We start from the raw sequence: 144,179 nt of genomic DNA, 5'->3' as shown, positions 1-144,179 counted from the left end.
TTGATTGATTTATAGCCAACATCATCCTAGGGCAGTTACCCCTTTTCTCATCCACGGGTGTTGTGACTGAGAGACCCCCACAGGTACTGATACCATTTCCTGTGTGAGAACCATGTAAAGGCCTGCCAGATGCAGCCAAAGAGCAAACTGCTATAGGATTCAGGATGGAAGGCCCTGACTACAACAGTTAAATTAGCTTCAAAATTAGTACAAATTTAATGGATATCATTTTATTTTTGTAGAGTTGAATATTAACACTAATTTTAAAAAAGATTTTTTAAAATGGCTACTATGAAAATATAAATAAAATGATTATATTTGAAATCTAGAAAATACTTCCTAACAGAAACATGGTCTTGGCTATATTCTGAAGTAGAAATCTGTTATATTCATTTCTTCAAGTGTGTATAGGCTTCACAATTTTTATCTTGGTATGACTATGTCATCAATATTGAGAAATGTGTTTGCAAACATGAACTCTCAAAAGCCCATTACAGGGAAGGAAAGGCAACACATTTAGTAACACCTCTTCTGTACCAGACGCCAGATTTGCTACTTTTAAATCCCTTTTTGTTTAAAACTTGGAACAAATCTTCGAGAAAGGTAAAGTTTGCCCAGTGGCACAAAGGCTGAGGCAGGAGGATTGCAAATTCAAAGCCAGCTTCAGCAACTTAAAAAAGCCTTAAGCAACTTAGTGAGATGATGTCTCAAAATTTAAAAAAATAAAAAGGGCTGGGGAAATGGCTCAATGGTTAAGCGCCCCTGGGTTCAATCTCTGGCACCAAAACAAAAAAAAAAAAAACAAAGTTTACTGTTTTATAAATGAAGAAACTATGACTGAGAAATTACATAACTTGCCTAAAGTCACAGAACTAGTCAGTAATAAAGAAGGGATGAGTACTTGGTTCTGTCTGGATCTCAAAGTCATACTGCCTCCTTTAATGTGAACTTCCAGCAACTCCTCCAATACACGGTGCTAGATGATTCAATTTCAAATGTCTACACTATTTTAGCTACATTTGAAGTATTTTTTTCAAATACTTCAGAAAGTTTTGAACCAAGAGAACCATGAAAATCTAATAAATAATTGTGTTTTTAAGAAAAGATATGTGACTAAATTATGTATGCAATATTTTCTGGGCAGTTTCATGATTCTAAGTTAACTCTTCTAGAATGTTGTTTAAGGTTTTCTTTTGTGTGTATGTACCATTTGTCATATGGCAGAATCACAAAATAAATAATGTTCTATGAAGGGATGTACCAATCATCTCATTTTGTTAATATCATCTTCTGACTAATAAATTTATGGAAAAAGCGAGTGATTTAATGAAGAAATTATGGTTTGGATGTGAGGTACTCTCCAAAAGCTAAGAGACAATGCAAGAAGGTTTAGTGAAGAAATGTTTGGGTTAGGAGAACCTTAATCCAATCAGTGAATTAATCACCTTGAAGCAGGCCAGAGACCCCTAACCCAAAAGACCTTACCATAATTAAGTAGAAACCCCCACCATATTTGTGTCATGTAAGTTCCTCTTAGCCTGTCAGAGAGGATGTCAACAAAAGCTCTACAGAGAGCATTGTGGTTGGTGTAAGCTCAAGGAACACAAAAGAAGGAGCAGGGAGCAGATCTCGGATCAGCAAGCTCTTCTTTATTCAGCAGCAGGGTCAGTGGGTCAAACTCCTGGTGTGACCATTTTCAGGAGTAAAATGACAGCTGGTCACAAGGTTCTGGGCTTTATACAGCGTTAGCAGAGACAGGCCATGGGAGGAGTTAGTTACTTTGGGTGGCACCTTTTGGCAGGCAGGAGACAGGGCCAGTTCGTAGGAGGAGTTCTGGTGGCAGAATCTTTTAGGCCAGGGCGGTAGAGAGGTAGGTAACTATATCCTTAAGTTGATAGTTTCCTCTCTTTGTAAATAACAGCTTTGCACACAAAAGGTGTGATAGAGTTAGAGTCTGTAAGCTTGTGCAAAAAGAACATTATCTCTGTTTTCTTGGGAAAGGCTTATAAGACCGAAAAAAAAAAAAAAAACACTTTCCAGGAACTCAAAGAAAAAAAAAATTACTTTTATATAGACTCCTACTGCAAAAATGTGGACTTCCAAGTCTCCCACTGGGCATAAAGTTCAAAGAATTCCAAACTCTTGGTCCAGAGAATCTTAGGTGATTGCCTCCCTCTGAACTGACTGCAGTCAATAAAACTGCTTCCTGAAAATTCCTCAGGTATCCAGCCTCTTGGTCCTACATCAACCTGAGGGGATTAACTGAGTAGTAACTGAAGGCAGGGGCGGTGTGGCTGGAGGAGGTGGGCATTGGTGGCATGGCTTTGGGGTATATATTTTGTATCTGGTGAGTGGAGTCAGTCTCTACTTTCTAATCATCATGTGAGCTGCTTCCCTCCACACTCTTCTGCCATGTTGTTCAGCCTCACCTTGAACTCTGAGGAATGGAGTCTGCTGTCTGTGGATTGAGAACTCTGAAACCATGAGCCCCCTGAAACCATGAGCCCCCAAATAAACTTTTCCTTCTCTACAGTAGTTCTGGTTGGGTTATTTTCATCACAGTGGCAACAAAACTGACTAAAACAGAAGGCAACTCTATGAATAAATGAAAAAAACAAAATGGAAAATAAAAAAATAATGAATCTATCATGGGTTTCCAGAATAGCAAGGAGTCTCATTTCAGGACACTTGTCTAGGATCCAGAAACAAGACATTCTAGGATTCACTAGATCTTTGAAGGCCAGAAAAATCAGAGAATTGGCCAACCAAAATCAAATCACTGTATTTTTTCCCATATGTCCAATAGTTTAGCAGATTGCTGCCCATTGAAAGCTAAGTAACCTTCCTCTTGCCTAAATCTTGATAGTGAATTTCTGTTAATAGTTAATGATATTTCGACCTAAGCATATGGTCACCATATTGCCTGAGTTGTCTCCAGTTTATGATTTCCCCAATTAATCTAGTATTTTCATACTACTATCACTGTAGTTTCTATGATCTCAACTTCTTAGTATGCTTACTTCCAACTAACTAATCCTACACAAAGAGTAATTGTTCTCAAAGGAGTATCGAATAGCTTGAGAATGAGAATGTCCTGTGAGACATTTTGAAGCTGTACAACATTATGTCCCTTTCAGGAATAAGCAAGTTCATGCTGTAGGTAGGTAAATGTATTGCCCAATGTGACATGATCAGGAAAAGGCAGAATCAAAAGTTTGCATTGAAAGTGCTTAGAAATTTTGTAACAATTTGAAAATACAAAATTTTCCTGTTAAATCTAAAACAAGTAAACTAGGATTTGTACTTCATATGTCTTAGGGATTTTTATTTCATTTTTCTCACAGTTAATTTTATTGTATTCTAAAAAGTCTCAGTTCACAGAATTTGAAAATTAAAGAAAAAGAAACTAATCGCTCATGACAAAAAGTTTGAGAAGCACTATTAGACTTTAAGATTATTCCCCAAAGTAAATCGCCATCCTGTCTATGAGCATATGGGTGAAAATAAGTGTATATTAGGGATTGGATGCACTAACTCAAAATACTTTTTAAGAAATGGCTAAGAAATGCAAATATTTACAAAATATGAGAATCTTCTGACCAGCTTTCAAAAGCAGTATATAATGCACAAAGAGATAAAAGCTGTACTTTAAAATAGCAAAACAATCAGGACAGCATCCAGAACTTGAGGTTAATCAAATCAAGGATGCAGAGTGAGTCTGAAACTCATAGTACATACTTCAGGGCATGTAGCTAAACCACAGACCAACTGCTGACCTTTTCAGGTGTCCTCTGGGTTACTGACCTGTCCTGGAAAGAACATCCAGTGCCTTTCCCATCATATTGGTTCTCTCCTGATCAGGAATAAACGACAAAAGAGTGACCATTTTGTCCAGCTGAGTAACTGGAAACTGCTTAGTGCAATCTTGAAGGATTTTGCTTAGATAATATCTGAATTCAAGTTCAGTACAATTTACAACATTAAGATGAGATTAGTTTTGAGGTAAAAAAGTGACATTCTGTCATTTCATATATTATAAAGTGGTCCTTCAAGGCAGCAATGTTTATAGCAGAACTACTTTGAGCACTGTTGCAAATGTGAATTGTTTCATATTCCAGTGTTTTTTTCATTGTCTTAATTTTCATGTAATTATAATCCTTTGTTCCACCCCAAGTAGCACTTTACCTTCCTTGGGTATTTGGACACCCAAATAATTGCAGATGGTATCAAGACCTATCTTTGCTGTCTCTAAGCCAAAGTGAACCTATTTAATTTCTTTAACCGGTCCTCCTAAGTCAGTGCCTTCCACCCACCTCAAGCATCTTCCTGACTTCTTGTCTGAACTTTTTCCAAGAAAATGTCTACATCTTTCCTGGTCTCAGGCTCCCAGAACAAATGTGGTTTTCAGGTGCCATTTCAACAGAATCACTTCCTACCCTGGGGTAAATCTCTTGAATTCTTCACATCCCTTTGGTCTTTTTCTCTCTTCCTATATCCAGGGTGGGTCCAAGGTATTTCACTGCCCAAGGCAAAATGAAACTTTTCTTTTATGCCATGTAATTGGATTCATTTCAGAAGGGCTCATACTCTCTATCCTCTCCCCTCTTTGCTTCTGAATTATAGATAAACTGCTAACTTTATCTGGTTAGAGACCAGAAGGAAATACAAGTTCTCTTATTTGGAAAGGTCACAGGCTCTGGGAAGTAGAATTGTGGAATCTGGCAATCCATTTAATTCTTAAGAGCCTCAGTGTCCTCATCTTTAAAAGTAGGCAATAAATTCAGAGCCATCAGACAGAGGTGGCTCTGGTGCCTGCAGTTCCCACGTAAGCAAACCAAAACCCAACTCAGTGTAAACAATAAAACAAAATTTAAGTTTAACCAATCAGAAAAGGCTAACTAACCCCTAAAGAAGGACTTTACACTGGAATGATTCAAATAAGATTCTTGCTCCATTTTAACCAATCAAATATTTTCTTTGCTTTGCTTCCACATTCACCCTATTACAACCTTCCCCCGTGGCCTTCCTGCAGAGCCTCAAACCACATGCACTCTGGAGCTGCCCAATTCATGAATCACCGTCTACTCAAATAAGCTTTTTAAAATTTTAATGTGCCTAAGTTTAACATAACAAAAACTGAAAATATATATAAAAAAGAAAAATATCCAAAATTATGTGCAACATCTAAGGAATTAGATAAATTAAGGATTTGGGGGTGCTAGTATAGATTTATTATAAAAAATAATAACATAACAAAATGACTTAGTAAATGTTAATGTTGCACATGGAAGAAATGCCATCAGTAACCCAGACTTCTTGCTTTGTTCCCTCAAAGTCTTCCCAACCATGAATGATCTTTTGTTTGAACATGTACTATCAGTTCTAGTGCTATCAGGGAAGAGAAATAAGCCCACTCCATAAACTCTTTGTGTTGTATCTTCCATTAACCTAAGAAACAAACTTTGTGGACGTATGAAACCTCATGTTTCCAAAAATCACATTTTAAAAGACACTCTTTTAGTCAGAGTCCAGTGGGAAAGGAACTTAAGACTGATAAGTCATTTTTTTTTTCCTGCAGAAAACTTGTAAATAAAGGCATTTGCTGTTGCTAACTTTAAAAGAAAATCAGACCAGTTTACTGACCATACTCAAATGTAGAGCACTCCCAGCTTTTGTTCACCAGAAAAAGCAATTTCTTTCCCATATCTTTTTTGACACATTCTTTACCTCCTTTAACACTCTTACTATCATGGCAGTCAATCCACTTATAATTGCTCTACTGCCTTCCACAGATATAGACAGACTCGCTGGTAAGAGAAGACCAGCCGCCTCATACTTCCACTGAATGCTGGAATGTTCCAGATGCTGTCCAGACTTCACTCAGCAATTGAGCCCTCATTTCCCAGTTGCTTTCACAAGTCAGCCAACAGGTCTCAGCAGTGTCCAACTCTAGGAATTGTCCTACCTTGAAGACACACCCACCAAAGGTCAGTGTGCCACTCCTCGCATCATTGGAATTAATCAATTGAAGGTTAAAGACTCTAGGAGCCCAGCATGGTGGTGCACACCTATAGTCCCAACCACTTGGAAGGCTGAGGCAGGAGGATCACTGGAACCCAGGAGCTTGAGGTCAGCCAGAACAACATAGCAAGTTATAAATAAATAAATAAATTAATTAATTAATTAAAAGTCCTTAAAATTGTTTGAGAACTTTGTTGCAAGTACATTGTAGTTCAACTTCTCCTGAACCCAATCTTGCTTCCTTCACTCCTCTACATGTTGAACTCACAGTTCTCCAATAAACCTCTTGCACCCGAATCTGTTAGATTCCACTTTCCAAGGAACCCCTTGGGATTCATAGAAGCACATTCCAAAGTGGGCTTTTGTATCAGCTGTGTAAATAGTTGGCCTGCCCATCATAAGTACCCTCTTACTGGTAGCAAGGGGAACAGAAAGAAAGACACTGTCTTAAATGGCAGTGCCACTGCTAAAGCATTCACCAGTGGAGACCTGGGCCCGGGAACAGGGAAGAAAATGCATGCTGATGCAATATGTCACACATTTGGTTGCATGCTGCTGGGGATAATCAATGCTGGGAAAGATAACACATAGCTGAGAGTGATTAATCACCAATTAAAGTATAAATTTTTAAGCCAGAGGACCTCCTTAGGCAGTGTATTAAGAGACCCTCATCTTTTACAACCAGAGGGCAAACAAAACTTGGGAGGGATTCAACCCAGGTCTTAATTTAAAAGTAGCAGAAAAAAATGAAAAATGAAGAGTAGCAGAGATCCAGGGGAAGTTGTATTTTCAACCTTGACTCATTTGCTACTCCATGGTTAGGACTCTAATTGAGAAATAGTAGGAAGCCAAGATATGGAGTAGGGCTATTGGGTTGACACATTGAAAATCTTAAATGTTCATACTTTTCAAAGATCTCTGGGCCTCAGGAGTGGTTCACTCCTCCCCAGATAAAGGCTAGTGACTCTTCCCTTTCTTAAAATCTATAAACAGACATCTACCTCACAAAACACACACACTCTCTCTCTCTCTCTCTCTTTCTCTCTCTTTCTCTCTCTCTCCACATGTATGGGATACATACACACACACACACACATACACACACACACACACACACACACACACATACAGAACTCTTGATCTATTCCTATTTCCTGGCTACCAGGTCAATAACTAGAGTTAAGTCAATATAAAATCCAACTGAAGAAGTATTAGAACTGCTAAGAAAGCAAAGGGAATGCACCTTAGTATTGCTACAGGACCCCAGGAGGTCCCAAGGGGAAATGGATAATACATATATGACTGGACTCTAAATAGTACAGACCAATGGAAGCAGAACACACAGTGGACCAGAAAGAGATTCTATTATAGCAGCACTCTCCTATGAGATAAAACTTAACACACCACCAAGGATAAAGAAGAAAAAACTAGGATGGATGTGAGAAGCTTGGAGGAAACAATAGTCATCATAAATCAAACAGAAATGCCAGAACTGTCATGGCAGATAGCAAGGAAGGACTCAACTGACTCAAGAAGTGGGTAGGCTGGAGTGGAATAAATGAATCATAAGAATGAATGAATAGGGCTGGGGATGTAGCTCAGGGACAGATCACTTCCTATAATGCATGACACCCTGGCTTCAATCCCTAGCACTGGAAAAAAAATGAATGAATAAACAAATGCATGAATACCTTATCTTTCCTTGGTAAGGTATATTTATACATTGCTGTCAGAATCCTCATTCTAAAACTCACTTCTGATCACATCACTCTTCTCATCATCACATACCAAGTAAAATTTAATTGTTTTAGATAATATTATTATTTTTAATATATGTTCATCACACCTATTGTTACCCAATAAATATTTGTTGAATAACCAAAATAGTAAATTCTCAAGACTCAGTTCCCTTTCCCCACTGGGTCACTGACGTAAAGTGGCCTATGGCCAGGAACCTCTATCCTCAGTGTAAGAAGGAAGCTCTTCTGAAATGGGAAGAGTGTGGCCAAACATGGAGGGAAGCAGAGCAGGGAGAGACACCCAACCGCATTGTTTCTGAAATCCTGAGGCCACTATTAGTAGTTGATAGTAAATAGATCAAAAAAATTTGCTGAGTAAACACAAATTAAATTTTTAAAAAATTTTCAAAGTGGTGTTTATTGTCAAATCACAATTCATGCATATTCAATTAGCCCATAAATTTTTATTGACTTTCTACTATGTGCTGGGTGTCCTTTTAGATGCTAGATTGATATACACAAACACTTTGCTCTTTTCATAATATAATGCCATTTTATAATGCTATTTGAAATTAGTACTTACCTAAAATAAAAGTAAATACACTCTTGTGATTTTAATAAATATTCATATTTCAGAAGCAACCCTCTTCTATTCCATTTATATTACTGGTTATTGCAATAATTTCTACTCAAATTATTTAATGTGAAAGCAGACAAAACCAAAAGAAAGTGGCATAGGTACTAAATCAATAACATAAAAATCAGTTAACTAGTAAACAGAATCTATCTCATCAAGTCAAAAATAACAATGTATGTGCCATGGTTTAAATATGGTCTACACCCCTCAACACACACACACACCACGCTAAGTTTCTCATTGATATCTAATCCCATTGTGAGGTATTAAGAAAATGGAAACTTGATCAATATGATATTTAGATATGAGACCTTTGGGAGGTAATTAGAATTAGATCAGGCCATCAGATCAGAGCTCCCATTATTGAATACTGCAGACATTATAAGAAGAGACAGAGGGACCAGAGGACACTTACACATATATATGCATATTCCCTATCTCTTGCTATGTGATGCCCTATACCACCTTGAGACTTGGCCAATAAGAAGTCCATCATCAGATGCAGCCCCCAATTTAGACCTCTGAATTGTGAGCCAAAATAAACTTCTTTTGTATATAAAGTATGCTATCTCAAGTATTTCTTTATAGTAACAAAAAACAGACTAATATACTATTATATATACACATATATATTTACTAACTAAAATTGAGATCGTTTTTAGTCTTGATAAGAAAAAATGATAACATTAAAAATCTTTTTGCTTTTTAAGGGTCTGATTCTGCATGTAAACTAACTGGCAAAATTTCTCTAAGGTAGATTAGCATGGAGTAGACATGCCAGATTGCAAATTCAAGTGGTTCCTCTTCAAAAACCTGCAGCTCAAGATTTAGCACCCCTAAAGATGTGCATATATGGTGAACTCTTGGTTTTCAGGCAATGGATAACTCATTTGAGCATGTAGTAACTGATTCGCTCTAAGTAAGTCTTATGGGGATCAGGTCTGTGAGCATCAAACAGAAAGAGATTCTCAAGCATCAACTAATTTTAATAAGAAAAGCACTTTTCAAGTTGTTCAATGTTCTCAATGTTGAATTACATACAATACTAATTATTTAAATACAAAAATGGCAGACAAAGTTTCAGAAGACTTTATTTTTAAAGACTTCATTTTTAAAAATAGGGGCATAATACAATATGTATTTTATTACTTATTTAGTAATTTATCTTATCACTTCTTAAATTATAAAAGTTAATTTTTTTCTATGCCAAATTTGCTAATTATTAGTTCATGAATTATCGAGGAAGTAATAAAAACGAATGACATACTCTATGTCAGGAAATTTTTTAAATAAAGAACAATTTGAAAAATTATATATCAATAACACATTAAAGAAATATTTTGAGCCTAGGAGCTAATATTTCTAGTTCAGAACTCTTTAAACTCTTTTCTACTCACCTAACAACTTTCTAATTCCAAAACTACTCTACCCTCTCCTAGGCTGTATAATTTTTCATTTTCTTTCTTTCTTTTTCTCTTATTCATTTATTTATTTTTTGGTTGGGGTGCTGGGCATGGAACCCATGCTGGGCAAGTGAACTACACCCCAGAACCAGACTTAATAATTTTTCTACACTTAGCTCTCAAAAAGTTCAATGTTCCCAATCTTAAAATATGAAAAGAAAGATCAAAGACAAAAAGAAACTCAATTTAATAGTTTCAGTCTCTCTTTTTTCCTGTTGAGTAATGAGAAGTATTTAAAAACAGTGATATATGAAAGAAATATGTCATACTGTAGAGCAAAACAAATACCAAGTACAAAAATACTAGACTACAAGAAATAATGAGCATAAAAAGTATTACTCCAATATTTAATAATTCAATATTATTACTTTAAAATGTTTTATTTAAATTTCTCATTTCTCTTGAAACAAACAGAAAAAGCTTGAAAGAATGTATAACAAAAGCCATCTTAATAAGATCAAGATATGAAATTAAAAAACATAACTGAGGAGAAAACAAGTATGTCAACCATAAGCATCAATATAAATTGATAGTACATTTTCTGTGAAGAAGTAGAGCTAAAATGGAAACAGGGTCTATGTTGGTCCTTTGAACATAAGTGTTCAAAATATAAAGCACTTTGTTTTTTTGACTAAAATAATAAATACTATTGATATCATGTATGATTTTATACATGTACATTGTATGGCTCAATAACTAATATTCTTGAAAACAATTTTCCAACAACTTAAGAAGTTCTTTTAAAATGACTCTCCCAGTACCCTGTTTTCCAGACAGCACATTCTAGGGGTAGAGTCAGATAGAAGTATTTTCTGATTCCATACTAATTGAAGAAGTTCCATCCATTTTAATTTCCTCAAAACAAGTCCCCAAGAAGCGCTGTCTTGGCTATAGCAGGCATCTACCATTTTATTTCTCTCCTATTTTCCTAGTGCTAGCTCCTATTACAGTGGAGGCAAAATAATGGCAGCTACATCACAGTAGCTCACAGAAGTGGTCATCACCAATGACTGACAACAATACCAATGATAGGTACTCTAAGCTTGATGTCTATGCTGAGACTTTCATCTCCCATTTCTGTAGCACTAGAGGTGATGAATGATGAATCAATGAATGGAGATTTTATTGAGAGGCTTTAATTTTTCTTGAGGCTGTCATTGGATCTCCCTTATGCTAGAACACGTGGACTAAGTTGGAACACAAGATGCTAGAGAGAGAATTGCCAGCACTCTCTTACACTTAGCCTCTTTTCCTTCAACCAAATGACAGAATCTTGGTTTCTCTAAGGATAGTCCTTCTTCAAGAGGTTTGTAAACATTCAAGTAGATTCTCCCAGCAAACTATCCCACCCATCCTCAGATGTACACAGGCACCTCTGAATTCTTGACCTCTTCCCATTTATATCTCCACATGGATATAGCATCTCCAACGTATATAGTCCCATCTCCCCACCAAAACTAACTCTTCCCCAACCATCCTCATTTTGGCTAATGGCACCCATATCTTTTCAACAGATCAAGCCAAAAATGTAGAAGTCAATGTAAATCCGTTTGTCTTATCCCCTGCATCCCAGCTTCCTGCAGGTTGTATCAGCATTACATGTAAATGCTCATACTTCTGTCAGAGTTGCCTAGTTGAGTTTCCTGCTCCCATTCTTATCCCTGTGCTATCCCTTCATCACACAGCAGTCACTGGTCTTTTAACAAGTGATCATATCCCTCCTTGTACTGTAATCAGAATCCAAACTCCTTTCATAGCCTATAAATCTGTGTGATCCAGTACTCCCCTCCTGTATTACTTATCTTTTGCTATATAATAAATTACCCCAATTCTTATTGACTTTGAAGCAGCATTATATCATGGTTCTGTAGGTAGGAATTCAAGGGCAATTTAGCAGGGTCCTCTGCTTCAAGATATCTTTTGAGCTGTATTCAAGGTATTAGACAGAACAAGAAGTCATCTCTGTGCCTGGTTGGGGAAGATCCTCTTTCAAGTTCACTTACATGGTAATTGGGGCTATTTTTAGTTCATTGCAAGCTGCTCATCTAAGGGTGTCAGTTACTCACTCATTATTGGTCAAAAAACACTCCTAGTTATCTGCCCTATGGGTCACAAAATACAGCAGCTCAAAACATTGCAGCTTGCCTCACCAGGAGTGAGCCAAAAAAGGTCAGAGAGACTGAGACAGAACTCAATGAAGAAGTCAGACAAAACTCAATGACTCAAGTCAGTTGAGTCACAACGTAATCTCAGAAGTGACATTTCTAACCCTTATTGTATATTTCTCATTTTTTTCTGTCTCTTATAAGAGTCTCTAAGTCTGACCCAGATGCAAGGGGGAGAGGATTACATAAAGAAGGCACAAATGGCAGGAGGTAAGAATCACTAGGAGCCATGTCAAAAGCTGCATACAACACCTGCTCCTGAAACTCATGCTGCCAAAATCCTGACTTTCCTCCCATCATTTGAATATACTAAGCTCAACTTCACCTTCCTGCCTTCAATCAAGCCATTCCTGCCTGGAAAGCTTATTCCCTGACCTTCATGTGGCTGACCTCCTCTCATGACTCTAAATCTCTGCCCAGGTATCAATGCCTTTCCCTGAACACTCTGGCTAATGTTATGATGGCCCCAGTCCCTCTCTATCCCAAAACGCTGTTTTATTTAGAATTTGAAATCAAGTCATGGAAATAATCACTCCTTTCTGATTCTTTCTGGTGTTTCAAAAAAAAAAAAAATGATCAAATCAAAACAAACAACAGCAAAACCAAAAACTATGTAGAGGAGGCCAGGTTAATGGGAAGATGGTGGAATGAGTTCCCCAATGATAAGAAGCACCAAATAAGTTCAGAGCAGCCAGTGTGCCCCTGACCTTCAATTGTTACTGAAATTCACCTTGATTTCGAAGGCTTCCATGGGACTGGTAGGACCTTGTGCAGATGTACAGCAAGATATAAGCAAGCAGCAAATGTACTTCAGGATGCTCTTTTATGAACTAAAATATCTGCACAAAATAAGATTAGTTTATCACTAACCTTTAATTTTCCTTTCATCCCTATGTTTATATATATGTTTATATAAAGAAAATAGAAAAAATGAAGATTCCTAGAAGAGAGTTTTTGGTCTGTGTACTGAAAATAGGAATAATTTCAATTAAATCTCTAATGTATAATGTGTAATGATTTTAAATTACATCTCTGAGAAAACTCTTAAAACTTAAAGCCATGAGGAATCAAACAAGTTGGATAGCTGTGAGAGGAAGTTCTTAATTTCATAGCAAGTCAGAGCATGCAGAGAACTCAGAATTATTTCATAAGATTTGCACAGTGGCTCCTTCCAAACTGAGAGGGATATTTAGCCATAATCTGTGTACTTCTCCAAACAAAGACTCTGTGATTATAGCACATGCTCAACATCGATAAGGATGTTTTTATTAACCGGGGAGTTGATTTCAAAAAGGTGCAGGTTTCGTTCACAGAACTTAAGATTTAAACAAGAAAATAAGTATTTGTTTAGGTTATACTTTTTCAATGTTGGCATATGAGTGAAGCTAGTTGTGAACTGTGAATATGCTGCTTGTCTTGATGACACCTGAACTGGATGACCTTGCCACTGCTTTTGGAGAACTAAGACCACAACAAAGTGTGTTAATCCTTAGAAAACAGAGAGTCACAGGATACACTAGCTGAACTTGCAAAACACTGCTGTGAAATAGCAAGGACTGTTTTAGTTAGCATTTACAGTTTTCCTTACCCAGCCAAGTCTCTTGGTTTACAAAGCACACTTGGCATTGCTGATTAGTGTACACACTCAAACTTTCAGAACCAACTATTCATGAGATCTTATGAGAGCAAACTTGCTTTTTTTTCCATTATAATTTCAGTCACAAACTTGGTGAGTTGGGGGAACATTTTGATCAAATCTAAAGATAAAAAAAGAAAGAAAGAAAAAATTAAACTATACTTTTTCATATTTCCTAAAGACAAATTTCTCCTGGAAAAGAGAAACAAACATTTTTTAGTTTAAAAACAAAACCTGGTGAGAGTTAGTAGAAAGTGCCCTTTGACAAAAAAGCAAAATATCAAATTTAAGTCCACAAAATTTCATTTAATTCTGAAAATAATGTTACATGGAATGTTTTAATTTGATGAATTAAATGAAAAAAGCACAGAAAATTTTTAAAAATAAAAGCAAAAATAATCACAACATTTCTGAAATAATAATGATTGTACAGGAGACTGTCCCTGCTAGATAAATTATAAAGTGACAGTTATTACAATTGATAAGATATTGTCATATGAAAATGAAGATAGATCAACAGAATAGAACAGAAATTGGAGAAATAAATGTAATGTGTTTAACATTTGATAAAAGTAACATCAAATCAGTGGAGAAAAGGTAGAATGATTGATACCAGGTATGAACACAACTGGGTAGCCATCAGGAGAAAAATAATTTTGATTCCTCACTTCATAACTTACATGAAAGAAATCTCAGAAGGGTCAGATATTTAAATATGAAAATGTTTGTCTAATCTATCAGATCCCACATCCCTGTCTAAACTCTGTTACCTTTATTCTCAAGAATATTAATAGGACTAAAATTTGTCATCTAAACTCAATCTAGGTAGGTTATTATTGACACATTCCTTTTCTCCAGTGACTCTTCTGAAAGAAGTTAATGCTCACCCATTCATTCTGTTAGGTGTGTGTTGAGAACTTGCCAGGTGGCAAGCTTCATGAGGATCTGCCACTAAAGAAATGACCAGGACAGATGCTGGGGGAGCTTAAATTTAGCAAAGAATGAGATGAATGTTACAAACGGGAAAGATGGCAATTGCTAAAAGGAAGCTCACAAAGTCCAGGTTTAGAAAAATCCACCCTGAGAAAAGTGAAGCTTAAAGAATTCTCCAACCCAAACAGAGCCGGACAGGGTTGATGCCCAGGCATGAGGAACAGGAAGGTCTGGGTGAGAGAAACCACAATTCACTAGAATAACTGAAAGATGTTTGGTGCACCTGGAGTGGTGGTGACAGAAGAGGCTGTAAAGGTAAACATTAGCCAAAAACCTTGGAACCCATAACTAGGGATTTGGGTTTTATAACAAAAACACTGGGACATCATTAAAAGATCTGAAACTGGAGTGTCTCCAATTAAATTGCTAAGGATTTTATTTGTTCTATTCCATTGTTCGGTTGCAATGTGGAGCATGCATTTGTAGGAAGGGTGAAAGGGGCAATAACACTGAAAGTCATATTCCAGAGGACAGGTGGTTGTGGCCAGATCTTACACTGGGATAAATGGAGTTGGAGAGATATAGAAGGGAACAATCTTTGTAAAAGACAAAACCAACAGGGTTATTTCCATGACCAAAACTCTTTAAACTTTCCCCATTTTTCTTAGGATAAAATTTCAAAATTCTTAACATGGCTTAGAGGGTCCTTTGTGGTCTGCCCCTGCCCTCTTCCCTTTGCACACTCACCCTCTCTGTTCCTTGTATGTGCCAAGATCTTTGAACCTGAGCACAATCACATAGGACCTATTTAAATAACTTTGTATAGGATATAAGTGGCTCACTGTTGTATTCCAAGAACAATGAATGAGCAAAGTGGTGACTTATGAACTATTTAGGAAGTCAAATCAATAGGATTTGGAGGTGAGAAGGACAGGAGACATCATGGATGAAACAAAGATGTATAGCTTGAATAACTGGACAATTTGAGAAACAGTTTAGACAGGGAGCAGATGGATGTTTCAGTGTGGATAATGTTGAATTTGAGGTGGTTGCAAGTTATCCAAGGTGAGATGCTAAATAAACAATTAGATACCAGTACTTAACACCTCTAGACTAGGCACTTTCACATATATTATCTCATGTAATTAACTAAAGCCAAACATACATAGAAACAATTAACTATATGACCTAATTTTAAAGTAGGCTTGGCACAAATTATGTTAATGCAGACTTTGAATAACTCCACATCTATTCATCTGGGGAAATGAGCAATTATCCTGGAGGAGTTAAAAAGTGTCTGATGATTTGAATCACTTCATTCCCCAAGTATCCTTATATCACAATTATGGGAAGACTTAAAAAACAAAACAAGTATAAGTGGGTTGGTGAATAATTTTATTCCCATGGAGCAGTTTAAGCCCGTCCTAGTTTTGTGCATGTATAATCACAGGGCACAGCTCATTTTAAATAAGTCATTAATAGGGATAAAGAGGGAAATGTCCTACCATTCCTATCTCCAATAACACTCATCACTCCATAGTACTTTCTTTTTAAAAATTAATTTATTTTTTGAAGCATTATAATTACATGCAATAATGGAATTCATTATTCATGATTTGTACATTCACACGATTTAATCAATCTCTTTCCCCAGTACCTTCCCTTTTCTCCCTGATCCACTTGCTCTACTCTACTGATCTCCATTATTATTATTATTATTATTATTATTATTATTATTACATTATAATTATATGTATAAGCAGGGTTCACTGTGATATATTTATGCATGGACATAGCATTATTTGGTAGAATCCATCATCCAGTACTTCCTTATGCCTTTCCCCCTTCTCTCCCTCTCAATCCCCTTCCTCTACTTCATTGATCTCCCTTCTATTTTATTAAGATCCCTCTCCTTTATTTTGTCCCCACCCCCAGCTTTCACGAATAAGAGAAAACCTTTGACTCGACTTTTTTTTTTCTAATTTTACTTTTAGTATTGAAATATAGAGAACTCTATATATTTGTGCCAGATACAGAATTCCTGCTCAACTTCTTTTTTCTCCCGACTATTGAAGAATATCATTCTTTTGTCTTCTAGATTACATTTTATGTAGTGGAGTGTCATTTGAACTTCTATGTTCCTTTATATGTAATATGTAGTTTATCTCTGAAGACTTTCTTTTCATCAATGGTTTTTAGTAGACTCGACTTTCTGAGTCTGGCTTATTTCAGTTAGCATAATATTCTTCAGTTCCATCCATTCACCAGCAAATGACAAAATTTCACTCTTCTTTATGACTGAGTAAAACTCCATTATGTTTTATTTTCTTTATCAACTCGTCAGTTGATGGGCACCTTGGGCTGGTTTCATAACTTGGCTACTATGGATTGTGCTATAAACACTGGTATGCATGTATCACTATAGTATGCTGATTTTAATTCTTTTGGATAAATATTGAGGAGTGGAATGGCTGGGTCACAAGATAGCTCCATTCCTGGCCCATATTACTCCCTTTAGAAATTTCTTTTTAGCATTTTCCCTTCTTGCTTTTGGCAATGTATGAAAAGTAAAATTTATTAAGCACTTCTTATTAGTAGTTTATATATCCTATGCCTTTTTGCTGTATGTCTAGGTGCAGCATTCTGCATTCAAGCACACATTTCCACTGCATCCTTCAAACTTTCAGACTCTTAAGTTTCTCAGCAATAGAAGTTGCTCTTGGCTCTACAGTATTTTAGAATAATGTTCCTTAATGTATGGTCTATAATCAAAAATACAGTATCAACAGGGTTCTTTTCATAAAACACACACTCTTATAACTCCAGATCAATTAAGTCAGCATTTCTCAAGAAGGGGCCCAGAAATCTGTATTTTAAAAAGCTGCTCAAAAAAATTTTTTTTAATTTAAAAAATTTGGAAAAAATAAAAAAAACTGCTCAGGTAATATTGACATGCAGTAAAGTTTAAGAATTTGGATAATTTTTCAAAAGGGAGATAATTCTCATTATGTATCTTCAGAACATTTTTTTTTTCAGGACTGAAGACCTAACTCAGGGCTTTGCACAAGCTAAGCAAGTGCTCTGCCACTAAGCTAAAACCCCAACCCCCTCATCATATATCCTGCCATCAGAAATAGTATGGAATACCTTGTCACAAAAAAGTAACATACCAAAACAATAAATACATTGAAGATTTTAATCTTCAGGTAAAAACAAAGAGATTGCCATAAAAAAAAATGTTTAAGAAAAGACTTTACCCACCTATTGCTGCTGCAATAGTAATTGCTGGAGAACTGAGTTATAAATATTTTACATGTAACTACTAAATATCAGGTAAATATTCATTGATTACAAAAAAAACTAAGTGAAAATAGGAATATACACATTGCAAAATAATTCCTAGATTTTGAGCGGTTTGTTGCTGATTTTATTTGACCTTTCTTTGTAAGTGCTGTTCAGTGAAGTTTCCTAACAGGTATGACATAACTGACTCATGGTATTGAACTCTGAATTGTTGTCCACTATCTTTATTCAGTATATCAATGTATCATTGTTAATAAACAAATTATATTATATAAAACATATGTATAAAATTATATGTATATGTCTCATTCACAAAACTTTTAATAACCCAAATAGGGACATTAGAGAGTGATTAAAACTCTTGCTTTCCAAGACAACTAAATACTGCTGTTTGAAAGATTCTGGACAAATAGAAGCATATGTGACTAGATCTCTGCTTAAATGAATAATTCGTATTTCTTAAATTTGAAAAAGAGAAGAAAGAATCATTTCTGGGAATATTTTTCATTTACAAAGCTACAGTCTTTTAAGATTCAGATACTAAAAGGTTAATTTTTAAGTACTTCTCTTCAGCAAAATAAGTAGAAATTTCTATTATCCATCAATTAAACATAGGTAAGAAGTAACAGAGAGTGAACAGAAGAGAGATACATATTATGCATGCAAGGAAAATTAAAACTTAGAATGTTGGGGGTGTATGCTTTGATGTACAAAAGAAGCATTGTTAATATGGGACAAAACCTCCCCAGTATGGAACAGAGATAAAAAGGAGGGAGTTTCTAGCAGATCAAGGTCAACTGAGATATGTGAATAACATAAATGCTATTAATCTAGTACTGCATGAATCACGGGAGTTCAGCAGGGTATGGTTATGTGGCAGAGTTCGTGGCAGGAGTGTGTTATGTCACTTTGTATTAGATAATGAGTGTATTCATCAAGATTCCTAAATACCATCCAAACTGGCATCGAAGAAGCTTTAAGGAGCTTGAGAGAACAAATCAAAGGACTAGATCAGAGGCTCAGAAAGGTAATAGGGATGTTCAAACAGTGCAGCAAGTTTCACTACTTGCAGGCATCCATACAATCTCACTCTGCAGGAAATAGCGTGAGAAAGGATTTCTTGGTTGGATTGCTAGCAGCTTATTATGTCCAATGTCGCCTCACTCATTATGCCCTCATTTAACAGTCAGAAAAGATGCAGACAGTATTACCTTAAAAGATTGTATGCTGGAAAACATGGAATTCTTTTCTTCTTATGACTAATTTAAAATACAAAATGAGTTGTTTCTCCATTCTTTAGGGAAACTATAAAGTTAATAAAAAAGGATCATTCTCTGCTCTCAAATTCAAATTTGCCTAAATGTTTGAGACCCCTCTGGTCTGTCTTATTTAAAAACTATGTACGACTAAGACATATATTAGAATATGTACATATATCAGAAGAACATTCTAGGCCCATACCTTTTAAAAGAAGAATTAAGAAGAGTTAATGAGAGGAAAGGACATGACAAAGAAGACTGAGAAGGAAAACAGAAGAATGGCAATTCACAATAGCAGAATAATCCAACAGGAAAAAAAAATGGGAAAAAAACAAAGGAAATAAAAAGAAAGTAAAACTAAGGAAATAATATAAAGATGAGTTTTTAAATAGTCTACTGCAAAGTAACTTTTTTCACTATTGGATTGCAGTCCTGTTAGTCTAGTAAAGCACAGAACCTTATATAAATACATGAAAAAAAATCACATGAAGAGCAAGCACCCTAGAACATTGGCCCATGAATACTTTTTGTTGTTGTTGTTGTTGTTTTTTTTTTTGTTTGTTTGTTTTGTACCAGGGATTGAACTCAGGGGCGCTCAACCAGTGAGCCACATCCCCAATAAATAAAATGTATTTTATTTAGATGCAGAGTCTCACCGAGTTGCTTAGGGCCTCTTTAATTTGCTGAACTGACTTTGACCTCAAGATCCTCCTGCCTCAGCCTCCCAAGCCGCTGGGATTACAGGTGTGTGCCACCACACCCAGTGACATCCTAATTTGAATGCAACTGGAAATATGTACTGAGTTCCTATGACGTATGCCCCATTGCAACCTCACTCACTCATTTATTCAACAAATATTTAACTGCCTTGAATGTACAAGGCATTGAGAATTCTATAGTGAATAAGACAGACATGACCCAGGCCTTCACATAGTTTATTGTTTTACGATTGATGTAGGTGGCTATAGTGAAAGTGAAGTGTTCCTCAAAAATTCATGTCCATTCATAATAACCTCAGAACACGACCTTATTTGGAATTATTGTTACTTGTAGATATAACTAGCTAACAATCTTCAGATTAAGTCATCCTGTATTTAAGTTGGGCCCTAAATCCAATGACTGATGTCCTTCTAAGACAAGCAAGCAGGCACAGAGATACACACAGAGAAGACAGCAATGGGAAGATGGAGGAAGAGAGTGGAGTGATACATCTACAAGCCAGAGAACACCAAAGACTGCTGGCAGCCCCCAGAGGTGAAGGGACAGCCATGGGATGGTTTTTCCACAGAGCATCCACAAGGAGCCAACATTGCCAAGGCCTTGATTTCTTATTTTCTGACCTCTAGAACGGGGAGAGTATAAATTTCTGTTTATTTTGAGCCACCAAGTTTGTGATAATTTGTTATGGCAGCCATAGGAAACAAATACAGTGGTAAAGAGGGCCCATGTGAAAATAAGCACCCAGACCTAAGTCTCCCTTTTCACGGAGTGCTGTGAGCACCTGAATGGTTCAAGGAAACACAGATGCAGATGTCGTTAACAAAATTCTCAATAAAGGGACCAACAAATGAGGTTAAGTTCACTAACAGATGGACCCATTATCAAGGTTAGAGGGACTTTGAGGGAATCTAGAGTCATCCTGTTCATTTCACAGCTGAAGAAATGGAATTGACCTGTCTTCTTCTTTCTCCTTTGCCTCAAGAGATGCAGATGGTATGTCCTACCTGAGACAGGAAATCTCCAGCTGATGAACAACCCAGATGATTCAAATGGATTCTCCAGAAGGGGGATTTCTTACCAGTAAAATGGGAACCAAAAAAATTCACGTTTTCAATGGTTATTCTAGAGCATCCTAATGGAAGAGCAAGCAGTGTGAACTCCTGTCCTATAGAAACACATACCTAATACTGACTTTGAAATCTATTCCATTACACTATAGGCAAAGTCAGACACATACATTTTTGGTTCTTTGACTTAAAATTAAAGGTTCAAAACAGAGAAGACAAAGGAAACTTGTCTAGTCTTTTCTGACTGCTATAACAGAGTACCTTAGACCGGGTGACTTAATAAACAACAGAAATTTATTTCTTACAGGTCTGGAGACTGGGAAGTCAAAGATCAAGGCACTGGCAGATTTGATGCCTGGTGAGGTTTATTTACTGTGTCACAGATGACTGGTTTTTTCCCTGTGTCTTCATATGGTGGAAGAGACAAAGGATCTCTCTGAATTTCTTCTGTAAGGGCATTAAGCCCACAAAGGATTAGTATGATCTCATATTAATTATGAGTATTCTGCTCTCATACCTAATCACCTCCAAAAGGACCCATTTACCATTTACCATCACTTTGGAAGCTAAAATTTCAACACATGAATTTTAAGGGGACATAAACATCCAGTTCATTATAAGCCTTCAGAATGTTTTCATCTGTGGTACTGAGAACAAGAGCAGTGCTTAGCTTTCTGGCTTATGGTTAACTAATTCTCCTGCTGGTACCAGAAAAGTTCTGATAAAAAAAAAAAAAAAAAAAAAAAAAAAGCACATTCACACACACAAGAACATAAGATCCTATTTAAGGTCTTTGAAGAACCCTGAAAGTGATCAAAATTTTGAGGAGTCCAGATCTTTCAAAGAAGAAAAATTAATCAATCCTAGGCAGAGACTGAAAATCTGGGAAGAAAGTGGCCACAGAGATGCAGAGAAGCCAAGCAAAGTTTCTATCATTCTCATGGGACTGGAGAAAAAAAATTGGGGGTTCAAAACTATCAAGGGACCCATGATGAGAGAAGCCAAACTCTCAAAGAGAAGGTTCAAGCTGCTTTTCCTCTTGAGATGGTCATCATTTGTTTCTGATTCAGCTCAAGAGATAGGAAAGCTGATACAAAAAGTGTTTGCCAAGAAGCTAAACACTAAGCAGAGCTATTGGCAGACTCTGTGCTATGAAGATTAAAAAAAAAAAAAAAAACAGAGTTCAGAAACTGCCAAAGTGAAGGTGCCCAAGTAAACATACCAGGGCTTTGCATAAGACTTCCTACACCCTAGAAGTGAGGGCAGACCTAAAAACAGTGGAAACCTTGAAGACTGTAATATAGCTTCAAATCAACTCATTCCCTGATTGGATTAAGGTGATCTGCTCCTGTGCTGACCGCCTTCTGGAAGCTAAATAACATTCTCTTTGAAGCAAGAACACCCACCTAGACAATCTTCAGTTTTTCATATACCATGTCCAGCCTTCCATGGAAGATTACCAGACACATCCAGAGAGAAGACTAAGAGGAAAAACCACACTAAACCCAGTAGTGATACAGATACTGAAATAAATGGACCCAAATTTTAAAACAAGAGCGTATTTTAACCCTCATCTCACAGATAGTTCATAAAGGATCACAGAAAAGTTTATATTACATGAAACAGAAGGGGACCTGGCCAGGAATTTTGATCACTCAAGAACAGGCTTCTTCTCTGAAGATCTGAAGACAGTCATTCCGTGTGGGTTGTTCTTGTTCTTGTTCTTTTTTTATTTTTTGGAGCCAGGGATTGAACCCAGAGATGCTTTACCACTGAGCCCTTTTTATATTTTATTTTGAGGAAGGATCTCCCAAAGTTGCTTAGGGCCTCCCTAAGTTGCTGAGGCTGACTTTGAACTTGCCATCCTCCTGCCTCACCCTTCCGAATCACGGGTCTTATAGGCATGCGCCACCACACCTAGCTGGGCTATTCTTAATAGAAGGAGTCTATGATCATGGCCCAGACGGTCATTTCTTTCCCCTCAGGGATTGCTCATGTGAAACAGGACCTCTCAAAACACTCAGAGTCTTGAATTGTTCTGCAGTGCTTGCATTTTTAAAAATAAAGCTGTGCTTTAAAAATAAAGGTAGACCATCATAGTAAGTTGAAGGCATTCAAAATATCACCAGCAAGTTTCTCGTGAGCTATGGTCAGATGCTGACCAAGACCGTAGGAAATAAGTAAATGGGGTTTCCACATAGATTTAATTAATATTCTTTTTTTTTTTTTCACCAGAGGTTAAAGGAGAACAATGGGGCAATTACATATTAAAGAATTAATAACATTAAGATAAGCCTCCCCATTACCTAATTCAGTGTACTTTCTTTGGTCTTTTCTCTCTTGCTTCTCCTTCCCAGTTTCCTCCATGGACACTGTTTTTCTTCCTCTTCCCTGAAGCTATGCACACTCTCCTATCTTCCCCGCAGTCCTGGCTTGGCACCACCCACAAGGTAACAGTTTCTAGAACCAAGACCAAGGTAAGAGAGACTGAGGAGGTGCCCAGCTACTTCCCCTGGCAGCAGTAAAACTCTCCAAATGAAAGAAGAGCTCTAAACCTGATGAGTGCCTCTAATGGGGAGAGAACCATCACTTCACTCTAACTGGACCATGACAGGCTGGACTCAGGACACCACATCTCTGTCATGTGTGTATTTCCCAGCTAAAATCACAGGCGAGTTCTGCCCTATCTATTCCTTCCCATGATCACCTTTAGTGGTGAAGCAGTTAATGTAGTATTTCTCCTCTTGACTGGGAGGTTTTTTTTCTTTTCTTTTCTTTATTTTTTTGGCACCGTTTTATCCCTGGAGACAATAGCAGATTGTTTCTGGTGTGCACAGAAGGATCCTGTTCTGGCAGGCAGGCTTCCAGTCAGCAAGCTTCACATCCTCTGCAAAGAACGTACGTGTGCCTTGTTTGGACCTGACTTTCAAGTATCTTTCATAAAGACAGTCATCCTAGTCACGACCTGCAGTGGTGTTAGGAACTTGTACAAAACTGCAAACAATGCTCTTTAGAGAGTTTGAGCAAACCGAAAAGAGTCAGGGAAGCAGGCAGGTACAGAAATCCTTGGGCCAAAATGCTCCAGACCTCCGACTGTGCATATTCCCTGGGAAAAGGTTTTCCTTTCCCTCTTCCCTTTGCCCTCCTCAGCAGCCTTCAAACAGCTGTGTTGGGCAATCATAACCACAGCCATCACCCCAATGAGGAGCTTTCCTGGCAGGAAGAGAAGGGATTCAAAGCAGAGCAGAACCCTTATGGGGCCTGAGGGTCTGTCCCCAAGGCAGATCCCACCCAGCCCTGCCCCCAGGCATAGTCCTCCCCCAACTCCCAGCGACTGTTCCACTGTCCCTCATATCCAGGAAGAAAACATCGCAGACTCCATGAGAGGCCCTCCAGGGTAGACAAGAAATCCACACTAAGAGAAACAATTACTAAGATCTTTAATACAGGCATAGTTCATAAAACAAAGAGCATTTAGGCCTATCATATCTTTAAAACTTATGAATTTAATGGAAGGAAATGAAGTCCACAAGGTAAAGGAACTTACCAGTGGTCACACAGCTGGCAAATGACAATGGTATTTTCCAAGGAAGAAACAATGGATCTTCCAGGCAGAAAATTGCCAAATTAATTATGGAGTCACTGTGCCCTGGAGGAGGTTGCACACAGCTCCCCAGTCCTTGAGTGGGCACACTATGCATAAGCACTTCCTTCCAAGACTACAATGATGAACACCACCTCGGGCAGGCAAACAAGATCAAAATCAGGGATGTTCACTCATCTTGATAGTGTGTACCCCTGATTTGATGTGATAAGAATGGCAATTGACCTCTGTGATCTTCCTTCGCAAACCCTATAACCTCAATCTGGTTATGAGAAAAATATCAGACACATCCTTATTGAGGAACCTCCTTCACAACACCTGCTTCATCAGGACTGTCAAGGTCATCAAAGACAAGGAAAGTCTGAGAAACCATCACAACCAAGAGGAGCCTAAGAAAACATGATGACTAAAGGTAAAGTAGTAAATATATCTTAAATAGTAAAAGCAAAAAGATGACCAATGCATTCTGCTTTTTTTAGACTTATGAGAATATAATATAGAAGAACAGGAGAAGAATAGCAAAAGAATGTTGTTATCATTGATTTCCATTTAGTCATCTAAAAAATTTTAGATATTCTAAAGAAAAGCATAGCAGGGGGGGTTTCAAGATGGCGGACTAGAGGGCGGCTACATTTCATGTTGCTCCAGGACTCAAGATTCAAAGAGGAGATAGTGAGTAACTTGGGACCAACTCAAAGCCGCCGGGGGGAGTTTCTCCCATTGGGGAGGCATCCCGGATGGGGCGGTAGCCCCGGAACACAGGGAACTTTGTGAAGTAGAGTGGCTCGGCGAGACGCCCCTCCCCCCCCGCTGGAGTGGTAAACACGGACAGCGGGGAACTCTGCAGAGGAGGCCACACAACACACCGCTTGGTTTTGGAGCAATCTGCCGGGGCTCCGGCGGCTGCCAGAGAAAGAGTTGGGCGGTGAGCTATTTGGACTCAGCAACCGCCTGAACAACGGGGGGGGGCTGTCCTGAGGAGGTGGAGGTGCGCAGTGAGTTGCTTGGTCTCCAAGCGCCCACACAGAACACCGGGTGGCTGCCTGGAGGAAGAGGCCAGCGGCGGGTCACTGGGGCTTGGAGCATATGTACGAGGCTCCAAGTGACTGCTCAGAGGAGGGGTCCCATAGCCAGGCGATTAGGTGCAAAGCACGGTCCGGTCCGGGGACCTAGGCATCTTTTCTTGAAAGAGCTACACAGAGACAAGCTGAGGGGCGGAGCGAAGGTTCCAGGACTGCGGGCAGCTTCTCTGAGGAGGGGCTACCTAAGGAGACTCGTCTGCGAAGGGCAGGGCTCCCAGGCCCAGGAGGTAGGTCCAGGCCCCTGGGAACGTTGCCTGGGAAGGCTGCCCTGCCCAGGCGGTAGTTGTGAACTGAGGGGAACCCCTAGGAGGGGAACTGACCAGTGAGACCTCCCCACTGGGTGAATCTTCCCCGCCGGGTGAGGTTTTCCCATAAGGAAGGTAAAACCAGAGACACAGGCCCAAACAGGCCTTGCCTCAGCCCACAGCCTAGTTTCCCTTTAGATGACCATTGGTCAACAAGTAGAGGCACCTCTGCCCACTAGCAGGGAATATACCCCATCTGAAGACCACCACCCCTAGAGAGGCAGCTTCCTTGGGGAGCACCACAGTATCAACTTCCTCTAAGACTTCAGGCTACTGAAGGATAAGAGGGGATACACTAGCAATCTTCAGGGACATTATAAGTCAACAGAGGAAATCTGCAACATCTCAGCAGTCCACTGATACCTGAATGACATGAGAAAACAAGGGAAGAAAATGCCTCAAACAAATCTGGATGTTACATCAATAAAATCCAATGACAGCATGGCAGAAGAAATGTCAGAAAGGGAGTTCAGAATGTACATAATTAACATGATAAGGGAAGCAAACGATGAAATGAAAGAGCAAATGCAGGCATTGAATGAACGCACCAATCGACAGTTAAAAGAGCAAATACAGGAAGCAAAAGACCATTTCAATAAAGAGTTAGAGATATTGAAAAAAAACCAAACAGAAATCCTTGAAATGAAGGAAACAATAAACCAAATTAAGAACTCCATAGAAAGCACAACCAATAGGATAGAACACCTGGAAGACAGAACCTCAGATATTGAAGACAAAATATTTAACTTCGAAAACAAAGTTGAACAAACAGAGAAGATGGTAAGAAATCATGAACAGAATCTCCAAGAACTATGGGATAACATGAAAAGGCCAAATTTGAGAATTATTGGGATTGAGGAAGGCTTAGAGAAACAAACCAAAGGAATGAACAACCTGTTCAATTAGATAATTTCAGAAAATTTCCCAAATCTGAAGAATGAAATGGAAAATCAAGTTCAAGAGGCTTATAGGACTCCAAATTCACAAAATTACAACAGACCCACACCAAGGCACATTATAATGAAAATACCTAACATACAAAATAAAGACAGAATGTTAAAGGCTGTGAGAGAAAAGAACCAAATTACATTCAGGGGGAAACCAATACGGATATCAGCAGATTTTTCAAACCAGACCTTAAAAGCTAGAAGGGCCTGGAATAACATTTTTCAAGCCCTAAAAGAAAATGGATGCCAACCAAGAATCCTATACCCAGCAAAACTTACCTTCAGATTTGACGATGAAATAAAATCCTTCCATGATAAACAAAAGCTAAAAGAATATACAAAAAGAAAGCCAGCATTACAGAACATTCTCAGCAAAGTATTCCATGAAGAAGAGATGAAAAACAAAGAAGCAAATCAGCAAAGGGAGGAGCTATCCTAAAGGAACTCTCAAAAAAAGAGGAACCAAGTCGTGTCAAAAATAAACAAATAAATGAATAAAATGAGTCAAATGTCTGGGAATACAAATCATATCTCAATAATAACCCTGAATATTAATGGCCTGAATTCATCAATCAAAAGACATAGACTGGCAGATTGGATAAAAAAGAAAGATCCAACAATATGTTGCCTGCAAGAGACTCATCTCTTAGAAAGAGATACCCAAAGACTAAAGGTGAAAGGATGGGGAAAAACTTACCATGCACATGGACCCAGCAAAAAAGCTGGGGTATCCATCCTCATTTCAGATAAAGTGGACTTCAAGCCAAAGTTAGTCAGAAGGGATAAAGAAGGATATTTCATACTGCTTAAGGGAACCATAAATCAGCAAGACATATCATAAATATCTATGCCCCAAACAGTGGCTCACCCATGTATGTCAAACAAATCCTTCTCAATCTCAGAAACCAAAAAGACCACAATACAATAATACTAGGTGATTTTAACATGCCTCTCTCACCATTGGACAGATCTTCCAAACAAAAATTGAATAAAGAAACCATAGATCTCAATAACACAATCAATAATTTAGACTTAACAGACATTTATAGAATATACCATCCAACCAAGAGCGAATACACTTTCTTCTCAGCAGCACATGGATCCTTCTCTAAAATAGACCATATATTATGCCACAAAGCTAATGTTAGCAAATACAAGAAGATAGAGACACTTCCTTGTATTTTATCAGATCATAATGGATTGAAATTAGAAATAAATGAAAGAGTAAAAAACAGAAACTACTCCAACACCTGGAGATTAAACAATATGCTATTATATGATGAATGGATAACAGAAGATATTAGGAAGGAAATTAAAAAATTCTTAGAGGTAAATGAGAACAAAGAAACATCATATCAAAATCTCTGGGACACTATGAAAGCAGTACTTAGAGGAAAATTTATTTCATGGAGCGCATTCAATAAAAGAAGCAAAACTCAACAAATAAACGACCTAACACTACAGCTCAAAGCCCTAGAAAAAGAAGAACAGACCAACACCAAAAGTAGTGGAAGACAGGAAATAGTTAAACTCAGAGCTGAAATCAATGAAATTGAAACAAAAGAAACAGTACAAAAAATTGACAAAATAAAGAGTTGGTTCTTTGAAAAAATAAACAAAATTGATAAACCTTTAGCCACACTAACAAAGAGAAGACGAGAGAGAACCCAAATCACCAAAATTCGAAATGAACAAGGAAATATCACAACAGACACGATTGAAATACAAAACATAATTAGAAGCTACTTTGAAAATCTATACTCCAACAAAATAGAAAATTTCGAAGATATCAACAAGTTTCTAGAAACGTATGAATTGCCTAAACTAAACGAGGAGGACATACACAATTTAAATAGACCAATTTCAAGTAATGAAATAGAAGAAGTCATCAAAAGCCTACCAACAAAGAAAAGTCCAGGACCTGATGGTTTCTTAGCCGAGTTCTACAAAACCTTTAAAGAAGAGCTCATTCCAATACTTTTCAAAGTATTCCATGAAATAGAAGAGGGAACCCTCCCAAACTCATTCTACGAAGCCAATATCACCCTGATACCTAAACCAGACAGAGACACATCGAGGAAAGAAAATTTCAGACCAATATCCTTAATGAACATCGACGCAAAAATTCTCAACAAAATTTTAGCAAATCGCATACAAAAACATATTAAAAAGATAGTGCACCATGATCAAGTGGGTTTCATCCCAGGGATGCAAGGTTGGTTCAACATCAGGAAATCAATAAATGTAATTCACCATATCAACAGACTTAAAGTCAAGAATCACATGATTATTTCAATAGATGTAGAAAAAGCATTTGATAAAATACAGCATCCCTTCATGCTCAAAACACTAGAAAAAATAGGGATAGTGGGAACGTTCCTTAACATTGTAAAGGCCATCTATGCTAAGCCCATGGCTAATATCATTCTTAATGGTGAAAAACTGAAAGCATTCCCCCTAAAATCTGGAACAAGGCAGGGATGCCCTCTTTCACCACTCCTATTCAATATTGTCCTTGAAGCTCTAGCCAGAGCAATTAGACAGACCAAAGAAATTAAAGGGATACGAATAGGAAAAGAAGAACACAAACTATCCCTATTTGCTGATGATATGATTATATACTTAGAGGAACCAGGAAATTCCACCAGAAAACTCTTAGAACTCATAAGTGAATTTAGTAAAGTAGCAGGATATAAGATCAATGCTCATAAATCCAATGCATTTTTATACATAAGTGATGAATCTTCAGAAAGAGAAGTTAGAAAAACTACCCCATTCACAATAGCCTCGAAAAAAATAAAATACTTGGGAATCAATCTCACAAAAGAGGTGAAAGACCTCTACAATGAGAACTACAGAACACTAAAGAAAGAAATTAAAGAAAACCTTAGAAGATGGAAAGATCTCCCATGTTCCTGGATAGGCAGAATTAATATTGTCAAAATGGCCATACTACCAAAAGTGCTATACAGATTCAATGCAATTCCAATTAAAATCCCAACGATGTACCTTACAGAAATAGAGCAAGCAATTATGAAATTCATCTGGAAGAATAAGAAACCCAGAATTGCTAAAGCAATCCTTCGCAGGAAAAATGAAGTAGGGGGTATTGCAATACCAGATCTTCAACTCTAGTACAAAGCAATAGTAACAAAAACGGCATGGTATTGGTACCAAAATAGACAGGTAGATCAATGGTACAGAATAGAGGACATGGACACAAACCCAAATAAATACAATTTTCTCATACTAGACAAAGGGGCCAAACCAAACATATGCAATGGAGAAAAGATAGCCTCTTCAACAAATGGTGCTGGGAAAATTGGAAATCCATATGCAACAGAATGAAACTAAACCCATATCTCTCACCGTGGACGAAACTAAACTCAAAATGGATTAAGGACCTCAGAATCAGACCAGAGACCCTGCATCTTATAGAAGAAAAAGTAGGTCCAGATCTTCAACATGTCAGCTTAGGACCAGACTTCCTCAACAGGACTCCCATAGCACAAGAAATAAAAGCAAGAATCAACAACTGGAATAGATACAAACTAAAAAGCTTTCTCTCAGCAAAGGAAACTATCAGCAATGCAAAGAAAGAGCCTACAGAGTGAGAGAAAATCTTTGCCAATCATACTTCAGATAGAGCACTAATCTCCAGAATCTATAAAGAACTCAAAAAACGCAACACCAAGACTACAAATAACCCAATCGACAAATGGTCTAAGGACATGAACAGACACTTCACAGAAGAAGACCTACAAACAATCAACAAACATATGGAAAAATGTTCAACATCTCTAGTAATAAGAGAAATGCAAATCAAAACCACCCTAAGATTCCATCTCATCCCAATCAGAATGGCGATTATGAAGAATACAAGCAACAACAGGTGTTGGCGAGGATGTGGGGGAAAAGGTCCACTCCTACATTGCTGGTGGGGTTGCAAATTAGTGCAGCCACTCTGGAAGTCAGTATGGAGATTCCTTAGAAAACTTGGAATGGAACTACCATTTGACCCAGCTATCCCACTCCTTGGCCTATACCCAAAGAACTTACAATCAGCATACTACAGAGATACAGCCACATCAATGTTCATTGCTGCTCAATTCACCATAGCCAGATTGTGGAACCAACCTAGATGCCCTTCAGTTGATGAATGGATAAAGAAACTGTGGCATATATATACAATGGAATATTACTCAGCCATAAAGAATGATAAAATTATGGCATTTGCAGGCAAATGGATGAAATTGGAGAATATCATGCTAAGTGAGATAAGCCAATCTCAAAAAACCAAAGGAAGAATAATCTCGCTGATAAGTGGATGATGATACATAATGGGGCATGGGAGGGGTTAGAGTGAGGGTTAGGGAGGGGGGCAAGAATGGGGGAAGGAAGGACTGTATAGAGGGAAAAGAGGGATGGGAGGGGTGGGGGGAAGGGGAAAAATAACAGAATGAATCAACCAACATCATCCTATGTAAATTTATGATTACACAAATGGTATGCCTTTACTCTATGTACAAACAGAGAAACAACATGTATCCCATTTGTTTACAATAAAAAAAATAAAATAAAAAAAAAGAAAGAATATAAAGGGAGAAAGGATAAAAGAAAAGGAAAGATCTGACCAAATAAGAAGAAAGTTGTTATGGGGAAGAAGTGACTTGTTAAAAGAAGATGTGGGAAACATGGAGAGAAAGAAGGGTAGGAGAATCCCTTCATTTCTGCTGAGAACATCAATGGTCCTCAGAAAACACACTCTTACAGCTCTACTTAAGATCCTCGGTTTAGGAACATTTGTCTAGCCATTTAGATTGTTGTGTCATTACTAATAAAACTATCAGACAAGAGAATAATACCAGAACAGTAATCCTCACTTCCACAATCAAGAAATGCACTTTCTTAATTTTTCAAAAACAACACTGTAAATTTTAATTTTATTTGGTGAATATATTTTAGCCAATTTTAATTCTATTTTAATTTAAATTTAGCCAAATTACTATTTATTCCTGAATATATCCTCCATCCTTATCCAGCACCCTATTTTTCAACCAGTGATATATTTATTTGCTTGTGTATATGCATGTGTGTATGTGCACATAGACATTATCAGTATTTAACCCAACTCAATGCCCTGTATAATTATCTAGGTTTTAAATGTGGAACATGAAGGTCAACTATAAAAATGATTATTGGACCCCTCTAGTAAGCACTGGGAATTTAAATAATTTGAGCTAATTTTGAATCATTTACTTGTTCAAAATTGACTACAAACATTACTCTAAAATATTTTCCTAATATTAACATGTTTCATCTCTTGCTTCTCAAGTTCTTCAGCATTTATTATTAATGTTAACATAAAAATTCCAATAATATAATCCCTAATACAATATACTCATCTTTGACAAATATTTGTACATTATAAAGTAAAAATTCTCTGTCCAATTATTCTATGCTCACTTAACCTGACAAAACTTCCTCTTCTCCTTGTCCCACCACCACAATCTTGGGTTCCTTTTTTTTTTTTTTTTTTTTTCCCTACCTTTTATATTTTTGGTAAATACATTCAGTACTTTGGGACAAATGTCAGGGAGCCTTTGAAAAAGTTCTTCAGTTATATCTCAAGATGGTGAAAAAGAAAGCAATGGGTTTGCTATTAGGGAGTTTCAGGAAATAGAAATTCTGGGTGGTAAGCAAGTTGATTATCCATGGAGGCAAATGTCAGTTTTCTTTCTTTTTCTTTTTCTTTTTTTTTTTTTTGGCGAAAAAAAAAAAAGAAAAGCATAGCAAAAAGCATTAACGGAGCCTTACACAAAATTGGCAAGTAGTATTTTCCAAAGATGTCCACACATAATATCTATCCCATCCCACATGCTCTTTTCTTACAAAGTGACATCAGCACACCTCCTTAAAGGTCCATTGTTTCCTTCCCTAAAATCTAACTGTCCCACTTGGTAAAAGTTGCAAAAATGTGACTGTATGACTGACTTCTGAGGAAAGGTCATATAAGGCATTGTGGCTTCTGCCTTCAATTTGGATCCTGAACCAGGGTGGGGCTGAAAACGTCTTTGGGCACCTATTTACTCAAATGATTGCTACATGGGCCCCTAGTTTTTCATAGTAATGAGGAATGTGGCTAAAGAAGGAGACAGAAGTTATATTTTTGGTGGGCCAGGGAGAGAAAAGAAGAGATGCAGAATGAGGGTGTGAATCTGTTTTACACAGCAAAACCTGATTTTGAGCCTCTCTGAGAGAGTGAATTGAGAAATGGGGAGAGGCAAGCTCCTCAAAGGTCTTGTGAGACTCAGCATAGTCAGGGCTGTCCAGGGTCCAGGAGTAAAAGCTCATTCTACAAGACTTCAAGTATATGGTAACCATCATGGTCTTTTCTCATTGAATTAATACATTCAAAAATCCAGTTAGGGGGAGGTTGTGGTAAAAGGTAAGTTAAAATTTACAATTTTAACCCTTTTAAAATATGCAGTTAAATACATTTACAATATGGTGAAATCATCGTTAATAGCTCCAAAACTTTTTCATCATCCTAAGCTGAACCTCCATATGCAGTAAATGCTAGCTAAATATTCCCCCTCCTTTGAGTTCTTAATAATCACTTTTTCCCTTTTATTACTGCAGCCATATCAAAATACCACAGACTGGGTAATTTATAAGAAATAAATTTTATTTCTTACAGTTCTGGAGATTAAGATGCAGATCAGGTGTCTGGTGAGGGCTGCTTTCTGCTTCTAAGGTCCCTCCTTCTAAGGTCTCCATTCTCACATGGCAGAAGGCAGAAGGGTGAAAAGTGACTAGAGTGCCCCTTTGACCCCTTGTAAGGTCACTAACCCATCTGTAAGGACTTTACTCTTATAACTTAATCACTGCTCAAGGTTCCACCTCTTCAAACTGTCACGTTAACCTTTCACTTTCAACATGCAAATTTTGGGGGACACATTCAGATCATAGCACCACTGTTCTACTCTGCCTCTATGAACTTGAGTATTCTAGGTACCTCATATAAGTGAAAACATACTATTCATGATTGTGTCATTTAGCATCATGTTTTTCAAGTTCATCCATGCTGTACTGTGTATCAGAATTTCATTCCTATTTAAGGCTACATAATATTCCATTATATCCCTGGGTTTATTCGTTCATCCATCAATGGATACTTGGGCTGCTTTCACATTTTGACCACTGTGAATAGTGTACTTAAGTGTGCAAGTATTTTCCTGTTGCTATTTTCAATTCTTTTGAATATATACCCAGTAGTGGAATTGTCCTGTATGGTTGATCACTTGGACCATTTTGTCAAAGCTTCCCTTAATTCCCCTGCCTTTCCAACCTCTGCTTAAAACCTCCAAGAAAAACCTAATCCTAGGATCTATGATGCCTTCTTAACCCTTGCTGCAGGCAGCTGAGCTGCTTGAACAATTCTTACAACCATGCAGATTGGCTGCAGTACAAAAGTCACATGTCTCCAGTCTTGGCTTGACTCACAACATAGCTGGTCTATTCTTCCAGTGTCACAGAATTCCATCACCCCCACTTTAAATGGCTACTTCAAACCTTCACCACACTATTTAAGTCCCAAACACTTCTTGGGCCCTCTTCTCTCACTATCTCACTTAACCTTTTACACCAAGGTCCCTCAGCCTCCACCATTCACATAGCAGCTTCATGAATTTTGCCCTAATTATATACTTTAGAATTATCACCGATTTTAAATTACTATATTTTTAATTGTTAATTCATTTTATCCTGAAAACCCCCGTTATGTTATGCTAGATATACTACCTAAAATTATTACATCAGTATCTTAGTACAATTTGTGTCACTATCACAAAATACCTGAGGCTGGGTAGTTAGAAGGAAAAGAGATTTGTCTGGTTCACAATTCTGGTGGCTGGAAATTCCAAATTTTGGCAGTGACATTTGTGAAGGGCTTCATGTTTTATCATAACTTGGCAGCCATCATCACATGGTGGAAGGAAGTATGTGCAATAGTCTTGAGCAGCACATGCCGAAAAAGCCAAACATACAAAGGATGACTTTGCTTTAAAACAACCTGCTCTCTTGAGACCTATCCCACTCCTATGAGACAGGCATTAATCTCTTCTGAGGATGGTGATCCCATAATCCAATCACATACTACTGGACCCCACCTCTTGAAGGTTCCTCCATCTTTTAATAACCTCACATGGGGGACTAAACATTCAGCACATGAAACTTTAGGGAACAAACCATACCCAAACCATGGAAAGCATTAAGTACATTAGGAAAACTGTTGACTGTAAATGGGAAGATCATAGCCATTGAACAAGTGACTGCTCAACTTCTGCAAAGAAGTTGACTATTCTAAGTACCTCATGTAAATGAATACCCCGCATGCACACTTATCTTTTGTCTCCTTCCCTCCACGTGCAGGGAGTGAATCACGTGTTTCTCTTCCAGCCAAGGGCATCACACCTGGACTCTTGACACCTTTGTCCATTGTCCATCAAGATTTGATCCATCAGGATGCTCCTGTCACCTGCCACATCTTGAGCTCCTCAGTTCTCATCTCTCTCATGAGGACCTCATCATCTCTCCCTACCTAAGTCTCCAGACTTTTCTTTAATTACATACTTGTGACATTTTTTCTCAACCACCCTGAAGTTAAAAGCTTGAGTTTCTAACATGCCTTGCTTCGTCCCACCTTCCTGTCATTTCTCAGCCTGCTTTTTCTATCTGAATACCTTTCCTCTTCCTCTCCACCCAATCCCAGGGGCACAGGGAACCAAACCCAAAGCCTCGTGCATACTAGGCAAATACTCTACCACTGAGTTATATTCACAGCCCTTTTTTACATTTTTAGTTTAATTTGTTACAGGGTCTCACTAAGTTGAGACCTAGTTGCAGAGGCTGGCCTCAAACTTGAGAACCTCCTGCCTCAAGTCTTCCAAGTAGCTAGAATTACAGGTGTGCACCACCACACCCAGCTCTCCCCACTAGAAGGAGGAGGAGGAGGAGAATCTTTGTACCTATCAGGAGATGAGAAATTTTATTATATTTTTTTATGATTTCTAATTTTAAATAGGCACATCATGTGCTTAAGTTAAGTAGATTTGCTTCTTTTGATACCTACTACCATTCCTCCTTTAAAGACACTACTCTTTTTTTCTTTAATATTTTTCCATTCTTTAGTCTTACATCAAAATAACCTGTGATTTTATAATATTAACAGTAACACTGTCCAGTTCAAAAGCTCAGTTCTGAGTATATGGTAAAAGACATGTATTAAAAATTTCTCTTGCCATAATATAAAGTAATGATCAGCAGATATAACATATATTTATGCATAACATAAATTAATTCTTTAAACCATTTCTGATTACTAAAAGGATTCTCTCTAATGTCATCAATAGATAGAAGTCAGGCAATCTAAATATTTAGGATGTTTATAATAATTTGATCTTTCAATTATTAAAAATTATAGAATTACTATGTGTAATATAATTCTTTTGAATGTTCAAATTATGTGATGACTATAAATCTTTTCTCAAAGACTTCATATGGACAAATCCTGTCATCAATTCTTTTGTTCATATTTGAAAAAGAAAAACCAAAGGCTAGTTTTTTAAAGAACTTAATGATGTTTATAGGGAAGATATTCCCTTATGGAAAACTTATCCTCTTGAGTATCTTGTGAAATTCCTTTTTAAGTTTTATTTTTCCAAGGTCACAAAAAAGGAACAGAACATTTAGTTTATTACCTCAGTGTCCAAATCTAGCATAGTGCCAGCAACTTTCTTTACTAAACAGCAGAAATTATAGTGACTTTCTTCTCACAGGCTTCCCATCAATCCTAGATACCACTGGATTCTGTACAATGATTATTAAGCAAGGCATATTTTAAATATTGGGACTTTTTTTCAGAAGATCTCTATAAAATATTAATCATTTTAATATTGTTTGCAGTTATCCTTGAAAACTGGTACACAGCCCATTTCTGCTTGTCAGTGTGATGGGTTGCCAAGAGACCAGAGAAGATATCAGAGATGGCATTTAAGTCTTACATAAGATTTATGGAAAACAGATTATGGCGAAGATCCGTAAGACTGGACAGATAGTACCTCTGCCCCTCACAGTTCTCCAGAAAAGAGCATCTCCATTCCTCATCGAACTTTGTCAGCTGATTAGAGAAGCACCTGTCCTCTCCACAGTGCTAGAAGAGATTCCATACCACTTACCACCGTGGGGAGAGGTATAGGGTAGATCACAGAGGCTGTGACATCATTAGCTTGCTTTGTCCCATTATATGACCAGCACTCCAAGAAACTTAGCATATGTGCAAGAAAACAATTTCTACAGAGAACACTAGTTTGCCCTAGTTTTCAGAGCATGAGAGACAGTCAGTCTCCTTCCAGATAATTCTTATCTGGACATGCTGGTCTGGGTCCACTCTCATTGTTCCCTTGACTTGGCTAGGTTTATGGGAATGGAAAGGGACGTGTCAGGACATGGTGTTTTTTTTGTTTCTTTTCTTTTTTTTTAAGGGTAACACAACTGCTAAGCTAGTAGTTTGTGTAAAAAATATCCCATATTTAATATTTCAGTTTTCAACCTAAGAATGTCATATGTATTTTTCTTCTTCCACATTTTTCATATCATTTCATTTCTGCCATAATCCTGTGATTGTGTGGCAGGTGTCCTTCCCCCTGCCCACCCACACACACCCACACACCCTCCACTTCCTTCCTAGAGAATCTTACCTTGGTGCACAATTGTTGAAGTTATATGCTTCAGGGGAAGCAGAGCAGTTTTACCATCTTGTTAGTCTAAGTTATGATCTTTTAGATTGCCCTCACCAGTGACTAATTTAGGAAAGACACACAAAGTCTCTGAGGCCCTCTGGAGAAGTGTTTTAAGTATACCTGGGAGGAAGCTTTCTCTTTTCCTGCTTTTGGATATTTTAGTAATGGAGGAATACAGTGAGCCCCTAGGAGGTTAAGTGTTGGGCCCCAAACCATGCATTAATGGCAATGAAAGGGAAGGAGTAAACAGGGGAATACTTACAAACCGTGGACAACATACAAATGTGAATATAATAAATATATACAAACCTATGTAAAAGTGTACAATAGCATTTCGGTCACAAACCCTTTTTTACTTCTTATTTTTAGCATGTTTGTACATGCACACAATATAAGAATGTAATTTGGCCGATATCATGTCCCAGCCCTTCCCCCACTCCCTCCCCACTTCCCATCCCTGGTCTCTTTCCTCTTAGATCTTTCCTACTGATCTCCCTTGGATTTTCATGAGATTTTCCCCCTGCCCTGCCTTTCTTTTCCTTTTTTCTCTCAAATTTCCACATGAGAGAAAGTATATGACCCTTGACCTTTTGAGTTTGGCTAATTTCACTTAACATAATGTTCTCAAGTTCCATTCATTTTCTGCAAATAATATAATTTCATTTTTCTTTATGGCTGAATAAAACTCTATAGTATATGCCACATTTTCTTGATCTGCCATGAACCCTTAATGCTTCAAAAAACTGCACGCTACTAAAAAAATAAATAAATAAAAAGGTATGTACTACCAACTACACAGCTCTATAGAAGAGAAATCAATGGAAAAAATCAAGGAATGAACTATACCAAGCATCAGCAAAAGTGAATCTGGGTTGCTGAAGAGTGAATACAGGATACTGGCATTTAGTTAAAGTTCAAAACCATACAAAACAAAAACTTACCTTGGATGCACAGATACAGAAGATCAACCAAGAAAAATTGTGCATTCCCTTTAAAATTCAGGTGTTGTCAATGTGGTGATGATTCTAGCATTCCAGCACAGTGTTCCTTAGCCATTTCAGATGTGGCTCAGTACGGCCCATATGTGGTTCAGACTACCACTCCAGAAGGTGTAAACCACAAACCTTGGCAGCATTCACCTTTGGCCAATTCTACAGACTTAAAGAGCACAAGAGATATGGAGAAATGATTTTATTCACCTAAATTTCAAAGAATGCCCAGAGATCCTTGATCGCAGAAGCAAGAGCTGCTGCGGAGGAAGAGTCACCCCAGAAAGTTCACATTAGGATGATGCTTAAAGTAGTCATGCAGGCAAAGTTACTCTAGAGATCTCAGACCTGGAGAACCATCAGCTTGAGAGAGCCACAGTCCTTGACTCCAGCCTGTGAGAGCTGAGGCATGGACTGTGTCCACCAGCAAAACCATGGGAGCGGGGGCCCTTGATGTCTTAAGGGCCGAAACCTCACCCCAGCGCATCTGGAAGGAGAGACATGAAGTCAAATAAGAATATTCTCAAGCTGCAAGATTTGGTTCATCTTGTTGGGTTATAGACTTACTAAGGAACTGTTACCACTTTCTTTTTTTTCTATTTTTCCATTTTGGGATGGGACTATGTTACCACTATATTTTGAAAGCACATAATTTGTTCGATGTAACAGGCTCACAGCTGAGGATGGATTTGTGCCTTAGGTCTCACCCATATCTGATTTACATGATATATAGACAAAACTCTGTACTGTAAACTTTGGAGTGGTTGCCAGAATGAAGTAAGACTTTGGAGGCTATTAGGATAGAACAAATGCATTTTGTATCTGAAAAATACACTGTGGGATGAATGTTAGGGTTGAATGTTTCTCTTTCAATGTGATGGTATTAAAAGTTGGAACCTTGAAGAGTTGATTAGGACATGAGCGGTTCTTCCTCGTGAGTTAGGTTAGGTGCCCTTATAGAGGCTTGAAATACTAAGTTAGTTACTGCTTGCTTTTCTTCCTGCTGCCATGTGAGGTCACTGAAAGAAGAAAGTCACTGGACCAAACGCCAATATATTGATCTTGTGCTTCCTAACCTCCAGAACTAAAAGCGTATGATTTATAAATTACTGAGTCTGGGATATTCTGTTATAGCAGCACCAACCATCTAAGAGGATAATACCTAATAAAGAAGAGCAAGAAGATGACAAATATGAAGTTCAAGATAGGTTCCCTGTGGTGCAGGTGGAAGGTATCCATAGAATCTTTAGCTATTCTCAAGCTGAGTGATGAAAGAGATATTCATCTGGCCACATTGCTATCATTTTTTAAAACACATTGCAAGCTATAAATATTTTTCATTGGTGTTCATATTCAGTTAAAACTAACAAGGAAAAAGGAATAATGTGAAGTGACCAATTAGGTCTGTTGAATAATTAATAAGCTGGAATGTTTTTATTTAGAGAGCAGAGTTGCTTTTATTCTTTGAGAAGGGTAAGGCACACTGGGTGTGGTGGCACCCATCTGTAATCCCAGAGTCTCAGGAGACTAAGGCAAGAGAATCCCTATTTGAAGACAGTCTCAGCAATTTAGCAAGACACTGTCTCAAAATAAAAAGTAAACTGACTGGGGATGTAGTTCAGTGATAGAGTACCTGTGGGTTCAATTCCTAGTACCAAAATAAGAAGGAATAAAAAAGGATAAAGAGAGAGAATGGTTAGGCCTCCTATCTTTATCTGAGGTGTGTGATCCTACTATAAGTCAAGACAGCGCACAATGTTTTGTTGATTGTTGGACGTGATCAGGTTAAACAGGCCTTTGGCATGAGATTTTATATTTGTCTATCTAAAAATTAGTCTATCGTTACTGTTTTCAAACCTGTAGTTATCTGTTTTAGTCAACATTTTTGCTTCTATGACTAAATGATCTGACCAGCACAATTGTAGAGGAGGAAGAGATTATTTGAGGGCTCACAGTTTCAGAGGTCTTAGTCCATAGAAGGCTGGTTCCATTCCTCAGAGCTTGAGGTAAGGCAGAACATCATGGCAAGAAGAGTGTGGCAGAGGGAAGCAGCTCACATCTTCAGGAAGCAGAGAGAGAGAAATAGAGACTCCATTCTTCAGATACAAAATATATACCTTAAAGCCAGGCCCCAATTCCAATCTCCTTCAGCCACACCCTACCACTTCAATTACTACTCACTTAATCCCATTGGGAGGGTTTTAAGTCACTGATTGAGTTAAGACTCTCACAAACCAATCATTTCTTCTCTGAACCTTCTTGCATTATCTCACAGGTGAGCTTTTGGGAGACATCTCACATTCAAACCATAATAGTATCAAAGGCTAAAATTTCCTCTAGTGTTTATCTTTTTGTCTCCTCTATTGTCTCCGGGCTTCCCTAGAGACTTTTCTTTATTTAAGGTCAAAGAAAAGGCCCTGCAGGGATCCGGTATTTAGGATATACACTTTCCCATAAAAGGGAGGGAAAAGCATAGTTCTAACCTATTAATTCTAGCCTATTAGTGCTTCTGAATCAAGGTTCTCATTTAAACTTAGTTTTATTTATTTATTTTAATTTTTTAATTTGTACATGACAGTAGAATACATTTGTACATTTTCATAGATCACATTCATAAATCTCATTTTTCTGATTATACATATTGTAGGATCACATTGGTCATGCAGTCGTATATGTACATGAGGAAATAATTTGTTTTACTCTACTATCATCCCTACCCCCATACCCCTTCCCCTCCCTTCACTCCCCTCTACCTAATATAAAGTAACTCTATTCTTCCCTATCCTCTGCCCTGGCTGCATCCGCATATCAGAGAAAACATTCAGCCTTTGGTTTTTTGGGTTTGACTTATTTTGCTTAGCATGATATTCCCTAACTCCATCCATTTACCAACAAATGCCATAATTTCACTCTTCTTCAAAGCTGAGTAATATTCCATTGTGTGTGTGTGTGTGTATGTATATATACATACACACACACATTTTCTTTTCTTTTTTCTTTTTTCTTTTTACAGACTGTGTTTTGATTCATTGTACACAAATGGGGTACAACTTTTCTTTTCTATGGTTGTACATGATATAGATTCATTCACACCATTCATGTAATCATACATGTACATTGGGTAATGATGTCTGCCTCATTCCACCATCTTTCATACCCCTGCCCTCTCCCCCCCTCATTTTCCTCTACATAATCTAAAGTTCCTCCATTCTTTCCTTACCCCCCACTCCCCTACTCCCATTATGTATCATCATCCACTTATCAGAGAAAACATTCAGTCTTTGGTTTTTTAAGATTGACTTATTTCACTTAGCATGATATTCTCCAATCCATCCATTTACCTGCAAATGCCATAATTTTATTCTTCTGTAAGGCTGAGTAATATTCTATTGTGTATACATACAACATTTTTCTTTATCCATTCATCTGTTGAAGGGCATCTACGTTGGTTCCATATTTTAGCTATGGTGAACTAAACATTGCTGTGACTGCATCACTGTAGTATGTTGATTTTAAGTCCTTTAGGTATAAACCAAGGAGTAGAATAATCAGGTCTATTGGTGGTTCCATTCCAAGTCTTCTGAGGAATCTCCATACAGCTTTCCATAATGGTTGCACTATCTTGCATTCCCGCCAGCAATGTATGAGTGTACCTTCTTTCCCATATCCTCATTTATTGTTGCTTGTATTCTTGATGATTGCCATTCTGATTAGAGTGAGAGGAACTCTTAGAGTAGTTTTGATTTGCATTTCTCTAATTGCTAGAGTTGTTGAACATTTTTTCATGTATTTGTTGATTATATATCTTCTGTGAAGTGTCTGTTCAGTTTCTTTGCCCATTTATTGACTGGGTTATTTGGTTTTTTTGGTGTTAAGTTTTTTGAGTTCTTTATGTATCCTAGAGATTAATACTTTATCTGAGATGCATGTGGTAAAGATTTTCTCCCAATCTGTAAGCTCTCTCTTCACATTATTGATTGTTTCCTTTGCTGAGAAGAAACTTTCTAGTTTGAGTCCATACCATTTATTGATTCTTGATTTAACTTCTTGTGTTTTAGGGGTCTTGTTAAGGAAGTCAGATCCTAGGCTGACATGGTGAAGATTTAGGCCTACTTTTTCTTCTAGTAGGCACAGAGTCTTTGTTCTAGTGCTTAAGTATTTGATTCACTGTGAGTTGATTTTTGTGCAGGGCGAGAGATAGAGGTTTAATTTCACTTTATTACATGTTGCTTTCCATTTTTCCAAGCAACATTTGTTGAATAGGCTATCTTTTCTCCAGTGAATGTTTTTGGCACCTTCATCTAATATAATATATATTTATGTGGGTTTGTCTCTGTGTCTTCTATTATATTAATAGTACTTCTTCTCCACTAGTGAAATTGCAATGATAGTTCTGACATTTATTTTGTAAGAATGAGAACTCCTTCTAAATGTATTAAATTTTGATGGAACTAACAAGCGGAACCCTCCTCTCCTCCCAAGGGTTGATACTTAAACTTCTGTATGTGTGTATTCTCAGATATTTTATTTGAATGTGTTAAGTTCTGATATAATTTTTCAACAAGTTCTTAGACTAAAAACTATATACAAACATTGAATCTCAGGCTACAAATTCAACCTGAAAAGTACTTATTTTTCTACACCTAAACAAATTTCTTGAGATTTAATTCTGTTAGTAATACAAAATTAATGCTAGACAAACAGATTTTCCTCAGTCAATTAAGAATATTTTCTGCAACCCCTTTCCATTCCTCTAAGATGGCATCTAAGATGCAGAAGTACCTATAACATCTATGCATTGGACATCTGGGCCCTGTTGTCATCTGTCCTTGCTGACACTTCATGCTGTTCCTCACTCTCACTGGTCCCTACTGGGGGACATCTATCCATGATAATACCTACCAATGGCCATAGTCCCATCTAGTCCTCCATCTAAACTCCAGGACAGTTTCTTTGGGTTACCCTTGTGCTAAACTTAGGGTTCTTCAGGTCCAATAGCCTTTTCTCCTTGTTTCTGTCACCTTCTTAGGCAAAGTAGTATATACTTTACCTACATACCTTGACTCATACCATGATGAGGGAGAAATCTGGAAACTTGCCTCCATACCAGGAAATTAAGCATCTGAGTTGCAATATTCTCTGCTATCCTCAAGTATGTACATGTTATCCTTCTTCCCTCCCATCTTCTAAACCAGGGCTCTTCTTTACTGTTCTTGTCTTCTTCCAAACAAAGATAATTTTGTTTAATCTGAGTTTGAGGGCCACCTGAACTGCCCAATATTCTTCTAATGACAATTTTCTGTGGCATAGTTGTAAACCGTCATTCTCCAGAGTTCTGATTTTTGACAGATTTTCTTAAAACTCAAAAACCTTAACACCTGGAAGACAGAACCTCAGATATTGAAGACAAAATATTTAACCTTGAAAACAAAGTTGAACAAACAGAGAAGATGGTAAGAAATCATGAACAGAATCTCCAAAAACTATGGGATATCATGAAAAGGCCAAATTTGAGAATTATTGGAATTGAGGAAGGCTTAGAGAAACAAACCAAAGGAATGAACAATCTATTCAATGAAATAATGTCAGAAAATTTCCCAAATCTGAAGAATGAAATGGAAAATCAAGTTCAAGAGGCTTATAGGACTCCAAATACACAAATTACCACAGACCCACACCAAGGCACTTTATAATGAAAATACCTAACATACAAAATAAAGACAGAATTTTAAAGGCTATGAGAGAAAAGAACCAAATTACATTCAGGGGGAAACCAATATGGATATCAGCAGATTTTTCAATCCAGACCCTAAAAGCTAGAAGGGCCTGGAACAACATTTTTCAAGCTCTGAAAGAAAATGGATGACAACCAAGAATCTTATACCCAGCAAAACTTACCTTCAAATTTGACAATGAAATAAAATCATTCCATGATAAACAAAAGCTAAAAGAATTTACAAAAAGAAAGCCAGCATTACAGAACATTCTCAGCAAAATATTCCACGAGGAAGAGATAAAAAATAAAGAAGCAAATCAGCAAAGGGAGGAATTATCCTAAAGGAACTGTCAAATAAAGGAGGAACCAAGTTGTGTCCAAAAAATAAATAAATAAATAAAATTTTAAAAATGAACCAAATGACCTGGAATACAAATCATATCTCAATAATAACCCTGAATGTTAATGGCCTGAATTCATCAATCAAAAGACATAGACTGGCAGATTGGATTAAAAAGAAATATCCAACAATATGTTGCCTGCAAGAGACTCACCTCATAGAAAGAGATACCCATAGACTAAAGGTGAAAGGATGGGGAAAACATACCATGCACATGGACTCAGCAAAAAAGCTGGAGTATCCATCCTCATTTCAGATAATGTGGACTACAAGCCAAAGTTAGTCAGAAGGGATAAAGAAGGACATTTCATACTGCTTAAGGGAACCATAAATCAGCAAGATATAACAATCATAAACATCTATGCCCCAAACAGTGGCTCATCCACGTATGTCAAACAAATTCTTCTCAATTTTAGAAACCAAATAGACCATAACACAATAATACTAGGTGATTTTAACACGCCTCTCTCACCATTGGACAGATCTTCCAAACAAAAATTGAATAAAGAAACCATAGATCTCAATAACACAATCAATAATTTAGACTTAACAGATATTTATAGAATATACCATCCAACCAAGAGTGAATACACTTTCTTCTCAGCAGCACATGGATCCTTCTCTAAAATAGACCATATATTATGCCACAAAGCTAATGTTAGCAAATGCAAGAAGATAGAGACACTACCTTGTATTCTATCAGATCATAATGGATTGAAGTTAGAAATAAATGAAAGAGTAAAAACAGAAACTACTGCAACACCTGGAGATAAAACAATATGCTATTATATGATGAATGGATAACAGAAGATATTAGGAAGGAAATTAAAAAATTCTTAGAGGTAAATGAGAACAAAGAAACATCATATCAAAATCTCTGGGACACTATGAAAGCAGTACTTAGAGGAAAATTTATTTCATGGAGCACATTCAATAAAAGAAGCAAAACTCAACAAATAAACGACCTAACACTACAGCTCAAAGCCCTAGAAAAAGAAGAACAGACCAACACCAAAAGTAGTGGAAGACAGGAAATAGTTAAACTCAGAGCTGAAATCAATGAAATTGAAACAAAAGAAACAATACAAAAAATTGACAAAATAAATAGTTGGTTCTTTGAAAAAATAAACAAAATTGATAAACCTTTAGCCACACTAACAAAGAGAAGATGAGAAAAAACCCAAATCACCAAAATTTGGAATGAACAAGGAAATATCACAACAGAAACGATTGAAATACAAAACATAATGAGAAGCTATTTTGAAAATCTATACTCTAACAAAATAGAAAATTTCGAAGACATCAACAGGTTTCTAGAGACATATGAGTTGCCTAAACTGAACGAGGAGCACATACACAATTTAAATAGACCAATTTCAAGTAATGAAATAGAAGAAGTCATCAAAAGCCTACCAACAAAGAAAAGTCCAGAACCAGATGGGTTCTCAGTCGAGTTCTACAAAACCTTTAAAGAAGAGCCATTCCAATATTTCTCAAAGTATTCCATAAAATAGAAGAGGAGGGAACCCTCCCAAACTCATTCTATGAAGCCAATATTACCCTGATACCTAAACCAGACAGAGACACATCGAGGAAAGAAAATTTCAGACCAATATCCTTAAAGAACATCGACGCAAAAATTCTCAACAAAATCTTAGCAAATCGCATACAAAAACATATTAAAAAGATAGTGCACCATGATCAAGTGGGTTTCATCCCAGGGATGCAAGGTTGGTTCAACATCAGGAAATCAATAAATGTAACTCACCATATCAATAGACTTAAAGTCAAGAATCACATGATTATTTCAATAGATGCAGAAAAAGCATTTGATAAAATACAGCACCCCTTCATGCTCAAAACACTAGAAAAAATAGGGATAGTGGGACATTCCTTAACATTGTAAAGGCCATCTATGCTAAGCCCATGGCTAATATCATTCTAAATGGTGAAAAACTGAAAGCATTCCCCCTAAAATCTGGAACAAGGCAGGGATGCCCTCTTTCACCACTTCTATTCAATATCGTCCTTGAAATTCTAGCCAGAGCAATTAGACAGACCGAAGAAATTAAAGGGATACGAATAGGAAAAGAAGAACACAAACTATCCCTATTTGCTGATGATATGATGGTATACTTAGAGGAACCAGGAAATTCCACCAGAAAACTTTTAGATTTCATAAGTGAATTCAGTAAAGTAGCGGGATATAAGATCAATGCACATAAATCTAAGGCATTTTTATACATAAGTGATGAATCTTCAGAAAGAGAAATTAGGAAAACTACCCCATTCACAATAGCCTCGAAAAAAATAAAATACTTGGGAATCAATCTCACAAAAGAGGTGAAAGACCTCTACAATGAGAACTACAGAACACTAAAGAAGGAAATTAAAGAAAACCTTAGAAGATGGAAAGATCTCCCATGTTCTTGGATAGGAAGAATTAATATTGTCAAAATGACCATACTACCAAAAGTGCTATACAGATTCAATGCAATTCCAATTAAAATCCCAATGATGTACCTTACAGAAATAGAGCAAGCAATTATGAAATTCATCTGGAAGAATAAAAAACCCAGAATAGCTAAAGCAATCCTTGGCAGAAAGAGTGAAGCAGCGGGTATCGCAATACCAGATCTTCAACTCTACTACAAAGCAATAGTAACAAAAACGGCATGGTATTGGTACCAAAATAGACAGGTAGATCAATGGTACAGAATAGAGGACACGGACACAAACCCAAATAAATACAATTTTCTCATACTAGACAAAGGGGCCAAAAATATGCAATGGAGAAAAGATAGCCTCTTCAACAAATGGTGCTGGGAAAATTAGAAATCCATATGCAACAGAATGAAACTAAACCCATATCTCTCACCATGCACGAAACTAAACTCAAAATGGATTAAGAACCTCGGAATCAGACCAGAGACCTTGCATCTTATAGAAGAAAAAGTAGGTCCAGAACTTCAACATGTCGGCTTAGGACCAGACTTCCTCAACAGGACTCCCATAGCACAAGAAATAAAAGCAAGAATCAATAACTGGGATAGATTCAAACTAAAAAGCTTTCTCTCAGCAAAGGAAGCTATCAGCAATGCGAAGAAAGAGCCTACAGAGTGAGAGAAAATCTTTGCCAATCATACTTCAGATAGAGCACTAATCTCCGGAATCTAGAAAGAACTCAAAAAACTCTACACCAAGAATGCAAATAACCCAATCGACAAATGGGCTAAGGAAATGAATAGACACTTCACAGAAGAAGATCTACAAGCAATCAACAAACATATGGAAAAATGTTCAACATCTCTAGTAATAAGAGAAATGCAAATCAAAACCACCCTAAGATTCCATCTCAACCCAATTAGAATGGCGATTATCAAGAATACAAGCAACAACAGGTGTTGGCGAGGATGTGGGGAGAAAGGTCCACTCCTACATTGCTGGTGGGGTTGCAGATTAGTGCAGCCACTCTGGAAAGCAGTGTGGAGACGCCTTAGAAAACTTGGAATGGAACCACCATTTGACCCAGCTATCCCACTCCTTGGCCTATACCCAAAGGACTTAAAATCAGCATACTACAGAGATACAGTCACATCAATGTTCATAGCTGCTCAGTTCACAATAGCCAGACTGTGGAACAAACCTAGATGTCCTTCAATTGATGAATGGATAAAGAAAATGTGGTATATATATACAATGGAATATTACTCAGCCATGAAGAATGATAAAATTATGGCATTTGCAGGCAAATGGATGAAATTGGAGAATATCATGCTAAGTGAGATAAGCCAATCTCAGAAAACCGAAGGATGAATGATATTGCTAATAAGTGGATGATGACACATAATGGGGGTGGGAGGGGTTAGTGTTAGGGTTAGAGTTAGGGTTAGGGAGGGGGTCAAGAATGGAGGAAGGAAGGACTATATAGAGGGAAAATAGGGGTGGGAGGGTTTAGGGGGAAGTGAAAAAATAACAGAATGAATCAAACAACATTACCCTATGTAAATTTATGATTACACAAATGGTATGCCTTTACTCCGTGTACAAACAGAAACAACATGTATCCCATTTGTTTACAATAAAAAAAAACAAAAAAAACCTCAAAAACCTTTATTCCTCAACTATTGTTCTTGCCTGCATATCAAATATGAACTGAGAACTTGAAACTGAACATTGACTTTTTGTCTAATTAAGTTTCTTGCTTGTTAGTCTTTGCATTACTATTAAAATAATCATATACAGAAAACTGTTGGTACCACCTTCCTGTTGCCTACCTGGGAAGAACATGGCAGGGTGTGGCAGTCAGAGGAAAAACCAAGGAAGGGATATATTTTAGGCTATTATCTCATTGAGCTAAAAAATGTTTTGAAATTATTTTTGATATTTTATTTCAAAGTTAAGTATGGCATTAAAAGTGTTAAGGCATTTTCCTTTAATTCAACATAAATAAGTGAAAGAAAACATTCATTAAAGATATATCAATGAACAGCAAATCTATTAATGACACACTGATATATCTTTATTTGGGGGATTGATTTTTACATATTCTAAGGCTCCTTCTTAATGGTTGTAATATGAATGAAAACATTTTTTAGACACATTTCCAGTGGGACATTTATATCCAACTAAAATCCAAAGTCCCCATTTGACTTGGTCAATTTGCCTGCCTGTATAGACAAAAATCAGGACTGCAAAGACACAGGGGGCACCAGTCAGTGTCTTGGCTCTTTCTGTTGAAGAAGAAATAACTTGCAGTTTGTGCTCATTACAGAGCTGAAAAATCTATATTGGACCAGTCCCACCCAGGCTGCCAAAATTCAACATTTCAAAATGGTTCATTCCAGTCCCTCCCCTTCATTTCTTTACCTAACAAGTTGTTTTCCCCTATTCTGGTTCCCAGCTAATCCAAGTCATACCAGTATATTAGTCCTTCCTTATAGAAAAACCTGACCTGAGGGGAAAGAATAATACCTACAAATTGTTAAATTATATCTGCTTGTAGCATGGCCAAATTTGGGGGTTGGCTTCACTTTTGTTTCATTCTAAATGTCAAACAAGAGTTGGGCCATCCCTGGACCTCCTGTACTCATTAGTCTTCTCCTCACATTCTGTCTGTCAAATGAGATTTTTTATAAGAGACATAACACAGGAGGCAGCACTGGACAATGACTCACCCTACTGTGAAACTCAGCTGGACCATTAGAGCCCCTTGAGCTGACCAAAGAGCCATGATTAGAATCTTCATTTTTTTGGCTACTGTTGAAAGCACTAACGTCATGTTCCATCCAGTTTATAGGCCATGATTTACCACTGCTGGACAATGATTGCATTCACTATTTATTTTCATGAATAAGGCTGCCATGAACATCGTTATGGAGTATTTTTCTTCTGTTGAATTTTTTCCACATGATAAATTCCCATAAATGAAATTATTAAAACTATTACAAATGAAAATTATGACAATTGTAAATAAATGAGATTTAGGATAAAACACTGTTAAGAAAAAAGAGAATGCAAGTTTGCCTGAAAAATAACAATAACTGTGCATGTGGTCAAGACATGGAAGGAATAGCCTAAATGAAGATTGTATCAACGTAATGGGATTATGAATGGTGTCTTTTTTCTTTCAAAATTTATAGAACAATGTTAAATTTTGGTGGAATTTTTAAAAAGACCATTGACATTTTCTAATTATAGAAGTATGTCAGTTTTTCATTGAAAATTCTTATTCTTATTCTTTAAAAATTATGTGGAAAAAGAATCACTTTTCTTTAGGGTCTTACGGCTTTTTTTAAATATTTTTTTTAGTTGTAGTGGGCACAATACCTTTATTTCATTTATTTATTCTTATGTGGTGCTGAGCATTGAACCCAGTGCTTCACACATTCTAGGCAAGCACTCTGCACTGAGCCCCAGCCCCAGCCCCAGGGTCTTACAGCTTTTAAGGACATAAACCATACTTACATTGTTTACTGGAGGTTTCAACATTTGAAAACTATCTAAAAGATAATAATAAAAAGAAACTCTACCCTGTTTTTACTTTATTATTCTTTCTCACAAATATGCCATTTGAGGGATTATAATAATGACTGGTATACTAATTAATCAGATGAATACTGATGTTTCATATTTATTTCTCATTCACTCAGTTTTTAATTTAGTTTGCATGTTGTATGTGAATTCCAGAGGAAAGACAAACAATAAGAAAATAACATTAAACATTAAGTGGCTTTTCTTTAGTTGACTTTAAACAAGTCTTCATTCTTCTATTCCTTTTATAGATATGTGAAAGCCAAAGAATATCAGCCCTGGAGATGGAGATGTAGGTCTTATTGAAAGACTTAACAAAACTTAGCATAAATAAGATATTGCCTTTGTTAGTAACATTATCTTAAAAGATAGCTAAGAGAAATGAATGCATTCTAGTTGAGTACTTGGAATCAAAAGATAGCACACCATAATCTTTTCTTCTTTTTCTTTCCAAGTGACATTATATGCCATGTTATCTTTACTTCAACAGTTAGGTCTCCTCAGCATTGAATAAGAAACTTTCAGCTTTACATCAAAACTTTTAGATAGACTAAATTAGACACTATTTTTTAAAAAATCAATGTGACACATATACTCCATTGAGATCAAAGCAGGAAAAGGCTGTAGTCACTGTTGTGAGAGCTGTATTTTGTATTTTTCTTTTCACTTAAAAAAATTGTTTGGCTGATGCATTTACTGTGTGTGTGTGTGTGTGTGTGTTGTGGGGGACATTCCCAATGTGGTAAGAATCAAAAGGGAAAAATACAATGAAAGGGAGGTTAGAAAAAAAAAACAAAAAGCCACTGAATTTCTCTATCAACTTGCATTTGCTAATCTGGAAGAAAATTTTGCAAATAGGTCACTCATTAAAAGTTTATATGGTGAATTCAGGAAGACTGATCCTGAGGAGAAAAACAGTGAAGGTTTTATAGACCATTCTGGGTGGGCATAAGCATCAGGCAGAACCCAAAGCATATATAAACCATTTTCTTTCACATTCTCATCTAGCCATTCAATAAGTATTCCGTTATTACTTACCCTTAAGTAAACACATCAAACCTTTTTTTTCTTCTCAGGAATCAAGAGAAGAAAAAGTTGGTGACACAAATAAATCATTCATTCCTCATAGCCTTTTACAGATATGTGAATGCTAAAGAACATCAGCTCTAGGGCTGGGACATCAGTCCTTATTTAAGGACTTAGCAGGACTTTTCTTTTTTCTTTACTTAAGAATATCATCTTTTTCAATGTTAAAAATTCAAAATTCACTCAAATCTCTGTAGAACAATCAGCAACAATGTACACTAGAGATGAAATACTTAAGATTTCTAAAAGCATTAAACTTTACTAACATGTGCAAATAATAGATGATATATATATATATACACACAGGAAAACAAAAACACTACTCTAGTAAAAGCTAAAAATACCCTTCCCTCATAGAAGCTCACTAGTTTTATTTCCGAGTATTTCTAGAAAAATTTCCCAGTATATAGATTCCACTTGCAACTAAACACTTTAGTCTCACAATTCAAGACCACTACTTACTTCATGGTTCCCTGAATGATCTTATTCTCTTCATTTCATTCTCCTTCCAAACTCTTATCACAAGGGCTCTTTTATATGTTGAAACAGCATCAAGCTCAGAGCACAATAATCATGTTTTACCTGTTTATCTCTAGTAACATTCTTGAATAAATAACCAGTGATTGTAATCACTTGCATTTTCCTCCAATCCAAGTCACTTGTAAGATTAAATACTTGACCATTTATTGATATTTTCCCCTGGTTTAGATTTTCAGTAACCGCACAATTGAAATCCTTGTAGTGATGAGTCATATTTGAATGACACCTGGTCATTTCATACTGTTATGAGACTCTGATCTTATTTCTACATTTATTAGGTTGTTTTAACCTTCTCCAGCAGAGAAAGGGAGTTGCTGTTTCAATTACCGCTGAGTAAAGGTAGAGGTCCAGGGTCCCCTGTGGACTTACACTGGTGATGGAAGAGAGGCACTCCTTTTAATTGGCGGGGAGAGAAGAGGTCCTGGTTCCCTGAGTGGTCTTCATTGACACTGAGGAAGGGGTGACCTTGTTATTGCTGGGCAGTGGTGAAAGTCCTGACTCCCCACCAGGCCTCCTCTGATGGTCAAGTTCAAGCTCCCTACTTGGCCTCTCACCCCAGTGGGGAGATTTGGATGCCTTGTGACAGCTTAACAAGAATGGAATTCTAGGTTTCCTACTTTGCTTGAGAAGGTGAGGGTGAGAGCAGTTTTTTGTGTTGTTTGGCTGCAGGAGAGTGGTTACATCCAAAAGCTTTGTCTTGCTCATCTGCCCCTTTTCTGGTCCTTTGGTGGAGAGGTCAGAGTTTTGCTGAGGTCTCTTTTTGGTTTGTGTCTTCTGATATTTCTGGGTTATTGGCTTCTCTAGCTCCAGGTCTGGATAAGTGAGGCAAAAGAAAACTTAAGGAACTTACTCCAGGGCTGTTCCTAGGATCTCAAGGACCTCGGCAGACTGCTGGTGTCTCCCAACCTCCTGGGACCTTTCTATGTTTTTTTTTTTTTATATAATGTCCAGGATTTTTAGTTGTAGTTAATGGGAAATATTAAAAGTATGTCTGCTTCATCTTTCTAAATGCAAAAGTTCTCAACTGAAATCTTTCAACCAATCTTATTTTACCAAAACAGTATCAGAGGAAACTATGCCAATGAGAGGACACTTCACTCTCAAATTCCATTCAACTTTAAATCCAGATACTTTGCTTTCAGGTCAGTTCTGACCAAAAATATAAAAGTCCATTCTGGGTAACATGGAACCTCCAATATGGCCATATTTCCAGGGGCACCCAATATACTAAAAATCCCAATAATTTTTTGCCCAGTTCTATGTAAGAATTTGCTCCTACCATGGTTTTAGATAAAATCAGATATGATCTTGCCATTTCTCCAGGGCCAGATGGCACTATGGATTAGTGTAATTACGGAGTCAAGGAACCATCTGAGAGAACAGCAAACAGATTGCATTCCCTGGGAATTTAAGATTGGGACTCAGACTTCATAAGTTAGGCTCAATCAAGTTCAAAAGGGCAGGTCAAGGGCTGAATCAGACATTTATAGATGGTCATGATGAGCCTGGTCCAAGTAGAATAAACCAAAGAAACTAATCTGTCTAAGGTGAAAAAAAAAAGTAGACACTCAGAGAGCAAAAGAGACAAGAAACTATGAAGTTTTCCAGAGAAAGCTTGTGTGAATGTTTCTGATTCAGCTCCTGTTCATTATTTATTTGCTAGTTCAGGTCCTTGTACATACAAACTATTTGCCCTGCCCCTGAGTTTCATGAGTCAGATATTGCTATATCCTTAAAATAACTCAAGTACATTTTCACCCTTTGCAAAGTTTTCTCAACTGTTCATAGTGGATCTCACTGGATGAGTGTGGACTTTCGTCCTGCTGCTGTAACTCTCAGAGTGGAGCATGTTTCTCCTTTGGTGGCCAGTGTCACAGGGACTTTTTAGCACAACACATCTTCCTCTCTACATGCTTGCCTTCTTTCCTTCCATCCTCCCTCCTAATTCTCTTCCTATCTTCCCTTGCTCATTTTCTCTATTATTTTTCAACATAACTATTGAACTTTGAGAATTACATAGTTTATGAGAATACAGGAATCAAAAGAACATGATGTTGGACAAGAGTTGCCCAAAAGCCTCTGAAGAAGACAAGCTGGAAAAAACAAAACAAAACAAAACAAAACAAAACAAAACAAAAAAAAACCACAGCACATGCTAGAAAAGCAAATCATTTATAAACAAAGACCCAATAGATAGGTATGAAGATCAGAGAAGACAGGAACTAACTATTATCTCCTCCTTCATGAAGCTAGAAGTGAATTAACTGCAAGCAACAAGGAGCCCTTAGTACATTTCTGGCATAATTAACACAGGTTGTTTAATAATAAGTGACATTGTGAAACAGACTGACTAGTATGCATCCTAAACCCAAAAGACTATGAAGAAATTAATATGACCATGAATTTGATTGTATTGGTTCAATTGGTTAAAGCACTGGAAGACACATTGGGTTATTTTGGAGAGGATAATCCTTGATTTCTTCTGAGCCATCCAATTACAAGCTAGGTTGTGTCTCTTAGATGATTTCATAAAAGAAAAAAGTTGTCCTCTAAAAGACTTCAACTGCAAGAGTGAGTTCAGAGAGTCTTGCATTTGAGTCATCTATATGGAAGTGGCTAATGGAACTACTGGCCAACAGCAGAACTAATGAGAAATATATTGCAAGTCTCTGAGGATCCCAAGATGGCACCCTTCTTTCTCACCGGAGATATGCATAAATAATGTAATGAAACAAAGCAGTGTCACAGGGAGAATCAAAACACCAACTATTGGAGGAAATAGCTTAGTTAAATGAACCCCAGAACTGGGTACCCTACCCTGGCCCCTTACCCAGATGGTAATAGATTGGGAGCAGCTTCTCTAGGCTGTGGCAGAACAAAGCCTGCCCTGGAGAACAGAGCACAACTGGAACTCCTGTGAGCTGTTAGCTCCCCAGAGGAAGAAGAGAAGCTGAGCACAGCATACCCAGGTATTTACATTTCAAATTTACCCATCAAGTAAATGACTCCCCTGGGGAAGAGCTAATAAAGAGGTGGAGGGAGGTCAGGAGTTTCACTAATTACATTCCTTCTACATGGAGGAAACATCAAAAGTGGGGGAGGCACTCCCTCTCCCCTCATAGAAGTACATTCAATCTAAAAAAAAAAAAAAAGTAAAAAGAAAAAACTCTTAAGTTAACAGACACATTATGAGAAACATTAACCTAGAATTTGAGGACCCACAGATTAGCCAATGGATATGCATGGCTGAAGGTACTATGCTCAGAGTGATTTCTCTTCCAATTCTCTTCCAGAATATTTTTGTATCGGGGCTGTACTCCTGCCTTCAGACAATGATAAGCTAGGTTTATATATTAGAAAGAAAAAACTGAGAGAGGGAGGAAGGGGAAAGGAAGAAAGAACAGTAAGGGAAATCAAACGAAAAAAATAGAGGAAAGGGAGAAAAGAGGTAAATCACTGTGAACAAATTGCACAAATAGTCCCAGACTTTCACTATATATATGCCCTACGAATCTGTGCAGGGTGGAAAGAACAGTTGATTTCAAAATCTGGGGCCTTAACAGATAAGAAGAGCTATATATCTGTAGGACTTCACTCATATTCTCTTTCCTTAACGCTTCTCTAAGCAAAAATTATTTTTGTCTGAGGGAATGGAGTTCCAGGTGGGGAACTAATATTAGGAGGGAGGGTGAAGCAGTATACACATTCTAGGGAAGCATCTATGCAAGGCTGTGTGATGTGGATAACCAATGAGTCTCAAGGTCATTTATCCTGCACTCGACCAGCAGGCAGGATTTGAGGCAGAGACTGGGGGCGCGGGGGGGGGGGGGGGGGGGGGGGGGGGTTGTGAACATCCGGGTCTTTACCCAGAACTCTCCTTGGTCCAAAAGAAGACAGATTTAGTTTTATTTCTGCAAATAAACACCCAAACCGGCATTTGGAAGCTGGATGACTATAAAAGGGAGTGCTTATTTCACGTGACCTTTTTCCATTTGTTGTTTTACCAAAGACAGATTTGAAAATGCCACGTGCTGCCCTTGACAAGTTTTTGTTGGTGGTCAGGGTGGGTAGTGTTGAATTATCTTCAAACTGGCCGTTGTGTTGTGGCTGTTGACAATTCCCCTAAGCTCATCTCTAGAAGCAGTTGGGAAGCTAGTCACTCTGTGGGACTCATTCTTGGAAAAGAAAAATAAGAGTGAGAGTTAAGCAGATATAAACCCACTATTTATTGCCAAAATGTAGTGAATTGACTGCCAATCAACAGACCAGGTGCAAGGAGTCTGGATGGTTAGTAATCCCTGTGGAAAAGGAAACACTGTGATTATTCTTTTTCACATAGGTGATTTCTAATGGCCTGAGCAGCTCTCCTGTATATTCTAGGGAAATTCTTTAAAATCAAGTGCAATATTTTCCAAGTCATTGTGAGCCACTCACTTTGCCAATGCAGATTTTACTGACTTCCGACGTCTTAAGAGCAATCTAAACTGTAGCAGTACACACTGTATATAACACTCAACTGCATATGAGTCCTCTTTCAGTTTCAGATGTCAGATTGAGCTCAGGTAGGAAGAACTTGGGAAGAGGAAAGCAGGATGTGGTGGCTAATTTTATAAGACTGACTGAGCTAAGGCATGTCCAGATAGCTGGTAAAACATTATTTCGCATGTGTTTGTGGAGGGGTTTCAAGAAGAGCCTGGCATTTGAATCAACAGGCTGGGTTAAGAAAATACACCCTCACTCATGTGGGTGGGTATCATCCACTCCTTTGAGGGCCCTAACGGAACAACAATGTGGAAGACAAGCAAATTCATTCTCTCTCAGTTGAGATTCCATTTTTTTTCCTGCTCTCAGACATTGGAGATCCTTGTTCTTGGACCTCTGGACTCCAGGACTTACACCAATACCACCCCAATGCTTACCTTTGGATTCAAATTAGAAATGACACCATCAACTCCCCTGGTTTCAGACCATGGTACTTATACTCGGGCTTTCCGGGTTCTCTAGTTAGCAGAATGCTAATGAAGGATTTCCAAGATCACATGAAACAATTCCCATAATACATCTCTAGACCATACATACACACACACAGACCTATTGCTGTTTCTTTGGAGAATGGTTTACACAGGGATCCAAATGTCTGCAGGTCAGCCAGAGAGCAGTGACTAACACACTCTGGAACACAACTATGGTCCTTAAGCAAAGCGAAGTCATTTTCAAGCCAGAATCATATTGGTCTTCTCAAAGTCTACTGAGGCTAGATTTTCTTGTCCAACCTGAGCCCTTTACACCAAATAACCTGGTTCCAGAAAATTTCTTACTGAATAGCATTATAAGATCATAAATAGAACATTTAAATATTGCAAATATCTGATCTTGGAATAGTCCAATTCCAATGGTCTTGAAAACACAATTCACCTTCATCTAAACACTTAAGGACCAAGGAATAAGCCTCAACTTTTCAGTAGAAATAAACTGTTTCCAGAAATAAATACTACTCTCTCCTGAGCCCTGTTCCTGGGACACAAAGAAAAGGTGGAATTTTCAAGTCATTTTTACCTGGGATCCTCTCAACTTTATGTGAAACCAGAAGTTCTACTGACATTATAGAGCACAGCAACATCCTAGTAAAAAAATTTATGTGGAAAAGCCTGTAACAGTATGTAATAAATTTTACAGTGGTTTAATTCTGGGAGGGAGATAGGTGAAAAGGATGTTCACAATTTATGTACTTCTTATGCCAGTGTTTTTTGGAAAAGAGGGATGTCTATCCCCAATGCTGATGTCTGAAGTCAGTAATACCTGCTGGGACAAAATGAGTGGCTCACAATGACATGTGAAAAATCTTGAGTATGTTCTTTAAAGATATCTATGAGGTACGATGCACATTGACATTACATCAGACATAGATCCTGCCCTTCAAGCACGGTTGATGCGGCATGAATACAAAATACTGCAAACACACTGTAGAAAGTGGTTTAATAAAGAGGATCAGATGTTCTGAGAAATCGGAAACATAATTCTGAAGAGAACAAGGGAGGCAGAATGTCATGCAAGAGACAGAAAAATTGTAAATGATTATGAAATGTTTAAACATATGGCACATTATTCTTTAAGAATCTATTTATAATGTCATCACTGTAGTGAAGGATGACTTGTTGTTCCCAGAGTTCAATCACTCGACCGGTGATATTATTCCTGCCTCAACATAAACATTGTTTATGCCTGTTCATAAATCTTCCTCCATTAGACTCAAAGTTAAAGGCAGAAAGCATTTCATTTATTCAGAGACTGGCATTTGCATCTATCCCATCCAACCACTTGTTGAATTTGTTGAGCTTTGTGCTAGTTGTTGGGAAGGTATACAACATTGAATAATCAGATACAATATTTACCATCAAGGACACAAACACAAAATCACTCATAACACGGTCTCAATATAGCCTTGTCAGAAATGATGCATAAGGCTGTGGGAACCCAATAGGACCAAAACCAGTGTAAGAGAATGAAAGAGGAATATCAAAGAGATGGTATTTATGCTTTTTTGGAAGATGGAAAGAGGGATAGGTTACAAATTGGATTTTGTGAAGTAAAAGCATCATCCTTTCAGAACTATAAAGAGGGGGCACTTGAAGATGTCTAAATGACCAAATTACAGTCGGCAGTCTCGGGGACTTAACTTCCATTAAAGTGTTTCCATTTTCAAAGCAATAGACATCTTTGGAAGAAATCCACAGGTTACCGATGACTATAGAGCTGGGGTGTTATTTATCCTAGAATCAGTAACAACCTGACCAGCAAGTTATTTCCTGATCACTACCCCACCAGAATTTCAGTGCTCTGGCTCCGTACACAAAGGAACAAATCACCAGTTTTAAGCAGTATCATAATTCACTGTCAATCTCCAAACTTCTGCTGGAGAGAACTATGTGAGGGTCCTCTACCTCTAACAGCTAGAAGCTAGAATACTTTACTACTTGGTACGTTCCCTTCCCCTCAATGTTTAATTGTATCACTTAAAAATCAATGTCATCTAGGCAACTTTTGCTTTAATTTCCCTTGTGAAAGAGGAGAAATGAAGAGCAAACAATAGTTAACAAGATCCTACCTTATCACCCTTTTCCAAGGGGCTCACAGGGAAACACAGAGCAAAGATGTAATACTCATGGTTCCCATTTTTGATGGGGGAGCATACATCTTATCTAATCCTCAGGGACCTGTTGTGCTTCACAATACACACAGGTGAGGAAAATGAGGTTTCAATTAAGCAAATCTTCTGAATTTGTTTGACAGTCAATACGTGAGTCTAGTGTTAACTAATTCAATTCCAGCGTCCCAGATGTGGAACACGTATTAAAAATTTCAATATAGTATGTATAGTACATAATTTTTAATACTAACTTATATAATATATATAAGCTCTAGATTATAATTTCAAACCTATTTTAATGTATTGATGTCAATTTTGTTGAAATATTCACAGAATTTAAAACTTGGGACTTACTGGGTTACTTAATGTAGCTTCTACACCCATTCTTTCTGTTAAACCAAGCTGTCTCTCAGTAATGCATAAGCTCTTCAAGAATGGAGAAAGGAAGTTACTAGTGGAAATATTTGTTGGAGCAAGAAAAATCAACTATATGACAAGAGTAATACAATTTTGCTTGCTTTACAGAAGTACAAAGAAATAACTACCATCTCAGCACAAATGACTCCATTCTGACACACTACCCCACACTGCCCTGGTGATATGGCCATGCAGAACCATGTCGGGGTATAGACACCAAAACCAGAAGGGTCCTCATTCTAAGGTATTATAGCAGGAACTCAGAACAATAACCCCTTAGGGTCTGATTTTATATGCCTTTTTCTTTCCTTACAAAAAATCTTATTTACATAAGCCCTAATATTTTCTATTTTCTATCACATGTATTTAAGAAGCTAGTTATAAAGAGGACACAATGATGAGAAAAGAATTAACAGTAGCACTAGACCAAATTCCAGAAACTCAAAACTCTGGAAGGAATGTGCCATCACTGAAGTAGATTGATTGCACTGGGAACTTCTGGAAACTGAGGCTGGAATGTTAACTTCCCCCAAGTCCCAATTGATTATGTATGATATAGCATACTGAACAACAATTACTGTCCTGGAGAGAGGCCCTATCAGAATTATTCAAGCAAAAATTCATTCCTGTAGTTCCCATAGGATTAGGGAATTATAAGATTCAGATGTCTTCTAAAGTATCTCTCATGCCTTTGTTTCAAAATAAATACAAAATAAAACTATGTCTCTGACTACATATTTTTAAATACTTCTTTTAAAATGTTTGTAACTCTCAATGAATGGATACATTTTCCCATAGTATGTGCATCATTTTAAAACTCTGGATTTAGAAAGTGATACTTCACACTTATCCCATCACTACTTATTATATTAGGATGAGTGGTCACCAATGCTTAGTAGCAATTAAGAATCTTTAGGTCATCTCTTTGAATTAATAAGATGGAATTAAAATTTTACAGCCCAAATCACATAGATTGCATAGCCAAGTCAATCATTGTGCTGTAATTCAGGTTACTGAAAGCCTAAATTTGACAAAAGAAATAATATATGTATTTTCATACAAGGAATTTATGCATTGCTCTGTTTGGTGCCTCTGAATAATTTGTTACTTTTCAAAAAGGTTATTTTCATCTTCCATATTCTAAAAGCAGTGGCTGCCCTCTAGATTTCAACTGGGCTTTGGGTAAATTTCTTCTTTACTTACTGAATTTGCTATACTCTAGTTAAGCTAAGAGAAGAAGCCTCTTTTGTGTCCCCAATAGTAAGTGTTGATTTAATTAAAATGAACACTCAAAAAGAGAAGAAGAGTAATAAAGTAGTTCTTTGCAAGCATGAAGAGATAGGAAAACACCTCTAAGATTCTGTGATCTGGAAATATGATTTTGGTTTGCTATAACCTCAATTATTAATGGGATTGCACCCCATCTCTTGTTATTTAGTTATTAGGATTGGGAATTTAAAACTTTTCATTAAAAATCTGGTGGGTCTTTTAGAAGTCAATAGCCAACCTCTCAAAACAAAATGAAATCAGAGAACATCAAAAAATAAACAAGCAAACATGCTGAGTCCAAAATAAACATTTTAATTTTTAAAAAGTGTGAAATAAGATGGTTTTTTTCCTATTTTTTCTTAATAACTTGAAATTTTTGCACACTAGATTATATGTCCCAAATAAATAAACCCATAAACAGGTCTGATCTATGGTGAGCACTATCTTTTGCAAAGTAGAAATGAACACAAATTGTTTTGCAAAAAGTTGATTTTTTTGCATTTATTAAACTGCAATCTATCTCCTAACAAATGTGTAAAGTTAAATGATGTTGCACCTTCCAATATAATTCCATGCCAGAGTCATTTTTATCTCAAATCTTAAATGTTTTGTCATGTAAGTTAGGCCAAAGTGGTGATAATATTTTAAATGTTAAATTGGCTTTTAAAAGGATGCATCACAGGTTCACATTTCCACATCTATATAACTTTATTAACAAATAAATACATGCCAGCATGTTTATATATGGGCAATGACATTCCTATAATAATCAATGGCACATTATCAACAACAGTTGAACTTTTTCAAGAATGAGATTTTAAAAAATAATATACTAATATTTCATATGACTATTTGAATTAAATAATGATTAAAATAATATTTAACAGCAGTTAAAAAAAAATAAAAGCCACTGTTCACTATTTACCAGAAACTGGAGTCATTGAAATACAACAACTTCTATTAAAAAAATAATAATAATTATGCTCCTTTTACAGGCCAAAAGGCTGGCTAGGAAGACTCTAACAACTGGTTCCTGTCCCTACCTCAGATCCTTCTCTCAAAGGTAGTGAATTAAGGTAGTAACTTCCCAGTATAGTGAACAACTATATTTAGGATGATCATATAATTTATCCTCCAAATTAGGATACTTTTGAGAGAAAGCCAAGAAAACGGGAATAACCAAGATTGTTCTGAGTAAACTTAAAATACATAGTTAAGTACAGTATCAGATTCACTGTCAATACTTTTGTGCTTTTTGAAACCAGCTTTAAATACCAGTTGGGAAAAAAAGTTATTAAATGAAGGAAAAACCCTGAATTTTCTTCAATTGGATATTCTTGACTCCACGTTTTCTGTTATGAGAAAGTTTGACTATAAATATTTGTGATTATCATTTAGTAGGTAAAATTATGGAATTCAAAGGCATGTCTAAAATGATTTACACTTTATAGGCTCAAAATAATAGGCTGCAAATTAGTATTTTTCTAGTAACATTTTAACAGTGTAAATAGAATTTGTTTTCATTTTAAATTTCTAAATCTATCCTGAATACACTATATAGAAAAATGTATTTTTGCCTTAAAATAGTTAATTGCATAACTACATAAAAATGGATTATCCTAGCAATTACTAGCTTATTCAAATATGACAGAAATAATTTTACACATTTTTGCATTAACTTCCAAGCCACAGTTCATATGCATTCAAAAAACGTTTAGACGCTCTAATAAGAGTTTTGATTTTCAATCTTTAAGGCAGAGTGCAAAGGGCGGTGACAGTTAACCAAGCTCAAGCTCACAGGAAATGAAGGGAGGTATGAAGTATTTCATAAATATGGAAGGGAATGTTAAGTTTTTAGAAAATAACATTTTAATAGCCTCTGCTTGGATGATGAAATTTAAGGCTACCACTGAACCAATTATAGAGGATTAGGTAACATGTACACTTGAACCTTACAGATTTAGAAGGGAAAATCAACAAAAAGTGAAGTTTTGATATTGGATCAATAGTGATATCCTGTATTTGGAAAAACAAGTATAAATATCATACGAAATAAAATAAAATTTTAATAAATTGATGTTTGATAGCTGAGCTTCCTAATAACTGAAAACTACCACATGTCAAAGCTTAATTTCATTTAAAAATTATTAAAAGAACAAAGCATAGGTCTATGGGAAATGAACAGAAGATAGGAAGAAATCCAGTGGGAATCTGTATATGTTACTAGTACATTCTAATTTTAATTTCCAAACTGGGCAATTCAATTAAATATTTTGTTTATACCCCATGCCATTATTTTACTTTAAGAGGTATAACACAGGTACTTTAATCAACAATAAAAATCCTATTGCAGAGGAATAAAATGAATGAGGGAAAACAAAATATAGGAGGCTCAATTAGCAAACAAAGCTGTGTGTTTTATTCATCAAAGACAATGAAAAAATTAGAAAATACAGAGAAATACAAAAGAGGTTATAAAGCATATTTTTTTTCAGAAATGGAAAATGTCCCTGAACAGTCATGTGTATCTTTTAGCAGTAGTCAGTGTCTTAATAAATGATCAATTTTATGTTTTATATAGCTGTATTAAATGATTTTATGTTCAAAGATAATATAATTTCCATCCTTCTTAATGTTGGCTTTCAAAAGTAAAGATATAACTAACTTAAAAGAAAAAGAGATGAGGAAAAAAATGTTTTGCAAGATGCAAAATGTAGTAGCTTCTGAATGTAGAGCAGATTCCAGTTGCAGTAATAGTCACACACTCTCATCACATATACATACTCTATATTCCACAGATAAATTTCCATAATTTGAAAATAGGTATTTTGCATCTCTAAATTCTGGTTATATTTTTTACAAATTAATCCTACGATCATAAAGCAAGATGTTATTAACAGAACAAGATTTTATTTGCTAAGTTTAACAAATATCTAAAGAAAGATTATTACAGTGATATTGAAAGATATTTTTATTGGGCTTTAAAAAAAAGAAATGCAAATGAGAATATCTTATATGAAAACTTAATTTTTTAAATTGTCTTAAATGAAATAAATATATTTGCTACACTATTTTCCTGGCAAGAATCTCTAAGATGGGTAATCCTAATAACCAAGTTTCTCATATGAAAATCCCTAAACTGTTATGTCCCTTAAAAATTTTATTTTATTATAAAGGACAGTTTGGTACACCCCCACTTTTTTTAAGACCTGTCCTAAAACAAATCCTATCTTTAACACCTGAAGTTTCTACATATATTTAGTTTACTTAATTTAAAATTAATGAAAACATATCTAGACATAATTTCTAAGAAAACAATGTAAAAAGTAATTATGCATGGTTATTTACAGAAAGAATTTCCCTAAATAATAATATGTTCAAAAACTTAACAAATCCTTTCTTAATCAGCTCTGCAGGATTTAATGAACTTTATATATAACAAAGTACTTCATATGTAGAATTACTATATGAATCTAAGAGCCAGAAACTAAGCATTTGACATGGTTAATGATTTTATTTTTATTATACTAATAGTCAAGTCAGAAGTCAATGGCATTTACATGCTGGAAGACTGTTTATAACTCATCTCTTTCAATTGTATCAAACACTGATTAACCAAATATGACTAGACTTTACTGCTACAACTTTATGGTTTCTTTCAAGGATATGCAAATCTTTAAATGGGCAAAAATTCAAGTGTGCAAAACAAATGAAATATAAATAATTAAAGAATGAACAGAATGGCTTTTAAGCATAAACCACCCTGCCATTCAATTTTGAAGCTCCATCTTTTCTTCACTAATTTTTCTTCTGTTATCAGTAGTCTTCTATTCTATTAAAGTTGTAGGTTTATAGATGATCTGAAAATTTCACATTGGTATAAGAAAGGAATGTTGGGCTGATGCAGTCTAGAGACAAAGAAAGAATTAGTCTTAAAATATATTAAATTGTACTCTATCTAAATCACAGGACAATAAAAACTCATTTTATAGCAGTATTACATCAAATATATAATGTTTTTTGGATAAAGGTAACAGTCTATTTCAGAATATATTCTAAAGTATAATGCTTCTACAGGAATCATCAAGAAAATATTTATATTTAAGACTGCAAAGTGCATACAAGATAATTTCACTACTCACAAAACATTAATAAGATTAGTAAACTTTGCCTTTTTATCTTTATACTGACAAATTCTCAATGCCTTGTTTACAAAGACATTTCACTGATTAAAAAGAAAATATAACCCCCTTCTGTGGGCGGGTGGTACGGGAACTTTAATAGAACACTTAAAGTGATACTTTAATATGACCCAGAAATACAATTAAGCCACCAAATCACAAACCATACAAATTTTTTGATTAAATAAAAAATACAGGACTGGGGCTGTAGCTCAATGATAGGGTGCTTGCCTCGCACATGGGAGGCACTGGGTTCAATCCTCAGCACCATATAATAATAAATAAAGGTATTGTGTCCATCTACAACTAAAAATATATATATCTAAAAAAAATAAAATCTGTCCTAAATAACCACAGGGATTGGTTCCAGGACCACGCTCGTATACCAAACTCCTTAGATGCTTACGTGTCTTACATAAAATGGCACAGTATTTGCATATAACCTACACACTCCTCCCATAAACTTTAAATCATCTCTAGATTACACATAATACCCTTATACAATTGAAATACTATGTAAATAATTGTTGTACTATGTTGTTTAGGGAATAATAACAAGGGGGAAAAGTCTGTACATGTTCAGTATAGATGCAATCTTTTTCAATCCATGATTGGTTAAATACACTGATGCAGAACCCTCAAATACAGAATGTTGACTTAGTTACAGCAACCTTGAAATACTTCGTCCTTTTAGTCCTACAATCAGAAATTAAATGTTTCAGCAGATATTTTGTTTATGAGTTCAAATATTTTTTAAAGTTTAAACAATTCATAGATATGAAGTATCTATAAATTGGCACTTGTTTTAAAAATAGAGAATAAAGATAAAAGATCTTTATATGTATACATACTCCTGGTTGTACAACAAATTAATGCTACAACTACATACCCAGCATCCAGAAACACACTAGATAACTAGTAAGACAGCCTCTGCTTATTTTTTATACTCCCATTTATTCAAGTTATAGTCTTCATTTTAATGCAGAATGATACATGTTAAGAAAATAACAGAACTATTTTCTTAATATCATTTTTATCATTCCTTGATCCAGATTGTTAAATGACTGCATGACAAAATGATTTTCTATCACAGATTTGGTCTTATTTTTCCACCAGATGTTTATGTAGATTTCACATTGTTTTATGCAACATGCCCAGTCCTTCTAAGTGTCAGATTTTGTTTTCAAGTCTTCAAGTTTTGTGCTGGTGGTTACTTCAAACGCAATCTATGAACAATCTTTAAAAAGAAGTTTAAAAAGTATGATTTAAAAGTTTTGTTTATTCACTCTGTATTTTAAAAATTAAAATTTATGAAACTCAGTTTTGAAACTCTAAAAGGTACCTAAAAAGATCTACAACTTACTCAATTTCATTAAGCTACTAACAGTACAATATGTAAAAGCTGTGCTAACTTTGAGTAAAAATTATTTTAAGTATACATTAAGCCTTTAACATGTAGATAGTAAATGTGAATACAAAAAGAAATACACATTTGGCTACATTTATATTCCTTACCTCTATAATAGGAAGAAATATCTTGTTCTATGAGCAGCTGCCATACTTTCAGACATATTTCTGACTTTTAGATAATTAACAAATCCTCTGAAGAAAAGAAGCAGGCCTGGGAAGATTGAAATAATTCAGATATATTACGTTATTAAGCAAAAAGGGGTCTCATAAATATAAAATAGACAATTATAAATAAGACTTTTTGCTCAAGGAAGTTAATCTGCAGGATTTCATTTATTTTATAATATGTTTTACATTATAACTCCACCATGAGGAAAGATAATGAAATTTTTCTGCCATCTACATTCTTTAAGTTTGGTAAACCTAAATGTACCAAAACTAAAGTAATGCAAATCCAGTTATGACAATCCATAATTACATAAAAAATACACCTGCTAAGTAATTTCTTTAAATAGCAAAGTTTCCTGATGCACTTTAAACTGATTCAACTTAGAGAAAACTCATTTTATACCAAACTTCTCAATTAACATAACTACTGAGTAAACCAAGACATGTTTGTTTTATACAGCATTCAAGAGAGAACATATGCACACAATTGTTAAATACCGTGGGAAAAAAACAATAAACCTGTCAAGCAATATCAAGTACCCATCACCTATAAAATATGTATTTGAAGATAAATGCATTATGTGTATATTTTAATTATGAGTTCTGATCTTCAAGTAATAAAAGACTAGTATATAATAAAAATTAAGAATAGTCAGGAAAGAAAACAGGAGGCAGTCACTCTAGTGATTTCTTGGATGATTAGATATCTGAGATTTCTACCTCAGTTTTTCTCCTTTGTAAGACTGTGTTTTGAAATAATATTCATTTACAGCAAAGATATTTTTAACAAAAAAGTAATACCTGTGAAATGCTTCAAAACTTCAGATGGAAAGTATTAGATCAATATAAAAGCATTGTCAGTATTAGCATAAGCCTTTAAAATATTTTAGCATATAATTTTAGAGACATTTTATTAACTTTAGTAAATTTATAATCAGAAAATGGTAGGTGACAATAACAAATACAGAAAATACATATGTGTACAGCTTTCCTCACCAGTAGAAAAAGTTACCTGTGAATTTAAAACACAAAGTCCAAAAATAAATTTGTACTCCAATGAAAATACAGTAACCAACGCATTAACAAAAAACCTTATCTGTAATAAACTGGAGAGAAAAGATAGAAGAAATAAGTAAATTTCCAAACTTCCCTAAATAAATGCTAGATTATGGTTCTAATGTAGAACTGGGATTGTCCTCTGTATTCTACTCTGCCCCACAGTTATCTTCCTAAGATTCCTTTAATATCTTAATAATATACATATAAACAAATATGGTTAAATACTTAATAAAGAACATAAAATTCAGGAAGTCAAAAGAGTTAACAACGTAAAACTGGTTTAACCCTCATACACTTCTGACTTCCCAACACAGTCATGACAATAAAATAATTCCACTATGATTATCAGAGAAAGAATTTCATGACCTTAATTGACCACCAAGAATTTGTTTCCATAAAAATCCTATAGATTTGATAGCATGACTAGACAAAAACTCAAAGAGAAGACTGCCACCTACTGAAATGCTATTATCTTCTAGTGTAATTATTTTTGGTAGAAACAAAGCTTATTCATACCAGTTTGAACTATGGTAAAAGTATAATGTGATTTTAAGATTAACTTAGTTACCACACACATAAAACTGAAATCCATAAAGTTTATTACTAATAATGAAAAGACAGGTCTTATAAGAAGAAAACTCAACAAAAGTACTATGATCATTAGTCTGAAGTTTTTCTGTATGCCTGGCTGATTCATGATTAATGCAGGGCACATTTCAAAAGCAAAAAGCATGTTTCCATATGATCCAAAAATAAGAAAATGCATGGAACACCCAAACTATCCTTCTCTCAAATTTCCTAAGATCATTAAAAGAAATTGTGCACATATATTTTGCAAGATAAATAATGATGACAATTTTTTTAAATCATGTTAGAATTTTCAATTCATAAAATTCAGTTATCAACCATTCTTTATATTGATAGCCTCTATATAACATTAATTGAAAAGTTGAGATAAGTATTTGAATATGACAATTTTATAGCAGAAAAATCCTTTCCATACAATGTAACAATTTATTTCCATCTTGTAATGTTAGAGAATATCAGTTAAACAAAAATTAATTTAATTGAAATGCATTAATAATAAACTTACCAAGCACAAGAAATATCCACCAAAGCCAATACTGTCCATTGAAATATCCAGTAAAATAATCAGAAAACTAGGGAGTAAACATAAATATATTAATCATATTTGCATACTTGAATTTCAAAATTGTAGATTATCCTCAAATTCAGAATAATTTACCTCAATAATCTTTAAGACTTAAAAACAACATGAAAGAAAAATGATGAAAAAATACTTATTGATAATTACATGAGAAAAAAATCTCTTATGTAATAGCAAGCACACTGTTATTAAATTAACTTTATTAACAAAAGAGTCGAACTACTTACAAAAAAGTAAATGCTATATATCTGACTCAAGTCTTTTCTCATTAAAGTATTCACATGTCAGTCCTTTTCTCACAATCTCTCAAAGCCACAACTACCATCCCAAACACACTACAGCAACCCGCTGCTTTAGATATTAACACCAAAAGCCACATTAGTTTAATCTTATCAGATGGGGATGTTCTGGTGACCTCTAAAAAGAAGAGCTTTTGACCTTCTGTACGCCCCCTACTGTTAATCACTGCCCCAAATACTAGGCACATAAAGACCCCCAACTCATTGGAGTCTTTTTATTTTCAAACTAGATACTAGCATTCAGTTCCCAACAGTGAGCTGAGAATAGCTAAATGAACCTTGAAGGGGCATTTCAACAGTTCCTATTAGTAGCCGTGACAGATAGTTTTATATGCTCTATGATGTGGGAATATCAACAGGCAGGTTTGATAGTACAGGACACGAGTATCTTTTCCTTGATTAGACTCTAGCTACCATACTTCATTACTTTTAAAAGGTTTAAAAATATAAATCTAATTTTCTTCAGAGTTAATTCAGATAATTCTTCCCTATTCCTCCCCTATTTTTTTAGCACCAATGATGCCCTCAATAATTACTTTTTAAAACTGTTTCATATAACCTACTCTAAAATTACTACAAATTAACTTGCTATATTACATTATTTCTACCAGTTATTATTATTTGGTTAAATGCAGATTTGTGCTCAAATCTAAAATTAATCAAAAATATTTCCAACTTTATAGATATTTTCAAATACTTGGTGGTGATTTCCATAAAAGCTTAAAAACCCTATAGTTTTGATAATAATAAAAAATATATAAATAATGTCACTACTCGGGGAGCATATCAACTAAAGATAACATCTTTTTAAAAACTTAAGTATTTTCTCTAGAATCATTTTCTTTTTGTAATATATTTTTAGTTGTCAATGGACCTTTATTTTTATTTATTTGTATGTGGTGCTGAGGATGGAACCCAGTGCTTCACACATGCTATGCCAGCGCTCTGCTACAAACCTAGCCCTGGAATCATTTTCAATTAATAAATAAACTATACACTAAATTCTTAGAGTTAGAAATTCCAAATAGTAAAAATTTCAAGTACTATTAAATACACAAATCTCACATACTCCCAAACATTTAAAAATGTACGATAGAGAACCTGAAAATTGGAAAATTATAGTTTATAAAATAGGACTGTAGTGTGCCTTTTAATCAAGTGATTAATGATTAGAAATAAAAGGTTTTCATAGAGACTTTAGAGGCTATAAAAACAAAAAATAATAATGAACCAAAACAAAACATTTTTAACCTTATGTATATGGTAGCCAATAAAAGATAACCAAAAAAATCAAGAAAAGAGGAGTTATTTACTCCCAAATGAAAAATACAATTACCTTCACCTTGAAGACAAAGAGAAAGACTCATTATATAAAAAGGATAAAGAAGCTTTGGACTCATTACTGAAATTTTTAAAAAATGTTTTAGAATATTAAAATCATAGGGCTGAGCCAAGTTGGTTTTTTTTTTTTAATTTTTTGGTCTAATTAATAAATCAATCATGTTGATTGGCCAACCACAGGCTACAGAAATTAAATTTTGAAAAACAAACTATCAAAATGAAGAATTTGTCTGATGTTATTATACTAAAACACCAGTATTTTGTTACGTCCTACTTTCAAAAGGAACTTATTTTTAATAAAACACATGCATTTATAAATAATACATCAAAAGCCTTAGGGAGAAGTAAAAAAAAATTCTGGGCTAAAGATATTCCAACAAAATCTAAGATTCATGGCAGCTCAGAAATGAAAAAGAAAGTAACAATATGACTTATCAAATACTTATCATCTAATAAAGGGAAACACCAAAATTTTTGGAGAAAACCTCTCTCCACACTAGACTTCAAGAGGAATTCGTTGCTTGGAGCATTTCAAAAAGTCAAAGTACAGTGTAACACAGGCAGCAGAGAATTAGGAAGAAAGGCATTGAACTGAGAATAAGATAAATTCTAATCTACAAATAAACTGAAACCTTGAGCAAATTATCAGACTCTTTTGTACTTGCTTTCATCATCAACAAAATGGCTGGATCATCACCAGCATTAGATATATACACAGGGTTAAATAATTTGATGTTATCAAATTATACTTGGAACACCATCAATGTAATGGTAGCTATTATTATTTTATACAAAGAATTTTTAAAAATTCTTCTCATATCAATTCTTAACACTCACTACCAGTTTAATAGTAGCCTTAACTCAAGCAAACATATTTTAAAGGGAAACTAAAGAGTCCTGATGATTAAACTTGATCTGGTATATATCTTATGAACTGGTATTATACTTACAAAATTGTGAGAAACTCCAGGCTTTGGTTTTAAGTTCTCCATTGTATCAGATTTACCAGATTTGACTACTGGATCATCTAACCCCTTTCTTAACATCTAACCCTTCTTAACCTTGCTTTCTAGAAGAGAATTAGGTTCTAATATGCTAAAGGAATAGGCTATAAATAATGGGTTAACTTCTTTCTTATGATTATAGAATGATACTAGCAATTTATCAACTTTAGGAGAGTTGAGAAAATAGTCTTCATATCATTCTCTGTGTTCAGTGATTTAGATGAGAAATGTTATTTGAATAAGTAATTAATTATATTTGTATCACAACCAAGATTATACAATACCTGGCTCCAACTCTTTTGGGGCTTTTCTAGTAATAACTTTTGCAAGGACAGGGACTATGTCTTTATCTTTGTATATTCTGCAACTCTTACAGATATATTTTTATGGTGGGAACTCACTATACATCTCTTGAAATAATATTAAAACATGAAACTACCAGGGGACAGTTCTTACATTGGCTCATATTTTAATCATAAGAAAGCAGTCCACAGGTCCCAACCAAGAATCTTCTGATTAATAACTAAGACCTGTAATCTGGTCTGAACCAAGCTGGGATCTGATAAGATTACTGAAATCATCAGCTGCTATAAAATAAATTTTAAAATAAGGAATAAATGCATTATATCCATAGTATTAGTGTTTGTGTATATACTTCTGAATCAATTTAATAATATAGATGCATTTTCAAAGTGAAATATTTAAGAGATACTGACATATCAGACCTTTGATTCTGCTGAAAACATTAGAAGAATTTAACTTATTTGAGTAGAAATCAATATTTAAGTAAATGTGATTTATACAATTTATATATTTTACTTTAATTGTATAACAGAACTTAAAAATATATGGGTAGCATTTCAGAAGATTAAAATAATAAATAGAGCCACTTTTGATCATTCTTCTAGGCCTTATCCTTTATCTAAGAAAAACATTTGTAAAAAGAAGCCCCAAAGGGATCTTCAAGAGGCAAAGGTAAAGAGCTAGGGAATGACTATGTTAATGGCACTAATGCCTATTTAATTTTTACAGAAGAATATTTTAGGACCAGTTGTTGCAAAGGGGAAAAGAAAAGGATGTTTCTCTCTCTCTCAATCTCTCTCTCTCTCTCTCTGAACACCATCTTATAAAGGATCAGAAGCAGGCAGATGGTGATTTCAGGAAACAGCAGAAAAATAAGAGAGACTTAGAATGAACATAAGGAAAAAAGATGAGTTCTGATAGCAATTTCATAGGTCTTTACTTCTGAGCTCTGAATGTTACAAAACTACAGAAGCTATTTCAGTTCGTTATAATTTGCTGAACAACAGAAATTCTTATTTTCATCTGATTATAGGCACACTGGCACTGGACCACAATAGCAGTAGCCACGATTTACTGAGCACATACATTTGTGCAATAACTGGGCAACATACTTACTTATCGTATATCACAAAAATTCTGTGGTATTGTTATTAACAACCTATTACAAAGAAACTAATACTCAGAAGGACAACTAAATAATGTGAGAGTACACATTAGATCTGAACTTAAATTCTTCCGATTTCAAAGTTATTTCTCCAATATTAACAACAGTCTTTCATATAGTTATAAAATGTTCACACCACAGATATCACTATAATATTGTATATAAAGTAGAAGTCTTTAATTAATTGAATTCATGTGCAAAAAGTGAAGACTTATGAATTATACAGGAAATTTCATACCTTTTTATTTCAGAAATAGTAGAGATATAGGTTATCAAGATACTCACCCTGACAATAAGGATCCACTTGATCAATGAAAGGCCAAATCCACAGATAGCACCATACCTTCCAGCTATGGTATTGGTGATACAAAAGGATAAGCAAAATCCAAGCCAGTTGAAAATAAATGCCACTAAAAGCAACAGAAACGGTTCTTTTAAAGGTTATCATTTGGAAACAAATTAACAGACATAATATTAACAATTTATCACTGCCAAAAGGAAACAAGTTTCATTTCTCTACCAACTGAACCATCTTTGTAGACTGTAATTTACCTTTTGCAAATGTATTAGTTACTTACTACACATGAACAAATGGGTAAAATTGGTTTCTTGTCAGGTCAACAGGAATCAATTCCTTAAAGCTTACCATCAGTGGGTAAGTCTCCATTTTAACCAGCTAAAAACCAGATCACAATGTAATTCCCATGTAATTCTACCCCCCAAAACTGAGTATAAGCAATCAGCCAACAAAACTGGCCTTTTTTCAAAGGTAGAACGATAAAACTTAGTACTTCACAAATATTTTATGGGCTTCTTAAAGTACAGCCATAATTCTTAGGTGTTCCTTTTCTGGATTCATTTACAATATGTAACCTCATCTAAAAGCTATATTAAAATGTAGCACTACATGAACAGAACAAGTCACCAAAGTACTGTTTTTCTATTGTGTGTGGTGTCCGTATAACCCTTTTAAGAATAGTAACTTTTCCATGTGTTATGTTCTCAAAAGAGTTTACAGAATAAAGATGCTTAACATCATAAACATTAGAAAAATGCAAATTAAAACCATAATTAGATAATACCACATACTTATTAAAGTATCAAAAATTAAAAATAAAAAAATCCAATTGCTAGTGAAGATATAAAGCAATAGGAACTCTCTTTTACTGCTAGTGAGAATATGAAATGGTATAGCTACTTTGGAAGACAATTTCATTTAAGTCCAAATTTACATTTCAAAAAACTCTTAATTATTTTTAAAGTGACAAATAATTTAATTTTTCTTTAGTTATGTTTCCCTCAAATTTAAAACTGGAATGACTCAGGTGATTAATTGTAACAGCATGCTAGTAAGAAGATTCTCACATACATGGTACAAATAGCTGGACCCTGGAAGAAAAACTTTCTAAATAGAGCCAAATAGAATCTATTGTTAAAAGTGCAAGAGTTCAAGGTCAATTCCACTGGCCTATCAATTATACCTTAACTCAAATCTTAGTTTATAAAGTTTAATTAACTGACAAACAGCTGTTTTTTATTTCATTCTCTTAAAAATTGTATTAGAAATAAGACCAGAGATAGTCAGTTTAGACACTATATGCAGCACTTGTAGTAATACTTAAAAGGATGAAGAAGCAAAAACATTATCATGAAATACATGCATTTTTTTCCTTTACATTTTCTGAATAAGAACATGTAATCACATTGCCAAATTTAAGAGTAAACTTTCTTTAGAATTATATGTGAGACTGAAACACAGATGTTGAAAATAAATAAGGTAAGAATGAACCCTACAAAAGGTTTGATTAAAATATTCTTACTTATATTCACTATGACTTTATTTGTACACATATACTCTGAAATGCTCAAGTTACAAACACATTAAAGAAAATCTATTTCCAGATCTTTTTACCAACAGTAGCTATTAGTTTAAGCATGGAAAATACAGCACGTTGCAATTTGAAGAACAACCACTAGATGGCAGCAACTACAAATAAATCTATGCTTTTATCAAAGCACACTCTAGGCCTACTACGGTCTACCAGGAAAAAATGTATCAGGAAATGAAGGTTAAAAATAACAATTTCACTCTTTTAAAATTTGGGCAATATCTGTAGAATAGAAAGTATATAAAAATGTAAGCTGTAAGTTTGGCATGGTGGGGGCACACCTATAATATCAGCTACTCAGAAGACTGAGGCAGGAGGATTACAAACTCAAGTACAGTCTTGGTAACTCATGTCTTAAAATAAAACTAAAAAAGGGCTGAGGCTATAGCTCAGTGGTAGAATGCTTGCCTACCAGGGAGAAGGTCCCAAGTTTAATCCCAAATACCACAAAAAAATAAAAATAAAACGTCATAGAAAAATTATTTAGTAAACATTTAGTAAAAGTCAGATTATTTATATTAAATCTATATATGTGTATTCATATTAATTAATATACTATTACTGAACAAAAAGTCACCCAGCATATCTGTTACCATGCATTTATAATATTTATATCAATACAATATTTTCAAATTTAAAAAAATAAGAAGATAATGTAGGGCTAAGAGAAATGTAGAAATAGATAAATAAGAACTAAGCTCTGAGTCAAAATAGGTGATTAAATGAAAATATTTTTATTTTCAAGAAACAAGTATTCATACTACAAATAGTACAATAAATTTAATTATTTTATAATTAGAATTTCTTAAAAGATATGAAAGGAATTAATGTTTAAGCTACTATTTTGTAAACAAAATATACGGGGAGTTTGTTATTAATATGAAAGATTAAGGGTGAATTAAAACTAAGTTAAAAACTAAAGTTCACCAGACTAGTAATACAAAACAGCAGATATTTGTAACTAGAGTTCATTTTGTTTCCATTGTATCTATCTAAAAATTGCAACTAGAATCAATTTATGATTTAAATTTCACATATATATTAGCCAGCAAACTGAATATAATTTAGAAAATTTGAAGAAAAAGGTATAACTGCCTGCCCTTCTCCCACCAGCGTCTCTTCTTTAGCAGAAAAGGAAGCAAGAAACCATTTCAAAATGGAAAGGTTAAAGTGAACTTCCAGACTCAAAAGTAACACAAGAAGAATTTTTTTTAAGTTGAATATGGCCCTTTAAATAAGTAATCTATTTCTTGATTTTTGTCACCAAAATAAACTTTAAAGCTAAAATGAATTTTATCAGCAGTCTATCGAAGAAGGTATGAAAGCTGATTACTTAAATAAATGCTTAAATTAACCCTATCATAGTCTAATAAATTTGCTTAATTGAATACTGGGTTACTGCTATTGGTTTTAGCTACTAAAACAATTTATTAAAGGTATTAATATTATTCAATGATTTTACTATATGCTAATCTCTGTTTGGAACTGAAATAACAAACACTATGACACAGTCTTCCCTCATGAAGTTTAATTCTACAGTTAAATATTAATTTAAGAATTTTGTAAGATGTTTAAAAATACTATATTTCTAATCTTCTAATTATGCATCGTTACCCCAAAAAAGACTTACACTTAATTTCATACCTTTGTGCCTCCAGTGACATTGTTCTGGCTGCCCAGAATATCCCCTTTTCCAAACCTTGTTTTGGCTTAAGACCACTCAAATGAAGTGTTCTGCCCAAAACCAGATTTTACAGTTTCATTCTATATATTCCTACAGCACTGAATGGACATTTAAATGCATTTCTCTTACAAAATCTTCAGTTTAAATTAGCTTATATATCTTTATACAGTCAATATCTAGCATCATGACTGCAATGCATAATTATCCAATGAGTGTTTAATAAATTCGAGGATTTATATTCACTAGTCCTCTGTCTGAAACAATTTGTATTGTTGTATGATGTGAATATATGTTAAAAATTTATTTTCTTCACTGTTACTTTAAACACAAAACACCTACTGAATATTTTTATAAAATTAAAAAAAAAAAAATTTGGAAAGATCACTTACTGAAAAATGCCAGCATGAAAATGCCATCATTACCCACTCTAAGCTGGTCTGCATCACTGAAGTCATCTCTTGGTGGACACTCTTCCTCCGGATTCTGTGAAACACATAATATCAGAATAGCTCACTAAAAAAAAATTTTATTTCCTTAAATGTAACAATAAGAACTTCAATAAAATCTAATGTTCTCAATTATTGCACAGACAAAATGAGATAATGAGTACACTGTCTGGTAATGAGTTAGACTCAAAAAACAATAGCAAACATTTTTTTTCAGGGGCACTCTTAAAAAACAGTGTTTTGCAATTAAGATAAACACAAAAGAGATTGAGTTGCATAACATGAACTTAATAAAAATGGTATCATGAAGACAGATGTTACCCTGTTGTGTTAATGTCAAATGAGAAAACAGGCACTTCCATAATCAGTAGTGGAACACAGTAAGTACCATCCCAATGGCTCACAATTTGGCAATGTTTGTCAAAAAACAAAAAAGTACACACCCTCTAATCCAGCAATTCCAGTGTTTGAAATAAATTGTACAAATACACACACACACTCACACATACATACACACACAAATCCCACTTGTAAGAAATGAAGTATAAAGATAATTCATTGCACCAATGTTTGTAAGAGCAAAAGATTACACACAATTTAAGTGCCCATCAATAGTGAACTGTGGCCTATAATCCCATTGGCTCAGGAGGCTGAGACAGGAGGACCATGAGTTCAAAGCCAGCTTCAACAACTTAGTGAGACACCAAGCAACTCAGTGAGACCCTGGCTCTAAATAAATACAAAAAAAAAAAGGACTAGGGATGTGGCTCAATAGTTGAGTGCCCCTGTGTTCAATCCCCAGTACCAAAAAAAAAAAAAAAAAAAAAAAACAATGAACCCTGTTAGGAGATAATTATCCATGGGTCTCTCACATTTCTGCACATGTTGCAGGTAGAAATACTGGTTACCTTTTTCTGGGTGTTTATATAGTACAGAGCTTTGGAAGAGTATTTCCCTTCATAGCAAGGTGTGGACATTCTTATCAACCATTAGAAAAGATGAGATCCTTAAAATTCAGGGTTTCTTTTCCTATGAACACAATCCATCACATGAACTAGTAGATGTACTCCTCTTTGCACTGTTTGAACCAGGGCTCATGGAAGTGACAGAAATAAATACTAATACTCTGTACTGCTATTATTGTGAATAATAAAGTCCTAAACAGTCCTATGTCTACCCACTTTCAGGAAACTGACAGACCAATCAGACTGCTTGTAAATTGGGTAAAAACTCAAGACTTGATAGATTGGGGAAATAAATTATTTCATATCTATCCAATGAAACTTTAAAAAAAAGTAAAAATCTTGACAATTAAAAAAAGAATAGAAAATGTCTTGATAGTCTTATATTCTAATACAATCTCCAAAATATATTATGTGAAGATCATTTGTATAATATCAATTGTATATTGTACACTAAGATATTAATATATTTTCTTATAAATATAAAGAACATCTCTGAAAGCAATAATTGATTGCCTCCAATATTCAACAAATATTACTAGTACGTCCAGCAATTACTACATGAGACTTTGCTTCCTAGTCCTTGTGATACATTAATACACACAAAACAAATATGTATGACCTTCTGGAGCCTATACTACAGATAAGGGAGTTAGACAATAAACAAAAACATAGTAATAAGTTATGAATATAATTATTAAAAAGTGCAAATGCTAAGTCAGAAGAGAAGAAAAAGGAAAGGAAAGGGAAAGGGGGAGGGGACAAAGGAAATTTGGGGAGGCTATGTAGTTAAAAGTTTATAATTTTAAATATGGTAGTCAGATAGGCCTCACTGAAGTAAGACTTAACTTACTTAACTTTAAAACTTAAAGGAGAGATAAGAGGATTAACTATGCAGGTATCTCATAGAAATAGTTCTAGGCAGAATAAGCCAGAACTAAGGCCCTAAAACAGAGTCATACATGACATGTTAGAAGAATAGCAGAATTTTCCATGGATGAACTAGAGTGAACACAAGAGAAAATTGGAAGAAGAGGTCAGAAAGGTCCAGAAAGTTCACTGAAGGATCTTGGGTATTACCGAGTAAGAGGTTTTACTCAAATTTGATCAAATGAATGATATGTGATTTACATATGTATTATCCCAGGCTATATATACACAATCTGAATTGAGAACTAATTTTTCAGGCCAGTCAGAGAAGCTAGTGTGCTGTCCATGAGCAAATAAATAGAAAGGTCAAGGCAGAACTTGAATCCAGGTCACTGATGTTCTTTCCATCCAGTCATGGTAATCTTATATATACACTGCTTTCTTAAAAAGAAAAAAACTTTCAAAGCCATATTATATTGTTCATTATTTGGGCAAAAGATCCCTTAAACTCTGCAATCATATAGCCTGACAAACTTTATATGATAAATTTAAGACTGGAAATGATTAAATGCATATTAAAATTTTATAAATTTTCAAATTAATTCAAGAAATAAACATGAAAGTACAATATGAACCCTCAAAAAAAGAAAAAAAAACTATCAATGATGACAAAAAGTAGAAATGTTTCATACTATTTTTAAAACATTAATTCAGAAATTTTATCAAAGAATTTCATTTTTAAAAAGATAGAAGACGTATACACAAAGATATCTTATGTAATATTGATACTAGTGGAGGAACCCACACACAAACATGTGATAAGGATCTAATTGTCCACTGGGAAAAAAATGGCAGTAAATTACACCAGTATATTGATTCCATGAAACAGTCAACCATTAAATAACAGAAAATATTTACATAAAATTGTAAAACAGAAAAGAAAGCATCTGTGAAATACTTTCAACTATATTAAAATTTATCAATAAATCCAAAATTTGTAAAAGACTAAAATATTTTAAACATAAGACCTGTAACAGAATGCTTGTGGTATTTTCATCTTCTTAATTTCCTACACTGGTTAAAGAAGGCATTCATTAATTTAACCAATTATATTTTATTAAACACCAAATATATGCCAGTAATAGTTGGGTGCTAGGAATATAAACTCAAGGTCCTGACCTGGAGTTGCTCACAATTTATCAATTGCTAGTTCTTATGTCAAAAGGTAAACTACTGAAACAATTTCAAATAAGTTACCAAAAAAAAAATGATGTTACCCACTACAAGGTTTTAGATGAGCCTACCTGATGAACAAGTCCTGTTCTAAAAGTTTTATAAAGTGAATGATTTGAAATTCAGTTACTTTTCATGGAAATATTAAAAATGAGTAGAACTGACAAATACCCATTAAACCACTATGTAATATACATGCAGCTCTACCCATCAGAAATAAAAAAGAGAAGGGGAAAAAAAGAATTAAGAAAGTAAGAAACAAAGATTATGTTGCAAAATCTCTGTACTACTACCTATATTGTCCCACTAAGAGTTAATTTAAGAAATAAACTTGGAGCTCACCCATCCTGAGACTCATCTACAACTGAATGTGCTCAAATTCTAATCAGACCAGTTTTATTTTTTAATTTAAAAAATATTTTAATAAGAATTATATATATTTAATATATAAACACATGTATACATTTATGGTATGCAACTGATGTTCTGAGATATGAATACATTGTGGAATGGCTAAATTGAGTTATTTGACATGCATTTCCTTGCATATCATTTTTGGTGGTGAAAATACAAGATTTATCTCTGAGTGATTTTTAGGAATGGACATTTTAAATATGTGTGTGTGGAGATACATATAAACAATCATATCCTCATAGTCTGCAAAAAGAGGGTGCTGGAGCACTGGATTAGGAAGCAATGATAAATTTAAAAGATATTTTACAAGGATCCCAAGTTATTGTCTTTGTACAATTATACTTTGCTTTCTATGAAATTCTCTACAAAACCCATGAACTAACATAACAATATCAACAGAAGCAAGTGAAAACAGGGAATTTTTCTTTGTGGACATGTTCCAATTCAGGTTGGGAATCACAGTTTCTTTCTAAAACAAGCCACATGAAATGATGATAGTGACAGAATGGAATAGTAATACTTGAGAATTTTCTCTCCAAAGTGGATCTCAAAGTCCAGATAGCAAGACTTATTAATGCTTCCTACTTTAGAAGTAGGAAGTTAGGGCAGTAAATGCCCATAATACAATTTAAGGACCTTTGGCTCTGCAAATATCAAAATTCTAAAAATAGAGTTGAATTTACTTCCCTGAGAGTCATTCATGAGCATTTACAAACTTCCCTGAGAGTAAGCAAGCTAGAGTTCATTTTGACCGAAACTCCCTACTTACATAGATTTCTTCCTTCTCTGAAATTCTTTCTCACATTAAAAATCCTTCTTGACGGGGCTGGGAGATAGCTCAGTCGGTAGAGTGCTTGCCTTGCAAGCACAAGGCCCTGGGTTCGATCCCCAGCACCCAAAAAAAAAAAAAAAAAAAAATCCTTCTTGACAGGGTCACTGGTCAATAAAATGAATTTTTAAGCGGCTTATTTTCCTCTCCAAGAGACATTAAGTTATAAAAAAATAAATTATGGGTTTATTATCTTTCCCTAACTTCATAACTGTTAGCTATCACATTTATGTGTGATAGAAGATGGGAGTGGGGACAGGGATGGGAAGAGCTATAGCTGATGGAAGAAGCCCATCCTGGAAACATGCTTACTTCTCAGAGGATCTAACTGCTGGGCTCTGGCCTCAAGTATAGGAAACACTTCTTTCTTTCTTGACTCCTCACCTAATTCTACCTTTCTTGGATGAGGTTTTGTTTTGTTTTGTTTATTTTGTCTTTTTCCTAAACAAAATGGGATGAATCCAAGAATTTGAAATGACATTTCCAAAGCAAGAAAAAGAGACAAAAAACTAGCCCTGCTTGCAGCCACACTAAAATATAAATAATTTCCACCTTTTACCTGCCTGCCAAATAGCATACATGTATCTTTGCTGTCTCTCCATTACTGAGATAGCCACTCCTTTTATCAGAAAAAATAACATGTATCTCACTGACCCCATTACTAAAGCATATAATGAAAGAGAAAGGGAAGAGGAATCCTTGACCATCACTCCAAAATTCTAGGATATGTTAAAAGGAAAAATGAATGTTAGCTGAAAAGAAAAATATTTAAAGGTCCTATTTCTCTATGCTATTATATAGTCTACCTTGAGTTCTTTCATATAGTCATTAGTCTGGCTATGCTAGGATGAATCATAACTAAAGTGCCAGACTATGGAATCTAAACTTATGTAAGGAGAAAAATAAGTACATGGACAGTGAAGAGGTCAGAAGACTAGAGGTCCAGGTAAAAGATTATAACTATTAGGGTGGTGGTAACCAGAGTGAGTGAGTTAGAAGGATGGATGCCTGCAACTAAAATTTTATGAAATTATAAACAAATTGGTGAAGACAAGGTCTAGAATAACCACAAGCTGAGATAGGATAGAAAGGAAGATCAACAGAAATGAGGTCAAGGAAGGAAGAAGATGAATTTAACTTGGAGAATGCCAATTTCACAATAAATGATGCAAATAAGCAGTATAGGGAAAATACAGGAAAACTACACACACTATCCTAAGGAACTATTTGATATTATTAAATGTACATATGACAAATTAACAAAAATATTATCAAAACAAATGATTAAACTTTCTTACTCTCTGAGATGTTTCTGCCGCTGCAGCTGCCATTGCAGCAGCTTTAGCCTTCTCAGCTTCATCGTATGTGGGAAGTGAGGTAGCAACACTGTAGGGCGGTGGCACAGGATAAAACTCACTGTAAACTTCCGCATCTGATGAAAAAGAGTTTAAAAAAAAATCATTAACAAACTATTTAATATAATCATATATCCATGACCACAATAATTTACAAAAGGACACAACAGACTGCTGTTACAGTTCCACATTATAAGTTATATAACACATCAATTACTATTATAATCATATATCTTATGTCATTTATTATAAAGAGGACTGGTAAATACACTCTAAAGGTTGATACATTAAAAAAGAACCTCAAGAATGAGATTTTGTAAAGGAGTTTCAGACAAGGGAGGTTAAGATTCAGAATACATGCTTATTGGTAGGCACAAAGAAATTACTGGTTCATTAGCTCATAGTCAAAAAGTTTTTAAAAATCAGGAATAATAACAACAAATTTTTACATGATACCATTTTATAATCACTTCTACATACATTAATCTTAGCTATGCTGGGATTTAGAAAAATTAAGTGACTTGCCTAGTCTTAAACACCCAGTAAGTGGGAGACCCAGGGAGTTCCTACCTTCAAATACTTGGCTCTCATAACATATAAGGAGTAATTTTTCCCCATATGTTTATTTCAGCAACTGCCCTCATCTCTTAAGCAAACAGTATTTCTCTTTGCTAAAAGACTGATGAAATCTAACTCTTTTTCACTCTTATCCATTTCTTCCCATTTTCACCATATTCATTTTATGAAGTATTTCTCCCTCCCCAATAATATTTAAACTGTTTTTGAAATATGATCTCCAGAAATATATATACATATATGCATATATAATAGTATATGTTATATATGTGTATGTATATACACATATGTATGTGTGTGTGTGTGTGTGTGTGTCTGTGTGTCTGTGTGTATAGCAAGTACAGACTACTTATTTAAAAAATAAAACTGCTGGATGTGGTAGCACATGACTCTAATCCTAGGGAGTTGGAAGGCTGAGACAGGAAGATTGATTACAAGTTTAAGACCAACCTGGGCAATTTAGTAAGATCCTGTACCAAAATAATATATTAAAAGGGCTGGAGATGTAGCTCAATGGTAAAAAAGCCCTTGGGTTCAAGTCATAATACTAAAATGAAATGAAATAAAATAGAATAAACTAAAAATAAAGTTGCATCACTTATTTCTAACATAAGTAGTGTAAATCAAACTAAACAGATCACTGAACTCTATTAGATTTATGGTAGAATCATTGACATGGGGAAAAAAAAGGTAGATTCCATATTCCACAAAGTCTAACATCTGTTTTATGATCTCCTCATTTATAACTACATTTTTTATATTTTCTGTATGAGTAAGAATGTTTTCTATCAAATTTTCTTCCATTTACAACATGAAAACACAATTTTACTTGGCAATACTTTTTCTATTGTATTTTCATATATATAGGTTTTAAAACAATGCTTAATGCTATCAATAACAGCTAAGAATCTACAGTCAAGTCATTTTTAATCTAACAACTGAAAGTGCTAACAGCAGTATAATACTCAATGTTATTCACCAGAAGACAGAAGAGGCATAAATTAACTGAAGTAAAATCTAAGTGACAACAATAGTTGCGAATTTCAAGGCAATAATATTAAATTTATAAATTTTAAAAACTAGAACACATTATTCAAGATAATATAATATTTTATACCAAAAGTATGTAAATTTTTGAAATTCTTTAACACTCAAGATAGAAAAAAAGAATCTCCACAACTAACAGATGAAAGTTGAGGAGCACTAAATTACTATAGCATTAATGGTCACTTTTTAAATTTTAATTATTTTTCTTCTACCCTGAAAGGCAGTGGTTCTCAATCAAAGAATTAAAATCTAGGGAGCTCCAGCTCCAAGCTGTCTCCTTAGGTGAGTGATCTCAAGAAAATCACTAAAACACTATGAAGCTCTACTATCTCATCCACAAAACAAACCCAGCAAGGCTATTATCTACTATTATAGGCAGAAACAGAAGAGTATTCAAGAGGAATATATTATGAAACATTATAAAAATGTCATGTATTATTAGTGATGTTACTCAGATCTATTAAAAACAAGCCATAAAATGACCTCAATCTCCAAAGAAAACTAATGCACCCTATGCTTAACATATAACACATTTAGTTGAAGAAAAATATTAATAGCTTTTACTGAAGAGACCCAAAATTCCCAAATTATTCAGTTCTTGTGCTGGATTAAAGTCATGAGTGACCTTTTAAGCAAGAGTTGTAAAAAATGAAGAGGACCGTCTCCACAAAGGACACTGTAAGAATAACTGAATATCTAGATGCCAGAATCAACTGGTTTTACAGCTGAAATGTAACCTTTAAAAATGACATGTCACATTATTACTACTACTCCAAATCATAAAACAATGGGAAGCTTCTCCATTCATTTTATGCTACTTTACAACAAAATTACAAAGTTACAGATCCCACTAATAAAACTGTAAAAACTCGAAGTGGACTACTAACAAATCTAAATCCAAAAGGGATTAGTATATGACATGACAGCTTATTCTAAGAACACAGAGATGGATTAATTTTTTTTAAATCTACTAATAACATACTTTATTACAACTAAAATTAAAGGAGAAAAACCATATCATTTCATGATCAGATTTTTAAAAATTACTTCAGAGGGTATCTAGCCTACTGGAGTCATTTATTACAATGGGAAAGACTGCAAAAAGAAAAGGTTTGGTGAAGGAAGTAAGAGGAAGTGTGCAGTCATGCTAGTTTTAAAAATTAGTTTACAAGTTCTATGAAACTGTTCTCATATACAGACTAATTTCTCTTCCTTGAAGAAAGACTAAACTCAAGGACTCATTTCCTACAAAACAAATATGGTAGAAGTGACACCAACTTTCAAGGCAATCTCCTTATAGGATCCAGAGTTTCTACCCAGTTTTCTCTCAGAATTCTTGTTCTTAAAACCCAGCCATTATTCAGTGAGAAAGCCTATGTCACAGGAGGCCAAATATGGATGTTCTGGCCAACAGCCTCAGCTGGGGTCCTAACCCAAGTCCCACACACATGAAAAAAGGGAGCCTTTGCAATGACTCCAACCCCAGTCACTGTCAGATGAAAATCACATGAGCCCATAGAAGAGAATAACATAGTAGATCCCAGTATATCTCCAGAACCATGAAAATGAGTAACAATGAATGATTGGTATTTTATTCCAGGAAATTAGGTGTCATTTGTTACACAGCAGTGTCGGTAATGATAGCCACAACCAAGAGATCAAGATTTTACTCTTAAAATTAGTATCTTCCATTATTCTGACATGGACATCATCAAGAAAACAACTAATTTTCTTTCTTCAAGGTTATCATCAAAGTGATTTCTATTTAACTCTTGTGATGCTGGGAATCAAATCCAGGACCTCAAACAATGTGCTATATCCCTAGACCCAAACTGAGTTTATCGTTCTTTTTGATTATTACTTTAATTTAATCAAGTATTATAGATTTCTTATTCTAGCACTATATTCTAGAAATCTGAAATTTTAAAAAAAATTAGCACATAATAAATTTTAACAAGCAACAAACCACTTGCTAAATTCAAAGACAAATAAAGTTGGTGAAAATGAAAACTATGCACAAGAAGCTGGTGGTACAGCTCAGTGGTACAGTGCTTGCCTCACAAGCACAAGGTCCCAGCATCAACAAAAAAAAAAAAAAAAAAAATTTTTTTTAAAGTATATGAAACTGGCATACAGATCAAAACATTATATACAAATAAAAGGAATGTACATTTATTAATTTGTGAGAACACCTTCATGGACAAGATTATTTTCAGTAACTGAATAAAAAAAGTAAATGAATTTGATGGACAAAATCCTGGGTCCTAAAAAAAAGGAGAGGAAAAAAAATATATATATATATTGCATCTTTTTATACACTGCAAATGAAAAAATGGTAACCAGAGAACGCAGACATGAATTCAAGAGAAGTAAATGGTAATAAAGAATAAGAAATAAGGATGACAAAACATTCTAGTGAAGGGTATTTTCTATTAAAATATTTTTCAGTAACTGATTTTTAAAATACATGTTTCATAAAGAATATATATCATATTTAGAGCAGTAATTTTGATTTTATTTAGATGTTATCAGACTAGAGAAGTTACAATAGCATACAAAAATCATACAATCATATAAATCAAATAGTATACAAAATCACAGTCGTATACAAGTCATAATGACTAATTTAGCACTGCTGAAAATATGTAAACTGTGGCCAGAGAAAAAACTGATATTTTTTCTCTAGAATGACCTGAACAGAGAAGATAAACAGTAGTAAAGCAGGAATCACTGTCTTGTATTCAAGAATTATTACCACATGTATGGAATTAACACTATGTACACCTTTTACCTCTGATAAGATATACCACATTCTTACCCACTCTCATCATCACTACAACTTTGTTTCATGAGTACATATATATATATATATATTCTGTACATATATACAGACACATGTGTATATATATTTGTATATTCATATACGCATGTGTATGTATTATACATGTGTATATGTATGTTTACATTTGTATATTTATATATGCATGTATATGTATGAATATGAATATGTGCATATATATGTTTAAAAGCCCATTTAATTACACAAAACCATACTGTCAAAAAAAAGGAAAGGTAATACCAGCTACTCAGGAGGCTGAAACATGAGGTTCACAAGTCCAATGCCAGCCTGAGCAACTTAGCAAGACCTTGTCTCAAAATTTAAAATTATGGGTTAGGGATACAGCTTAGTAGTGAAGTGTCCCTGGGTGGTTCAGTTTCCAGTACAAGGAGGGGGGAAAAAAAAAGAACAAGTAAAAACATTACTAGCTGTTTCATACCTGAAGTTGTAGGTACTTCCACAGTTATACTACTATAAGGGGGAGGAGAAGAATCAGTTTCAAGTGCTGGTGCTGGAGGAGCAGTCTGCACAATCTGTGGGTTTGGGTTGGAAGTGGATGGCTGCTCTATAGCAGATGATTCTGAATTATCCTCTTCATTATGAAGCTAAAAGAACAAAGGAAAAGGAAAATGAAACTAAAGTAATGCTGTTTATTATTTTTCTTAAATTTAATTTTTAATTTATGGCAAATGATCACCTTTTAGCATTTTAAAAGATGAACAAAAATTTTAAAGACCTATCAGTTACCTAATCAGTCACTTCTTAAGAAATTCAGAATTTTTATAGTTTCTTTACAACAAAAATGAGGTACAAAATAGTTGTGAATTTATAAAGAAAAGTTTTAAGATTCAAAATATATTTAAATTCATGTAATCCTATAGTAGATATTGTCTACCATGTATCAATCACAATATATGTACTGCAATGGAAATAAAAAATCCTAGTAGCATAGCCACAATATCATCTCTACTGTACTTGAATCTAGAATAACTGAAAATGGAAACTGAATTATAAAACAAAATGACAATGTATAAAACATTCTAAAAATGTGAACTACTCTAAATTAGTTTTCCTAAAAATAGAAAAATTACTATAAAGTAAAATGAGTCAGTGAGTACAGAATTCTAAAAAAAATTTTTTCATCAAAATTGAAAAAATTTTGTAAGAATAACATATTGAGATGTTTAATCATTTAACTCATTTAATCTTCACAACCAATCTATCAGATACTATTATTATCCTCAGTTAAAACTAAAAACAAACACCAACCAACTAACCTTGTAAGTACAGAGACTTAAAAGTAACTTCCAAACATCACACTATCTAGGAAGGGTAAAGTCAGAAATCAAACCCAAACATTGTGCCCACAGACCTTTTCCTTCATTTATGGTAATCTCCAAAAAGATCATTCTTTAGGAGTCAGTAACACCTAACGTAGGCAAATTAATACAATTTTGAGCAAAGGCTTCAATAACATAAAAGTTAATTCATTGGGGAGACACTATAATTGATCCTTAAATAAATCTAAAAAAGAGGCCTTATTAAAATAGATTAAGATGCTTTTAAACTAGAACCTCAGTTTGAAAGTAAACTATAGATTTTCATTATTATTCAATTTCCATTTATTTAAGAAATTCATGTTAAAAAACAATGTTCCAAAGAGATTTTGTCATAGAGCGAGTATACATACAAATTTGAATGTTATGATGCAGTAAAACATGGATTTGGGGTTTTAGATAGAACAGCAAGCAAATTCTTGATCTTCCTTTTCAGTATCTTTAGTGATGTGTCTTCTGTGTACCTCAGCATTTAACTATAAGTTCTAAATACAGCCAAATCCTCATAAGGATATAAAATAATATTTAGAAAGCAACTGGCATAATAACTTACACAGAAGACATTAAATAAATACTAGTCTCTTCCTTCTTCCCTTTTACTTAGTATACCTTATGACATGAATTCATAATAGAAATTGTGAAATACTTTACTGTCAGTCCAATAAGTAATCACTAATTTGCCAAAAAAAATTACACACACAGACACACAGACACACAGACACACACACACACACACAAAGGTCAATTTACTAAAATGCTTCTTCCATATGTCTTAGTAAGGATCACACTAGGAAAAACATTTTTGCAAGTTAATAAATGCATTATAACTTTTAATGGAACTATCATAAACATACCTAAAATTTAAGTTAACTAAGATAACGCCATAAACATCAGCACCAAGGTTTGAATAATATATCAATTCTCAGAAACTGAATTCTTAGTTCAAATAATCATAACATAAATTTTTATGAGCTTTACATTTACTTGTAGCACTTTTCCAGTGAATTATAAAACAAAACGACTACTTTCTAGGGTAGCAGCACTGTGCCTTCCCATTGCATGCAACCCAGAACTCTTCAGCTAGTCATTTTGTAGAAATTTTTTATTTATTCTAATTTTTTGTACATGACAGTAGAATGCATTTACACATTTTGATAGAACATACATAAATGGGGTGTAATCTCTCATTTTTCTGATTGTACACATGGTAGGATCGCATCAGTCATGCAGTCACATATGTACATGAGGTAATGTCTGTTTCACTCTACTATCATTCCTATCCCCTTATGCCTTCTCCTCCCTTCGCTTCCCTCTACCTAATATAAAGTAATTCTGTTTAGCTAGTCATCTTTAACTGATTATTCTTCTAAGAGAAAACATGTCAGTTGAGTAAGGTAAAACAAACAAATGTAGATATTTACTTGGCAGTATCAATTCAACAACTAAGTAGTCAAGATGTAAAAAAGAGAAAAATCACTTTCCACATTCCTATTAAAACTGCAAATGAAATACAATGAGCTTTACTAAAAGAAAAAAAATCTACAACAAAATAGCTCTCCTCTGGTTCCTCACAAGATATACTTCTCATCACATCAAATATAATACATGAATGTGTTACCCCCCCATGCCCAATTCATTTTTAAAATCTGTTCAAGTTTACTCCAATTAAAGAGTAATTACTGGTTCTTCTACATATGACCTCTAAAATAAAGCTTTGGAACCTGTAAAACCTACCCTAATTTATTTAAAATAGCCTACTTACCACCAACTATTTTATTTTTATAAGATTATGATATGCAATAAACATTTACTATGCATGAAGAGTAAAACCAGTGACTCAGTCAACAAACTCTACCCACGTAGCATGTAACTTTCAACATTACAAATGCAACATTGTACCTTTGATATCTTTACAAGTAATGAAATTGCTTCTATAAATTAACCTACTATGGAGGCATTTTAAATAAATCCATACAAGTGTTTCAATCAAATTACATGTCTCCCAAATTAGGTAAAGCTATTTGGGAAAGTTTTCCCTTAACTGTTCTGTTCAATGATTCTATCTTACATTCTTTAACAATAACCTAACAGCAAAACAGAGACAGGGAAAAGGGGAGGACCAACATGAACCAGCTATTAATCCATCTCTTTCTACTACAAATCTCCTGAAGAAAACATGGGCAAAACAGTGTAGCACATGAAAACTAAAATTTGTCTTTTAATATAGTGACTAGAGTGGTGAAAAGCTGCACACTGAATGAACCATGTTTTTTGGTTTGTTTTTGTCTAAAGGATAAAATTGCCTTAAAATTATAGCTAGTCTCTATAGAGACTAAAACAGCGTTTTTTTTGTTTTGTTTTGTTTTGTTTTGTTTTGTTTTGTTTAGAGTACCATGGATTGAACTCAGCGGCACTTGACCACTGCCACATCCTCAGCCCTATTTTGTATATTATTTAAAGATACGGTCTCACTGAGTTGCTTAGCCCCTTGCTTTTGCTGAGACTGGCTTTGAACTTGAGATCCTCCTGTCTCAGTCTCCCAAGCTGTCAGCAAAATAGTGGTTTTTAATGACAAAAAAACTGTTTAAGCATTATGATGAATTTTAATGAGATGGCCAGCCTTCAGTGTATAACTATTGTTGCTTCTAACTGACATGTCTCTTACAGTATAACTTTCCATTCTATTGTATGATAGTAAAATGTAGTAACCGGAAGGTTTGCTTTTGTGAAGTGAGGGACCTCTCTTTATGTTTTCTAACAGAATTAAGATGAGAATGAGTAGATATGCTATGAAGTGCTGCCTGATGAGCAGTGTCCAGCATCATATCCATGTGAGTTCGACAGCAGCAGTACAGCTTCCCCCACCCTATTTGTCTTCTTGTTTCTTTTCTTTTAATTTGAGCATAGTTTATTACTATAGGAGGAAAACAGTCAGATTTTGTTAAAGAAAAAAAATTACCTTAAAGTTGAAAAAAGGTAGCTGATATATTTTGTATACTACAATATTATGACTACACTTATTATCAGAGCGCAGAACTGAAAATAAGAGTTAGTAGTTGAGATAAATTTTGGTTCAATTAAAAAAAACATTTTTTATTATTAGAGCTACCCACAGCACTGGTCTTCTTGTGGGACAACAAATCTTTTCAAGTAGAGTTTAGAGGACATGACGAGGCTGTGGTATAACTAGGGTAACCTGTTTTCCCCAGGACACTTTTACTTTATACTGGTGGTTCCAGAGACCCACCCAATTTACCCACCCACTTTTGTTCTCAAAAATGTTTAAATTTGATAAATGATCAATACATATAATGAAATGTCAATCTTCAAGTGAGATATTACAGAGTAGATGCCAAAGGTTCCTCCAAACTCTTAGTATACTGTCACTAATAAAAACTTATAGTAATTTCTGTCATTCTATCTTGCCTTATTTGACACCTGATTTAAACAAGAAAAAGACTGAAGTTATAATAAAATCAAATAGCAGAATCAAGTTATTCATCTAGGTTAACTGAGGAGACAGCTACCCATCTGTGCTCCTAGGTATTAAGCACAGGTGCTAAGAGATCTCTACAGACAGCCCAAATGTTCTGAACCAACAGCTCAGAAGAAAGAGTCCTACTTAACCATGCTGCTCAGCAAATGGAGCTAGATTTCCAACCAATACAACTGAATTATACCAGTTTTTCTCATACGCTCACTCTCATTAAGCACGTTAAGCAGAATTATCTCAAATTTAGTTTTTCAAATATTTTTCCCATTAAACCTTTGCTATCTCTAGACACTTTTACAGATGGTGAGAGTTAGCATTTGACAAAGCAAAAATATGAACAATTAGGAAACAAATGTGTAAACAGCCAATGAATAGCAATGAAAAACTGCAAGTTAATAAATCATGCCTAATTCTCAACTTTTATTCTTGGTGTGATTTTACATTTCACAATACAGGCATATTTTCTGCTAGTAAAAATATTTTTTGTTGGTATAAAAAAAATTTAGCATTTCATGGTGCTCTACAAAAGAGCACTATGAGCTCCAGGTGCTTCATCATTTGAACAAGCCTGCTTAAAACCAAGGGTCATCAGATATTTTTAGCAAGATACAACTAAGTTGTCTTAAAAAAAAAAAATAGAAGTTTTGGTTTCATCTTAAAACTGCTGCTGTCTATTCATGTTATGTCAAATGAAAACAGCTATAGAAGGGTATATACAGTGCAATTGTATAAAAAATAAAGATTTTTACATAATATATGTGAATAATCAAAATTTCTAGGATACACAAGAAATAGCTATAGATGGTGAGATTTTTCACCGTAAATGTAAATTAACATAAACTTTTAAATTTTTAATAAAATCAAAATGCAATAAAATGAGACCTTTACTTTCTGGCCTGGCATGTCTCAGAAACAAAATGTTAAGATATATACTGTGTGTATTCCCCAACATAAAATATGATGCTGATATCCTTAGGTTTACACTTATGCAGGCTTTTTTGTTGAAAATAATACAGTCTGGAATTATAACCAAACAAAACATATACCTAAATGTAAATTAGAAATGATATCTTCTTGACCTGGGGATGTAACACAGAGACAGAATACCTGCCTAGTATGTACATGGCTCTGGGTTCAATTCTCATTCTTTTTCTTAAGAAATAGAAGGGATTATTATATTAATGGGAGGATTAAGTGATTAAAGAATAGAAAATCAAATTTATATTGCCAGAATAGTCTTTTCTGAGTTCAGACATGTACACAGATATTCATTAATACATTTTTCACGAAGATATCAATTAATCACAAAAAAGGGCTCTGGATTTACATTCAATTCTGTTACTTCTCTCAGTGCCTAGTTAATTCTACATATTGTTCAAATCTCATCTTAAAATCAAATTCTCATGAAAACTTTTATGAACAGGATTATTTGATTATAACCTTAATTCTGTTCTTTGGAGCACTTAACACAATAGCATTTTATTTATGTAATCATTCATTTAAACTCTGTTTTCCCAGTTAAAGTAATAGCTCTACAAAAGTAGAGGTTATATTGGTGTTGTTAAACCCTAAAAATAAAAGTAACCCCCCCCCCAAGTACTCTGATTCAGCTTTGGTTAAAATTAAAAGAAAATGCAACATAGGTTGCCTGTCACAAATAATCATAAAATAGAAAGCCATGAGAGAAAATAAACTTTCTAATTCAAATCCTTTGATGATTCTCACAGCTAGTTAGGAAAAAGGGAGGGAGCTGAAGAACATTTACATCTCAAAGACCTCCAAGGAACAAAGAAACAACACAGGTGGTGTAAAAATGTAATATAAATTTCTACTTTCAAAAGAATTACTGCAACTTAAGTATCCTAGATCCTAAGATTTCCTTCTTGAATACAATGTGCTCTATATGGTATACTCATTAGTTGTGTTCAGTCTTTTAATTAAATGACATATGCTTCTTAAAATGTTATAAAATATCAACAAACTACAAAATAGCTTACTGAGATCTCAGGTAAGAAAAAAATGTCCTTACAAATCTGAATATGATCTTAACACAGATTACAGCTTGCTGATCTCCTACTCTTTAAAGAGTGGGGAAAGAAAGGAAATGGGGGGAGGCGGGGAAAGGAGCCACAAGGCAGACCAAACCTTCCAAGGCACACTCCCAGTGACCCATCTCCTTCAGACACACCTAGCCTGCCCACAGTTACCACCCAGTTAGCCCATTCAAACTAGGATTTACTAATTAGGTTACAGCTCTCACAATCCAATCATTTCTGCATTAACACAGGCGCACTCATCTCTCTCTCTCTCATTTCTCTCTCACCATCTACCTCATTTGTTGGCTTATTTTTGGTGCATGCAAATCAGAAACCCCTGGAGAATCTATCAAAATGTTCTTATTTAATTTGACTAAGGGAAGAGGAAAGGAATAAGACTTTTTATTACAAATTATAGTCATCATCACTTTTCCAGGAATTTAAATGAAAGAGTATTTCAGGGATGTAATTACATACCTACCCCAACTGATTAAAACTGCAGCCCCAAGAATGCAAATAATTCAATCGACAAATGGGCTAAGGAAATGAACAGACACTTCACAGAAGATGTACAAGCAATCAACAGGTATATGAAAAAATGTTCAACATCTCTAGTAATAAGGAAATGCAAATCAAAACTACCCTAAGATTCCATCTCACCCCAATTAGAATGGCGATTATCAAGAACACAAGCAACAATAGGTGTTGGCGAGGATGTGGGGGGAAAGGTACACTCATACTTTGCTGGTGGGGTTGCAAATTAGTGCAGCCACTCTGAAAAGCAGTATGGAGATTCCTCAGAAAGTTTGGAATGGAACCACCATTTGACCCAGCTATCCCACTCCTTGGCCTATATTCAAAGGACTTAAAATCAGCATACTACAGAGATCCAGCCACATCAATGTTCATTGCTGCTCAATTCACCATATCCAGATTGTGGAACCAACCTAGATGCCCTTCAGTTGATGAATGGATAAAGAAACTGTGGCATAATATACAATGGAATATTACTCCACCATGAAGAATGATAAAATTATGGCATTTGCAGGCAAATGGATGAAATTGGAGAATATCATGCTAAGTGAGATAAGCCAATCTCAAAAAACTAAAGGACGAATGATCTCGCTGATAAGCGGATGAGGGCATATAATGGGGGGGTGGGAGGGGTTAGTGTTAGGGTTAGGGTTTGGTTTAGGGTTAGGGATAAAGGAGGGTGGTAAGAATGGAGGAAGGAAGGACTGTATAGAGGGAAAAGAGGGGTGGGAGGGGTGGTGGGGAAGGGAAAAAAAATAAAAAGAAGAATTCACGAAAATGGAGCAAAGACTTTTAATTTTAAGAGTATTAAAGAGCTATGCTAAATAGGTTGATCGATTACAACATACAGCTAATAAAATTCTTTCTTATAAATGAAAAAAAAAAACTGCAGCCTAGTCACTAATAAGTACTTCTCAAAAAGCTGCTTACATTGATGAAATACAATATTGTACTGCAGAAAGACACAAACCCAAATTAGTGACCAGATTTTTAAAAAGCAATCCTTTAAAATATCTTATATTTAACACATACATTGGCAGAAAATCAAAAAAATATGGCTGAACATCTTCCCATGATGAAATATACAGATATTTATGCCATGTATTATGGTCTTTTCATGCTAAATTGGTGTGAGGTAGATTGTTGGATTACTAGCCTTCGAGAAAATATGTGGAGGAGGCCAACAGGAGTAGTGCCAGAAGACAGACAACTTTAAATTGCTGGAAATTTGGATGAGACCCCACTCCAGGACCTGACTATTTGCATCAATGAGGATATTCCTTTGGCACAGCAACTGACTCCCACCTACCTGCATGGGTCTCCAACTGAGAAGGATACATAAGTCAAAGACAGGCTTCTAGGATGATGCAATTAGAGGATACCCAAAACTCTGTTAACAGGATAAGAAAAGTAGTAAAAGTGGAAGAGTAATGAGGTACCCCTTCCTCAATATAGCTAAGGGAACACACCAAGGCACTTTTCAGTATTTCTATAAATTAACATAACTGATTTCCAAATCAAGCTTGCCTTCCACAGAATTATGCTTAATTAGAAATGATATAAGGTAATTCTTATGTTTAATATATCCTCCCCTAATGGCTTGAGGACCAAAATTTTGGCCCAGACGAAGAAGTTCCATTTTTTAAAAGCAGAAGAAATCTTAAATGATCATATTTGAATTTAAATCCTGAATTTTCAAAATATTCCAATGCTGATTTTAACAAGCCAACATACTGGTATTCTTTTAATAGAGACATTGATAACATAATGATAACTGCACTTTGAATAAAAAGTCTTATTCCTTTCCTCTTCCCTTAATCAGATTAAAGAAGAACATTTTGACAGATTTTCCAGGGGTTTCTGATTTGCATGTACTAAAAATAAGACAGCAAATGTGGTAAATGGTAAAGTTTAAAAATTAAAATGGCCTGAAGAGTATGCTTCATAATTAAGGATTGGGATCTCAAACTTTAAAGCACAGTAAAAAATATAAAAATAGATATCAATGAATTTGAAATAAGCACTCTTTCAGCAATCAGAATCTGAACCTTCAAGAAGTTTAAAAAAAAAAAGAGAGCAAAACTATCTAAGAACAAAACAGAAAACATGAGCTAGGAAGTTTTACAATCTCTTTCTTCCAGGAAACACCCAGTTGCAAGTATGTGCTACTTCATAATGCCCTGGGAGTGAGGGACCCTAGTTTGAGGATGTTTCTGTATTCCCAATTAGATTACAAACTTTTGAAAATTTAGAAAGTATGTTTTGTTCATCTTGGTAACCCCTAAAACTTGTTGCAGAAGTTAAGGCACGACTTCACATTAAATGCAGTCTTCTAAGCCTACTGGAGTTTTTCTCTTACCAACAGGTGAACTGACTCAAGTAACAAATGTCATATGCACTCAACATCTCAAGATCACGTATCATGCTTCACAGATATGATTCCCATAGTACTTACACACAATAGAAACTTGAAATATTTAATCATTTTACTGTTGCGAGGGCAGTCACCATAATTTAATAAGCAAGTATCTACACCTCAAATTTACTAAATTAAAACTGTTTACCAAAAACCACAGATCACTGAATAAGTATCCCATTAAACAAGAATATAAACTCCAACACCACCTCACCCAAGACTCTAGAATAACCAGAGATGACCATGCTTCTCACAATTAGAAAAGACAGTCAACAGTAAGCAGTCAAAAAAAAAAAAAAAAAAAAAAAATTACAAGGTGTTCACACTCTCCCATCACAAAAAACAGAGTAGGTGATAAGGTCCCTGAATTAGGGATAAGCTGCCTGGCAACTCTTCACACACTGATGGAGGAAACATCAGTGACTTACACGGTACAATAAAATTAGAAATGTTCACACAAGGCAGGCACAGTGGTGCACACCTGTAATCCCAGTGGCTTACGAGGCTGAGACAGGAGGATCTCAAGTTCAAAGCCAGCCTCAGCAAAAGTGAGGCACTAAGCAACTCTGTGAGACCCTGTCTTTAAATAAAATACAAAATAGGCCTAGGGATGTGGTTTGGTAATTGAGTGCCCCTGAGTTCAATCTCCAGTACCCTTCCCCACCCCCCAAAAAATGTTCACACAGGACTTTTACTCATACCAAAAAAAAGTGCAATAATAAAAAATGTAAGGACAAGAACTTGAAATAGGTCATAAAAGGGGCAATTTTTTAATGTAAGTTAGTAAAAAAAACTTGAGAAAAAAATTTCATTAGAAAAACACATGAAATAACATCACAGAAGGTATAAAACTTAAATGTTCCTAGCAATTAAAGAAATAAAATATATTTGAAAGGATGGACTTGAACTATTGTTAGTAAGAATAAAAATTAATTCTATCTCCTTGAAGAGCAATTTGTCAACTCCAGGTAATGCAGATCAAATAATTCTACTTATAGACGTTAGCACTAGAAAACTCTCACGTATGGGCATAAAGAGAAACATAAAGGGGCTGGGACCGTGGCTCAGTGGTAGAGTGCTTGCCTGGCATGTGTGAGGCCCTGGGTTCAATCCTCAGCACCACATATGAATAAATTAATTAAATAAAGGTTCACTGACAACTAAAAAATGTTTTTAAAAAAGAGAAACATAAAGAATGCTCAGGGTAATGAAAAAAATTTTATTCTATGACTTATAAAACAAGTCAACAATTTAAACTATTGAATTATATCTGTATTAATCATCATATAGCTAAATCTTAACATGCTAAGTGAATAAGCCAATTCAAAAATTAGAAAATAGCAAAATACTGTAACAAATATATTTTATTACAAAATCTAAAACTAAAGTATAGATTTATAAAGATACAAATATAATCAGTAAAAGTAAAGAAGAAAAACATTCACAATAGGATAAATATCAACTTCGTATGTCAAGGAGAAGTGGAAAAAGCGTGGAAAGGAAGACTTTAAGTTCAAGATCTGAAGCAAACAACAAAATGATAACATTTTGAATTTAAAAAAAAATTGAGTCAGTCAAGTTTTCTTCCATAGCTAGTCAAAAGAGAGACTTCCAAACATGAAAGAAGTCAAGGAACACATACCACCCATGTTTCCTTGAAATAAAACTACTCCAGGACAAAACCAAAGTAAGTAAAATAAAAAAAAAATCAATCAAAATAAAAAGCACAGAAACAGAAAAGCCAGGAGTAACTATAGAACCAAGGCTACATATAGACTGAAGACTAACTTCTGGTAAAGAAAGTAAATATTATGTACCTTGAAAGGTAAAAATATAAACAGCATAAAAATTACAATTGAGGAAATAAAAGATGAGAGAAAATATTAGTAACACTTCATCTTTCATGGCAGACAGTTGATCTCTAACATTTAAAATTTAAACATGCAGTTTTTTAAAAAATGTAATTTCTTACTAATTTTTATACTCATGTCTTAATTTTAGTGAAATTTTACATCATTTAAGAGCTCTGTGGTTAAAAAAATAAATAAAAATTTTAAAAAAACACTTTACCTAGAGTTCAGTAGTTCTTTAAGGATTCTGCCCTTGCTGTTAAATTCAAACAAAATCATACTTCTTGTTTTTATTTTTAATAACAGCATAAATAGCATTATCCCATTCTTATAAAATTACTTCTATCTATACATAAGCATGAATGAGATGCTATTCATTAGATGTGATCACAGGTTATTTCTGGTTAAGAAGATTTGGGTTTCTAGACTGCTTGTTTCTTTGTACTTACACTACTAGCATTTTAAAAACTAAATAATATATCACATCTATAAAAATAAAAAGGTTATTTTAAAACCTTCACACACTTCAGGCTAATTGTAACACCATACGTATGAAACTAATCAGAAATTTAAAACAAGATTTCTTTATAAAGCTGTTCATAATGTTACAACAGATAACTAGAAAAAATCGATTCGTTCAAAATAAACACTGTTAATATAATGGAATATCATGCAGTATTTTAAATACTGCTTTGAAAGAATATTTAACAACATAAGGAAATGCTCATGATATGTTGTAAAAGAAGGAAAAAAGTTTTGGGGGATGTGAATCATACACTATTCCAATTTTAAATAAGAAAATGTTAAGAGTTTCAAAATGACTGTTAATAGACAAAATATGTAACATTGTTGCTTGCAAGTTTTTGTCTTGTTTTTTAAAAAACTATTTTGTATTTTCCCAAGTATTCTAGAATAGGAATAAAGTAAGGGATATTATTTTATTCCTTTTTGTTTTTCAGTATAAGACAGAATGTGACATGTTAAACAGATTTTTATTTGAGCTTAAAGAAATAAATTTCCATAAGTTAGAAAATCTTCATTTGTGGGTGGGATGTAAGTTAGGGATAGAACACTTGATTAGCATGAGCAAAGCCGTAGTAGGTTCAATACCCAACACTATGAGAAAAGAAATAAAAATAAAAAGCAAATAAACCCTTAGGTTACAAGAAAATTCACATTTATAAAATTGCTCAAATGGTTCTAAACAAAATCATCACAGATTACATCTATTCAATAGCCTGTCATTGTCACATCACCTTCACAACCAAAGAAAGTCAAGTACATAACCCAGATATGATGTTTATTATTCCCATCAATCATTTAACAGTACTAATATGTAATGTAATAGCAGCTTATATCCATTTTAATGTGATGATTTTCTAAAGAAACTCAGTTTAAAGGACAAAAGAATTCATAATTTTTTTTGTCTCTTTCCTGCCTAAAACAAGATTGTTCCTTGTGGTGCCCTTTCAACATAACCATATTAGATATTTGTCTACATAAACCTAAAAAGGCATTTTGTGTCCTGAGTATTATAATGCTATCCATTTCTTAAAACTCCAATTTTAAATATAATGTACTAACATTGTACACAGCATGCCATCGATGTTCTAACTTTATTCAACAACCCAGCTGATAAGACTCAACTTGATACAAACAACTCTGAGAATGTTCTTTAAGCACAAGCACAGCAGCAGTAACTAGGATGTTAATTTTCTTGCATTGTTGCCCTATGTGTATGTTTATAAACAGTGCTTCTTCAATCCAAACTAAACTGTATAAGTCAGATACTTTCACATTATCTAAATGCTATATGGTAACAAATTGCCAAAAAAAAAAGGAACATATTAAGGGACAAAAAAAACAGATAAAAGAGGTTCCTACAGGCCAAATTTGGGATGATCTGACCCTCAAAATAAACACATAATGAAACATGAATCTGCAGATTCATTCAGAGTACAAATGAATAAATAAACTGAGAGTGAGGGAAGTTCTTCCTTACAGAAATCTAATTAATGAAGATCCAAAACGATAACGGAATTAGAAAAATAACCACTTGACAACCCCTACAGTTATAACTATTGCAGGCAAGAATAAACAATAAACTCTACAACTAAAGGGTGAATGTATTTAAAAAAAAAACAAAAAAGACATTTGTGAGGTATACTATAAAACTGTTCCAAAGGAAAAGAGACTAAGAGAATCAACGAAGCCTAATGCCTAACCACAGATTTGATCCCAATTCAAAAATACATACTTTTTCCCTCCATACAGAATAAAAATTGATGAAATGTTTATAGATCACTGTTAATGTTAAGCATTTTAAAAATTACACTATATTTATGTAAAAGAATATTTTGTTTTAGAAAATGTATAAAGAAACTTTTAAATGCAAAGAGACAGTTCTACCATTTACTTTCAAGTGCTTCAGGAAAAAATACGTATGCATACATATAGATAAAAAGAATATCACAAAGCAAATGTGGCAAAATGGGGAAACTGGGTGAATGGTACACAGGAACTCTCAAGTGTTTTTACCACACATTTTGTTAAGTCTAAAATTATTTTTAAATAAAGTTTTTTAAACGGTAAAGAAAAAAGAAATATTAATATGTTGCATGAAAACAAATACATTAAGTTAAAACAAGTCCCTACCAATTTCTAATCTGTCTCTAGAAACCCTGTTATATAATCACTAACTCCTCTACTCACTCAGCCACCTCACAAAATAATCTCTCCACATTTAATGGAAATCCTGCATTCCCTGAATGGTTCTACATCCCTGGAAGCCCTTTCAAATAGGAATGTGGATCCTCCCATACCCACAACTCCGCTTCCACAACAGAACAAGAACAAAGAAATTTTTCTTAAATATTGTCAATTACAGATCAAAAGCTTATCTTCAAGTTCACACTGTTCATACAGTTTGCCAGGCCCTTTTTACCCTGTTCTTCACAAGTAATATTTACAACAGTACAAATCACTCCTAGAAAAAAAAGACCTACAAGCCAGCTCCCACCTCAATGTCATTCCCTTGACTTTAAATCCTACTTTAGTGCCAGAAAGCCAAACCATCTTAATACCTCACCTGTAAAACAAGAAGTAATGGATCTGGAGCTGACCACAGTTCTCTACTCCCCTGGCAGATTCCCTGGCCTGGTCATCATTTAGAAGTGCTTCTTCTCAAAAACAATAAATTGATACATCTTGATTTCTGATCATAACCTTCTAGCCTTAAAACTAGTTTTCTCACTCCTTTACTTCTACCAAGTCTATTCTTTGTGACTCTCATTCACTAGCACCTGATTTTACCTTCTGCTATAGTTTGGATATGAGGTGCCCACCCCCAACCCAACCCCAAAACTCCTGTGTTAATGTAGGAGGTGAATTAAATGGATTTTAAGAGCTGGAACCTGATTGGTCCATCCTAATTAAATAGACAACTGGGGGCCACCAGAGACAGGTACACTGGCTGGAGTAAGGTAGGTCATTAAGGGTGTGCCCCTAGGGATTATATCTTGTCACCCTGACTCCTTTCTCTGTGTTCCCTGACTACCAAAAACTGAGAGCTTTCCTACATCACATCCTTCCCCCATAATTTTCTACCTTGACTCAGGCCCAGAGCAATGGATTTAGCAACTATGTACTAAAAGCTATGAAACCACGAGCCCAAACAAAATATTTTTCTCCTCTAAGTTGTTCTTGGTGGGCATTTTGGTCACAGCAATGAAAAGGTGACTAACACAACATCTATCCTATGTAGTCTGGATAATAAAATGAAAAACTAGCATGACACTTACCAGCACCACCAATTCCCTAGTCCTCTTACCTCAGTTGCAGCTACTCCACCAAGCCCCAATCATCTGGAATAAGTCTGCCTGCTGCCTTCTGGTGGAGGGTGAAAAACCATACAACTGATTTGGTACCACAAGGAACTTAGTTTCCAAGCCCAGTAGTGTTCTCACAATTAGCCCTCACCAACCGAAATGCCTCAAATCCACCATTCTCCTTTACCCACTTTCCCATCAGGGAACCTGCAGTCAAAATCTTTGCTTCCTACTTCACAGACGAAAATATGCTTTCAAGCAAAATTTCCTTCAATTTCTCTCCCACAGCTCTAAACTTAGCCTGATGGCACCCATCCTAACTTATACTCTTCACTCAAAATGCCAGACAAATATACAGAGAAGATCCTGCTTCCCAAAGGAAGTTTTCTTTAAAGTATACCTCTTCCTCCTTTTCAACACTGACTTACTTCTTTCTCTCTACCCACATATATATTTTATTCACACCATACTTTTAAAAAATCTGCCCCTCGCTAAAAATACTTTTCTCCTGCTTTTTGAACTATTTCTATCTCTCCCTTCTTTCAGTGACAAACATCCTAAAGGAAGAAAAAAAAAATTATCTATTCAATTTCATTCTCTGCACTTCCAATGCTCATTTCCTCCCCAATCCATTACCATCTGGCTTTCACTCAAACATCTCTTGCTAAGAGTGATGAACTTCTAATCGTTCAATTCAAATGCCCATATTCAGCCCTCCACATAGCTAAAATCTTCAATATAACCAAAACACTTCACTATACTTTTAATCAAGTTTTTTTTTTTTTTTTGTTTTTGTTTTTAGCTTCCAGAGTACTATTCCCTTCTGGTTTTCCTCCTACCTTTGACCATTCATTGTTTCTTTTGTAGAGGGGTCCTTGTTTTCCTCTGATAACTTTTAAGATTCTTAGCTGAACCTGAAGAGTGGATAACAACTTTGATACAAAGAGACTTGAGTGAAGCTAACTCATGTGTAACTGGTTACGTTTAATTACATTCACATGGGTTTAAAGCAAATAACCACATGTAACATTGTAAGTTACCATATCAGCATTCATTTGTCACTTTAAAAATGAATGTACTGTCTTATTTGAATTTATGTTCTTTAACATCAGGAAGTAGCTAAAATAATAAACTAGAGAAGAATATGATTTGGTGCCAGATTTAAATTTAAGATACAGGTCTACCACCTACTAGCTGGAAAACCTTGATTGTGTTACTTACCTCTCTGAGACTCATTTTCTTGCCATGATTCATGCATTCTCATTCTATCAATTAGTCATCAATTGGTCATTCAACCAACACTTATTAAATGTCTAATATGTTCCAGGTATAACACTGGTTACCGGAAATAGGTACAAATCCCATCTCATCAACCCCTAAAACTTGTAACTTCTAATAAGTAGGGGCTCTGAGGCAATACTGTTCTGTATGATACCAGGGCTGCAGCAAGTAGAATGAAAAAAATAAATGTTAGCATATTTTATCATAGATAAAGCAGAGAGTTAGGACCAGACCTGAAACACCAACTTCCTTCATAGAACATTTTATTTTTTTCCTCCTACAAACCCAAAGACACTAAAAACAAAATCCTCAATCAAAACTAAATACAGTAACATCAATTACTAAAACATGTTGTTGTTGATGATCCATTCAGGAAGCAGTAAGTGCCAGGTCACCACAGTTAAAGGGTTAAAGACAACAGTTAAAGGGTTGATCATCAAAATGTTATATGCCAAAGCAAAAACTCTCAACGGTTGGTTGATAAATCTAAATATAGAAACTGAATAACTTCAGAATATCAAAAGCAAACACACATGCATACACACACTATCACTTGCTCTGTGTCTCCTGCTGTTAGTAATCATGTACCCCTATACTGATTCATCATATCATTAAGATTTTTTTTCTTTTTTAGAGATCTGGATTCACAATAAGTGTCAGTCTAAAGTACAGAGAAATTCAATATAACCCCTGCCCCACATAGGCAAATCCTCTCCCATTAACAACATCCCCCACCCAAGATAGTACATGTTACAACTGATGAACTCATAATGACATACCATTATTATCCAAAGTCCATAGTGTACATTAGGGTTCACTCCTGGCTTCTTGACAAATATATAATTACATCTATACATTCTGAGAATATCACACAGAGCATATTCACTGCCCTAAAAATTCTCTATTTTCCACCTATACATTCCTTGTCCCTCTCCTCCCACTAACACCTGGCAAACAGTTATCTTTTTACTCTCTATAGTTTGCTTTTCCAGAATGCCATATACTTGAAAATATAAAGTATATAGATTCGTAAAACTGGCTTTGGTTACTTAGCAATATGCATATTTCCTCTATGTCTTTTAAGGTCTAAATAGCTCATTTCTAGTTCTGAATAATATTCCATTATATGAATGTATCATAGTTTATTTAATCCATTCACCTACTGAAGGATATCTTGGTTGCTTCAGTTTTGACAATTACTGTAAGCATATATGTGCATGGTTTTGTGTGACTACTAGATTGTACGTTAAGGACGGGGTTATAACTCAGTGGTAGAGTGCTTGCCTACCACATGTGAGGCACTGGGTTTTATTCTCAGAACAACATTTTAAAAAATGAATAAAATGAAAGCTCTGTGTCCATCTACAACTTAAAAAAAAGAATATGTTTAATTTTATAAGAAACCACCAAACTATCTTCAAATACAGCTGTATAATTTTGTGTTCCAGTCAACAATGAACAAAGGTACATGTTGATCCACATACTTATCAGTACTTCTTGTTGTCAAGTATTCTGGATTTGGGCCACCCTATTAGGTGTGTGGTAGTAACTCACTGTTGATATAACCTGCATTTCAAAATGATGTTGAGCATCTGTTCACGTGCTTGTTGGTCATCTGTATGTCTTTTTTGGTGAAGTGTCTGAGGTCTCTTTTTTTGAGTCAGGCTCTTACTATGTTGCCCAGTCTCATTGTTATCATCTATCTATAAAATGAAGACTATTTTCTTACAGTGTTGTGAGGATTACAAAATACAATGCCTGATGCAGTGAATGCTCAGGAAACAATAGCTTAAAAATTAAAACGAAGGCACCTTACATATTCATCTTTTTAACAACTATCCTCTGAAGTGGATATCCTCTCCTTTTCATAGATGACGAAACAAACATAACAGAACTGAATTGCCACACCTAGTCAGAGGCAGAGTCAAGATTCAAACTCAGGTTCTGTTGTCTCTAAATCAGGCTCTACTTGAAGATGACTACAACTTCCTAAATGAAATGGCAGACACTGACATTTGGGAAGTCCCTGGCGAAAAGGCTAGCTGCAAATACAGTTCATAGGATATAAATAGGAACAGAAAGAATCCCAAATTTAAAGAAAACTCTGGAAGAAGGGGAAAGGAAAACATAAAGTAAGAAAAGAAAGAAAACCTCTAACATATAAAGAAAACAAAAATACTTGGAAGAAAGTTAAATACAGGGAATAGGAAAAATAAGAAATCTCAAAAATCTGCAGTTGACTCTAGTTCCAGCATGGCAGTGACCACCCAAGGCCAAACCTCCCACTGGAGGTTTACTACTTTTTGCAACTATAAGCTCAGGACAAAATATAAAAATAAACAACTACCTAGGCATCCCAAACATTAAAGAAAACATTCTGGGATGTAGAGGGAACTTAAAACTCTGAGAAGCAACCTATACCAGATATACGTCTCCCCCTCCTTCCCTCCTTTTGATTCCTTTGATTCCTATTAACCCTCAAACCATGCCATGTGTAGGAGTCAAAGAGATTAATGAAGATCTAAGTAACTGAGCTAAAATTTGAACCATATTTGAAAATGCTTATAATCTGAATCTCTGCTGTTCACTGCCTGCTAAAACAAAAATATTAACATTCTCCAAAAAAAAATATTAAAAAATTCAGAAGATCCAGGATAAAATCCAAAATTACTACCAATACTGGTAAATATAAGTCATTCTTCAAGGAACGTGCAATCAGTAGATGCCAACCCCAAGATGACTCAAGCTATAGTTACCAAACATGAAGCAGCTATTGTAATTATGTCTAGGAAGTAAAGCAAAATTACCTTGGAATAAATGAAAAGACAAGGAATTTCACTGTGATAAGTGGAAAACATAAAAAATAAGTCAAAAATTTTAAAATGAAAAATAAAACAAAAAAATTCACTAGGTAGAATCAACAGCACAAAGAAGAGGAGTGAATTAAAGCTGACAGATTTTACCACTGTAAAGAAAATTATTTAAAAAAAAAAAAAAAAAAAAGCTATAGGAACTTTAAACCCTTAAAATGTTTTTAAAAGAGAAAAGTGAAATGTGATGCTTGAAGGAAATGAGAGACTGGAACAAGAAAAACTTTTGAAGAAATAATGGATATAATTTCTCTAATTAATGAAAATTTACAAATTCAATTAGGGTCAGACCAAAATAGAATAATTCAAAGAAAACTACACCTGAACACATCATAATAAAACTACTAGAAAATCAAGATGAAGAAAAGTTACTGGAAGTAGCCTGAGAAAAATAATACATTGTATACAAAAAAAAAGATAATTCAAATAAGGAACCATAGCAGAACAGAGAAAATGGAAGAATACCTTTTAGAGCTGAAAGAGTGAGTCAAGAATTCCATAATCAAAAATATATTTTTACCTATTTACTTCAGGAATAAAGGCAAAATAAAGACATTTTCAGATAAAGGAAAGCTATAAGACTTGATTATCAGATGATCTGCACTTTATGAAATGTTAAAAGGAAGTTTTTAGGCTGAAAAAAATCTATCATAAAAAATTTGTTCATTCAATTATGAATAAAATCAAGTAATGAAAATTATACATTCTTATGTGCACACAGTATATCACCAAGATGGATATATGAAGCATTAAAACAAGTCTCAAACTTAAGAGCAAAAAAGAAAAAAAATCATACTAAGTACATTTTTCATTCACAGAAAAATTAAAGCAGAAGGGAAAATCTGGGGAAAAGGGCAAATTAAACACGTTTCTAGATAATGTACATCTTCACAGTAATTCTATGAGATAGGTACCTGTACTGTCCTTAATTTATAGATGAGAAAAATGTAGCATTTGACAATTGGCCCAAAGTCACAATGTTGGTTTTTTTTTTTTTTTGCTTTAATTTTTTTTAGTTGTACATGGACACAATATCTTTATTTTATTTTTATTTATTTTTATGGGGCACCGTTGAGGATTAAACCCAGTGCCTTACATGTGCTAGGCAGGCACTCTACCACTCAGTCACAGCCCCAGTCCCACAATGCTTTTAAATGAGGAATCAAGAGTTAAACATAAGAGGTGGGGCTATAGAGAAAAGGAACTGCTAGAGAAAGTAGGGTATGTAAGAAAGTCAAGTAAAATTAATAAATCAGCAAGTAGCTAAATATGCATATTAAAAATACAAAGTTGAATAATTAACGTAGCTAACAGTTAAAGGTTTTCTTTTAAAGAGAAAGACATGAAGGACAAATGGTGGAAAAGAAGATTGCTGTTTCTCATCTCTTTGGTACTTGAACTTTTTAAATGGTGCACATATTCTATTTGACATATTTAACATATGAGGGTTAAAGAAAACTTGCCTACTAGCAGAATCCAGCCCCCTGAAAGATTACTGGGTTGTGAGTTCTGTACAACAGTTGGGTTCACTTGGTTGGTAGGTGACAAACAGCCTCTTAAAGGTATTCCACCATCCCCATGTCTGGCATTACCATAAATAAAAGAAAGCTAACTATAATGAAGTTCCATTTCTCAGGATCTTTGATGTATTTTAACTCCGTTGATATGTTTACAAGTATTAAAATTTGTCCTCCAAGCTTTGTTGCATAACCTTGAACAGGATCTCCCTTAGATAGTCTTCTATAAAATGAGAAGACTGAAGAAAATGATCAACTAAAGACTTTTCTACTTCCACAGTATATAGAAACTTTTTTTTTCCTTTTCATGGTTGTCCAAATAATCTATGGTTACTATCTTGCAAATGCAAACTACTGGAGGGATTACACAAAAACACCAGAATTCATCTAAAAGTTATATTAGCAATATTCTAAAAGCAAATTACATACCTAATTACAGACATCAAGAATATCAATACTATGTGGTTACACAATACATTATTTTTCCAGGACAGAATCTATAAAACTAAATATCACTTTATAAATATGATAATATATCCATATCTCCAAACATTTGCAATCATTCAGAATAGGAATTCATTTATTTCTTCAATAAGTGTTTATTTTGCACCTATAACAAAGAAGTCAGAAACAACCCAACAGTAGAACAGATCTATGTTCTACTTCCTAGTAAGTTTACAGGCCAGTGGGAAAATACACAACATGAAGTAAAAGCTACAATAAATACAAATGCAGTGTTTTAAAAGTATACACAAAACCTGGAAATGAAGAGTGGGAAATGGCAGGGGAGATACAGAGGGTTAGATGAGGTTTCCTGGAGAAAATAACACCTAAACATAAATATTGATAAAGAATAGACATTAATTCCTAGAGGAAGGAGGTAAAGAGAAAAGGGGAATATTATGTTCAAAAACCAGAAGGCAAAAGTGGGCAAGGTTTGGGGTGGTGGTTAGAGACAGCAAAGAACAGGAGGACTACTGTTCAAAACATGGCTGAAGTGTGTGATGCAATATAAGTATAACTTTGAGACTCCTCCCCTTTTGGAGGAAATCACACGAAAAGTAATCAGATATAGATGAAAGCTCTCCTGAGGTGAGGAGATTAGATGGTTCTACAAAAACTGTCATGACTGAATTTCTTCATTCTCATATCTCACAGCCTACATTTCTTAAGACCCCCCCCAAAAAAATCAGTAAAGAGGTTAGCCCCACTACATTAAAAGATTCTTTTACACAATAAACTCCAGTGTATTTCATTACTCTCAAAGCCTCTATTCAAACAGCTCAATTTCTTCATACAATGTTGTGGGTAATTCTGGAGAAACATCATAGACAAACTTTTAAAACACAGCACATTCCTGAACTTTTAAAGCATTAAATTGCTCATGTTCAAACAAATCTTAGAAGCAAGCAAGTCAAAACCTTGAAATAATCTGATAGTAAATCTTAAACCTAGTGCAGCATTTCCCAACTTGCATTTGGCATGTCTTTAACGAGAATTTTACCCACACCTTAATTCCACCTAGTGATCAAACTTTTCAAAGAAACCATAACAACATAACCTGAAAACACAGACTTAATGATGATTTACAACAACATGGTAGGTAGACTAGCCTTAATTACCATGAGCTTGTCAATAAATATAAATTTAATAAATATCAGCAGAAAGTATTCCATAGTTATTTAAACTCACTTCAAGACTACATATATAGAATACATATAAAATTCTAAAATAATATATTATCAATACATAATTAGACAATGTTTTAAAATGTAAGATACTAAGGAAGAAACAAAAAGAATATAAACACTATGTAATCAATATAAAACAAATGAAAATGAAAGCAGTACCCACAACTTAATAGTTAATGTAGGTAGTACTAAGCCAGGGCTACTGCATTATGGCTTCTTGTATTACTTACTGAACAACTGATGGGGACATTATGGGGTAGGGGAGACTAAGCAATGTATCTTAAACTAGAAAAGAATGCAAAAAGCAACCACCACCACCACCTTAAAGAATCCAAGACTCAGAGTAAGAAAACAAACATAAAAAAAAGAATAAAATAACATAGGCAAGATCTTTAGCAAGGAACATTCAGTCATTCATTCTTATCAAATACTTACTGAGTGGTATCATAAGTCAAGAATGGAAAGATACAGCAATGAACAAAATAGACAAAAATCTCTCTGCCCTCATGAGGCTCACATTCAGGGAGAAGGAAAGAGGTAGGAAATAAATATGCAAAATATTTGGAATATCAAACAATGCGAACTATTATGGACAGAAACTAAAACACAATGGAGGGTGAGAGTATTATGAAAGGGGTAAAAATGGTGCTTTTACACAAGGTGAATAACAATGGCTTCAATGAGGAGACCACTCAGACAGAACGAAGAGGATTTCACCAGACAAAAAATGTGACTTTGCCATTCTCACAGGGAGTTTTATACTTTATTCCACTACCTACTCCTCTCCATCCCAATTTCAGTAACAGACTAAGAACCTACCTGAGTAAACAAAGGGTGCAAAACAACCTCACCATATTCCTAAGGATTTAGAGACTAGTAAAAAAAAAAAAAAAAAAAAAAAAAAAAAAACCACCGAACTTTTCAGAAACATCCTTCAAAGGGTCAAAGCTTTAGGCCTATAAAAGGTACATTCCCATATCATTTACACTTGGATGGACAAACTACAGCCAGCTAGGCAAATCCATCCTCTCATCTGTTTTTGTAAATAAAGTTATTGGAACACAGTCACATTCACTTCTTTTCATCCTTGCTATAGACACTGTTGCTCTCCAACAACAGATCTGAGTAGCTATGGCAAAAATAACATAGCCTGCAAAGCCTAACATATTTACTACCTGGCCCTTACTAGGAAAAGTTTACTAACTCCTGATCTAAATCATCAACAACCTTCACCACCACCATTCCAGCAGTAAGACTACTTTCAGGGCCTTCCTTATGATCATGTGATAACTGTAGTCACGTAGTTGGCCACCTCCTCAGGAGAGCCCGGTGGTTGGGGTTTTGTTTTGTGCTCACTGCCCTGAAATTTCTAATAATTTTATCTTTGAGGGGTTTTTGTTGTTGTTGTTGGGTGTGTGGTTTTGTTTTTTGTTTTTGTTGTTTTTTATTGTTGTGTTGTTTTGGGATTTTTGGTACTGGGGATTGACTCCAAAGGTGCTTTACCATTGCGCTACATCCCTACTTCTTTTTATTTTTTATTTTGACAAAGGGTCTCACTATGTTGCTACAGCCTCACCTAGTGTTGAGGTTAGCCTTGAACTTGCAATCCTCCTGCCTCAGGCTTCTAAGTCTCTGGAATTACAGATGTACCCCATGGCACTCAGATGAATCTGGGTTTTACAAGTGAACTCCAATAGGACTCCTATGGACCATGTACCAGGAACTTGAAACCTCAGCGCATAGTCAGTTTATGTCTTTAGGAAGAGTTCATAGCTGTACCCCGTTCAGTTTGACCTCCCCATCTTCACCCTACAACCAGGGGTAAAGCAAGGAGATAGTCATCTCCAGTCCAAGCTGGCATCACCTTGGCAGATTTGGCTGGCAAATCATAGGAATCTCTTGCCGATTGCCAATTTGGGTAATGGCAGGACCTAGCAAGGAGACTGTGATCAAGCTGGAGACTGTCTTTCTGCTATAAGCTGGGACAGCAGACTACTTCAAGGAGAGACTGACTTCCCCACCCCAGAGTCCCACATTTTCATTTGGCATTGGGTCTTGTAAATTATGTAGCCAGACCTGATTACTTTCATCAGAAAAAGTATAAACTGGAGTTATAAATGAGAGTTCCATTATTCTATCTAATTCAGCACACAAGTTATTTACTTTATTCCATTCCACTATAAGCCATCTCATTCACTTTGCTACGACCACATGTCTTTCTTCCTATTTCCTAAACCAACGATCTAATTTCAATCACAGGTCATGATCACACCTGCAATGCTTATCAACTAAAACACACATTTCAGTCAGTCTGTCACAAGTGGATGGAGGTAACAGACTATCCTAATATCTATTTACTGAGGTGTCAAACTGACTAATCCAAAGATGGCATCCATCAACTTCTTCCCTACATGTAAATGCAACCCTCTCCCACAACTGAGATGAGAACTTATTCCCTCTCCCTGTGAATCTGGGCTGCCCTTAAAATCACTTTAACCAATTGGATGCAGGAGAAATGATCTGAATCGACAGTCTCAGATGTAGCCCCAGCCTTAGAAAGAATGGCAGCTTCATCTTACTTCTATGCAGTCAGAAGTCAAAGTCACACTGAGACAGTATGTAAAGAGGAAACAGAGAGAGCAGACAGAGAACTGAGATGCAACAGTCAACAGTCCCAGCACCAACTGCCAGTCAAGTGTAAGAGAAATATTGGAAGTTCCAAAGCAGCCAAGCCTCAAAATAAATGTAGCTCCAACAAACATCATACGGAGCAAAAGAACTGCTCTGCTGATCACAGTCAATCCATGAAATTCGTTCACTTATTTGTGTGTGGGTGTGTGTGTGTGTGGTACTGGGGATTGAACCCAGGGTCTCATACATGCTTGGCAAGCTCTCTACCACTGAGTTACACTTGTGGCCTCAACCCTTGGAACCTGAAAGATAATAAAGTGCTTGTGTTTGGAGTTCTTTGTCACATAGCAATATAAAATTAAAACAAGTCTGAATACCAGCTCCATCACAACTGGGCCTATTATTTAACTTCTTTGTGTCCCATTTTTCTCATTTACAAAATGAGGATTATAACATCTACTTCACAAAGGTTTTCTGAGAATTAAATGTGTTGATATGCATAAAGTACTTAAGAGTTCTCAGCACAGTTTTGACATAATGCAATTACTATTTTATTATTGCTGTTTCATTATTGATAAAATTTATAACTTATTTCATAAACCTACTTTATTTTCTTCAAACTATCTGAAATTATACTTACTTATTAACTATCTGAAATTATGGTTACTTATTTATCTTCCTCCCTCTAACAAAGAGCCAAGAGACAAGAACTTAACTGTCCTACTCATCAACCCCTAAAATAAAAAATGGCAGATAGAGATATTTTCTGAAATACTATGTATTGGCTAAATGAATAAATAAGTTAAAGGATGTGTTTCACAATTAATCAATAATGTCTAAAAACTGCTTAAGCATAAATTTGACGAGAGAGACTCCAAACATAAAATAAGTCTACACACTACTTATATAGTTGGGATATAACTCCAATGCATTGACTCAATGCTACACATTACACTTCTAGAACATGAACTGCTCAAATATGTCTAACAAAGGCTAGCATTTAGTTCAGCATCATTCAGGTATGTTGATTTTCTTTGTTTTTGTGCTGGGGATTGAACCCAGTGGTGCTCTACCACAAAGCTACATCCCCAGCTCTTCCTAATTTTTTTATTTTTGAGACAGAGTCTTTCTAAGTTGACCAGGCTGACCTCAAATGTGTAATCCTCCTGACTCAGTCTCCCAGGTAGCTAGGATTACAGGTGTGAGCCACCACACCTACTGTGCTGAAGCAATTTACTCATATGTATAATTTTTTTAAATGAGCTACACTCAATCAAATCAATGACACACAGTCATTATTATGACAGGATCAGGAATAGCAAGAGAAACTTTAGTCTGGAGTCCATTTAAAAACAATTCACCCTGGCAACAAAAATGAACAAAATAGTGGTCTTCAAGCTATACATGACAACTTCATAAACAACATGTTTGAGTGTTGGTGTACAACTCAGTTTACAAAGCAACTGAGTGTGAATTTCTTCAATTACATTTTTTTAAAGCTTAAAAATTTATTTGAAAAATGAAATAGAAATCAGACATTCACAGAGCCCCGAATCATCTTTGAAGAAAAGCACTAGTATAAAAGGTAGAAAGATACACAAACACATAATTCAGTATAACAAGTTCTCTAATACTGTGATTCCCAATTTTTCCTTGGCTTTAATGCAAATGACAGATGCATGAAATTCTCCCTGTCTCCTCCTAATTACAGATTCAAAGGAGTTTTTACATTTAAGGATAAGGTTTTATGAGATAAACAAACCAGACCAGAACTGATAAAGTCAGAGAAGTAGGAGAGAATATACTACGGCTTAAGAACTAATAATAAGTAGGTCCTACAAGACTACATCAATCAGTGCATACAAATTAAGAGAACAGAATCCTGAGATATGACATTATACAGATATGGAAGACCTATTCAAGGACCCATTCTTATAGCTAAGAATAGAAATTTTAAACTTCAAAAATGAAATCAGGCTTCTGGAATGGATGAAATTTTAAAAAGACTGATAACACCAAAATTCTAGTGAAGTTATAAAGCATTCTACAACTTTCATTTATTAATGGTAGGGATGTAAAATGGGAGGACCACTTTGGGTAAGTATTTGGTAGTTTCTTATATAATTAAATATACACCTACCTATCATCCTAACAGAAATAAAAACATATGTCTGCAAAAAGATATGTAGAAGAACATTCACAACAGCTTTAATTCTAATAGTCAAAAATTGGAAACAACCCAAATGTCTACCAATACAGGACTAAACTGCAGTATATTCATACAATTTATATTATGAAAAACTGTTCAGTAATAAAAAGGGATGAGCTACTAAAATACATAATAAAATGGATCAACCTCAAAAAATCTATACTGAGTGAAAGAAGCTTTGTAGACTACATGGTGTATGATTTTAGAACTGACAAAATAATTAGAAGTAAAAAAAATTCAGAATAGTCAATAAGGGAACAGGGATTAACTGGAAAAGACTATAAAGGAACTTTGTAGGATGACAGTACTCTGCATCAGATCAATAAGCAAAGAGCAAGAGTACAAATTGAGTATCTGTGTTTCCCCAAAATTGGTATGTTGAAGCCCTGAACCTCAAAGTGATATCTGAAGGTGAGGCCTTTGGAAGGTAAGAAGTTTAGATGATGTTATAAGGAAAAGTCCCCAGGATGGGATTGTCTTTAAAAGAAAAGTGAGACCAGAACTTTTGCACATAAGAAATGGTCGTCTCCAAGCTAGTAAGAGTCCACACCAAAGAACTGAATCCTCCAGCATGAATTTATGAGCCTCTAAAACTGTAAGAAATGAATTCCTGTTGTGTAAGTCACTCATCTAATACTTGTATGGCAGCCCAAGTTGACTAAGACAGGCAGAATAGTAAATATTTCACACTGTATAAGCTCTGCCTCAAATACTCAACTCTGCCATTGTAAATGAATTGGTTGTGTTCCAATAAAACTTTTTTTACAAAAACAGGCCTAGAACTGTAGTTAGCTGACCCCTGCTCTATATTTTCAAAGTGGTACAGTGTTACATGAATCAAAGTTCATCCAATAGGGCTTGTTAGATTTGTGCATTTTGGTCTATGTTGATTTTAACCCAAAGAAAAAAACTATAAACAAATATTGAATGCCAGGCTTTTGGTTAACTATGTGATTTTCAGGGAAGTACACTGACATCTGCAACTTACTTTTTAAAAAATAAGGTGGATTGACAATATACAAAAACACAATATAACGAACTGTTAACTGCAGACCCTAAAATTAATATATGGTATATAGAATTAACTGCACGATTCTTTCAACTCCAAAGAATAAAGTTCACAGTATCAATGTAACAGAGAACTCAGGCAAGACAAGAACTAAAAAGTAATAGATTATGCAACCCGGTAACCTTGATTATGTAAAGGGGTTGTAATAAAAATATAAGCCAAATAAAGCATATTGCTAAATTCAAAGGAACTAAATGAAGATCAAGGGAATCAGGGTGGTCAGGAAGAAAGGATGATAACTAGAGAGCAACATAAAGTAAAAGACTATACTACTCCTTTAAGATGGAAAATGAAAGCAAGTTACTGCACCTGAAAAATAACCTTACATTATCTTTTGCAGAACATGTACGTGGGCCTGAATGTCCTCACACATTCTTGCTGAGTATGCCATCTGCAAAGCTTTCCATTTCCTGATACTGAACTGTTTCTTGCAATAAGCTACACAGGCAACAAAGATCAAGAGAACCACAGCATGTAACTGTCCAAAGGAAAGGTAAACTAGCCTGTTCATTGTCTGCTACAATGTTTGTAGTTGGCTTTAAAGGGGGATGTACCCTTGGCTCTGCATTCCTCAGTTATGAAGCAAATCCACTGCTTAGGTCCATCTGAACACCCATTACAGGTTCTTGGAATTTGGTGGCAAGGGAAACATATTCAAATATGCTGATATTTGAATATTCAGGTTCCTCAGGGTGCTATGAGTAATGTTATTTTTCTTTGACTTGGGAGTTTCCTGCTTTCTGCCAACAACCATGAAACTTTAACAAACTAAAGTATTAGTTTATAAACAGGGCACTTATTTATCATGTACCAGTCTATGTTTAATATATATATATTTCAGAATTTCTTATAATAACCTAATAAGGTGGTACTGACACGGAAACTAAGGCATCAAGATGAAAAGTAACGGCCAGAAGTGGTGGCACAAGCCTGTACTCCCAGTGGCTTGGGAGACTGAGGTAGGAGGATTCCGAGTTCAAAGCCAGTCTCAGCAATTTAGAGAGGACTTAACAATTCAGGGAGGCACTATCTCTAAATAAAATACAAAAATGGGCTGGGGATGTGGCACAGTGATTAAACCACCACTGGGTTCAATACCCAATACCCCCCCCCCAAAAAAAAAAGATGCAAACTAAGCCAATTGCAAAAATTGCAAACAGCAAAACATAAATATAAGCCTACATGACATTGAAACCTATTTTTTGTTTTCGTGGTACTGGTGATCAAACCCAAGACCTCAGTGCAAACTAGATAAGCACTTTACCACTGAGCTACACGTTCAGCTCCAAATCCTGTTTTTAACCATTAATTATAAAGCCTTCTTCTTAGTTGATTTATCAAGGGCAACTTTATTTCTCCAGATACAAGAGCAAAGTACTCATATTTTCATAATATTAATACTTCAAATCATGTTTCATTGAAAACTAACATTTTGGAATGGAAATGTTAATATAATCTTAAAATTAAAAAAAATCCAAACCATTGTCTTTACTACAGAATTTCTCATAGTTTTAATATGCTAGTATATGTTATAAATCTTCCAAGAACACTTATTATCATCATTCTGGAATACAGTCTGAGAAACTACTGCTAACAATGAACACTGCCAATTTAGCTTACACAGAACACCTTTTAAATCTTAGTAGTCAGCTTGGTGCAGGAACACAATCCTTTAAAACAGAGAACATGAAAGTCAGAATGTGGTCTAACACCTGCAAACCAAGTTAACTATTTAATAATGTGGGACACTGTTGTTTTCTGACCAAGCAAAACTAAATTCCTGGTAAGTCAATGAAACTATTTATCTTGCCTGATTTTTTTTAATTAGAAGAGTAATAATCAAGACTTTTTGTAGTTTCTACACTGTTATCTACTTCTTTACTTAACTAAATTCAGATCCTTTTAATTATGCAAGGAAAGAAGAAACCATAGAAAAAGCAGTTTCCAGAGAAAGGTTATCTATTCGTCAAGTCATTCTGATGTTCTGGGCTCCACTGTTAGCTTTCCAGGATGGAATGGGATTCCATTCCATTCCTATGGATACCTGCCTATCTTGTAACTTAGTCATCTCTTAACCTTCAACAACCAAAGTTGTTTACTGCTCCAGTTTATTAATCATTCCAGAGTTCATTCTCTCTCTCTCTCTCTCTCTCTCTCTCTCTCTCTCTCACACACACACACACACACACACACACACACACACACAAATGAGCTACAGCAGTAACAAAACAGCTGTGGTCCATAAAAGCCAGAGCCACAGATATCTAACTACTAATATCTACATAAACCTTAAATTCAGCTGCTTCTGTGACATATACCAAGATAGAGTAATTAATGAGACCATTCACAAAATCAAGAGTTATTCCAGATAGATGAAATTACTATGAAATTACACAATGACAGAAATTAAAATGCAAATTTAAACTGTGCTAACATTCTCTACTGTTTTGCCTTATAGGAAAAACAAACATATCCCACCTAAAGGGAGTAGTATCTTTCGAATAAATGATTTTTGCCAACTCTGCTATCAAGAAATGCCTCCACTCATTCAAAGTCTATATAGGACAAAGCTTCGGTCTGAGAGAAAAAAAAAAAAAAAAAAAAAAAAAAAAAAAAAAAAAAAAGGCAATAACATATGATAATGTCAGCAGCCACGGTGGCTCAACATCTAATCTCAGGTTTTAAAGAGGCCAATTCAGGACAATTCTAAGTTCAAATCCAGCCTGAGTAACTCAGAGAGAGTCTGTCTCAAAATAAAAAGCAAAAAGGACTAGGGATATAAAGTGCCCCTGGATTAAAATCCTAATGGGGGGGGCTATCATCCACTTATTTTTTAAAGTAGTAGAAAAAACAAAAGTATCTTGAAAACTGGAAGAACATAGGCTGAGATTGTAACTCAATGCTAGATCACTTGCCTAGCAAGTGTGAGGCACTCAGTTTGATCGCTGGCACCACTTAAAAATAAATAAAGGTATTGTGTCCATCTACAACTAAAAAATAATATATTAAAACAAAAATGAAAAAGCAGATTTCAACATTTTGGTAGCAGGAATTTTGAAAAAGAGTTTCAACAGGTAATACCTACTGAAAGCAAATGTAACAATATAATAAATTATTAAAGTGCAGCTACATAAGTTAAAAATGTTTTGATTAGTGACTTGTGTATGAGAACATTGTTGATTTCCATAAGCAAATCACCCAAAGAGAAAGAATTTAAATCAGTTCATGCTTTTATGAGAAACAAACAGAATAGATAGATAAGAAAAATGAAACAAGTACCACTGCTAATATTATTCAACATTATCTATTGTATTTTATTCTTGCTAATGTTTACAAAAGTAATTTACTCTAGAAAAAGTAAAATCACCAAAAGTGTATATACTGACAACTTGAAAGTTACCCTCTATTTTAGCAGCAATATTTCCTAAGCCATTCTGAAAATACCAATAAATTTTCAGAAATTTCATAATTTGAATTATTTGGAGGTTTCACAAGAGGTAGATTACAAGACAATTGAAGCACTGTGAGTTCTTTCTGTAGAAAAATGAAAAATTACATACCCTGGGATTTCATCTTTCAGTATTCTTCGTATGTGTCAAAATGCATTTATTAATAGAAATTCTTAGTTCACAATAATATGCAAATAGTTTGAATGAAATATGGAATTAACTAATCTACATTTGTAAAATTTATAATCTATAAACTGCAACACTAGCAGTAGGTATTAACATTTTTCTCCTCTTCCTCAGTAAATAGGTTTAACTAAATTATCATGAAAGTTTATAGATTAACATGCTACGAAGCTGCAACAGAACTGTCATTTATTACTGAGTCCATTTTTAAATAAGATTTACAATAGGAATTTCCAATGACATCATCAGAAGTAATACACAAAGGAAAAAATACAGGAAAAACTGGCAAAAAGTAACAACACATTTCAACCATTTAAAGTAACAGATTTATATAGTTATGCCGGAAAACCTTGTGTTTAGTGAAAACTAATTTTTCAAACAAGATCAGAATTTTTTCAAATAAAATGTTTCTGGTCCTTCCCCCCTCCAAAAAAATGCATGTGGGAATGGGTGGGGGGGGGGGAATAAAATCATTTTTAATACTAATTTAATGGTAAAGGACAAAATGACAAGGTTAACTAGAGCAGAGGCGAGGACAGCACTATAGCTATTCTCTACAGTTCCATAATTCCTAACCCACAATTTTACCAAATTCGCAGCCCACCATGTACGTAGTGCTTACACCTCCCCCACCCACCCCATTTATGACGGCGACCACCTTCCTAGCAGGTATGTGAACTTAGCTTTTTCCAGTTGAAAATCGCCCGGACAGTCTCAAGAGAGTGACTTGAGTCAGGGAATAAGGACGAGATGAAAAGAGAAATAAAACTAATAAGTTCTACGGTGTCTGTGGGGAGAGTGTCTTACAGGAGGGTATAGGCTGCGGGTGGGGGACTAAGAGGAGACTTGGGGCAAGAGGGAAGGGTCTTGATTACAGTCACAGATTAAGAGTCACAAGCAGAGATCCAATGTGATGGAAGAAGCCCCAGCCAGAAGATCCAAAATAATAATAATTAACTAGCACGTCCGCCCGAAGAATAACCTGAGGAAAGGGATTCAGGGGCCACAGCGAGCGACAGTCCCGAGGTCCCGGGAGGCCGGGAACTCACCACCTGGTAGCGGCCAGTCCCCAGCTGGTGATGATCCATCCTGCCCGGCTCGGGATCCTGCTTCCGAGCAGACAAGTCCCCTCCGCGCTCAGCTCCCTCGGCCTCCCCCGTTGTCGACGTCGTTGCCGCAGCGCCCCTTCCGCCTGAGTTTCTGCCGCCGCGGTCGCCCGGCGGGGCCGCTTCACTTCCTGTAGCTCCCGCAGTAGCCGCGGAGACCTCCGCGTCGCCCGCGGCTCGCTGGAGAAGCTCCGGGGCGTCGCGTGCGTTACTGAGCATGCTCGGGGCGGTCGCGCATGCTCGCTGGCTCCTCCGGCGTTCCATCCGCGTCGCGGCTCAGAGGGTGTAGCTGGGTGGGAGGAGATGGGAAAGTAAGGCAAGTCCTGGGAAGCAGTCTAGGTTGTCAGTCTGTCGGGAGTGGGAGGTGGCAAAAGAAATTGGAAAAGGAAAAAAAAAAAAAAATCGCCGTCCTTGATTGGATTTTTCTGTGTACACGGGTTTCGCGCAGCAGTGAGCGAGTGCACAGTCACACCGCACAGAAACGGATATCGCGAGGAGAAGGCATTCCTACAACACCTGAGGACAGCTTCCTGTTATTATTCATACAGCCTAGGACATCGCAAGGCAATCAGCTATCTCGTGGGCATTCCTAAAACGCTCGTTCAGTATCATTATTGAATCGGATACACAGGGTGGCGCATGCCTATAATCCTAACAACTCCCAGAGGCTGCACCAAGAGAATCGCAAGTTCAAGGCCAACCTCAGCAACTCAGCAAGACCGTGTCTCAAATTTAAAAAATTAAAAAGACTGGCAAAATAGCTAAGTGGTAAAGCACCCCTGGGTTCAATCTTTGGTACAAAAAAAAAAAGGTGGGGTAAGGATTTTTTTTTCTTTATTAAGATTATTTTTAGAGCAATTTTAAGTTCACAATAAAATTTAAAGGAAAGCATAGAGATATATACCGCCTGTCCCCACACATGCATAGCCTGCCACTAGGGCAGTACATTATCAACCGTGAACATTTTTGCAGTTGATGATCCCATGTTGTCACACCGTTATCATCCAAATTCTTTAGTTTGCATAAAGGTTTTCATTGGTGATGGTGTACATTCTAGGGGTTTGGACAAATTGTGTAATAGCCATGATAGTATCATAAAAAATATTTTTGGTGTCTTAAAATTCTGAATGGAATAAATTTTTAAATCCCTTTTGTCTGTTATTAGTAGTAAGGGATATGAGAATCCAACAGAATCTTCAGACAGATTCATACAGCTCTCAAAGAAAAAAGGCCTTTAGCATTCTGGGTTAGGGGAAGGTGTAAAGAAAATAATGAAATGACGTAGGAATTTTGTGGTAATTATCAATATTTCCTAGGAATTTAACTGTAAGCAATCACTCTAGAGTATTGTTAGTACTCTGTCAGTGTCTGATGAAGCACAGATGGCCTACTGTATGTGCATCTCTCACATAGAACACAAAGCATGTTTCTCTAGCAAAAGAGTGATGAAGCAGCAAAAAGTATTTTTTAACCCAAAAGCCTGCCTTTTGTACCCTGAAAACTATGATCCTATATGATCAGGCTCAGTTATGTTTTTTAAAATAGTTGAACCCTTTCATCCTAGGTGAAATTATAGAAGAGCCTCTTGAGGGGAGGATGGAGAGGTGTCTGAAATGGCACTCACTTTATGACCCTGGTGAATATGAAGAGGAGATTCCTGGAATGCAGAAGGCCAATGATTGAGCCTGACCAACTGGTTTAAATATCATGATACAATAAAGAGGGAAATTCATTGAGAATTCATCAACTAAAAAGTTTAAGCCTTACTGATAGCTTTTTTCCCCAAAAGTATTCATCAGGTCTACCTGGTTTTGCCATTTTGACATACCTAGTAGTCAAGAGCATTACTAGGCTAATAGTAAAAAAAAAAAAAAAAAAAAAAAAAAAAGGCAATGTTAAATGTTATCATACTTAAATTCCTTTAAACTTGCTTTCTTATAATCTACTGTAATATATTTTAGAATCTAAGACAACAGACATGTCATTATATTGATATTATTTACTTAAGTACTCACCCTCACAATATCACCCCAATTGGAATTGTCTCTCAGTGATCAAAACAACCAATGGTACCAAAATAAAATTAGATACCTACATAACTTATGTTTGATCAGGCTGATTTAGAATTAAATTTTATGTGCTTGTGTTTTCATTGACCATTTTAATGTTCATTTCTCAAACAGACTACTTCTCGGAGAAAAAAACATTTCTTCACACCCCATACAATACTCAGAACATAATGTTGAAAACCAGAGACCTGGCCAATGGCAGACATCTTGAATCCTATTAGAGTAACAAATTCTTCAGTTCCAGACATCCTGAATCCTATTAGAGTAACAAATTGTTTTACCCTCCTCCGAAGTTTTTTGAACATTTTGTCAATCTAGCAGAGAATGTAACAAAATTCAACAGGAAAGCATATTTTCAATGAAAAGAGGAGACAGTAGTAGAAAAACATACAAGTATTGAGCTCTTCTTAATCCAGGGACTATGCATGAATTATTTTATCCTTACAACAACTTCATGAATTAGACATTATTGTAACCCCCTTTAGTAGATGAGGAAACTAAGTCACAGAGATATTAGATATATTTTCAACACCAAATCACCGGTAAGTGATGAAGGACACCGGAGTCTCCACTATATGAAGTACTATGCTATAATACAATCTTGAAAAAAGGAAAGAGGACTAGTCTCTTTCTCCTTCTTGGCCACCACTACTGTGAAACTTGTTTAGAAGACATAAAAAGATAGTGATGCAGCATCACAAATAGCTACCTTCTTCATCTATATGAAATAATGTTTCTTTCTCATCATCCCCCCAAAAAAGTCATTCTGAGCTTCATTTCAACTAAGCCTGTGTGACCTAAAACATGAGTAACAATATTCTTTGCCACTTTGAAGTTCTTGAGTAATATCCAATAATATTTTCAACCCTTGGATTTTCTCCTGATAACTTCAGTTACCTAAGAAATTCATGCTAGTACACCATTACAAGCTACTCTGTAGAATTGTTGACTTAGTGCTCTTGACTAACCCCTCTTTTTCTGGTCTAAACAATATTCACCACTCAACACGAGCACCCATCATATTACTAGTGAATACTGAAATACTGGGGCAGATGAACTTACCCAGATTTCCTTAAGAAAACTCACTCTGCCCAGGAATGTAGATACTCAACATCTTGCTTTGCAAGGGTTTCCTTCAGCTTTCAACCTTAGGGGTTGCTGCTTTCATGATGACATCGAGCCATTGAATGAGCAAGGCAGTGGTACAGGTTCAGACTTTTTAACTGACTCCAGATCTCTTTCAGGAGCACAGTTTGCCTGTTGAGCTGGCAGAAATTTTGTCAAATCTGGCAGCTCTCCATGTTTTCTTTTCACACCTGATACTCCCCAACGAATCTCTTGCACTCTTAGTTTTTTATCAGCATCTGCTTCCTGGAAAGCCCAGCCTAAACAAGTACCAATAAATAAAGTAATAGAACATTATTAATATTATCAAAATTGTGTTAAATATCTATAACTGTCATTTTATATGGTCAATGTTTTACATCCAGAATGACCCACAGTACCCACATTGTTAACATTTGCCCATGTGGACACAACGTATCTGCCACCTTCACACTAATAACTACTTTAGTGTTTTACAGAGCAATACTGTCAGGTCACAGGGGCCTCTTTGTCTGGGACAGACATCCCTTTGGAAACCACTCCCACCTTTCCAGAGCAGAACCATTCTCTCTAAAGTAAACTCCTTTCTTGTCAACCACTATCCTCTCCCTTTACTTCTAACTAGTTATACTGAGATCTGTACATGTGTACCAGAATTGTGGGTTGAGATTTTCATCAAAGAGCAATAGAAATGTCACTGCCTACAGAGGGCCATCTACATAGGCATAAATCACAAGTAGTCAAGTGTTCCATATTTTCCTTACTTGTTCAGTGACTTTTTGTTGTTGTTGTTGTTGTTGTTGTTGTTTTTCTTTTCGTCACTTCCTCTACAACACCTAACATAGAACTACTACTCAAAGTAGCTTCTGATGGTTACTGTGACCACAGATCTTAATAATTAACTGCATTTGTAATATCTAAGATTTTTGTATACTTAGAGAATGAAAAAGTATAAAATTGCATTCTCTATCTGAATATTTATATCTCTTCTTGATTAAAATTTACTAGTCATTATTTTCTGAACTTTAAATTCCAAAAAAATCCTAGGATATACAAGAAACTATTGCTTTTCACTTTAGTAAATGCATAAGCACATTTATTACTCTAACATTTTCTCTCTGTTACCATGGATATGAGTCTTTATAGTAAGTTTGTGGGATTGAACCTCAGTTTAGCTTCACCTGTTCCTTATTTAACTGGCTTTGAGAGTTATGTTATCTGTTCAGCTCTATAATTTTAGAGAGGAAATCTCAAGTGAACAATTTAACAATCAGATATCTATTTCCTTGCCCTCTCTTTATTCTCTTTCCAGTATAAACTAAAATATAACCAATGATTTTCATCAGTCAGAATTTAACTAGAAAAACAGATTTTGCAGAAGATATATATTAACGAATTTATTATAAATAATTGGCTTATACCAAGTTGGGAGTTGGTTAGGCAATATGAAACCATTAGCTCAGGCTGCTGGAACTCCAGGGCAGGAGCTGAAGCTACTGGCACAGGCAGAATTTCTTCTTCCTTAGGGAGGTCTCAGTCTTCCCCTAAGTCCATTTAATTGACAGAATCAGACTCACTCAGATTATAGAGGATAATCTTCTTTACTGAAAGTCAACTGATTTTTGGACTTCAATCACAGAAATGCCTAGAATAGTGTTTAATGAATAATTGGGGTGAAAGTTTAGCCAGATTGACACAAACAACTGATATTACATGTTTGTTTAAATACTATAAGCCGAAATAGTCTATAAAACAAAGATAAAGGATAGAGGGAAAGGAGAAGGAACAGGAAAAAGACAGGAAGTACCAGCAAGTTAGCTTAGAGATTAAAATAGCTTTCCAATATTTAAGTATTTCCTATCAGTTTATATGTGTGTGTGTGTATATATATATATATATATACATATATTTATATATGTATATACATATATATGTGTGTGCACACACACTCAAATATACACACACACCCCTTTAGTATTACATTTGTCCTGGGCAACAAATTAAGCAAATGAACAATCACTTTGCCTTAGGGATTTCATATTTGAAATTGTGTAAATCATATTATTAAAATGAACTTTACAAAATGAAGGTGAACTTTGTTTTACCTTGAGTATATAGGGCTCTTCTTTGACAAGACTAAAGCAGAGATATACATGCTGTTATTGGTCTCTGCAAGCTAATCTCTGTCCTCATAAAGACCAGACCTGACATAAGTGTACTGCCTATTGTGACGGGCTTCTGTTGACTGACTAATGTGTGATCTTGATGTAAAGTGACACTGTGTGTATGTGTGTGTGTGTGTGTGTGTGTGTATAAAGTACTATCAAATAAAAATATCTCTTGTCTGTTAAGATGTTCTTTACATGTTAATAAGCATTGCTTTTGTTCCTCCACAATAGAAACGAGACCACATTTGTTAAACACAGTCTGATGTCAGTTGACTGCTTCACCATTAACAACATAATACAACATCAACTACAAGGTCACCATATAATAAGGCTGTCTGGTTTCAGTACTGAGGATAAAGAAAACTCAATATCTATAGGATACACTGACAGTGGTAATGATACTGAAGACTTACCACATGCTGTTGTTCCAAAACTATGAAAAAACTCAACCCATTTCCTGACCTTAAGGTAGGGAAAAAACTAGCGGCATGATACAGCCAAAGTAAGTGAACTTACTTTTTAATAAGAAAAAGGAGGTTCCTTTTGTATCTGCCAGTTTTATCCCAGAATAAATAAAATGTTTATATTGCATCCATCTTTACTTGTCAATAAATCATATGTAAAGTTTCCATGAAATATCTATAAATTCTGCTAGTTAAGAAAGATCTCTGAAAAAAATCTCACAATTTCTACAGATAAAGACATCAAGCTACAGTCTCCCTTCTCCACCTACTCTTAAAAATAAAAGCATAAATGTTACAAAAACACACATGTACACACAAATATACCACAGAGTATAACATCAACATTTTGCTTGTTTGTTTGAATGGGGCAATAATTGGGCTGACTGAAACTTCCTTGGAACCCAATTGTCTAGAAAATAGAGAAATGTTTATTTTTATAGAGCGATAAATCTAGTATTTGAGGCCAGGTACAGTGGTATAGACCTGTAATCCCAGAACTTTGGAAAGCTGAGACAGGAGGATTGAAAGTTCAAGGTTATCCTTGACAAGTTTGCAAGACCCCATCTCAAAATAAAAAATAAAAAAGACTGGGAATATAGATCAGTGATAAAGCACCCCTGGGTTCAATCCCCAGACCCCTCTCCCAAAAAAAAAAAAAAAAACTCTTTAACTTTTGTGTGTTTACTATAAAACTTCAAGACCACCTGTTTTGACACCTTCATTTTAAAAACAGAGTTAAATACTGCCCTAGAATTATTTCTGTGACACAACTACCACTCCATTTCCAGTTTCACTCAATTGAGGTAATTCATAACACAATCCAAAATACTCTATCAACTTTTCCTTCCCCATCCAATTAGAATCATCCCTCTAAAACACTACTAATAAAAGTAAAAAGTATAGAACTCCAACAAACCTTTTTTTAAAAAATTATATATATTTTTAGTTGTCAATGGACCTTTATTCTATTCATTTATTTATGTGAAAACCCAGTGATTCACACATGCTTGGCTCTACCACTGAGCCACAACCCCAACCCAGAACTCCAACACATCTTGAACTCGACTATCAAAAACTCCTTTGGAAGAACTGTGACAGGCAAATGTATTACCACCAAAAAGGATTAATCTTTTCAAGGGTTGCTACCTTGGAGTAAGTAAACATGTACTTTTTAAATCACAATAAAATGTATGCCCCACAAATATGGTCTTTGGAAATACAGTAGATACCTAATGTTAGTTGAGTGCAATCAAGCTTAAAATCCAAATGATCCCAACCCATACATGTATTTCCATTTATATGAGATTAGAATGTAAAAGACCCTAAATATACAAAGTAAGTGGGAGTCTCTTAGCCCAGCTTCCACATTTTTTCCTACTTGCAGTATTAGGGATTGACCCCAGGGACTCAAGAATGCTAGACAAGTGCTCTACAACTGAATTATATCCCCATCCCTTTTTTTATTTTGCTTTGAGACAGTGTCTCACTAAGTTGCCTAGATTGGTCTTGAACTTAGGATCCTCCTACCTCAGCCTCCCAAGTATCTGGTATTAGAGGTGTGCACCACTTACCAGGTTCCAGCCTCTACTTTTTGACCATGAGACTTTACCATAATTCCTAAAATGGAATAGATGCCCTGTCCAATACAGTAGCCCATGGCCACACACAACCATTTAAATATAAATTAAATAATATTAAAATGTTTATTTTCTTAATCACCCTAGCCACATTTCAAGGGCTCACTTGCCACAAATGTCTGGTGGCTAGGCTACAATGTTGGACACTGCAGATAAAGAACATTTGCATCATCACAGAAAGTTCCACTGGACAGGATTGCTCAAGCAAACATTCTCTTATTATTCACATTTAATTACCCTCCTTTCTTCACTTCCTGAATTATCCAAATAATTTTGTAATAGTCTTGTCCCAAATCTGCCATATCTTAGCAATGTGGCCCCTGGGTAAGTCACTTAACCTGCTGAGCTGGTTGCTCATCTTTAATATCAGAATAACAATTTATTGCCTGTCTCACTGGTTGTTATGAAGCTCATATGAAAAGGTAACCATAGAAATATAAAGGTTGATTATTCCTGGAAGCCCTTTTGGTTTCTTTAATTTTGTATTGTCTGCCAGGAAAAAAAGATGTATAAAACATTTTGCACTTAAAATGTGGAATAAACATTATAATTTAAAGGAATATGGAGACTAACTCCCAAAACCCTAAAACTGTGTCTTCCCAACTGGATCACATTATATTTTTTTCTAGTCTAATCTACTGGGCTTATATTCTACAAACTAATTCATCATAAGTAATTGAATCAAGAGTGTGTAACCACAGAAAATATGTCAGTAGTTGTTTATCCAGGAGTAGAACTATTACATAGTATATTTGTTAATCATTATAATTATGGTAATAATAGCTAACATTTACTGAATGTTGCTAGTAATTTTCCTAAGTGCCTCATATAAATTGTCTTATTGTATTTTCACAACAAACGTATGGAGTAAGCATTATTATTACCATTTCACATCTTAGAAAATTTAGTCATGAGAAATTTACCAAAAGTCACAAAGCAAGTGAGAGAAGAAAGATTTGCCAGATTTTTTTGTTCACTCTAACAATTTTTTATTTCAATATATTTACATACAGGAAAAGTATATAATTCAGAAGTGTATACCTTAAAGATGTTTCACAAACTGCAACCAGCATCCACATTAAGAAATTAAATATTTCCAGAACCCCAAAATATCCTCCATGGCCCACTTCCTGATTTATCCCATACAAAAGATAACCATTATCCTGACACATAACATCATAAATTATTTTCAACAGTTTTACAACTCTATTTATATGGAATGGTAAGATGTACTCTTAGACATCAGATTCTTTTACTTAATTTTACATTGGTAAGATTTATTCATACTGCTGAGTATAGTTATGGTTTATCCATTTTTGTTGCTGTTTAATATTCCACACTTTTTTTTTTTTTAACCAGTTTTACTAAATAATATGTCTGATTGGCACTTGGAGGATTGTATCTAGTTTGGGCTTTGTATTCATTTTCTGGGCCTGCTATAATAAAGTTCCACAAATTGAGTGCTATAAGAAAGAGAAATTTATGCCAGGCACGGGGGCACACACCTGTAATGCGAGCAGCTCAGGAAGTTCAGGCAGGAAGATTGTGAATTCAAAGCCAGTCTCAGCAAAAGCAAGGCAGTAAGTAATTCAGTGAGACCCTGTCTCTGAATAAAATACAAAATAGGGATGGGAATGTGGCTCAGTGGTAGAGTGTCCCTGAGTTCAATCTACCCCCCCCCCAAAAAAGAAGCAGAAATTTGTTGTCTTGAAGCTCTGGAAGCTATGAGTTCAAAATCAGGATGTCAACAGGGTTGGTTCCTTCAGATAACCATAAAGATAAGAATAAAGATAAACTGTCTGAATAGAAGACACAGAGGCAAACCCACATAAATATGGTTATCTCAGACTAGACAAAGGCACCAAAAACATACATTGGAGAAAAAGTAGCCTGTTCAACAAATGTTGCTGGAAAAAATGAAAATCCATACATAGCAAAATGAAATTAAACCTCTATCTCTCGCCTTGCACAAAAATCAACTCACAGTGAATCAAATACTTAAACACTAGAACAAAGACCCTGTGCCCACTAGAAGAAAAAGTAGGCCCAAATCTTTATCATGTGGGTTTACGAACTGACAAAGCACAATAAGTATAATCAAGAATCAATAAATGGAATGAACTCAAACTAAAAAGCTTCTTCACAGTAAAGGAAACAATAAAGTGAAGAAAGAGCCTACAGAATGGGAGAATATCTTTACCACATGCATTTCAGATAGAGCATTAATCTCCAGGATATATGAAGAACTCAAAAAACTTAACACCAGAAAAACAAATAACCCAATCAATAAATGGTCTAAGGAACTGAACAGACACTTCACAGAGAAGAAATACAATTGAACAACAAACAATCAATTCTAGCGATTCAAGAAATGCAAATCAAACTATTTTAAAATTTCATCTCACTCTAATCAGAATGGCAATTATCAATAATATAAGAAATAATAAGTGTTGGTGAGAATGTGGGGGAAAAGGTACACTCATCCATTGCTGGTGGGAATGCAAATTGGTGCAACCACTATGGAAAGCAGTGTGGAGATTCTTCAGAACACTTGAAATGGAGCCACCATTTGACCCAGCTATCCCACTCCTCAGTTTGTACCCAAAGAACTTAAAAGTCAGCATACTACAGTAATGCAGACACAGCAATGTTTATAGCAGCTCAATTCACAATAGCTAAACTATGGAACAAACCTAGATGCCCTTAAACAGATGAATGGATACAGAATACGTGGAATATATACACAATGGAATATTACTCAGTCTTAAAGAAGAATGAAATTATGGTATTTGCAGGTAAAGGGATGGAGGTGGAGAATATCATGCTAAGCAAAATAAGCCAAACCCAAAAAATCACAGGCCAAATGCTTTCTCTGATAAACTGATGTCAATCCATAAGGGGTGGGGGTGGGTAGAGAAGAATGAAGGAACTTTGGATTGTGCAGAGGGGAGTGAGGGGAGGGAAGGGGGTGTGGGGATGGGAAGGATGATGGAATGAGACAGACATTATTACCTTACGTACGTGTATGACTAAACAACCAGTGTACAATGTACAGCCAGAGGAATGAGAAGTTGTGCTCCATTTGTGTGCAAAGTGTCAAAATGCATTCTATTGTCATGTACAACTAATTAAAACAAGTTTTCAAAAAATATAAACTGTCTCACAATTTACAATGCTTTGTTTGCATATTTGTTGTTCATTGGCTTGCATTATTATCTTCCCCATTTCTGCCTTCCATATTTTTTTTATGGGATACATGTTGTTTCTCTATTTGTACATGGAGTCAAGGCATACCATTTGTGTAATCATAAATTTACATAGGGTAATGTTGTTTGATTCATTCTGTTATTTTTTCCCTCCCCCCCACTCCTCCCACCCCTCTTTTCCCTCTATACAGTCCTTCCTTCCTCCATTCTTACCACCCTCCTTTATCCCTAACCCTAAACCTAATCCTAACCCTAACCCTAACCCCTCCCACCCCCCATTATATGTCCTCATCCGCTTATCAGCGAGATCATTCGTCCTTTAGTTTTTTGAGATTGGCTTATCTCACTTAGCATGATATTCTCCAATTTCATCCATTTGCCTGCAAATGCCATAATTTTATCATTCTTCATGGTGGAGTAATATTACATTGTATATATATGCCACAGTTTCTTTATCCATTCATCAATTGAAGAACATCTAGGTTGGTTCCACAATCTGGATATGGTGAATTGAGCAGCAATGAACATTGATGTGGCTGTATCTCTGTAGTATGCTGATTGTAAGTCCTTTGGGTATAGGCCAAGGAGTGGGATAGCTGGGTCAAGTGGTGGTTCCATTCCAAGCTTTCTGAGGAATCTCCATACTGCTTTCCAGAGTGGTTGCACTAATTTGCAACCCCACCAGCAAAGTATCAGTGTACCTTTTTCCCCACATCCTCGCCAATACCTATTGTTGCTTGTGTTCTTGATAATCGCCATTCTAATTGGGGTGAGATGGAATCTTAGGGTAGTTTTGATTTGCATTTCTCTTATTACTAGAGATGTTGAACATTTTTTCATGTATCTGTTGATTGCTTGTACATATGCTTCTGTGAAGTGTCCATTTCCTTAGCCCATTTGCTGATTGGATTATTTGTATTCTTGGTGTAGAGTTTTTTGAGTTCTTTATATATTCTGGAAATTAGTGCTCTATCTGAAGTATGAGTGGCAAAGATATTCTCCCACTCGGGAGGCTTTCTCTTCACATTACTGATAGTTTCCTTTGCTGAGAGAAAACTTTTTAGTTTGAATCTATCCCAGTTGTCGATTCTTGCTTTTATTTCTTGTGCTATGGGAGTCCTGTTAAGGAAGTCTGATCCTAAGCCAACAAGTTGAAGATTTGGACCTACTTTTTCTTCTATAAGATGCAGGGTCTCCGGTCTGATTCCGAGGTCATTGATCCATTTTGAGTTGAGTTTTGTGCAGGGTGAGAGATAGGGGTTTAATTTCATTCTGTTGCATATGGTTTTCCAGTTTTCCCAGCACCATTTGTTGAAGAAGCTATCTTTTCTCCATTGCATATTTTTGGCCCCTTTGTCTAGTATGAGAAAATTGTATTTATTTGGGTTTGTGTCCATGTCCTCTATTCTGTACCATTGATCGACCTGTCTATTTTGGTACAGATACCATGCCGTTTTCTTACTATTGCTTTGTAATAGAGTTGAAGATCTGGTATTGAGATACCCCTTGCTTTTCTCTTTCTACTGAGGATTGCTTTAGCTATTCTGGGTTTTTTATTCTTCCAGATGAATTTCATGATTGCTTGCTCTATTTCTGTAAGGTACATCATTGGGATTTTAATTGGAATTGCATTGAATCTGTATAGCACTTTAGGTAGTATGGCCATTTTGACAATATTAATTCTTCCTAACCAAGAAAATGGGAGATCTTTCCATCTTCTAAGGTTTCTTTAATTTCTTTCTTTAGTATTCTGTAGTTCTCATTGTAGAGGTCTTTCACCTCTTTTGTGAGATTGATTCCCAAGTATTTTATTTTTTTTGATGCTATTGTGAATGGGGTAGTTTTCCTAATTTCTCTTTCTGAAGATTCATCACTTATGTATAAAAATGCATTGGATTTATGAGCATTGATCTTGTAACCTGCTACTTTACTGAATTTCACTTATGAGTTTTAACAGTTTTCTGGTGGAATTTCCAGGTTCCTCTAAATATATAATCATGTCATCAGCGAACAGGGATAGTTAGAGTTCTTCTTTTCCAATTCATATCCCTTTAATTTCTTTGGTTTGTCTAATTGCTCTGGCTAGAGTTTCAAGGACGATGTTGAATGGAATTGGTGAAAGAGGGCATCCCTGCCTTGTTCCAGTTTTTAGGGGGAATGCTTTCAGTTATTCACCATTTAGAATGATATTGGCCATGGGCTTAGCGTAGGTGGCCCTTACAATGTTAAGGAATGTTCCCACTATCCCAATTTTTTCTAGTGTTTTGAGCATGAAGGGATGCTGTATTTTATCAAATGCTTTTTCTGCATCTATTGAAATAATCATGTGATTCTTAACTTTAAGTCTGTTGATATGGTGAATGACATTTATTGATTTCTGAATGTTGAACCAACCTTGCATCCCTGGGATAAAACCCACTTGATCATGGTGCACTATCTTTTTAATATATTTTCGTATGCGACTTGCTAAAATTTTGTTGAGAATTTTTGCGTCGATGTTCATTAAGGATATTGGTCTGAAATTTTCTTTCCTCGATGTGTCTCTGTCTGGTTTAGGTATCAGGGTGATATTGGCTTCATAGAATGAGTTTGGAAGGATTCCCTCCTCTTCTATTTCATGGAATACTTTGAGGAGTATTGGAATGAGCTCTTCTTTAAAGGTTTTGTAGAACTCGGCTGAGAACCCATCTGATTCTTTTCTTTGTTAGTAGGCTTTTGATGACCTCTTCTATTTCATTGCTTGACATTGATTTATTTAAGTTGTGTATGTCCTCCTGGTTCAGTTTAGTTAATTCATATGTCTCTAGAAACTTGTTGATGTCTTCGAGGTTTTCTGTTTTGTTGGAGTATAGATTTTCAAAATAGTTTCTAATTATGTTTTGTATTTCACTCGTGTCTGTTGTGATATTTCCTTGTTCATTCCAAATTTTAGTAATTTGAGTTTTTTCCCTCTTTCTCTTTGTTAGTGTGGCTAAGGGTTTATCAATTTTGTTTATTTTTTCAAAGAATCAACCATTTATTTTGTTAATTTTTCCGATTGTTTCTTTTGTTTCAATTTTTTCTCTGATTTTAACTATTTCCTGTCTTCTACTACTTTTGGTATTGGTCTGCTCTTCTTTTTCTAGGGCTTTGAGCTGTAATGTTAAGTGGTTTATTTGTTGATTTCTACTTCTTTTGTTGAATGCGCCCCAAGAAATAAATCTTCCTCTGAGTAGTGCTTTCATAGTGTCCCAGAGATTTTGATATGATGTATCTTTGTTCTCGTTCACTTCTAAGAATTTTTTTATTTCCCTCCTGATGTCTTCTGTTATCCATTCATCATATAATAGTGTATTATTCAATCTCCAGGTGTTGGAGGAGTTTCTGTTTTTTGTTCTGTCATTTATTTCTAATTTCAATCCATTATGATCTGATAGAGTACAAGGTAGTATCTATCTTCTTGTATTTGCTAACAGTAGCTTTGTGGCATAAAATATGGTCTATTTTAGAGAAGGATCCATGTGCTGCTGAGAAGAAAGTGTATTCTTTCTTTGTTGGATGGTATATTCTATATATGTCAGTTAAGTCTAAATTGTTGATTGTGTTATTGAGATCTATGGTTTCTCTATTCAATTTTTGTTTGGAAGATCTATCCAGTGATGAGAGAAGTGTGTTAAAATTGCCTAGTATTATTGTGTTGTGATCTGTTTGATTTCTGGAATTGAGAAGGATTTGTTTGACGTACATGAATGAGCCAATGTTCACGGCATAGATATTTATGATTGTTATGTCTTGCTGATTTATGCTTCCCTTAAGCAGTACGTAATGTCCTTCTTTATCTCTTCTGACTAGTTTTGGCTTGAAGTCCACATTATCTGAAATGAGGATGGATACTCCAGCTTTTTTGCTGTGTCCATGTGCATGGTATGTTTTTTTCCCATCCTTTCATCTTTAGTCTATGGGTATCTCTTTCTATGAGATGAGTCTCTTACAGGCAGCATATTGTTGGATTTTTCTTTTTAATCCAATCTGCCAGTCTATGTTTTTTTGTAAATTCCTTTAGCTTTTGTTTTTCATGGAAGGATCTTATTTCGTCGTCAAATCTGAAAGTAAGTTTTGCTGGGTATAAGATTCTTGGTTGGCAACCATTTTCTTTCAGGGCTTGGTAAATGTTGTTCCAGGCTCTTCTACCATTTAGGGTATGGATTGAAAAATCTGCTGATATTCTTATTGGTTTCCCCCTGAATGCAATTTGATTCTTTTCTCTCGCAGTCTTTAAAATTCTGTCTTTATTTTGTATGTTAGGTATTTTCATAATAATGTGCCTTGGTGTGTGTCTGTTGTAATTTTGTATATTTGGAGTCCTATAAGCCTCTTGTATTTGGTTTTCCATTTCATTCTTCAGATTTGGGAAATTTTCTGATATTATTTCATTGAATAGATTGTTCATTCTTTTGGTTTGTTTCTCTAAGCCTTCCTCAATCCCAATAATTCTTAAATTTGGCCTTTTCATGATATCCCATAATTCTTGTAGATTCTGTTCATGATTTCTTACCATCTTCTCTGTTTGGTCAACTTTGTTTTCAAGATTAAATATTTTTTCTTCAATGTCTGAGGTTCTGTCTTCCAGGTGTTCTATCCTATTGGTTATGCTTTCTATGGAGTTTTTAACTTGGTTTATTGTTTCCTTCATTTCAAGGATTTCTGTTTGTTTGTTTTTTTTTTCAGTATCTCTAACTCTTTATTGAAATGATCTCTTGCTTCCCATATTTGGTCTTTTAACTGTTGATTGGTGCGATCATTTAATGCCTGCATTTGCTCTTTCATCTCCTCCTTCAATGCCTGCATTTGCTCTTTCATCTCTTCGTTTGCTTCCCTGATTGTTTTAATTATGTACATTCTGAACTCCCTTTCTGACATTTCTTCTGCTGTGCTGTCATTGGGTTTTATTGATATAGTATCTAGGTTTGTTTGGGACATTTTCTTCCCTTGTTTTCTCATATTGGTCAGGTATCAGTGGGATTCTGAGATATTGCAGATTTCCTCTATTGGCTTATAGTGTCCCTGTAGATTTCCAGTGTATCACCTCCCCGCCTTCAGTAGCCTGAAGTCTCGGAGGAACTTGATAATGCAGTGCTTCCAAAGAAAGCTCCCCCTAGCCCTCTACTGGTTCCAGGGCTCGGAGCTGGCTCTGTGCGGAAAGGCTCTCACTGGGCGGTCTGCTCTGAGAAGCTGGTTGTGAAAGGAGCCTGCCGCCAGAAGGGGCAGGGCCGCCTAGAGAAGTCTCTGGCTGCCCTGCCCTGGTCCCAGAGGCTGCCTGTGGGTCGGAGCTCTCCGCTGGCTCTGGGACTTGGAGCTGGCTCTGTGTAGAAAGGCTCTCACTGGGTGGTCTGCTCCGAGAAGCTAGCCTCAAAAGGCGCCTCCCGCCGGAGGGAGCAGGGCTGCTTGGGGAAGTCCCTGGCTGCCCTGGCCTGGTCCTTGAAGCTGTCTGTGGGCCAGAGGTCGCCACTGGCTCCAGGACTTGGAGCTGGTTCTGTGCAGAAAGGCTCTCACTGGGGGGCCTGCTCCGAGAAGCTGGCCGTGTGGGAGGAGCCCACCGCCGGAGGGAGCAGGGCTACCTCGGGAAGACTCTAGCTGCCCTGCCCTGCTCTGAGAAGCTGCCCCTATCTGGACCTGCTGCCCAGGCCGAGCTTCACCCGGTGGGGGAGACTCACCCCGTGGCTCTATTTTAGTCCGAGTCTTTCAATGCCTTCCCTTCTTGAATCCTGGGTTCTGGAGCGACAGGAGATGCAGTCACCCTCTAGTCTGCCATCTTGGATCGCCCCATGGAAAAGCTGCCTTCCATATTCATATAGTTTTATCTGTATATGCATTTCCATGGCCTGGTTTTTCCATTCTATAAGGTCACTAATCACAATGGATTAGGGTCCCACACTGTTCCTGTATGACCTCATCTTTTTTTTTTTTTTTGGTGGGGTGACCAAGGATTGAACCCAGTGGTGCTTAACCATTGAGCAACATTCCTAGCCCTTTTCACTTTTTTTATTTTGAGACAGGGTCTTGCTAAATTCTTTAGGGTCTTGTTAAGTTGGTTAAGACCTCACTAACTAGTAATCCTCCTGCCTCAGCCTCCCATGTCACTGGAATTACAAGGTGTGCAGACCCTCATATTAACTAATAACATCTGAAACAATCCTATTTCCTAATAAAGTCAAAATCTCAAGCCAGCACTTTAATGTGTGAAATCTGTGGAAAGTTAATTCAACCTATAAGTGATGTGCATTCTGATAAATTTATTTTTGTACATGTTTTGGTAAACAAATGTGTTCATTTCTGATGATTATATTCTTACAAATGGATATACTAGATTACAAAATATATATACACACACATTCACTTTAGTAGATACTGACAAATGTTTTTCTAAAATTATTATGTAAATTTTCTCTCCCTTCATTCATTTATGAGAATTCCGGTTGAGACAACATTTAGTTTTGTCTCTTCTCTTTTGCCCATTGTGAAGAGACTGTAATCATATCTCATGGTTTTAATTTGGATTTTCTTTATGATTAATAAAGTTGAACTTCCTTTTAAATGCTTCTTGACTATCTATGGGATAGTCTTTGTTGTTGGGTTTGTTTGCCTATTTTTCTATCAAGTAGTCTGCTTTTGTTTTTGGATTTGCAACAACACACTTTTTTGGAAATGGGTCCTTTGTGAGATATAGCAACGGATATAGAGATAGAAATAAAGATAGAGATAGAGATAGAGATAGGTACAGACATAAACAGCCATAGAGATAAATATTGACATCCCTTTGACTGTTCTTGGCAGTAGGAATGCAGCATCAGCAGATGGAGGGATGTGTTTGATTTGCCTCTTCTTCTGCCATCTTATCTCATGTGTTAAAAATGTCCAAGGTAGGTGAGGGGGTCATCCTATAAAATAATAGGAAGAATAATTCAGTGCAGAACCATACATCAATGGATGGTCTATTTGAAGATTTTTGTTTGTTTTTTTCTTATCTGACCTTTAGTTTTGGGGGTAAAACTGTATATATTTGCCTATGTGAGCATCAGTTTCATTCATATTCTCTCTTCCCCCGCCCACCCCCTCTTTCATTTTATTCCATTCAATGTACCCTTCAGAAGGCCTTATCTATTTTGCTTGCTCACCTCTCTTCTTTTACAGTTTTTTTTTTTTTTAAAATCTGAACTTGTTTCCCTCCTTTATAGGTTTTGCTGCAGAAGACTGCTTGTGTCCACTTTCAGTACTTACATGGGACCTGCATAGATCAGTCTTAGTTATTAATTTGTTGACTATAATTGAAGTTCCCATTCCATCACTAGGTAGAAATAATAATACAATGCTCTCTCATTTCTTAAGAAATTTTAATATGAACAAGGAAACATTCTAGGAGGTAACAAAAGTGTCACATTTTACAAATGAAGTTTAAGAAACCTCTTAAGCATTCTCCATAAATTCTTCCATGATTTTATCTAAATGTAAGTAGATCTAACCATTGACATGTCCTATCATTAAAAATCTTTCCCATTTTTTTTTTCCAGTACTGGAGATGGATCCCAGGGGCACTCTATCTCTAATCTACATCCCCAGACCTTTTTAATTTTTATTTTGAGGCAGGGTCTTCCTAAGTTGCCCAGGCTGCCTGGAATTTGCAGCCCTCCTGCCTCAGCCTCCCGCACAGTGATGCAGGAGTGCACCAACACACCAGGCTCCATTTTCACTTACTACTCCAAATAAAGTCTCTTATGATCCTCAAGCAAGTATTGGTTCTATAGTGAACTAGAATGCTACTGAAGTTTTCATGGATGACTTTTTTATTGTGGTAAAGAATACATACATACATAAAATTTGCCATTTTAGCCATCTTATGAGTACAGTTCAGAGGCATTGAGTATATTCACATTGTTTTGCCACCAACACCAGCATCCATCTCCAGAACTTTTTCTATATTACAAACTGAAATTTTGTACCCATTAAATACCAATTCTACATTCTGTTCTCCTCCTAGCCCCTGGTAACCACCTTTCTATTTTCTGTCTATGATTTTGGCTGTTCAAGGTACTTCATGTAAGTGGAATTACACAATATTTGTTCTTCTGTGTTTGTCTTATTTCACTTAAAGTTCTCAAGATTCAACCATGTTGTAATGTGTCACAATTGGTTTTTGGGCTAAGTAATATTCTATTGTATTATAACAAATAAATTTCCTTTATCCAAAAAAAGGAAATTTGATTATCCATGAATGGACATAGGGTTGTTTCCACCTGGGTTATTTCATTTACTCTTCACAAATACTCTCCCTAAAAAACTGAATCTTAAAACCAACTCGGTCACTTAGAGAGCTGCTGACCCTGACCAAGTTGAATATTCCCTTTGTATCTTAATTTACTCATTAAAAAATGGAAATGAAAAAACACTCTCTTCACTGAACTGAAGTGAGGATTTAGTAAGATAACAAGATGTCTAGCAGAGAGTCTGCCAAATAGTAGGTATCTAGCAACTGGTAGCTAGAAATGATTCGTGTTAATAGTTTACAATTCAAGAATCTGTTCCATACATCTCAGGAGACATCCAGACTTATGTATGCAAAATGTCTTTTGCTTTATGAAAAGTCATCTTAGGTCAAATATACATGGCATATCTCCAAGATATTTTTGGCTTCTAAACTACTAAAATCAATGAAGGGAGTCAGGAATCATTTGTGAAACGTACTTTTTCTTCTACCCACAATCTATTTGCTAACCTCAAAGAGGCTAAAATATCTATTCAGAAAGTCTAGTTTCAAGGTGTATCAATGATTTGTCTCTTTGGGGAAAAAAATGTTTCACTTTGTTTATCTGACAAAAATCAGATCTTTAATGAATATAGACTTCATAACATTATAAACAGATGCATCATCAGACTCAACTATAACTAATCTAATTCTCAATGTGAACATCTGGGAAAATAACAAACTTTTCAGGAATATTTTGGATGAACTTTTATAAAGAACTGAATTTAGATTACCTCTCTAATATAAAATATAAATAGAAACCATAAAGTACTTTTAAATAATCTTTATAATTTTAATAGTTTGAATTTTATAGTAAACATTTTTTCTGATTAAAGGAATTTGAACATTCAATGGGTTTATTTATGGTCTTTTTTTCTAAGCATAATTTTTTGAAGGGTTAAGCATAGTGAATTATTGTACTCTATTCTATTTATCTGTGGAATCACATCATCTGTAAACCAGAATAATCTGACTTCTTTCTTTCCTATATGTATCCTTCTTATTTTTTTTCTCTCACCTCATCACTTTGGCTGAAATTTCAAATAATGTAATTTATAAAAGTAGTGAGAGTGGATGTCCTTGTCTTGTTCCTGATTTTAAAGGAAACGCTTTCAGTTTTTCCCCATTTAGTATGATATTGGCCTTGGGTTTGTCATTTACAGCCTTTACTATGTTGAGACACCATCCTTCCCTGGTTTCTTCAGGGCTTTTATCATGAAGGAAAGTTGAATTTTGTTAAAATATTTTCCCATGTCAATTGAGATAATGTGATTTTTATTCTTGATTCTGTTAAGCATAATGAATGATTCTATATATTCAATTTATGTTGGTTTTTTTAACTTAATCATATAGGGCAATACCACATAGCCTTCAATACATGAACCTTTAGGAGACATTCCAGATTCAAACTGTAACAGATTCTGATTTGATGAGATTGGTGTCTTTATAAAGAGAGAAAGAAACAACAAATATCTCTCCATATACTGCATGGAAGAAAGGCCATGTATGAATACAGCAAGGAGATGGCTACCTACAAGCCAGGAAGAGAGACCTCTCCAGACACCAACCCTCTGACTCTTTATCTTGGACTTCAAGCTTCCAGAAAGAGATTTACTACATGATCCAGCAACTTCAGTTCAGAGTATAAACTCCCCAAAATTGAAAGCAGGGTCTACAAGAGATATTTGCATACTTATGTTCACAGTAGCATTATTTAAATAACTAAAATGTGGAAGGAAACCAAATGTCCATCATGAATGAATGGATAGACAAAATGTGTTGTGCACGTGCATGTGTGTGCGTGCACACACACACACACCCAGTGGGATATTTAGTTAGCTTTAAACACAAAGGAAATTTTGTCCATGTTACAACATGTGGACAAGATGGTGAGTGAAATAAGCCAATCACAAAAAGACAAATATTGTAATTCCGCTTTAAGGAAGTAGTTAAAATAGTCAAAATCCTACAGAAAGTAGTAGAATGATGGTTGCCAGAGGTTATAGGGAAGGCAAAATAGGGAGTTGTTATTTAGTGGGTATAGAGTTTCAGTTTTATAAGATGAAGAGAGTTCTGGAGAAGGATAGTGATGATGGTTGTGCAACAAAATGAATGTACTTAACATCACTGAACTGTACCCTGAAAATGGTTAAAACAGTAAATTTTATGTTATATGTATTTTACCACAATAGAAAAAATTGGAGGGGAAAAAAGTTAACACTATCTTATTTGCAACAGAAAACAAGCATGGTACACAAAGGGTGAGATAGGTTAATAAATATTTTCCACATGTTTGCAAATCCAGCATGCATGCACACTAGTGATCTCCGCATACTTTGAAGAATAACAATGTTTTTCACATCATTTGTGCATGGAGATTTTATCATTTCTAGTTAAGCAGAGAAAATTATTAATAGTAAAAATGATTATAAAAACATAAAAGATTGATACTAGTGGGAGGAAATAAACTGTTTCATTCAGTAACATCCTACTCACAGTCCAGAAGAAAGGGGTGGACAATGGATTGTGAAACATTTGGGCTATGTAGCACTGAGGTTCAGAAACAGGGCTGAGTAGGAAAGACATATTATCATTCAAATTGAGTTTACTAGTTGGATTTTCTTGCTGCATTAGGAAATTTTGTGGCCATTGTAGTATTTTATGGGGAAGAGAAAGACCAGAGAGCCCGGGTACAAGACAAAACAGGGAATAGGTAAGTACAGCCCAGTTGGTTTTGTTGAAGTATATGTACAATCTGAATAGCATTTTATATTTTAGTGGTTTTAATCTGCATACATTTGGAAAGTGGGCTATATGGATTCGAAATTTTGTTGACCTTTAGTTCTATTGTTTTTTAAGGCCCAGGACCTGATATGTGCTAAGCAAGTACTCTACCACTGAGTGACATCCCTGGCTCCTAAGTCGAATATGCTATGTTTTAGTTGCATTTTGAAATTTTAATTTGCATTCCAACACTTCTTCCCTAGGGAGTAACTTACTGTCTTTTAAATATTTTTAATTAAATTATTCGTGTTTTATTCAGGTACTAGGAATTGAACCCAGAGACACTCTACCACTGAGCCACACCCCTATCCCTTTTTATTTTTTATTTTAAGACAGGATCTCATTAATTTTCCCAGGTTGGCCTGGAACTTGTAATCCTCCTGCCTCAGTCTCCCACATTACTGGGATTGCTGGGATTATGGGCATGCACCACCATGCCTGGCTCAGGCATTTCTTTTAACAAGAACACATGAAAAATCTATTATAATCCTATGATAAATAATGGGGGATCCAAAAATGAATCAGACATGTGTCTGCCTCAGGGAACTCACTACCAACAGCAAGGCCAAACAGGTAATTCCTACATCTTAAAGGATAAGAGGGAGGGAGTAGGCTAAAGGTGCTCTGAGTAGAAGGATCTTTGAAGTTGCTCAAGTAAAACCTGGAAAGCAAGAATGAACAATGCATGGAGAAATTGCAGGCAGATAAGTATTCCTGGGGGGAAGGGTGCTAAGTTAGAAGTGGTCAGATAATTAAGAGTTCTGTTTGGCATGAATTTTATCCTGAAGGCAAGGAAAAATTATTTAAGATCTCAAATTAAGAATATGACAAGATAAAATATGAATTTACAACAATCATTCTGAGTATTAGATATGGAAAATGAAAAACCCCAAATAGTGTGACCTGAGAAAATGGAGTAAAGAAGAAAGCCATACATTGATAGCTTTTATCACTCAAGATAAATCCTTTTTAGATGCTGGCCACTGGTGGGGGAAAAGAGTCTCATCAAACCTAGAATGATAGGCTCTAGGAAACACTAATTTCTTCCAAGATAAATCCTCTCTAGGTGCTAACCACTGATCCAATCCCAAAACCCAAATTCCTGAGGCCCAAACTGACACGCTCACTAAATCATCCCCAAATCCTCCTTTAGCCAGTGGCTCATTTTCCACCAGGAAAGTGGGTCCATCAGAACCATGACTCCATCCCTGAATAAAGGCTTTTGACTTATTTATGAAGTTTGGGTCTGACCCAGTTTTGTGCTAACACTGAGAATGGGATAGAAGTAGATTAGAGGCACATAGAACAACTAAAGAGAGCCACAGTAGTGTTCCTAGAAGGATTCATGCTTGTCTGGACCAAAGCAGGGATAATGGGCACTCAGAGGCAGAGACAGGTAGGGAGAACCTAAAGACATTGAAGAAGCAGAACCGGTAAGACATAGTGAG

General features: G+C 35.3%; 1 protein-coding gene across 2 annotated transcripts; it reads right to left on the bottom strand.

Annotated features, from left to right (window-relative positions):
* Positions 1-61,571: 61,571 nt before the first annotated feature.
* Positions 61,572-121,300, bottom strand: Ndfip2 (Nedd4 family interacting protein 2). 2 transcript variants are annotated; one of them, XM_047552898.1, is made up of 8 exons: positions 120,965-121,300; positions 87,962-88,127; positions 83,004-83,137; positions 77,341-77,434; positions 73,664-73,788; positions 69,192-69,258; positions 66,977-67,082; positions 61,572-65,188 (listed from the first exon to the last, which is right to left on the bottom strand). In XM_047552898.1, the coding sequence occupies exons 1-7, from the start codon at positions 121,283-121,285 to the stop codon at positions 66,979-66,981; spliced, it is 1,011 nt and encodes a 336-aa protein (XP_047408854.1). In that variant the 5' UTR covers positions 121,286-121,300; the 3' UTR covers positions 61,572-65,188; positions 66,977-66,978. The 2 variants fall into 2 exon arrangements, with proteins under 2 accessions (XP_047408854.1, XP_047408855.1); XM_047552899.1 differs by lacking the exon at positions 61,572-65,188 and adding an exon at positions 65,565-66,698.
* Positions 121,301-144,179: the final 22,879 nt, after the last annotated feature.

The sequence above is a fragment of the Sciurus carolinensis genome, chromosome 5, assembly GCF_902686445.1.
Source record: "Sciurus carolinensis chromosome 5, mSciCar1.2, whole genome shotgun sequence".
NCBI classification, from domain to species: domain Eukaryota; kingdom Metazoa; phylum Chordata; class Mammalia; order Rodentia; family Sciuridae; genus Sciurus; species Sciurus carolinensis.
Note: the sequence above shows the minus strand (reverse complement) of the source record. Positions and strands in the feature narration are given on the sequence as shown.

Bases quoted from the DNA above. Each gene is read 5' to 3' on its own strand.
- Ndfip2 (XM_047552898.1), bottom strand. From the start codon at position 121,285: ATGGAACGCCGGAGGAGCCAGCGAGCATGCGCGACCGCCCCGAGCATG. The intron at 83,138-87,961 runs GTATGAAACAGC...CTTTTTCATCAG, and splicing joins GGAAGTACCTACAACTTCAG to ATGCGGAAGTTTACAGTGAG. The intron at 67,083-69,191 runs GTAAGTTTATTA...CAATCTTCCCAG, and splicing joins GTGGATATTTCTTGTGCTTG to GCCTGCTTCTTTTCTTCAGA.